This window comes from Oxyura jamaicensis, chromosome 12 (genome assembly GCF_011077185.1).
Source record: "Oxyura jamaicensis isolate SHBP4307 breed ruddy duck chromosome 12, BPBGC_Ojam_1.0, whole genome shotgun sequence".
NCBI classification, from domain to species: Eukaryota; Metazoa; Chordata; class Aves; order Anseriformes; family Anatidae; genus Oxyura; species Oxyura jamaicensis.
In genome coordinates, this window is record NC_048904.1 from 5,714,513 (window position 1) to 5,858,691 (window position 144,179).

The 144,179-nt window shown below is 39.5% G+C and overlaps 1 protein-coding gene and 1 non-coding gene across 3 annotated transcripts; both read right to left on the reverse strand.

Annotated features, from left to right (window-relative positions):
• Positions 1-14,226: 14,226 nt before the first annotated feature.
• Positions 14,227-114,048, reverse strand: IARS1 (isoleucyl-tRNA synthetase 1). Of its 2 annotated transcripts, none has more exons than XM_035337355.1 (35): positions 113,991-114,048; positions 111,992-112,081; positions 109,898-110,017; positions 109,241-109,397; positions 108,670-108,789; positions 105,417-105,499; positions 97,855-97,972; positions 95,018-95,165; positions 94,288-94,375; positions 90,248-90,308; positions 88,685-88,780; positions 84,110-84,232; positions 82,945-83,036; positions 78,367-78,465; positions 68,705-68,831; positions 63,552-63,625; positions 63,006-63,200; positions 59,361-59,447; positions 58,706-58,789; positions 54,513-54,660; positions 51,535-51,655; positions 46,348-46,439; positions 45,862-45,939; positions 45,295-45,416; positions 42,139-42,241; positions 41,855-41,938; positions 33,949-34,123; positions 33,062-33,174; positions 32,714-32,809; positions 30,882-31,058; positions 27,682-27,793; positions 26,723-26,848; positions 21,452-21,595; positions 20,309-20,461; positions 14,227-14,836 (listed from the first exon to the last, which is right to left on the reverse strand). In XM_035337355.1, the coding sequence occupies exons 3-35, from the start codon at positions 110,014-110,016 to the stop codon at positions 14,754-14,756; spliced, it is 3,798 nt and encodes a 1,265-aa protein (XP_035193246.1). In that variant the 5' UTR covers position 110,017; positions 111,992-112,081; positions 113,991-114,048; the 3' UTR covers positions 14,227-14,753. The 2 variants fall into 2 exon arrangements, with proteins under 2 accessions (XP_035193246.1, XP_035193247.1); XM_035337356.1 differs by lacking the exon at positions 113,991-114,048 and adding an exon at positions 112,430-112,613.
• Positions 110,847-110,981, reverse strand: LOC118173545. The gene has a single exon (XR_004754274.1). It is a non-coding gene; the product is annotated as a small nucleolar RNA SNORA84 (small nucleolar RNA).
• Positions 114,049-144,179: the final 30,131 nt, after the last annotated feature.

Below are 144,179 nucleotides of genomic sequence, written 5' to 3' on the forward strand. Positions count from 1 at the left end.
TGACCTGTATGTTTAGTATTTCATTATGATTACATGGGCTTATATTCACTATACTTAGGCATAATACTGAGCTTTGGAGCGTTCCTCCCGGACCTGTACACACATATGCATACAGAAAATCAAAAGAGAAATAAATACATCCAGATGGCTATTCGGGTCTCTTAAGACCTCTTCAGTATCACTATTTGCATCTTCCCATTATCTGGAGAGGAGTTTAAGGTGACTACAAACCTACATTAGTCACCTTAATAGGATTAATCTCTTGTACTCTTTTATAATTAGGTCCATATACCTGTTGATGATCTCGGGCATGTATTCTAGCGATGCGTGCAAACAGCAGAAAGGAAAAATGTGGACATGGAATACATTATAGATGGAAAAAGTACAAGCCTTTTTTCTTGTTCTTCATTCAGCTTTTTGTTTTCTAGTAGCATTTCAGCAACATATTGATTTGTATTGACCTGGAACTTCTAGGTAAAACACTACTCCCAGTTTAAAACTACTTTTAATTGTTCTCACACAATAAATTCTGATTTTATTTGCATCAGCATAAATTTATAGTGTCGGCTGATTATCCCAGATTAGAAAAAAAAAAATCGAGAAAGGTTCTGTATTAATAATGTCTGCGTGGCATTACGGCAAGAAAGACAAAGAGCCTCCTGGGCTACTTTAGGCAGAGCACTACCAGCAGGTCAGGGGAGATGATCTGTCCCCCACTCAGCAGTGGTGAGACGCTCCCAGAGTGCAGGGTCCAGGGCTGGTGGCCTCCCAGTACAAGAGAGGCCTGGACTTCAGGAGCAGGTTCGGCAAAGGGCAATGGGGACAATTAAGGAACTGGAGCATCCATCCTGTGAGGAGAGGCTAAGAACACTGGGTCTGTTCAGCCTGGGGAAGAGAAGGCTCAGGGGGATATTATAAATGAGACTAAATGCCCAGTGGGAAGAAACAAAGAAGATGGATCCAGGCTCTTCTCCACAGTGCCCAGCAACAGGACAAGAGACAACAGGCACAAACTGAAATACAGAAAATTCAATGGAAACATTAAAAATTATTATTTTTTAAACCAGACCTTTTCTTACTTCGAGGATGGTCAAGCACTTGCACAGACTGCACAGAGAGGTTGTGGCGGCTCCATCCTTAGAGATACTCAGAACCTAGCTGGGCACGGTCCTGGGCAACCTGCTGTAGCTGAATGTGCTTTGAGCAGAGAAGTTGGAGGTGCCAGCCAGCCTCAACTGTTCTGTATCTCACACAGATGAATGAAATTAACCTCCACACCACAGCTCTGATTAAAGAGTCAGACTAGTTGACTTCCCATCAAAGTTGTCATACAAAGTTTTAAACCTGGTCTTTATCAGCAAGAATTTGCTGACAAGGAGCAGCCAAAACCTCTCTCTCAATCTGACTTCCTATACAGCTTTCAACTAATCATCTTGGATGGGCCAAGATAAGGATGGATTTTATTTTCAAATGCTTTTCTTGAGCAACCTCAGTTTCTCCAGATTTACTGGTGTTGGAAATACTATGTCATCACTAGTGTTTTCTGGTGATAATTGAATGAGAACACTATCCGGGATGGTGCTTGACACAGAATGCCCAATGCCAATCTATCGCACAAAAACATCCCCACCCAACCCCATAAAATAAAATAAAAACTTTAATTACCCCTTAGAGTGGTTTATGCTTTTTCTTATAAGTATATGATATCCTACCACAAGCAAGTAATCGGGGGAAGTAAAATATTACCCTCTTAAGATGGAATTCGAATGATTTATGTTTGTAAATGATGTTTTGCTGCTAGTCTGCTATTGCTTCTGGGCTGATGCATATTCTATCCTCATTCACAAACAATATCTAGTGAAGTAAATATTACTTTTATGTATTATATTACAATGTGTATATCTTACTAAAATAAACAAGATTTTCTGACTGAATAGCAGAGGAAAAAAGCCTAACAGCCTGTGCTGTATTTCCTGAGTGTGGCAACTAGGAAGGTTACTACACATGGCTATCTGTCCTAATTATGCCTAGAAAGCTTGGACCTCAGCAGCAGGGATGAATTGGGCTATGTCTGAAAACAAAAGCTACAATGGTGTTTGAACAGATTGTGGTGGATGGTCTGCCTGTCCCTCCCTGGGATGGCTGGTGAGGCTAAAAAGCCCCCGAGTCTCTGAGACGTCCCCGTTTGCAATGTGATGGCTTGTTTTCTCCAGGAATGAACAGTACCAAGACTTTCTTCCCCAGCACAGTACTTCTGGTTACTCCAAGCTGTTTCCTTACCTTCTGTGTTGGTGGAGAGGAAGGAGGCATTTGCACGGAATGGAGGCACCGAAGACGGCCTGTCCTCTTCAGAGCAGGGTGAGGCAGGCAGCGCTGGGTCTTGTAAGTGAAGTTACTGCTGTTTCCTCTGCTTTTTCTACTGTCTCTGGTTTATTTCTTGGGCACGCCAATGTTCATAGTTCAAATACATATTTGATTCAATCTTATGTGAGCTTCAATAAGGAAAATCTGGAAGTTTCTGCCCTAAGGCAAACGTAAAAGGTTGAGTTAAGGCAGTGAATCGACTCTTGTTGCAGAAAGCAGAATCTTCCCAGATACTGTGACCGTCTTGCAGTCTGCAAATAAGTACAGAGAGCAGTCTTAAGTGTGTGTTCAGTTATGTAAGAGCAAGGAAAGCAAGCCTAGATAAGCATATGCATTTGAAGAAAGGTTGTTTTGTTACACAGGACATCGGTAAATCCATAAAGGAAAACCATCTGTCTTTCGTGGCACAGCAAAATGTACAAGCAGATCTTCAGCCGTTCCTTAAAACTTTTCACAGACCACGTATGCATGTTACTTACTTTTAACGAACTGCAATGGTGTGTATTAATCAGAAAGTCTATACTAAAGCAGTAATTATTGCAAAGTTCTGCAATTATAAGGGGGTGTCCAAGTAGTTGTACTTAGTACAGATTAATATTCTTTTAATTATATAACATACTGGAATCTGAATAAAAATGAACCTAGACAGCAACATACTCTTTAAGTTGGCAGTTGTGGTGGCTTCTCAGTGGTAGCACACATGAGAAATCTTCACCCATCTCTCATCTTTTTCCCCCTCACCATTTATCGTATGGTTACAGTGAAAAACAGCAGGGAAATGAATTATGCATATTTTTTAGCACACTGAAAAGTTAATGAAAAGTTAAATACAACTTACGTGTGTGATTGCACAAAGCACTTATTTGACCTTGCTAAGCTTTAAAAGGCATTCTAAGATTAGCCTGGCATGTATTTCAAGTGTATGAAAAATACAAAATTGGTTCTTAAAATGCTAGTACAGACTGTTTCATGCCTAAATCCTCATTATGTTCAGGATATTTATAGGAAGTGACTCAACTTTAAAGTGGGCAAAGACAAGTAAACCCTCCTTTTTTTTTGTGGAAGAGTGGTGCTCATATACAGATGCTACATCGCCAAGCTACAACCTTCAATAGATGATGTTTTCCATAGGAAAGAAAAAAAGGCTATGTAAATGTTTCCATGAATCAATTTTCGTCCAAGTGACTTGTACAACATGACAGCAATGCTGAGTTTACAGCTGAGCATATATTTGGGGCAGGGGAGTGAGAGTGGGAGCAGACAGAAAGAGGTGAAGAAGGGGAGAGGAGCACTCTGCCCTTCCACCCCTTTAAGTTTTAGGATTTGCAAGGAAGCCTGAGAGCCCCAGAAACCCATGAAAACACTTTCATCCTCCAGATGACTTTTGCTTTTCCATCATTTGTCACATCTCATTTTAATGTTGTGCCTTTATTCTCTTATTTAATCACAGGGGAAAGCAAATTAGACGAACGTGAATAGATTCACTAAGGGCAGAACAAACTCCCATACTTCCAGTAATACATAAGCAAAACAAAAATAGAATGTTTTATTCTGTGCTTTATTTCCTGTTGTTGTCTAGCAATGCAGAACATCACACTTCCAGATCTGACGTATCCTGCTGTACCAACGCACTATCCCTGCAAAGAAGACAAGACGGTGGTAAGAGTTGCTTGTGTTTATCCATTTATGAAAGAGACAATACTTTAAGGAGATAAAGAATTCACATTTAGCTCGATATTTCTAAGAAGTTTAAAGGTCAGCAGGATTGATATTGTACTTGAAATGTAAAAAAAAAAAAAAAAAAAAAAAAAAAAAAAAAGTCATTTTGTTAATTCAGCTCTCCTCTGCTGACAACTCTGGCACTACATTTCAGCCTCAGCTTTTAGAAGTGTATCAGGTCTACGTGGCCTTTACTAACAAGCTTTGTCCAAAGAACAGGAGGATGAAGTATGCTACACTGTTGGGTCTCAAAATGGGAAATATAGATGAGCTGCAGAATTTTGACATTGTTCTACTAGGAAAAATAGAAAATATGGCTCCCAGGCAGGTACATACATATCAGAAGCCACAGATCTTCTCTCAAATCCTTGCTAATTTGCTATTGACCTTGAAGCCCTAAGAACTTCACTAATTAATTTTTTACAATATTTTAATTTCACTGTAGCAATTCACCTTTCCCGATTACATCTATACCTCTACCTGCACAGCCTTTCTGTTTGTACTCGTCATTGTTTGGTATCACATTATTATGCAATTCCTGATTTCCAAAGTGTAAATTCCTTGTCAAGTTACCTACGCCTGACAACCAGGTATGAAGCTTTATTCTCCCAGACATACCTTTGATAACACGTCTCTACTTTTGACACCACTGAACTAACACAAAACACTACAGCTTTTCTGTGGCTTTAGTATTAGCCACTTTATCATGAGATTAACTCTATCTGAAAGCTGGATTTAATGCAAAATTCAACAGTCTGCTGATTAAGCAGGCCATCTTACGGAAAGCAGACTGTCCTTGCAGGTGTACCTGGGCTTTCTACAAAACTCAAAACCACGAAGTGCCACTTGTCAACTGTCTTCGGACAACCAATAACAGACCAAGATTTGTCTGCTTCAGAAACTGTCTCTTCTTCTTTAGAATAATACCCTGGGGCTGTGAACTCTTCCTAATGTCCAGGCAGGGCACCCTATAAAAGACGTTTCTACACAACATTCCTTGACCTCCTTAATATGAAGCAGTTGTCCAAATTAACTGTTTTTCAGCAAAAAGTGGTACAGCTTTATTTTTGAAAGGCAGGAACTAGGATCTTTGTTTCAGAAGCAAAAAGTGGTACAGTCCTAGCTGGAAATGATCTCTTACGTTCTATAATGGGAGGCTTTGTCCCCTATGAACTAGCCATAATTATGGATCATACCTGTAATGGTCAGCAGGGAAGTCTGAGCCTTGGCTGCAAGTTTTTAGGATGCTGAAATCATGCTCAAATAACTACTTCATTATTGACGCCCCTAACTGGTATCACCACTGTGGTTTCGTTGTGTCCTAAATTTTGGCACTGGGGAGTGATTTTTTTCTGAAACAACCTGTGCCATAGAGAGACTCTCATTGCTGACATACATGCTAAACATCCCCATTTTTATAAATGAAATGATGATGTTTATGTGAACAGGGAGAAGGTATTGCTCTGAGAAACTCTTTCTAGGTTAGGGGATATACTCAACAAGGCTGGAAAAACTTCTGAACCAGTTCTGGGCTATTGTAATCAGAGGTGTGGAAAATTCTGTTAACCATACAGCTCTGCACTTTGTTTGGAGCCCAGGACTGGAACTCATTTGCTTTCTTTTGTGAAGATCCCACCATGGTTATCCAGAGTTTCACTTTAGTAGACTCTTGTTCTTGTTTTGCATTCACTGTAAATTTCATATTACCAACCTTCACCCAAACAAACAAACAAAAATCCTTGAACTGTCTTTTATTGATTAAATCCAGTGTAATCCAGGAAAACACTGGGACCTTCATAACACAGAACTGCAAGCTACAACTCTGAAATAATTAATGACTCTTCTGAAGGGATTTTTTTAAAGTGATCCCTGCTGCATGTAAAAATACTTTTAAATAGGCAGTATTTTAGGCATAGTGTTACAAAAGGATATTAAAAAATCTTAAATATTTTATTATTGCCCTTTGTAAATTACTTTGGCCTCTTGCTTCTCTTAACACCCTAAAACCATTTGCTTATCTTGCAATACAGCCTGCATCGACTATATATACTCTGTACTTCCTTTCCCTCATCTTCTTTCTCTTCATTATGTACATACATTTGGATGAAATCTTTCACTTTGTTATGGCTTCATTCATTTTTTCCTCCTCCTCCTCCTATTATGATGAGAACTACTTAAGAATTAAAATGAATCCTTGGTCAGGTCAGTTTCTCTCTTTTTTTTTTGTTTTGTATTTTTTTGTTTTGTTTTTACATCATGTAACAGATTACTTTAGATTCATGCTGTGAATAGCAGCTTTGGGAGGAATATAGCAGAGCTGATGCTTTGCCACTGAGCTAAGCAGAAAGCAGGACAGGACTCACAGGCTGCAAGTTAATATATTAATGTCTAAAAATGCAAACCTACAAAATAATCAGCCTATGTCTTGCCTTTAAAAGAAATCATGTTCTTCCTGCCCACCAATGACTCCACTGCTCATGTCACATACGCGTGATGTAATTAACAAGTAAAGCCAGAGCTTCATTATGCAGCTCATGTACATCACAATAATAGTTCCAACCTGGAAGTTAACTTTGGACAGACCGGACACCAAGGCTTCAAATAGACCCTTAACATTTAAAAATATAAATATACATTATTGAACTGTCACATGCAAAACACCACTTGGAAAACAGCAATGTAACATCACTACACCATTCATTATTCTGAAGAACTTCCAAGTGTGTCAGTGATGAGGAAAAAATGAAGATGTCAAGACTGGGCCCCCTGGCAGCAGTCACCATGTTTGTGCCCTTCAGGTTGAGCTCAGAGCCAAGGTCGTTTTATGAAATGTGGCTTTGAATCCAATAGCACCTTGAGTCCATACACAAGAAACTACAATGCAAGCGCAAGAAAAAATACGTCTGTGCAGTAAGTCATCAAAACAAGCTCACAGTCCAAGAACAATGCTGCAGCGTGCAACATACCGTCACAGAGGAATATGTAAAAGGGAAGCAGAGGAGCAATGCTTTCAGGTCGTTAGTGTTTTGCTGTGCAGCTTCAGGTTAGTGCCTCCCGTAACACATCTACCTTGATTATAGGCTTGTGCATCCACTAGAAAATATTACTCATAGCAGAAAATATTACTTACCTCAACAATAGAGGTCAGGGCTAAATATTAGACATTTTTGTCAAACTCAGAGTTGGCAAGATTGCTGTAATTCTTCAGAATATCCCATTTGTGTTTGTATTTTGTACTTGACGATACCACCACAGAAATGACATTTTTGTTCTCCTTTTCTAATGTGGAAGATTAATGTTACTGGTTCTCTGCTGTCTTCCTTCCTCCAAGGAAAGCAGAGATTCACAGGCAGTGGTTGTATGCAGCAGAGTGGAAGAGATGAAAGGCTTTCTGTAAAAACTGAGATTCAGAACTACATCTTATAAAAGGAAGAAAGTCTAGCACTGGATATAGGGTAGGAAAAAAAAATACTAATCCTGCAATGTTGACCATCAGTACACGTGAAAGATCACACATACAGATGTTCTGATACCATTCCATCATGAGGAATTACATCCTCACATTGTTAATTGTTTCTAATATATTAGAAGTAAAAAACATTACATACATGGCTGCTTTTTTTACTTTTTTTTTCTTCAAATATACTTATTTTTTATTATTTTTATTTTAGGATGGGAAAGCAAAAACTCCTGTGTCTATTTACCACGTAATCTGCTTTGCTAGTTTTGAACCATAAGTTTATGACACTGAAAGGACAGTAAAGCAGCTGAGAAAGACATTTTAAAAGACCATAAAAAAAGGTGAACCCAAAGCACTTTTTTTTTGTGTGAATTCACTTGGGGAGTTAAGATCAGGAGTAAGCTCTTCCAAAGCCTACAAAACCAATGGTATCATCCAGGGATTTGCAGAGTAGGCTAAGTGTTCCAATTCATTTGAGTTTTTCCTCTTAGTTGTCCTTTGGAGTGAACAGCCATCATGCACGTAGAAAAATATTAGTAGTAGTAGTATTTAAACCTCTTTCTGTGCCTTTAATACAGTCACTTTCATTCTCTTGGCAGAGCTGCCAGTCATTTAACACCAGGTGAATGACAGATTCTTGAAGGTACTCAAATATTGCTAGCAAAATCTGCTAGTGCATCTGGTTTGTACCTGTAGCAGCTGATAAGCCACAAAGAGAACGGCCCACTGTGTATATCCAAATGCAGGCCCAACTCACCTCACCGACGTTTGTGCTGGCATGCTGCTTTCAGATGACAATAGATTATAGCACAGCGTAAGATCAAAGAGTGAGTGCAGTAAAAACATTCAAGGTGCAATAGAAGTGTTCAGATCAGGATGATGGACACATTTTTATAGACATCTAAACAGAATACATGCCTTAGAACTAATAAACAGTTTGTTTTATTCCTTCCACAATCATTTTCATAGACAAGTTAATGACAGACTGGAATTTGGAAAGAATTTTCTGAAAACTTGTCTTTTCCCTAGGTGACAAAATAGAAGTAAAAAAAAAAAAAAAAAAAAAAAAAAAGTGTCAGAAAAGCCTTTGAGAGGTTTTCCAGTCTACCTCCAGCTCCAGGAAGAACTGTATCCAAGCCCTTCCTAGGAGCCCCACTCGTAACCTCTTCTTAAAATCTTAAAAGGCCACCCATTCTAGGGGTAGATTATTATAATCAGAAGGCTTTTCCTGATGTGTGACCAAAATTCCCATCCAATTTACCTTCAGATTTCTTGAAGATGAGTTCATTGCTATTCTCCGGTGGGAATGCTGTCAGTACTCAAGTGGAAGGATCACTTCATCATTTTGTAAGATAATCTGTAAGATAAGCCTTGTTTATACGTTCCAGTGCTAGCTTTTTTGTTTTGTTTCATTTTGTATTTGTTTTGTTTGGCAAGAGTAGGAAATTATTGTTTTGTTTTGTTTTTAATTACTAATTCATCGTAACTACCTTTATGTTAAAGCTATTGGTTTTAAAGAACAAGCCTATTTTTTGGCCTGTTCAGCTGACCCAGTAGTCAACTTTTCATCTTAGAAACATTCACTAATCTTCAGAAACATTCAGGATGCTTCATCCTTGTCTAGACAGTATCGTGTCCATAAGCAGGATTTGCAGCGTAAGATCTAAGTGAAATTTGCAGTGTTCCTGGCAGTTCTCCCCTCCTCCCAGCTGCAATGCCAATGATGTCCATAAGCAATTTAAGTCCCAAAGATCCTAAGTTTGCTTGTGCTATTAATTACACAATACATGCTCTAGTTCAAGAAACTGATTGCCTTCACATCTGGAAAGTTAATTACTTGAAAAGTAAAAAAAATTTGTCCTTCAGGTATACTGCAAGAGATATTCCCTGGAACTTCCTTCTGCACAGTTGTCTAGCTGTCATCTCAATCCCATACAGCAAATATTAAGTGCCAGGGTGCATTTTTGCTTATTGAGGATATTTTAACAGCCCTGTTTTGAACACTAAACAGAGCTGGAAACAAACTGCAAAATTAGGAGCATGTATACAGGATTCCCTTATCTCTGACCAAGAACATCTTTACAAATTTTAAATATATTTAGGGGCAATTTTATCCTAATTGCATCTGCAAGGAATTTTAGAAGGCTTCTGAGGAGCTTTGTGACCCCTCATTAGAACTCTGTACAGACAGAGACTGGAAATTAGCTGAAATACCCAGACATACTGAAATAGGAACCTTTTTTTTTTCCCAATTACATAAAAGCTATAATTACATTGGTTACATAAACATTTTAATTGGGGAAAACATTAGATAATTGAAGACACCCTCCCCCAACCCCAGTTAACCACCACTCATAGCACAGCAAGAGTAAAATTAACTCATGCTGTAAAGCTGCTTCCATGCGAGGGTGATTCTGCTCTCTTCTTTCATTCCATATTTGAAAGAAAAAAAGCATTTTAGTCTGCTTTGAAGTACACATTCTGTTATGTAGTTGCATACATTATTTTTTCCAATTTCTTTAATCAGTGTCAAGTCTAACCCATAGGAAATCTGATAAAAATGACACACTGAATAATGCTTTATGCTTAACCAGTAATGACAAGGATAACTAGACTCCATCTCTGCTGAAGAACAGAAATAGAGATATTGTGAGTTGCACAAGGACTGTACAGCTGATCTGCTACTGTTCTGTTCAACTTAAAACAGGATGAGAAACTTTTTTTCTCCTTAGAAACAGTCTTCTCTCTGGAAGGATGTTACTTGCAAAAAGATACCAATATTCACTACACTTTTACTGTAAGAAAGCAAAATAGAAATGCAACAATACACAATCACCTGAAAACAGGGAATAAAACTAGTGTGGTGCTTAGCTGGTCTGACCCACCATTACAGCTTGATTCGTTGTGGGGAAAGTTGGCAACTGAGCTGACAGGGAACAAACAGCCCTGTTACTGTCCACGTAGCCTTGCTGGTGGATCTCAGCTAAGCCTAATTATCCTCTTGCCAGTCTTGGCTGATGTCACACCCTTCTGATAAATTTGCTGTCAGAGGTGCTCTTAGGGTCAGGGTCAGCCAGGGAATTCCCATCTGGTAGGAACGGGACAGGTATGAAAGTGCTTTGAGCCCAAACCAGCCACCATAGATCCAAAGGACGATTATTTGTGACGGGGCAGGGGGAAGGAGGGAAGAGCCATGTGTGAGAAAAGGATGTCACTATTTTTCTCTTTTAAACCACAGCTGGATACAATAACAGTTCTATTTTGTGTCAGTGCCTCCAGCTCCCCGACAGCGAAAAGCTGGCTCAGCAGAGCGCAGCTGCTGCAGCCCATTGGACGCTGCACACATCTCAATGAGTGAGAAGTGGAGACTGCTGTACTGCTACCAGCTGAGAGGCAACACCAGCAGGCTAGCAGTCCGCATCAGGATGCAAGGATACAAACTACAGAGCATAATAAATAGTGCAACACAGTTCTGAGCATGCCTAGGCAGTGCTTCTCTCTATATGAGGCGAGGCAATAGTGGTCCAAGACTTAGTTTATATAACAAGCTATTTAAAGGAGAAGTTAATTGAAGTACATAAATACTGAAGAGTATCACATCAAGCCCAACTTAGATGAAGTTACAGAACTGCATTTAAAAAAGTCGTTAAAAAAAAAAAAAAAAAAAAAAAAAAAGAGTAGAAAACTTCCCACTTCAAGGTCCCATGAGAAAAATTCTGTCAAAAAATTATTAGATATTATCTAATATTAAAAATACCAAAAATGGAGAAGGCAGGAAAAGCACAAGTTCACCCAAACGGGTCACAACTTTTTCCAGAAATTGTCAGGTTTGTTTTAGAGATGAGACCATAGCCAACAAAGCAGTACAGTTGTACTGAAAGCACAATTAAACTATAATTCTGCAACTTTTTTTTTTTAATTACGTACTACTTATGCAAAAGGTTGATGTAAAGCATTTTCAGATGCATTTTGAACAGTGTCCTCTGATAATCTCCGGTCTCATCCTTCCATTACCTGTTCTGAGCAAGTACGCTTTTCCCCCTCTGCCAGCCTTTACTGAGCCTACCAAAGGCAGAAGTAGCGTTTATGGGCATTGCCTTCCTTGTGATATGATCAGACCGGAGAATGCAAGGGCACATCTCTGTTTCTGTTCCAGTCATTTGCAACACACGAAGAGTACGTGGATATGGACTGAAAACCATGGCTGATAAACTAAAAGCAACAACATAAAAACTAAAACAGAAAAGGATGAATAAATACAAAGCAAAGAATGGAGTGTGGGCAGTAAAGAGAGGAGGCTGAGGTGAAGCAGGGCAAGGGAAACACCACACGCACCTGTCACACTGAGAGCAAGCAGAAGTGCTTTCTTACACTGGTATTCCAGGTCAAGCACCAAGAATACATACCTGCATTTTACTAAGATGAAAGAAACACAGCTAGATAACATTAAGACAAATTTACAGACGTCCGTAACTATTCAAACGCGAGGTGCCCGGTATGCAGCATCCCCGTTAAGGCAGTGTCTAACAGAAGTGTTACATTACAGGTACAGTCTGTGCCTTTGTACCACAAGCTCTGTAAAAGCAGTTCTTGTTCTGTTATCTTTTTGGTCATATTTTCTCTCAGGTTTTGGTGAGAATACGAGGAACGGGAAAACATTCTTCCAGATTTCTGTTTGCACCTGCAGTTACAGTGGAACAGGATGAGAAAACACTATGCCTCACATTAATTCGTAGTCTGACATCCCCTTTTCTTGAAACTACGGCTTGTGCCTCCCTCTGCTTTTAAAGGTTGCTCTTCAGAGCATGGTATAAACTGTATTATTCTGTAACCACGCTCTGAGAAGCAGGTAGAGGGTAGGAAGCTTTCCTTAAAGCCTATCATGCTGGTACACCAAGCTCTGTGCAGCCTCGTGCACACACCAACTGGGCTGACTTCAGATCCACAGAAGCACAGCGCTGCCTTTGCTGACTCAGTCTCAAGACATTGCTGTGATGATTATTTCAAATGTATGCCCTTTGCATAGGTTTTGAACTAAGGGACACATACAGGATTATCAGCAATTTCTCCTTCATCCCTTTCCTGTGGATAAATAATTTAAATCCTTTACTTCTGACAGCAAGTTTCATCAGCATGCCACAGTATTTTAACAAGCAGTGCTATTCTGCAGAACATCTTCATAGAGAAAGCTCATGCATGAAGTCAAGGGAAAGGCCAATTTTCATTTTCAGCACGAAGCAGTCGTTTACATCCAGAAAACCCAGTTCAGCTATACCTCAGGTGAAGTATGAGATCAGTGGGCTAAGGTCAGAGAAAGCATTGCTTCTCTTCAGGGTAAATTATTTTTGACATTAAGCAGCTATAAATATATTTGAGGAAGAAAAAGGGTTCTGTTGAGGATACTATCTGTTTGTAATTCAGGGTGAATTCATAAATCTTACCCTGGCTTTTCTTTCACTGGAAAGCATACAATCCAGTCTAGTTGTTATACAGAAATTGGGCAGCCAACATCCTTAAGAAAAAAGTTACAAAAACATAAGTCCCAAATATATTCTTTAAAAAGGTGAGTAATGATGTCACCTTAGATGATCTCATTAAGGATGAGGTTATAGACTGCAGTCACTTGCCACTTTCATTTATTCTCCATGAGCAGTAAAGCTCATTCAGCTGACTATCAGCAATCTTGCTTGCACAGAAGACAAACTGGACTTTTTTTTTCATGTGAAAACAAATCAATACAAATCAGAGTCCTATTTGATTTCCATGTCACTAAGTCAATAAAAAGATAAACAAGCTGTCTTAAAGGAAAAGGTAGAGGGCAATGTCCAATATTCATTACACTGAATGGGCCAGTGATTCAGTAGGTTCAGGCACTGACATTTTTAATACTGATAGAAGTAATTTTATGTATACTGAATGCCAGAGACTTGATTTACTTCAGATGAGTACTTACAGACTTTGGTAGGGTCCAGTAAAGCACAGTTGCACTGAACATTTATTTATAGTCATTTCTACTAATGTGATGTGATGAAAAAAAGCTTTGGTTTATATTCATAGTTAGTGTAAAGATGAAAAACAGCAATGGAAAAACATGCTAAGCAAGACTTGGTTATTCCTATAAAATGTTTTTCCCTGTCAATACACTTGTTCACAGTTTATGTAATCCTGTTCTGAGGAAGCTAATAACGGCACAGCCGTGAACGCAGCTGCATGCAGGTAAACTTTCTCACGAATTCTGTGTTCCGTACAGTAGCAAGTTTCAACACCAATTATCAAAACTACTGAAATGCAGTGCAACTTAAACATGATTTCAGTCATCTAAAACTAGCTAAAAGCGCCTTCAACCATAAAAGGGTTGACTGTTGTTTCACTCGCTGATAGACAGAGGTTAATGCTAAAACATCTGGCAAAATAGGATTGAGCTTTATAAAAACTGAAAACACAACACAAATTTCTTCTAAAACCTGCTTTTAAATCTGAAACTGAAGCAAACGCACACACCGCCACCACCCCAAAATAAATAAAACCCCCATAACCCCACAGTATCACAACCCAGTCATTAGCAGTCAGTATGGACATTTTCACGTTTCGAGTTTCTTGAGGTTTCACCTGATCCATACGGAACGCTGCGCTGTAGGAAGTAGGGAATGGTAGGGAAGTAAAGCACTCTGAACTCAGAGAAGTGAGTCTGGAGATGAAGCAAATTTATTGTTCCAACAATTGAAGGTAAGGAGCATTTTAAATCAACAACCACACGCTTCATGAAAATGAATGAACACATTTGGGTAACCATTCAAGTTAAGGAAGTTTCAAAGCTATTGTAATACGGTGTACGTATCGTAGAGCCTTGTAGGTAACCCCTGGTTTAGAAAATCAAAGATGCCCCCTGCATAAAGGACAGGCAGAGAACAGCATCACTGAGGTACTAGTCCCATTTCTTTCAGGCAAATTACTGCATAGATATCTAGGGTTAAGGAGTTTGGACTTTTTTTTTGAACAGCTTTTACAATATTGTAAGGTAACATAATGAAAATACATTGTATTTGAAACCAAAGAGCAGCATGCACTGGTAGAAAACATCCTGTGCGCAATCTGAGATGGTAAAAGTACCTTACACAACTTGGATGTTAATCTAAAAGCATACTAATCCAATTAAAATTCATTTTTGGGGAAAACAGTCTACATGGTCGTATTCATAAAAATGGAATCCTCAACATTCAGCTGTGGTGGGTATAACACGAACATACACAGTCTTCATGTTCAGGTTCTTCATGGAGACGTCCTTTGTGATCTCTGAACCAAAAAAAAGGGGGGAAGACAGTTAGTGTTCTTTCCAAGAAGTGAAATTATCCATGCATTTTAATGCATTTTTTCTTTACTCGGACAGTCCTATTGAAATGGGACTTGGACAGAAACTGCTCAGCTCAAATTCCCTCCTGTTAAAGCACAGTGCATTGAAGAACTGCCCCAAGCCACATGTCAGGCTCACCAGTGCAAGAGTTCAAGGCTCTGTTCTAGGTTACAAAGTAGAATTTTTTTGAAAGTGTGTCAGCCCACAGCTCCCAGCTTCATATCCACAGAGAACAGCATCCAGTCAGAAAATTGCTTTATAATGCAATAATGCGTAGTCAACAACACAACGCACTGAAAACCATAGTCCCTTATAAACATGATGTAAGAACAGCCATATAGGACAGAGCACAGATCTACCTCCCCTCGTATCCCATCACTTACAGGAGATGGAACAACATGCTTGTGAAGGAGCACAAGACGATGCCTACAACTTGAGTTGTACACGTAAAGCAAGGATTGTAGTAGCAACATTAGTTTTTAGCAGATGCTATCTTTTAAAATATGCCTAAAGAAATTTATACTGTACCAGATCGATTTACGTCTTTTCAAAGCTCTCTGCATATACCTTGGAACAGCAGTAGGACAGACTCACCGACAACCCTTCCATGGATAGCGTATTTCTAACAGGCTGGCCCAGAATTTATAATTACATGCACCCAGTAATCCTGCCTCACAGCCAAAGAAACAATGCCTTACAATTACAAAGAAGAGGAGAACTGGAAACCTCTTTTACTATTCTTACCACTGTACAGAGAGCATTTTTTCCAAGAAGCAAGATGCTTGCTAGCTCAGTATTTCCCAGCACCCACCAGCTGTAGCAAACTACACCAATAACAGAGCAGAATACTTTTGTTCCAGAGCTGTACCTCCCAGTATTCAAAACAATCTGAATAATAAATATACCAGAGGTCTCTTTACTAAGAAACTTCAAAGTGGTAAGAAACTTCAAAGTGGTAACTACAAATACATACACTGAAACCAAAGCAAAAGAAATTTGGGGGTTACTGTGTAACTGCACACCAGAATCCCTACAGACAACATAAGCAAATAAAAGATAATTTTAAATTTTGGCACTGGTGTTAGCACAAGTGACAGATTAATAACATTCAGATATTTGGGTATTTTTTCTGTGGAAACAATTTTCTAGTGTACTGCACTGTATCACCGTCCTGATGTCTGATATTCATCCTGTGCTAACTCGGGCTCGCGTCCAGCTGACAAAGACCAAGGCACGGCCTTGTGGTGGGGGGAGGCAAGTCTGTGAAGCACAGCCATGGAGATAAGGTAAAAGCAGTTTAATTTGCAGTAACATGATGTCCAAGTGGAAACTGTTTCTAGAAAAGGCAGCAACAAACGTTGTTTCCATGTACCGATACGTACTTTCCTTCTAACATTAAGGCCCCCATCGTTCCTTGAAAAGTGTTTCATATTTAGACTGAGCAGATATAGTCTGCATCAAACTTCAAATGCCATCAATTAAATAATTGAGAAGTCCTTATGGATCCTGATGGTTCCATTTTTAAGGAGTTCTCCTGCAGTGCAGTGCTCTGCTTCAAGCAGCTGAATATCCATCCACAGAGCTAAGAGGTATAATCCAATTCAGCAATTAGGGCTTTATTCCCTCATTAACCTTCCTCTCCTTTCCATGAAAATATTGCAGCAGTCCGTAAAGAATTACTCTGGTCTGCAGAAGCAGCCAAACTATGAACTTGGTCTCAAAGTTATGTGGTTTTTTGTTCATTTACTCATTTATTTTACTCCACAATTGAAAAGTCACATGGTAAAGAAAAAAATGAAAAACAACAAATCTCCCAAAATCTCCAGTCCCTGAACACTGAGACATTACAGGAAGCTACTTCTTTCAACAGTATTTAAGAGAAAAATTACTATCAGAAATTGGAAACTTGACTCAGCAACAAAATGTTAACGACATGCTCTTTTGTGCTAGTCCCTCTGAAGGAAGGCCCTGCAGGTAGCATGCCAGAAGTACTGCCCGGACCTCAGGTAGCTCCTCACCAGCTACCTGTGACTCGTGTTTCAGTCTTAGGAATAAGCAATGCTCACCACTTTGACATTTGGTTGCACTTGATCTGCGTAGGTCCCTTCCAACTGAACTATTCGAATTTCTGATTTAAATAAAGTTTTTCCAGTCTTCCAAAAGGAAGGTGGAACAGATTGTCTCTGGAAAGTTGGCAAGCTTTCGGGCAATAGAGACCAGGTGCCCAACTTCCTGTGCCTGACAACATTTTTAAAGGTAGTATTTTAAAGACCGGTAACTCGTTTTCTGTCATGTGGTTATTATTTTTTCCCTTTTAAGAAGACAGCCTTTCTATTCACTGATCATTATCATTGAATGTTTCAAATGGTTAATAGAAACTTTTATTATTACCAGCTTTTATTTTTAGAGTAAACCAACAAAAAGAGACTCAATTTTTTGTTTTGAAGCTAGGACCTTGGAATATATTGCTAAAATGCTAAACAAGAGATTACAAAATAGCAGTGATACACACAATCATTAATTGAACTAATAGGCATCCAGGGCATCAAAATGGGATTTGTTCTGTATGCAGCATTTATCAATGAAAAAGATGTGAGGATAAAGTATGGCCACTGCAGTATTTATACCATAAAGAAACTATGAAAAGAACTTCATGGAGAGTTAAACCTAAGATAACAGAAACATAACTCTATTGCATAAGCATGTGTTAGCTACAAAAATAAATCCCCAGGACCAAGTCCTCTATCTTCTGAGCCTCAAAATGACCAAACGAGGTATTTTGGTCTTTGAAGACTTAAGAAAAACAATCTTTCACATCATCGTGAATTATCAGTTTATACACTATTTTAAGCTTAAATAGTTCTGGAGAATTCATACTACAAATATGCTACAGTGATTCTGTTGATTTCCCTTTTAGGTAAAGGCATTTTAAAAATCCTTACTTCAACTGGTAATTAATGGCTATATATTGTTCTGTTTTGTCAGTTACTGCACGCTTTCAAAGCTGGAAACTTGTATACAATAGTTATTTCAGCAGCTTAACTAAATCATATGCTGCCATGAACCTGTTTGCCCTCTAACAGTGATAGAAAGTAAAAATCAAGAAGTAAGTACAACATCAATAACTCCTGAATGGCTACATTCCTAGTCAGCAAACTTGTACAAATAAATACCTCTTTTGTTTATGCAACCAAAGTGTGGTTGATATACTTAGTTCTTACACCTTGTGCTGTTTCTAAACACTGCTCTACACTTCAGTTCGTTAACCTCATTCAGCATGTTCTGAGCGTTAGTTCAAACTATCACTAGGAAGTTTCATCAACATTTGAGATTCACTTTACTTACAAAATGACTTTTGAATAAGCAGAGTTCAGGTCACATGAAATAAAGAAATAAAACTACCCTCCAAGAAAAACAACACACCCTACTTATGCTAATTTTAATCTCTGCAACCCATCTGAGGATTAACCCTAGTTTTAGGGCAGCTACACTGGAGGGCTGCACTCCTACAGCCGCTGGCAGGTACCTCAGGAGGAAGCTCAACCCATCCTAAAGATTTGAAAACTAGTTTAAACAGGATGGTTAACTTCTGGGCAGGTAACCTGATGTCATTAGGTTGTGTGTGATGTATCCCTCTGTACTGGGTTTCCGTGGCAAGGTTTTGGTAGCAGGGGGCTGCAGGGGTGGCCTCTGTGAGAAGAATCCAGCAGCTGCCCCGTGTCAGACATGGACCAGTTTCAGCTGGCTCCAAAGAGACCTGCCACTGGCCAGAGCTGAGCCAGTAAGCAAGGTCATTCGTGCCTCTGTGAGAGTAGATTTAGGAAAGGGGGGAAAAAACCTACCGTGCAACAGCAGCTGGGAGAGTGAGGAGTGAGAAGAAGCCCTGCAGCCCCCAGGTGAGTGCAGCAGGAGGGCAGGAGGTGCTCCAGGCAGGCAGCAGCAGTTCCCCTGCGGCCCGTGGAGAGGCCCCCGGTGGAGCAGGCTGTCCCCCTGAACCCATGGGTCCCACACGGAGCAGATCTCCACGCTGCAGCCCGTGGAGAGGAGCCCACGCAGGAGCAGGGGGGCTGGGGGGAGCTGCCGCCTGTGGGGGACCCGTGCTGGAGCAGTTTGCTCCCGGGGGATGGACCACGTGGGACGGAGCCGTGTGGGAGCAGTTCCTGAAGAGCTGCAGCCCGTGGGCAGCCCCCGCAGGCTCAGGTCGGGAAGGACCCCGCGGGGAGCAGGGGCAGAGAGGGACCCTGAAGGAGCCCTGCAGGCAGTGTCAGGGACTGACCGCAGACCCCATTCCCCATTGCCCTGTGCTGCTCAGGGCAAGGACGTAGAAGCGTGTGGAAGGGAGGAAGGTGTTTTTAGGTTGGGTTTCTCACCTTGCTCTACCTTGTTAGTAATAGGTAATAAATTACATTAATCTCCCTATGCTGGATCTGTTTTGCCCATGGTAATTGAGTGATCTCCCTGTCCTTATCTGAACCCTTGAGGACTTTTCATATTTTCTTCCCCCTTCCCTTTGAGGAGGGAGAGTGAGAGAGCAGTTGCGGTGGAGATCAGCTGCCCTGCTGAATAAAACCACCACACCCTCCCAAGCAGATTGAAGATCATGCCAGTAAGATAAAAGGGAGACAGAATCCTTTACATGATTTCATTCAAAGTTCTATTTTCCTGAGTATACTAGAAATACCTGGTTCTGTTTATTTGCTTTTACCATGTAGTTTCCAATCCATTCTTCCTGTCAAATATAGTTCCACACCCTTCTCATGTCCACCTTTTTAGCACTACAGGTCATGAATTAGAAATTTCTAAGCCTCCCCCTCTGACTGTGTTTTCCCAAGATTCTTTAGCACACTTCAGGTATGTGATTGTCATTAAGCTTCCAACTTCCCAAGTACTCCAAATGAAATGTTGCTGCCATACTCAACCAAGTCTGACCTACTCAAACTACTCTGAAATAGATCTGATATACTCCCCTGACCCTTTTCTCCAGAAGGAAGAAAAAATCTGCAACTTGAGTATTACAGGAAGAATTTGAAAAGGTTCTTAAAATATTCACACTTCAGACTCACTCACTTCTAGAAAGAGATTCACTCTGAGTCACAGTAGCACGTAACCACCAGTTCCATTTCTGACTGACTTTTCTATTTCAAAAGGAAGAAACTTGCAAAAAAAAAACCAAACTTGGTGTTGGACATTTCATAAGGGAAATACCTTATAACTCTGAACTTGCTAATAAATTTACGTGCTCAAAGAATTTTTTTTACATAGATCATTGAATTACTTGGCAAAATTAGAAGCCCACATGTAAACAGAATGCATTTAGTAATTAAAGTAGGCTTCAGTTACAGGGTTATACTGACTGCTCCTCAAAAAAAGCTTCAAAGTATCCTTGAACAAGCAAGTGAAACGTTTGTGCTTACCCTGAGTTTGTGCTTCATCCAGGAACAATTTTAGCCTCCTGCTTCTCAGCCCAAAAACTTTTGCTGTTTCGTGTAGGAGACCTTGGTACGTTAATCCATTCTGACCAACAGGGTTTTCCATTAGAAGAGTTCCCATTGTTCCTTTCTGACATTCTAAACAAGATAAAGAGTTACATAACTATTGATGAGGAATATTACTTCGTTCACCTTGGTCAATTGAAGTTTAGGATATGTTCTTCTAGTTCATCACCATTTCTTTACAGTGCTTCAGAATTAGCCACACCAGCTTACCTACAAATAATCACTCAATAAATTTATAAACTATAAACTAGTAAGCGTGATTATTAACAGCTTGACAAACAAAAGAAAACCTTGTAGAATTCTTTACCATTGTCAAGCGGAGGACCTGGAAACTGGGAAACACGAAGTATTTCAGCAGGACACACAAACCACTAACAACTACGGAAACTCCCAAAACAGATGCTGATGATCAAAACCCCAACTAAAACCACTTTTTTTTTTTTGCCCCAGGTGGGTTCCCAGTAGTGTCTGTAGGAATCCACATGGCCAGGCAGTCCAGAAAGGACTCAGAGCAGAGCTGAGATGAAGAGCGAGTTACCAAGAACACGACTTTTCCAATGAAAGGTTTCAAAGCAGAAGCAGCCTAGTAGATTAGCAGCTGGAAAACAATTACATGCACTTATCTATACTCCAGACCAGACTAATAGTACAATTCCTTTGGCTTTTAAACAGCACTAAGAAATGTTTTACGTAGGCATTGTAAACAGTCTGTAAAGAACAGGCTTATCTTTCATCTTCTTATTTATTTCTGGTCAGTTTTAGATTCAACATTTTAAAATAAGCTGCACAGGTGAGCAGACTGTCAGAAGCAGGGAAACAATGCTGAAGGGATCATGTTTAAATGCCATTCGTTATCTCAAACTGGCTCTTTTATGAAAAGGTAAAGAAAAGCTAAACAATCGTTGTGTTTATTAGAAAGTACACACTACAAGAAAAATAAATGAAATCACCATCTGCAAATTAAAACAGACATACGTATCTTCATCATCAAGAGACGGCGTCTGAAACTTAGATTAGAAAAACCTCAGTCTGTAAGCAAGGAGAAGTAAGTATGCAACATACCTTGTGGCTTTGCATTTACTAACTGCAAGTTGATATACTGGCAGAGAAGAGCATCAGGAGAGTTGGTCAGAGCAGGTGCTGACCCTGTCGTCACATGTAGAGTCTTTCCACTGAGAGTAAGCAAGTCAGTTTTATTTATCAGTTCTGAAAAAGCAAATGAGACCAGTCAAGCCATTACAGGGAAGCCAAGGTCCAGCTCCGGTTCAATTAGCTGACAGAGTCCTTCTAACTGATTCTGCTGTGGAAGTGTTTGCAATTGCTTGCTCAAGAAAGAGTATTTCTCCAGTTTGACAAGTGGAATTTATGCGGGGGGGGAGAAAAAAAACAGGTATTTCTTAATAATGCAGAGTACCTAATCTGCTATGGAAATCAGTTCCTACATCCCACTTCTTATGCACATAGATACATGACACGATTACTTATGCAATAAAAATAAATAACTTAAGCAAGAAGTTACTCACTTAAGCCAATTTCTTTCTCATTACATTAAGACCTATGATCTTTGCCTCTACCCTGACTTCAGTAGCGGAAGCAGGGCTGGATTTGCGTTACCACGCAATGCTGGGACACTTCCCACATTAAACTTCAGATTAACGGCAAGTGTACGACCAGTAGTAGCTGGTTAGGTCACGAATAACACCCTTTGCATTGATATTTGCATTTAATGTCAACAACAGCCGATGCTTCAGCAGATAACTCCAGCCATACATATTAGAAATTGGTGGACATCAGACACAGAACAGGACTTGCATCTTATTTTTTCTTAGAAGGATTTAAGACGCAATACCGGCACCGTGGAAGCACTCAGATGAAAAACAAACGAGGTATGTGAGCCTTCATCCCGCACCACCTACACGAGCAGCTAGCTGCCTGTCTACCACAGAGATAAACCACCACCACCACCACCCTGCTGACAGGCACAACGCGGAAGAGAAAGAACATCCCTCTTCATTGCAGCTACAGAAGAACTCCAAAGACCAAATCTAGGAAGAATTAACGAATTTACTATCTTGCAAAAACTGCACAGTGTATACAGAGCAGGCACATGTCATCTCCTTCCAGCAGCTTTTCTTTCCCTATCAGCACTGTTTGCAGGTCGCACAGCCTACCGTTTACAAAGCTTTTTTCCATCAGTTCCTCTAAATGAATTTGAAAGAGAGAGAAATTGCCTTTTTTTTTTTCCTAAAAAAAGGAAGTTTATAAGTCTAGAAGTGATAAGAAGAGGTAAAGCATGATCACTGGCTACATATTCTCAAAATTATACCAGCTGCCAGAGAACAAAGCACAATGCAATGTGGAAGGTTTATGAGACTGCCCTAGAGAAAAAAAGAACATTTACCATTTCTAGCCTCAGACTGCATCTAAGAAAGAATTTTGACTTAAGAAATCTCAGGTTTTGCAGTGTCTACACATTATGAAATATATTATAAAGAAATCTCAGCATTCTGTTTTAATGGCACAAAATCCCTAGCCTTTAAAAATCATCTTTTTAAAAAAATCATCTTTTTAAAAAATACATAAAGCTTTAAAGAAAAAGGAAAAACTTCATTGCTGCATCTAAAATTGATTCTTCACAAATGAGGTAATGGATGTATTGTAAGATAGTGGTCATCTGCCAGCTAACTGAACACTTTCCTGGTTTGTCTGAGGAGCAGAATCACAGAATCATCTAGGTTGGAAGAGACCTCCAAGATCACCGAGTCCAACCTCTGACCTAACACTAACAAGTCCTCAAGGAGCAGGCCCAGCAAGAGCTTTGCTTTTGGTTTTACTTACAAGAAAGCAAGAAAAAAAATAATTAACAAGTGAAGGGTAAGTAACAAGAAAAGGAGTCAGCAGAGTTTTTTCCTAGCATAACTCTAAAGCGGCACCGCTTGCCATTGACTTGCAATTACTAGGCAATAGCTGTGAGACCACACCAGCGAGCAGGGCACTTTATGGAGCAAGACCCCCAGCCCAAGTAACTCACAGCTCTCTGACGTTACGCAGGGGCCATGATCTGTGCAGCTCTATGCAGGCCAACAGGGCACAAACAGCGGTCAGCGCGATTTGCGCGTTTAACACGTCGAGCATTTTGCGTTACAGGACCACTGCCATTTCCACAAGGAAGATCCCACGGACAGTGCTATCGATAGACTCGGTTCGTATGACTCGAATAACTAATAAATGAGTCAAGTGGATCATTTCTTCATATATTATGATACTCTTGAAAGGAAGCAGATGCTGAAGTGTGCTCATCAATATTAAAATTACTTTTAAAGGCAGTTCTCCCTGCAGCTAAGATTTAAGTGGTAATGCTCTCTGCTAAGGTACCTTAGGGCCTTCATGGCCTTTTAAAAATTCAAAATAATAATAGAAAAATCTTATTGAACTCCTTTTTGTTTCTTATCATTGTTTTTGAACATGAGTTAGCCATCTGAAAATCATAAAGACAGAATAAGACATGGACTAAATGTTTTTCTGGGGAAATTCTAACTCAGTTCCACCCTCTCCCTTCTCCCCTCCCTACCTTCTTTTAAACCCTAAATGATTTATGGACTCATATAGTCTAGGAAAAAAAGATTTGTCTTAAAAAGGTCTTTTTCAATATGGGCTACTTCCTTGAAAGCTGAGTGCAACTCAGGAAGTGTTCACAGTAAGAAGTGTATAAAGTTTTCACCCATAGAGCAAAAAGAAAGTCACAGACATCTATTCTTATGATCTAATTTGAGCCCACCCTCTTTCCTTTAATTGACTTAAACAGAAAAAAAAAAAAAAGGTAAAATGAGACAAATTCTGTTCTTGTTTCTGAAGACCATTACAAATCCCAGAACCTTGCTCAGTGTTTGTGCAGTTACTCAAAATACATCAGTTCACTGCTGGGGAGGAAATGTTTATCCCATTATTTCAATGTTCTACTGAGAAAGAGGGCCTTGACATATTTTAGCCTGCCTTAATACAAGAACAGCCTGATTTTATATCATTATGCAACCTTAAGTAAATCTTCATTACAATTAGAAAACAAGATAATAAACTACTGCAAGTAGAGTGGAGGGGCCTAGAAACTACAGGAAGGAAAACAAGCAGCCAGAAATATGGTTTTACTGGGTCACAATTTTATTAACACATGTGGGACCAATTCAGCTACTATTCGTCCAGAGTGCACGACCTTTCCTTTGCAACTCCTCTCAGAGAGCGGCTGATACCAGCTCCTTGCCTTACCTAAGGAGCCCCCGGGCCTGTGGCGAGGCCTCACCTAATGTTACCCAAGCAAAGGCTGGGTGGATAAAGCCAAGGGATTGCATCTGAATTGAACCAGACACCAAGAGTTGCAGCTCTGTTCTCTAATGTCCCTAAGAGCTATTTTCTTTTTACATTCAGCCCTGGCTCCGTTGGGAGCGTCATCTTCTGCTCATCAGTACTTGTTCAAATTCTCTGCCAAAGTAAATTTGATAATCTAATCTTTCCAAGGGAATTTCCATGCCATTAACAAGTCAGCAGGGAAAACACCCTCTTTGCCCTGACCACTTACAAAGAGTAGAAGATTAAAATCAGCATGCCCAGCTGGAAAGCTCAAATCCAAACAGAAAAAGCAACATGGAAAGGAAAGAAATAAAGCCTTCGCCACTACAGCAGAAAAAAGCATTTGAGGGAGGGGTAAACTAAATAAGGATCCAAACAGCTTATCATCTCAATGAGGGGAGAATTTCCCAACTCTTCTTGGCCTTCGCAGGTCATGTCTTAATATCCAGGATGGTTAATGAACCGTACTAGGACACATCCATCCCTGTAGGCATGTACTGCTATGTATCACTGCTGTTTGGAAAAGTGATTTAAAGGAATGCCATTTCCTCCTTTAAAACATAAACTTGGTAAAGATACGGAGGGACCCAAAGTTTCCTGTATATCATCCATAACTGAAAGCAAATAACGATAATTTCAGATGAGAAACCATGTAGTTCAAGTGAGCACAACTTGGAAAGAGCTTTTACCACATTAAGCTAAGTGGATTACATCAGAGAAAGTCATGATATGAAAAGGCCCAAAACATTCTTGCCAACATACATTCAGGAAATTACAAGTCACAAAACTAGAGCTGTTCATATTGACATTATAGACTCAGGTAAGACTATTCCCCAACTGGTATCACTGGCAGACAAACTGTTGATCCACAGCAATCCTGCGTGCAACCCGAAACAGCCTCTTGCAAAAGCCAATTAAAATATCTCCTCTTACATGTTGCTTCAGCAGTACTTCTGTGAAAACACGCTAGCAAAGGTTTCTACAGCCACCAAACTTCACTTTTTGTGGTATTTTATCATTTCTTTGTCACTCATCTTAGACTTTATGTTGTTAATGGTATGGAAACCATGAAGTTTGAACTCTTAAGATATGCCTGTAAATAACCCTAAGAACATAAAAAGGATTTACTGCTGTTGAAACCTATCTGAAGTTGTATCAAAGCACAGACACTTCAAGTACTCTGCATTCACTAAAACATTTGGTTGATATTATTTTGTTCTCAGTGTGCTGATTTTTAAGATGTCACTTTTTCTGATGTACTGGAATATTACATATAATGTAATAATAAAACAGCATCTTCATCTCAGAGAAGAGAACGCCAGCTTGCTGGTAGGATCTCAGAGTCACTAATTGCAACATCTTTCATAATGTTTCTCTGTCTCAGTTATTTTATCTTTGTAATGAACTGAACTATGATATAACCTTCAACTCTATATATAATCCACAGAAAATGCTTTATATTCTCATGCCTTAACAGAGGTAAAGTTCAAGCTGCAAAAATATTCAATAGATTTTCCTAAAAAGAAAAAAATGCAGAGATCCTCAGCTTTCTCTAGGGTGAAAAATAGAATGATTTTTTCTCTATACATAGGTACACTTTGCATTCAGTTTAAGTTCTCACCCTGCCCACTGAGGCATTGGGGAAAAAAATGAAAACATGAAAAAGCTGATGACAGCTTGCCATCAACATATAGCATAGCCTGGACCCAATGGAGACATTTTCTGAAATAAATCAGATTTTGTCCTGATGAAAGCTGCTATGGAAATAGGTTAACAGAAGAGATGAGCATCATTTTAGCAGCAGGTTTTGGAAACATTCTAATGTGACTATAAACATGGTCTCATAAGCTAAGTATTATAAAGCAGAATATTTCCTTGTGCATTTTCCTGTCAGTTGTGTGTGTATATATATATATGTACAAACTGTACAGTAAGTAACTGCTAGCTGCTGCTAGGAAGACTCAATTTTCCTTGTCATACTCCATTTACCTGTTTTTCCATTAAAAACTGTCAGTTTTGAATTTTTAAGACCAAAAATGCAGGAGATGGCATCTACAAGTCCAGTGAAGTTCAAGGTATTATCTCCTTTTGGATTTTCCAGCAGCAACACACCATCTAAAACAGGAATTATGAAATTAAGATTCAGTTTGGAAGAAACATGAATTTCAATATTTTCTAATGACTTGTTCTAATGACTTCCAGCAAATTACTAAGCTAATTTAAAACTGACAACACTACATACTTCCAGAAATTTTTGTAGAACGAGGGAAAGAGAAGAAAACAGGAAAACTGACTCAGATGTATTACAGATTTAGAGTTATATTTGTTTTTATTAACAAAGGTACTGTTGCTGAATTATAATCCAGTATTACACCGATTAAGAAGTGGCAGACTGTATGCCAAGATGTTCACCAGGTAGTTACCTTCATAAATACAAGCATGTTACAAAGCAGAATTGCACTGACAAAAATTGTAAACCAATTTAAGAAAAAAAAATCCGGAGTACATTTAGTTTGTTCTCATTTTAATATATAACTCAACCTTGTAATACTTATAATATCATCACTATACTGACTTATATAATGTTCTTTTGACTATCCAAAACAGTTTATTCTCTAGTTTAAGTATTCTTTTCAGTTCTATACTTAGATATCTTTTTTTTCAGAAACAGGATCTGGTCCACAGAAAGGCATCTCCTACATATTGCTACATAAAGAATTATTAATTCTTAATACAAAATTCTCAAGGTACATATTCTGAGCCTGTGTGAATATACGCACACAAGTTTAACGTGACTTTTTTCTTTTAATAAACTTATTGTGAAGAGCTATTTAAAGCTGCTTCGAAAGGGAGCATCCTTCAAACAACTTCTTGGCATCACCACTCCTTACTCCATTTTCCAGTCTTTTAACACACCAACAGACAAATCAGAACGGGTACATTCCTACCTTGCTCTGTCCCATTAGCACAAACTTTGAGGTTGACGTAGGCACAGGCTGGACCAACACACTGGCACGCACCACCTCTGACAAGTGTGATTTGTAGCTCTGATCCCTTCAGCTAAAAAAAAAAAAATACGTATCTTGCTTACATATTGTTTTACTGATTTTTCCTTCAAACTTCATTAATGTCTTTTTTTATACTAAACATCACTCATATTTTAATAAAACAGAAGATTTTGCCACTTCTTCCTTCAGAAGCAGTGCTCCAATATGAATTTATCTTCAGTTTAAATTAAAGATGCATTTAACACGTGAATAAAAGAGTAGAATAAACCGCCTCAGTGTGAATGTTCTCTCAAAACCTAACCCTCCTGTGCAAACATGGAAATGCCACTCAGCGCTGAGCTCCTACTGCAACCTAGAGAAAGACTGACGGAGCAGCACATCTTGTTTTGTGCTCACCTACTTTTACCAGCAACTAAAAATTCATTTTACAAGGAGCTGCGTTTCCTTCCCAACATTTTTTGAAAAAAGCTGAAGTTTCTAGCTGTCTCTCAGAGCAAGCCTATGGGAGAGGAATTCCTAATTAATGGCCTTTACATAAAATTGATCCAGGATACTTTCAGAGAAACACTAACCCTTCAATGTAACCAAAAGGCTTCCAGAATAGACAGACTTCTTTTCATTTTTTGTCCCAGTCTTCACACATATTCAGCATCCCATGGATTTCCATTAGTCCTTTTAATAGCTTCCAGAGGTTTGCTGCAGTGACCTGCCAGAACTGCTCTAACTTACGAACTCACGTGCAGCATTACACACTTGGGTCTTTCACCTTGCACCTGCTTTTGTACCTGAAAGCGCACAATGGTCCTTGTAAAACATTTTCCACTTCAGTGCGGCTTATCCACCTCCACCAACAGAAGACAGTCAACGCATAATTCAGTTTCAATGCAAAGCCTTTATGCCTGAAAGTGCTAGTACAAACACATGCGCAGGTAGGACCAAGAAAACCCACCAAGCATGGTCAGGTCTGATGCACTGACCTGCAAATCCACTGCACATCGCTGCAGCTGTTTTAACTCTCCACAAAGGGCCAAACTCCTACCCTGAAAGGCCTTCTTTAGAAAAGCTTTTTCATTTCAGATATTTTTATTCACTGCTGTTGCTGTGACAAGCCAGTTGCAGCAGAACACAGAACAGAGCGTGGAACATCTGCCCTGAGCAATCAATCTCTACAGCCCCGGAAAGCGAGACTTCCGAGGAAGAATTTACAGTTGCACTAAAACCCCAGTCATCTGTTTCTGTCTGCAACCTCGCTTTTAAATACTAAATATCTGACTAATAAGTCAGAAGCCCATCAAGTCTGTAAACACAGCCATTTAAAGGTGGAGAAAGCTCCCCACCTGGCAAAGACCAGAGCTGAACTCTGCAGGGAGGTACTTTGTGGTAACTGAGACTCCTTAACCTATACTAAAAACAAATGGGAATTTACTTGCAAAGTTCATCTTTACTTCAGATACAGTGCTTCACTTCGGTATGCAGAACTTGCAGTGAGTCACAGCTCATGTTCTTGTTTGGGGAAAAGATAAGAAAACAAAAAAACAAGCCCAAGACTTGAAGCTAGCAGGAACTCTCAGCTCTATGGCCATCGCAAGATGACCATCACCTGTCCATAAACCTACTCACCAATTGCAACAGCCACACAGAAGTGTCATACACAGTGCTACTTCTGGTTAAATTCTGTAGGTTTTCTCCACTCAGCAATCCAGTATTTGTGCAAATGTGTATTCTGATCCACAGACCTCTCTCTGGTTTACATACTGCTCATCATTCCAAAACCCAAACGGATGTCTGTTTTTGCTGACATCCAGACAACAGCTATCAATTACATCCCTAATAACCAGCACCTTCTATCAGGGCAAGAATTTAAATAATGCTCTTTATGCTACATAAAGAGCATTATTTAAAACTAACAGACTCCTTGTTTAGCTACCCACAATGTTCTTCTGCACTAGAACCTGCTAAATTAAGATTGAAAAAGCAGACAAATAATGGGGAGGTAGGTGGAGAGGACATACTTGCACAGGCATGGAAGCCTTCACGGAAAGATGCAGTGACCAACAACAAAGCGAACAAACCACACAATTTCAGATGTGGGCCACCAGACAAGTGTTTCCCAGCACTACACATTTCTGCAGCTACTTTTACATTCTGAATTGTATTTGATGTTGATTTAAGCTGTTCATCAACAGCATCACAATCAGGTAAGTACCTAGAAGAAACAGCAAACTTTTCCAGACACCATATTCTCTACTTTCACAATGTTTTTCTTCCTCTGTGTTTGTCTCTAGATGAAACCACTGATTTTGGAAAAGGCCAACCACACCTTTGTTTGAAATCCATATAACTTCAAAAATGTAATATAAAATGTTTTCCTTACACATGCTGCCAGTAGGACAGACAAAACGTGCCTTCTTTTCAGGTATTCTCATAGCCCTACCCATTTTGTAAACCAAATTGCAAGAACTAATATATCGTAAGTTCTTGTCTTCCTGGGTTAGCTTGACATTTAGATTAAAGAACCTGTTTCACCCATAATTCTGATAGGCATGAATGAATACAGCGAGTTTGCATAAAACAAGAGTATTCTTAAAACATGTCCGAAGAAACAGTCAAAGAAAACAAAGGAAAGTTCAAATCTGGTGATGAAAGAATAAGCCAATCTGCAAAACTGCATTGTTACAAAAGGTTGAACTTCAGGAAGGAAAAAAACCAATGCATCCTCAAGCATTAATAATTGAAGCTGGCCTTAAGTCAAGATGCAAAATTTAGCTTTGAAGGAAAAAGTTTCTAAATACAAAAGCGTATTAATTTAAAGAAATCAGAACAATGTTTTTGCTTTCTAAACAATGCACTAATCCAAATATAAATAACTGTCTAAAGTACTTTAAGCTTACACAAATTGCAATTAACACATTTACTTCAGTACCCAAGTGGCTTCGTTTCCAGACAAAATAGACAAGCAACAGAGCCCACCTATCTTCTTTTTTAAACCAAAAAGGAAAACGTGGAAATTCATCAACGTGAATTAATGTCCCCTTTATCCCACAAACACTGACATACAAATTATCTGCAATCAAAACAATTGCTTCAGTTAAAAGCTTATAGGAGAATGAACTATGCAGTCAATGCTTTTTCCTCCTTACTTGGGTGGTCTCCTGGATGAGAACTTCTTTTGAGGTAGGCACCGGGTAAGGTTTTAGGGCAGCTTTTATTGTTGCAAGAATGAAATCTGTATGTTCCTTAATAACAGTATCCAAGTAGTCACCTTCTGGATATGATCTGTAGTACACTGTAATCTCATCTGTAGGAACCAGATTTCGCTGTAGGACACACCAAATACACCGTTAATTGACAGCAAGAGTACAAGAAGGATACTTGTCGAATAAAAAAATGTATTTGATATTTACCAGGCATTTGTTAGAAGTTTCCCCAAAAATACTAAAATAAAGCAACTATTTTGTCAGAAGGGAAAGAAAGAGGCTTGAAACATGGTGGCACTTTCTTCTAAAGATAACGACCGACTAAAAAGCACACTTTCCTCAAAATATCTCATTTACAAATTCATTTACTAACCCTCCCCCGTAATGAAATGAAAACTGATACTGAATTCTCACAAAATTCTGCTTCAGTAAGAAATTTATTTCAAGGAAGGAAAAAAAAAAAAAAAAAACTTGTATCCTAATGCCATCCCAGCAATAATTCTTGTAGATCCAGAATTTCATTGGCTGTTTACTTTGATAACAGGAGTGGGAATCAAAGAATGACAGAGTAAATGCATATTAGCATCACGTTAAGTAATAAGCGAGACTACGGATTTTGATATTCATTGAAATAAGTTACAAACTTATGTCACTATAGAAATAAATATGAATCATCCAGTAACTTAAGACTTTTCATGGATGTATTCCTGATTTTACAAAGATAAATATATATATATAACACACAATGAAACATGAAAGGGGAAGGTGACTAGTTTAGTATAACTTTGTCATTTTTCATGCATGCTCTTAATGAAGATTAATACAATCTCTAGCCCATCGCCACCAACTTTGCTGAGTAGGAAAACCCCAAATATAAGGGTTTATTTACAAAACTTACAAGTTCAGAAACTTTTAAAATTGTTTGTCAAGAGTTAGATATTAATGTCCTCTCCACATAATGACTTTTTAGACGTGTAATCATCTCCCTGGTGACCAGCTTTCTGAGTGTAAATGGAGGCACTGAGCACAGCTCTTTTGGGATTATTATTGTAGAGAGAAGTTGCATTGGTTCAAAGTGCTTTAACATAAAGGTCAGACAGCATCACTTGTATGTATGATGAGAACAATTAAGAGTGGAATCATTTATGTCAATCGGTGCCAGGAAGGCCTCCTGCAATTTGCTAAGACATGAGTTTGTTTCTTTTAGCAGTCCTAAGCTCAGAAGTCTTGGCTCTCACCAGTCCAGCTGATGTAACACACCAGGGCTGAGACAGAACAGATCACTTGGCAGGAGGAAGGCAGGCCCAAGAGCTGGTTAACTAGGACTGAACCACTGCTACGTGGCTGAAGGGAGAAAAACTACCCACTACTGATGACATATAGCAACCTTAGGCACTGGTACGGGTTGCCCAGAGAGGTGGTGGAGTCACCATTCCTGGCAGTGTTTAAAGAAAAGGATGGACCTGGAGCTTAGGGACATGGTTTGGTGGGTGATAGTGGTGGTAGGGGGATGATTGCACCAGATGATCTTGGAGGGCTTTTCCAACCTTAACGGTTCTGTGATTCTATAGTAAGCTCAAGATTCAACTCTAGTTACTTAAAATATGGAAATTTGAAACAAAAGAATGATTTCAAGCCATTTATGTCAGATCAAAGTTAGAGATCAGGGGGTAAATGATACAGGTCTTCACTTTTTAATTAACGATGTCAGTTTCTGCTACGTATTACCCAAGAAGAGCTTAAAAGTAAATTGTCTTATTCCATTGCTTCCTAACCTTTTTGCGAAGCTTCTGAATGCGGTTAATCACTTCCCGGGCAACTCCTTCATCCACCATGGACTGGTCTGGGGTAACATCTAGCAGAACTAAAACCTAAGGATTCACAGAAGAGTTGAACAGGTGACTAACTTGAAACAAGCTAGTATTATCTCACAGTTACATTCTTCCTGTGCTCCTCACAAAATACCAGGTTGAAGAAAGTACTTTAACATCTCCAAAACAGAATATATCTGACCACATACCAGGAGTCTAACTGATAAGAAAAACACCCCAGTTTCTCACCTCAACAATTCCGTTTCACTTTTAGAGGAATGCTTCCCTTAGAGTAAAGAATAAGAAAAATACCTGAGCATCAGAATGTGCCTCAAACTGGGCAGATCCTCCCGCAGCCTGATCAAAGGTATACATGAGACGAAGATCTTCCTCATGAAGTTCATGTCCTTCTACAACTATGGTGCCTGTAGAATGGGCAGATGAAGAGTGTCTCTTACGATCAGAATAAAAAAATAAATAAATAAAAAGCTTAAAACAAATTCCAGACTTAAAATAAATGAAATTCATTATAACCATCGTACAGTAAAGGCACGATTAAATGCTAGTAGGACACGCTGAACATTCAGATTCTCATTCAGATTTTTCATACTAACACTTCTGCAGGCAGAGCTCAGCTCACACGCAGACTTTCTGTATACCCTTTGAAGGAAACAGAACAGAACTTAAAAATAATCTGCATATTCAACTAAACAAAAAATTCACATTCAGCAGTTAACTGAACAGATATAGCTGGAAAATTCACACCCGCTTGTAAATCTGCAGTTGAAGCCATGCTTCCAGAATAAAAGCTGTCACACAAATACTCAGTTCAAATTTGACTCAGTCTTACAGGAAAACTCATTCCTTACCCCATTTTGGACATACAGTAGAACTTAAACAGGTGAACAGTGTAAGATTAGTATACACAACCACTTCAATTCTACAGTCAAGAAGATAGATTAAAAAACAAACAAAAAACCTCATACACCCTCTTCTCATTAGCATGAACTGTAATATGAATGAAAGCTGGGAGGTAAGCTTTAAGTTTCCATACGTCTAGCAAAGGATACTTTGGGATCTGTTTGATTAATATATATACATCAAGTGCAGTTACTTGGAGTTTTCTGACAAATCCCAAATCTCTCTTTTTTTTTTTTGGACAACTTTGTTATGGTTTAGTTGTTTGTACCACCACATACCTGTCTCCTGGAATTCCTCCAGCTGCTCACTCTTCAGCTCTTTGATTGCAGCCATGACAAGTTTAAATGCACCTTTCAGGCGCTTCCCAAGCACCATGTGATCTGGTTCTGCTCTCAGCCGGACTCCGTATTTATCTTTGTTAGTAGATAATGTCACTTGACGTACGTTAAGCTCCTGCATAAATACACCAAGAGGAAAAAGGAAGCTAAAGAACAGCCATCTCTGACAACTCTTCGAAAGTGTAGAAAAGCAGGGGCCACGGGACTAGGAAAGTGCTAAGTCCCAAGCTGCAATTTTTTTGAATGGTTGCTTCTGTGAACCAAGTAACTTGCCAACACAGCAACAGCAAATAAACCCAACCGATGCCGAAACTGTTCTTCAACAGAAGATGCTATTCTCATCTTCAGCCTTTAGGAAGACATTTCACCAACATCAACAGACACCAGTCAGCTCTCAACTCAAATCAGATCCATTTTCAACAAGCTTTTTTATTTTACTGTTACATCTGCCTGGAAAGTTAAAACTATTACTTCTGTATGCAACGGCACTAGAAAATGGCCTGTCAAAATTCAGCAAGAAAGATTTTACTAAAATATGCCTTTCAGAATGCAGTTAGCCAGAGAACTATAATGGAAATCTTTGCTTTAAGTCATACAACTGCTACTGCTCCACCTTGTCTCTTTCCCTTTGTTTATTCTAGGTCCTTACTGTACAAACAGCTTGCTCAGACAAACCAGCCAAAGCTTTGCAGCACAAGACTACCAACGATCAGTGTGCAGGGGCAGCCAAAAAAGCTTGTAAGCATCCATCACCTTCAGAAGGAATTCAAGGACATCATTTGGCCACTACAAAGAACTATGGGTGCGCCCATATTTTGAGTAACGCGTACAGTTTTTGTCCACATATTTGAATAGTGACATAGTGGTGCTACAGAGAGAGTTTTATGGAATAAAAACTGATTAAGAGGACAGTGTTGCTTCTATATGAGGAGAGACCAAAATGTCGGGAGCTCTTTGGAGAGAAGGATGTTTAAGGGGAATAAGACTGAGGTTTAGAAAGTTACGAAGGAGGTGGAGAAGGAATGTAAAAATGATCCCTTGAGTTAGGGAGCATGCAGTGAAAACAGTCGGAGGTGGGTGTAAAACAGATCCGTGGCAAGGAGTTAACCCTTGGAACCTAATGCCACAGGAGAAGGAAAGCAGGAGCGTACCAGCAAATTCAACAAGGAACTACACTCAGGGGCGACCTTATCGCACTCTACAGGTACCTGAAAGGAGGCTGTAGCGAGGTGGCGGTTGGTCTGTTCTCCCACGTGCCTGGTAACAGGACGAGGGGGAATGGGCTGAAGTTGCACCAGGGGAGGTTTAGGTTGGGTATTAGGAAGAACTTCTTTACTGCAAGGGTTGTTAGGCGTTGGAATAGGCTGCCCAGGGAAGTGGTTGAGTCACCATCCCTGGAGGTCTTTAAAAGACGTTCAGATGTAGAGCTTAGGGATATGGTTTAGTGGAGGACTTGTTAGTGTTAGGTCAGAGGTTGGACTCGGTGATCTTGGAGGTCTCTTCCAGCCTAGGTGATTCTGTGATACTATATTTTGTGATATTGTACACTCACGACAACAGGCAGGCAAGAAGATATTAAAAGGAATAGGCAGGGATCTGTCCTTAAGCATCTTTAATACAACAACTGCAAATGGCTGACTACGGAATGAGTCTACTGAAAGAAGTAACCAGACACCTGTGCTCTGTAAACAGCCCTTGCTATTGCAGGACACACTGTACAGTGCTAGACGAGCTGTTATTCTAAGCCACTAAGTCACTTCTTATGTTCTTAATTACAAATATTTTCCTCATCATATAAACATATTAAAATCACCATTAAAAACATAATTGCACACCCAGACCATCATACAATGTCAAATTCAAAAACACATTGTGAACTCTCCACTTAATTCTGTCCAAGAAACAAATGTTTCACACACATAACTCATTACACCATGAACTTGGTGTACCTCACCTTAGTATACCTCCCGTAAATGAAAGAACCCTGTATCCCAGTGTTATTTTGGATCTTCAAGATAGCTTTACAAGGCAGGGAAAAAAAAAAACAGGCTAAGAATGAAACAAACAAAGGCAGCACTTGACACCAAAATTCCCTGCTTCACATGGTCTCGCTCTATCCTTGCTGTAACATAGCAGGGACATAACTTGGAAAGTCGGAATTGCCAGCATGCAGCTCTTCTACAGGTACAAACTGTGCATATCTGGAGCACATTACACTGTAATTCTGTAGAGTTTGCCTGTCAGATTGCCCAATACTTGAAGCATTGAATACTTGGAGTTTAAATCTCCACCAGAAGGTTGCTAGAGTTCACACTGACATGACAATCAGCAAGTGTATTTGGCAAGCAAGCTACTGAAGATTTTTAGGAAGCAGAAGTAAACAGTAGCAGAAAGGACTAGCAAATAGCCAGACATTTAGATTGAGAAGTAACTCTTAAATACAACCACTGAGCTTGAAGTCTAATTCCCCAGGAAGTCCTACTGGCATGAGGAGCCACAAATATAACTGAATCTAATTTTATTTAATACATCTTTTAGAAAATCTAATGAAAATTATGTATTTCAGAAATTCAGTTTTAATCGAAATGAGCCCACAATTGGTAAATGACAACCGGGGGGGTGGGGAGTAGCCATCTAAAAAATAGCACAAGTTTAAATGTGATTTTGGGCCTCATTAGATTAATTACACACAAGCCATCTCCATCAAGACAAATATCCTATGCTAATTTGATTAGGAAACCATTCTTCTGTATACATTATTTGTTACAAAACTAAAACAGTTCTTCAAAAAAAAAAAAAGGCAAATCTGTATCTTGGATTTCTTTATAATTGTCTCATTATAGTGCTTTGATTTAAAATAATGATTATTACCTTCTCAAGAAATCAAAATCATCTATACCTGCTAACACATATATATACAAACTGAAGCAACTGATTCTTCCTCCTCCCAGTTGGAAGAGCTGCATATTCACACGTTCTCAGTGCTGTCTGTACAAGGGCCTTCAGTTTGTGCCAATACTTCATGTGCCAGACATGATCAGACTGACCTGCAACCCACCTACCAACCACATTCAGTTCTCGGAACAGAGAAGAAATGCCAGTGCTGTGCTTCAGGCTGGGCCGGGCCTTTTACTTACATGGAAAATAAATATTAGTTATGCAACACTGTAAGAAACCAAATATTGAAGGACCACACACACTGCTACAGTTCACATGTCAGTTAGCTCAACCCATTCACTGATTCAGTCTACTGTATTGCTGTGACACCATTAACACTATGAAGTACTGGTAGACCTTGAATTTGATGAAGGAGGGGGCAAATTATCTCCACGTTATTATAGCCATACGTAGAAGTGAGGGTTGAAGAGCATACAGAAGTTCAATGCCAACAAGACACTGATTGTGCACAGACTAAAATTTACTCAGCTAAAGACCTTTAACTAGAAGCAGTTAAGAAGAAAAGCCCTGAAACTAGTGTCGTAAAAGGCTTGAGCTACTAATGAATAAAATGCAACCACATCAAACAGTTACTTCATTTTGTGAGCTTGGTTCTTTTTGCATGGCAACTCCATACTCTGGACAGTTCTAATATTAAGTTCAATTTATTTAAATTCTTTTGTATGTTCTGATGATGAGAGTAAGACTACAGATCAAATAATACAGTTATTATTTTTAAAAGTGATCAGCATTTTTCAAAGAATTGACAACTGTATTTTCCACGTCTTTAGTCAGCAACTGCATGAGATCAAATTGTGCAAGTTTTCTTAGAGATTACTTCAGGCACTAGAAACACACCTCTGGCAGTAACCAAAGGTTCTGAGGTTCTGCATATGGAAGGAGGTTGATGAACAAAACTGCAAATAATACTGCAAACAAAGTAATACTACCCACTTGCCCATATTCATTGATCTCTACAGCTGTGAGCTGTCCTGGTAAACAACTAAATTGACTGCAATGCAGTACAAAAAAAAAACACATATCACACTTTTGCATCAGCCTGATGAATTTTAAAGTACAAAAGACTTTGTGCTATTTTTCATTATGCATTTGTACTTCCATAAAGGTATTTACGTTTGTTGAAACTCATCTCCCTAAAACATATATGTTAACTTTGTTTTAAATAGCAAATTAAGTGAAACCTACTTTTGCATATTCATCCAATTCTGCAATAATTTATCAAGGTGTTAGGTTCTTTTGTCACCTTTTACCAGCTGTACAAGTCAACAGCAAATTTTTCCACCTACCTTTTTGAAGTAATTTGAGTAAGCAAACTTCATCTCCTTTAAAACTGGATTCTGTACAACCCTTAATTCCAGTTTTCTGCTGAAGAAAATGTGGTAGACACTAAACTAAACTTCAAAAATTGTGTTATTGGTACTGAAATAGTTAAGAATAATAGTAATTCTGAAGTGGCATCACAGTTGCCAAGTCTAAGAGAAATAGTCGGTAAGCTAACATGACAGAAGAACCTTACCAATCCTACTTGCAAATCAATTAAGATTTACTTTTTTTTTTTTAATCAACATTCCTTCAGTGCACAATTCTTAAGAATTTAAGTCCCACAGTAATTAAAAATGAACAAGTATATAACATTGATCTGAAAAATATTTTGTGGAACAAGTCGTGACTCCCTTAGCCAGTGCTCTTAAGTTACCCCCAAAGAATTTTTGGAAGCCTGGTGTAGAGCATACTTAGGCTAATACATGACTGGGAGTTTAAGAGGTCCTCTCCCCTGCTTCAGTCAACTATTGAATTCCCTGTCATCAGCTGGCACAGCTGCTGTCACCAAGACAAGCATGATGACTTTATCTTGCTCATGTTGATGCACATTTTTTTGTTTTCCTTGTCACGACAAAGTACTTCATCTTGACAATGACAACTCGAACCAAAGAAAGTTGCATCAGATTGTAAGCATGGGACAATTTTCTGTTACAAAGCTCTCTCTAGACAGCCACATTAAAGGGAAGAACCCTTAACCTACCAAGGACAGGGATACAATAGAGATCATACCATTTCTGGATGAGGAAAGAAATCCTCATAATGTACTACTGCCAGACTTATTACACTCAAAAAAGAACTTGTAACTCACATCTTCCAAGACACGTTTCCCTATTTCTGTTACATAACCTTATGGAAGGAAAAAAAAAAAATCATTAAGTTTTAAACTTTATGCTTCACATACTACCAGCATGCAATAGTACAGGCACTGGAATGGACTGTCACGATCACATTCCAATTGATCTGGAAAGTGACAGATTTAGACAAATTAAAGATGACAACAAGGTCAAAGACCAATAAGCCATTATAAAAACAAACCAAAGACAGACTGCCAAACCTGCCAGTCCTATATTTTACCAGCAGTTCTGAGACCTTAAGCAGGAACACCATGGAAGGAATTTCCTGAAGACAGAAATAAGACAGTAAGTTCCTCAGCAGAGCCAAATTCAAAGCTTCAGTATTGTGGATGGAGATGAAGGAAAGTCTGAACTGCAATGTATTTCCCACCAAGTTACTGTCCATTCACCCATTCAAGGGAGCCACACACTAATATGACAGCAGCTGGGAAGTGTACTGGAGATAAAACAGAACGAAGAAATCAGTTGCAACAGTGATCTGGTTTTGGTATATCTGCCACAAGCACTCAGGAAAAGGACAAACTTAGGAGGATAATGAAAAATACATCCCGTGGCTCACCTATCCACATATGAAGCTATCATGAGAGGAAAGAGAAAGAAGTCACATAAGCTGTGCAGATGTACATCTACATCACTGTTCAAAATTGTTTTCTTTTTTCCTCACATAATTAGAGGTTATTTCAAATTAAGATTGGAGAAGGCAGGATGTAAGAAGGCTAAAGCTTGCAGTTCACAGGTATTCAGAAACTGTATTAGAACTTCTGTGTGAAATCACTTGTAATAGTTAAACATGTCAATAAAAGGTGGTATTGGGGGGTTGTTAGTTTTGGTGTTACACTATACTTGGCCTCTTTAATGACAATCTTGTAATTACGCTAATATCCCTCCTTCAAAAAAGGCTGTTAAAGGAGGTGTTAAATAGGGAAGACCATCTGAACAACTACCAAGATGGTTTGGTTACCAAGGCGCCTGGACAAAGTTGGCATGCATTCTATGTACATTCATTGAATTATGAGACAAACAAATACAATGGGACTGTGTTAGGAAATGATTCAAGTGAAAAATTCAAAAAGACTTTCAGTACAGAAAATAGCCATGAAATTACCTCCAGTTTATTCTCTAGTGCAAGGCACGCACTCTGCCCAATATCGACACCCAGTAAGCACTATTAGAATTCTGTTTTACTAGCCAAGAGCTGCTATTTGAAATGCAATTCCTTCCTCCCAACAACACATCCAGTTCCAACAAAGTAGTCATGACATACGTCCCCAGGCAACACAGTCAAAGATTTGGGTGACAAGCAGTCATCTATCCCAGTGAAAGACTACTACAGAAAGAGGAAATTAGGACTGTTCATTTAGAACAGTATTGCTTAACAAGTCTTTCTTCTTCCCTCACTGTCTTCCAGAGTGGTTCTGGAAGGCCTCCAGTCTTACACTGGAGATGTTCACCTATTTTACTCTTGCTCAGTGAAGCAATTAGAAAGCCCTTAGGCTGCTAGCTCTGAAAAACTGCACATAGCATAGCTCATGATATCAAATGCACGATCACAATAAATTTAATAATTAAGAACCAAGGGTTTGCAAGTTGTTTTCAAGGCACCAACATCTAGAAGAACATTTAAACATATACTTGGCATAGCAGCTTTTTTTTTTTAAATAAATAAAAGCACCATGGTTCATCTAAATTCATTATCAGAGCTGAAAAGCTGTTTCTTATCACTATTCTCTCTTACTGTTTGATGACTCTTGTACTTCACTGATGAGAAAGGAAGTGCATATAAAGTCTATGCGTAATGAAATTAAATTGAACATAAAGCTAAAAAACGCATATTCTACAAACAATCTGGTAAGCAATCAAAATGTAACAGGCTTTGTGCCTTCAAAACAACTGCTGAAATGCAGTATTGAAGTTTAGAAGATTTATTTATAGCATTAACATATAAATAAATGAAGTTTATTTATAAAAAAAGTTTTTCATTTCACTTCTTAAAATACTATGGATTTTTACATGACTGACTAAAAGCAGAAAGTCCAGCCAACTACATGAAGTTAAGCTCAAAAAACCAAGAAGGTTTATTTTATTTTTGAATGACAAGACTTTTATCCAAATAAAGATTTAGAAGTAGGGCAGAGGCTGCATTTCTCTAATGGACACATATTAGAAGAGTATTTCATAGGCATACAGGAGTAGATAAGTGTATGAAATTGTATGGACTGAGACCTTATTTATTTGACCTTTTATTTGTTAAGCAACATCTTAACTGGGCTCTTGTTCTCTCTTACATGGAACTCTCTGTCAAAGCCTCCACTTGTCATCAAACCGTTTTTAATGCCGTTTAACTGAACGCAAACCCAAAATTTCTAACTCATCTCTTTGACAACATGTAGTTGAATTTTACCTTATTCTTAATCAGAAAATGTTTTTCCCTTTACTGAAGGAGGAAAAATAGGACTTCCTTAAAGAGGCCATTGGAAATACTACGTGGTGGTCATTTTGAGAGGAAGTATTTCTTAATACTACAACTGCCTGCTTAAGGATCACCCATTCACCTTCATTTCTGCACATATCATATCTCCTTTCATTACAACTCTTTTAAATGAATTTTACCCAGAGTTATTACCACAGACAACAGGGGTGGTTAGGATTTTTTTTTTGAGGTAACTGACTAACATACACAGCCCACTTAAGTGTCACGCTCATGTTCTTACCTCAAGTATGTACTTCTCCAGAGAGCTGATGTTTTCCAGAGCCTCTGGATCCCGATGGATAACAACTACTTCTTTCAGAGGATACTAGGGAGAAGAAAATAAACTTTTGTCCTTCCAAGTAAAAATAAAGAATATCAGAAATTATGTACTTATTTCAACTATTTCACTATTGAACTCTGATTGCTATTCCAAACTTTATTATGCCATTTTCCCAGGCTTGTCCCAAAGTTACAAAGCTAGTGCATATTCACAAGGTATTAGTAAGAGTTATTAAGACTTCTAACCTTTACTGGAATGGTTTTTCTGTCTCTGATTACTCGTCCCAGCTCAATAACAGACTGCAAACAAGAAACTGCACTTTCAATTTTTTTGTCGATCAGATCCTCCCTAGATTAAAAAAAAACAGAAAACATTAAAATGATTCATCATTTCTGTATTGGTTTAAGAAGATTTAAAATATTTGACCCATTTCTCTGAAATTTCCTAGAAGAGACTCAATTATGCCCTGTTAGGGGCGATTTCAAAAATGAACAAACATGTTTTTCTTCTCTCTTCGTGGAGAAGATGATGGAAAAATCTTACTGTAAGACAAAAACAGCTATTTTAAAATAATCTTTTATTAGCAGCTCTCACAAGATGGCAATGATGGATTGAGTCATACTACCTGTTTTATTAATATCCATTAAAAAGCACAATTTACATTCCTAATATCACAAAATGATGCAAAAAGGTTTTATAAATAGAATACTTAACAATGACAATGAAATACCTATAATGAAACCAACTTGCTGGATCTCAATGCATCTTTTCAGGAATTCTACATACTATAGCTTGATGTTTTAGACAGTCCTGTCATCTCTTCTGGCTTCATCATTTTTCCTGGCTTCATCATTTTAACACCCTTCCATTCTGAGGCAGCTCCCCCCTCCTGTTTTTTTTCCTTCAGTAAACTGACATTCGCCTCTTGTTTCAAACATACTAACATCCAGAAGTTCTGAGAACGTGCTTTTCTTGATTTTTTGAGAAGCTGCATAACTTGAGCAGCTCTTTTAAAACCGCACAAACATCATATCAAGACCAGAGGTACTGGTTCAAAACACAATTTTAAATAAAGCAACGTTGCTAGCTGTAATGTAAGTAGTAAAAGTATTGGGACTAAAACCATGGATTTGGTAAGAACTAACCAAAAAAAAAAAAACAAACTGGTAAATCAAGAACAAGTGTCCACATCTACTGCACCAGGGTTTCAATTAAAATGTTACTTCATATTTTAAAGCTTCTGTTCTTCCAAAAGCTACTATACATTACGGTCCTCAAAAATATCTTGGAAATACATAAATTGCATGATGTAAGATTTTTGCACCCAGAAAGGTTCATATAGCAGAATGTAGAAATATTTCACTATTGCTTGCCATTACTTAACGACATTGTGGAGCCACAAAACGAGAATGCATTACATGAATTGCATGTACTTCCACAAAATCTAATGCAAGCAACCTGTTCAGACACTAAGCAACCAAACAATACCTCAGGTATTCATTCAAGTTCAGCTGTGAAAGTGGCCAAGTCCATCAACTTTCTCTGTGTACAGCCATCATATTGTCAGAGATTAAAGCAGTATTTTTTTAAGACTGCACCAAAAAAGTTTTCATGTCTCTCTTTCTTGGCTGACACTATTTTCCTTATGCAGTCATCAGAAAAGTATTCCAAGAAAAAACACAATGACACCCTTAGAAACTCAAGGTGAAACTCTACAACCGCACAAATAATGTAGCTTTGAAAATGTCTTCTTATCTGACAAAGAGAACAATTGATGCATAGGAGATCCAGTAAATTAGACAAACTTCTAGCAGACAAAAACCCAAACAAATACAAGAAAAAGGGAAACTCTGCAGCCACTCAAATACATCGTATGTTTGCACAATGCAGCATGAAGTCAGTCAGCACTAACAGGAATAAAAGAAGTAACTAAGCCACTTTTAAACAGCCATGCTAAGTGCATGCCTGAACTGAGCTCCTACAAATAAAATCCATTAGTCCATGCTCCAGGAACATAAAAACATTTGTGGTAACTCAAAAGTCTCACATTCTTTGATTACCTATTCTTTACAGCACTTTCCCAGAGAACAGAAAATCAGCACCATCATTACGTGAACCTGAAACTCCTTTTTGCAACAGCTCACTACTACAGGAAGCAGAAAGAACAAACCCCTTCCTCAAAGGATATAGTATCCATGAAAGAAACAACATTACCACAAGGTTTGAATTCTTAAACTAGCATGTAAAATACCAAGGTCAGCTCCTTTGTTCTTTAGGGGTTTATAAACTGAGCTGCCATCCAACAGGAAATAGAGACGTGTGCTTCTCTCATATTCAGTGACTAATAGCAGACTGAAATGCAGGCACTAACTTAATCCACTAACAAAACACCAAGGCAACAATGAGTAAGTGATTATTATATTATTACTGTCTCCCATGGCAGGACCAAAAAAAAACAAGCCAAAACAAGAACAACAACAAAAAAAAACAACAAGCAAAAATCAGTTGTCAAATTCTAGCTGGGTCAAGCTGATAATCCAGGACTTATCTTTGATATAACCATCACCGAGCTAAACCTTTTCTAGCACTTCCAAAACAAAACACAAAACCAAAAACAAACAAACAAACAAACAAAAAAAAACACTCACCCATCTGCATTCAAACAAAAGGGATCCATCTGGAAAGCCCTCTCGTGTTATGTATCCTCTGACAAGGAAGTGGCAATCTCTGGACAATGGTCCAAATTCCTGATCTGTAGCCAAAAGAACTCACTCTGCTGGCTCCATATGTGGTCCACACAAAACAATACTTCTAATCCACATGGGATTTGGCATCAGCATTTGCCAAGAGATGAGGGGATTCTCGCATTCTTTGCGACTGTAGGGCCTGCGAGGAGGTTTTGAAATCCTCTGGGGCTCTTTATAGGTAAACATTATAGCTTTTAGCCAGTATGGTTTGCAGAGTGAAAAGGATATTCCTCACCCACCGTAAGCAGGAATACACATTTCCACCACAGTGTTTCCTCCCAATTGTTTTCCTTCCTATCACTACAATCCTTTAACCGAGAAGTCTGCTGCCTAAATAAGGAGGGAAAATTCCCAGCTTTGACAGCTGAGTGCATAGTGAAATGTTCTCCTACAGTGAAAAGGCTAGCAATCAGTTTAATTAAAACTTGAACATTTTGCACTTACAGAAAAAAACGTGTTAACCATCATCCTAAAACTCTTCTTGGTTACTTTGTGTCATTCATATTATTAAAGCAGCTCCTTTTCCTGTTACTCAAAGCAGTTTTCAACACACATAACTGAAGGAGCATTTCTCTGTGAAAAGCAAAATAAAAACGAACAAACAAAAACAAACAAAAGCACCCACCATTTTGCCACAGAACAGCTGTCTCTTACCTCACTTGAGGAAGCATGAGGTAGTGGATGCTTTCAGTATTCTTTTCCTGTACAGAGGCTGGATCAATAAGCGTCTTCAGGTTCTGGTACATCAGTTCAGTGATGAATGGAGTATACGGTGCCTGTAATGTTGCATGCATTCTTTCACCATCTTTTCTTTATTGTTTGTACACTATGAATCAGTAATACTTATGAATGGAATAAGGACAGTTCAGCAAAAACATGATGCTTACGCAGTGTCTTCAATGCAGAACTGTGAAGTTAATGAAAATGCTGCCTGAACTAAATGATGAAATTGGTACTACTTATTGACCTGCTTTCTGAGCTTCGTGTTTGGGTATCAGAAGGGAAATCTGAATGTCTCTTTAAGCCAGGTGATATTTGCAGATAAGCAAACAAAAGGGGGAGGTGGAGAACAAACTGTGGTGCTTAAGTCAGTAGCAATATGCTTTTTCCTCCTCCTATGTTCAGTCTCTGTACCCCCAGCTTCTACAGTCAACTTGGAAACCAAGATGCATGCTTTTAGATGAACTATGTTAACAGAAGTCAGTTACGTAATTCCCTTACCATAAGTCTGCACATGGAGTACAAAACACTGAACAAGGTTTCCAGGGCCCTAATGCAGTCTTCGGTCCCGTTCTCACCCTATTCAAAGCATTAACCAAGATTAGAAACAATGAGAGAGAAACAAACAAGCACCATTTTAGCATCACTAAATTCATTTCAGTAAATTCTAAATGTATTTCTGTAAATTTCCAAGATTTCCTATGTTAATGCAATAAATGAGTTTTCTGAGCTGTATTCATTTTGCTCTAAATCTCATCCAGCAAGTGAAACTGAGTTACGGTGCATTCTGTTGGTTAATTGGCTTTCCTCATAAATCAAGGAGGAAAAAAACATTTTAATTTCTCATCTTCCACTCTCAGGTACAAACTGATCATATTCAGAAGACAGCATATAGATTTCTGCTTAATACCATGAAGCTGCTATGTATTAAGTTAATGCAGACTTGGATTTTGTTTACGTTACAAGACCACAGAGGTAGATACATACCTTTAGTCTTCTGCGATTCATTCTAACATACCAGTTGGTCAGAATATCTACAAACTTCACTAATCGAGGGACTACGGTATACAGCCTGTAAGCTGGAAAGAAAACATTTACTGTAGGTAATATTTGCCCTCTACCTCTACCTTCTTTCTTAAAGAAACACATTATCAGTAGCTGCTCTGGTGTTGAGCATAAAATTTTAGGGGAAGCATTTACATTAGCAAGGTTAAAAAGTTGGTTAGACATACTGTTATGTCAAATGTTAAAACCGCATTAAGGAAATACTCGTCATCAAGTTTCATGCTACAAGACAAACATCTACTGCCAAATTACTCTTCTAATCCTACACAAATATGCATGACAGAAGCCTTATGTTTTTATCTGACTTGTAAATGGGACAGTGGATAAAAAACTATTAATCGTGAAGGATTTGGCAAATCCTCTATTTGTACATGCTATAAATACAGCCAAGTCACAAGAAGTTCACCGGAAATTATTGTAGAATCATACAATAGATTTTTTATATATATATAAATTACTGCCAAGATCTTTTTTTTTTGTCAGATTTAAAATGAGACACCCATTTTAATTAATTTTCCCTGAATTATTTGCTTTTTTTCAGCAGACAGGAAGCAAAATAACAGCAAGCCTGACGAGGTATGAAGTTGTATTTTCCAAGCTGTATTTTCCAAGTTCAGCATAACTTACAAGCATGGAGAACTGCCAGAACAAAAAACAAGGTCATCATGAACATCATGATGCAACAGGGAAAACTTTCAAAAAAATATCGTGAACAACAGAAAGCTTAAATATGACTTCGCTTCCTAAGGTAAAACTCGTGTACAACTTTAAAAAAAAAATAATAATCAAGGAACTTTTTCATGTCAATTTTGAATCAGTTTCGTTAATCAAGCAACTGCTGAATAAAATGCATCTTTACTTTAAAAGCTTCATTATGCTTTTCATTGTATTTTCTAAAATAGAAATGGCTTTAAAGGCAGGGTACTTGTATTTAAACCTAAAAAGGAAACCCTCAGAAGATTCATGCTGGGGGGGGAGACATTCCTGTGGGAATTTGTGTTCCTGAGAAATACCCAGCTCCTGTATAGCTATGAATCATCTAGTTAGAAGACTGGTTCATAAACATAATAAAGCACACGCACACAGGGAACATTAAGGAATAGAATACATTTAACAACATTCAACTTAGCTTGGAAGCATGCATTTCTCCCCTCACTACAGCTGTAATCTTATGAACCAAGTTGTGCAATGTCACCTTTTCAGGCCTCAGGAAAGGTGCATGCAGGTGCAGGGAAGCACGTGCACACGTGTGCAGACACACACATTTCTTTCCATTTCAATCATCAGGAGATAGGCTGTTTTGTACAAGAAGTGCCTGACACAGGAAACGATTAAGTAGTGCAAAAAGTATGACAAGGCTGAATGTTCTGAAATACGGATTTTTGCCCTCATAAAACATGAAGGGCTGCTTGCTCTATTACTTTCCATATCATCTTTCCATTATATTACCACTCGCCCTACTTAAAAGCTCAAGCATCCAAATCACCAGGGTTTCCATAATAAAAGCTGGGGTTCAGTGGAAAAAATACACAGCACAACTACTCAACAGCATGCATTTCATTCGGCTAAGCTAGTTCTCATCACCCCGATGCTAAGCCAGCTACCCTGTCTGCTGCTGCAGAGTTGACCGGTGCATGTTAACTGCCAGCACTCCTAAAGAGAGGTGCTTCCACACCTCCATTTTGAGCACCCATTAAAAGGGATGATCCGCAATGGCCAAAAAGCTCCTCACATACAGGCACTTGGCCTAAATACAAGGCAGTTTTGACAACTTTCCACTACTAGCAGGAGCCAGAAAGCAGCGTCACGTCAAGTGGCTCACTGTCCTTAAGTGCATATGTTAGGGGAGTTTTGAAGCTCTCCTCAAGCCACAGCTATGGAGGTGTAATTATACAGACCTTCCTGAAGTCCTTCTAGGGTCTCTACACTACACCGAAGCTGGAGGGTGCTGAGGTACGCTGATATTCAGGCTACTAGTAGAAATCGGGGCAGAATTAATTAAGTTCCACTTCATGGAAACATTTTTCTAGGGGCAGGAAAGTGGTGTAAAATATAGCTCCACTACAAATTACACTTTAATAAATAGCAGAAGCCAGGCTTAATTGCAAAGTGTCCCCCCCCACCCCTGGATGTCTCCTTGCCATTTAGAGCCTCAGGCATGCACGTATACATGGTCATACAGAGAGGTGCACAAATAGCACGTTATGGTACAACCTGGGCCATTTCCTTGAATTATAGCACCCAAATATCACCTCAGCAACACTGCTTCTGCTGCATTCCAGATGGGGCAGACAAGTTACTACACACATCTCACTGGTTACAGAGCTGCATAGCATCGGCTGGCAAATGCAATCATTGACTTCTGCTGCCATCATGTCACGTCTACAACCACTTCTGCACTCATATGTTCATTATGTGCAAAATCAGCTTCTAAAAATGAAGCTTGTGTGGTGTATTTATCACCTTTACTCAGGATCGGAGGCTATCAGCCACAATTATGACCTTTCCTTGCCTCTTCCTGCAAACAACATTTTTCCTGATTCAAGTCATTTGAAGTAGCAAATCTTAAAAAAAATCAAAACGAGATATTTAAAAAAATATTAGTACAACAGAGTACCATGTCACAGTACACTCATTCACCACACATCATTAATATCTGACTGACTGAATTCAGAGTTTATGCAGAAAAATAAACTGAAAAACCATGTTTATTACTCATTTCCAAATGGGATGTATCAATCACGTAACTGTCACTGATGTCATCATGTCATTGATGAATGCATCATAATAACTTCTTCTAACACAAAAGTCAATAGCTTTTAACATCAATATTACAATCTCAGAATTCTTTACATTGCCATTTTCCAACAGCAAGTTTCTTTGAATGATCTTGCTTTGTAAAGATGGCAGCTGGCACATACCTTTTCGTTAGCTTCCTCTTCCTCTTAGAAACCCAGAGCAGAATTGAAGTTCTGCCCCACTATCATCTTCCCCCAAACACTATTTCTGTTCAAACCCCATACTAATCCAAGATCCCATGTACACATTTACAAATCAATTTTCCACTTTGACAGAATCACAGAACGGTTGAGGTTGGAAGGAGATCTCTGAAGATCGTTTAGTCCCTCAAAATATTTTCCTCTTAACAGGGAGCATGTAAACTCGGATAGACCCAGTGTATTTCTCTAGTAATAGATGAAATTCAACAAACACCATCAAATATCAAGGACAAAACTCCTGGGAAAAAGACACGTTTTTGACAACAGAGTGCTTTTATCGTAACTCAGTCTTCGGTAGCTTGAGGATTCCTTTCTTCCTTTAATGTTTCAGATGACCTCGACTGAACTTCATTACCAAAATAGCACACTTTACCTACTGTAGCAAAACAAACACATCTCACTTGTCTTGGTGAGAATGAACATGCCAGTCTGAGGGCAGGGGGGGAAGCACAAGAGATGACTGATGCAGAAAAGGACTGTCCTATATCCCTGTGAACTCCAGCTTGGCATTATCTGATATTCCACTAATACCTCTTTTCCCCAGGCCTAAGCACACCTGTGAAAGGATTCTAAAAGTTCTTCCAATGGCAACTTAACATCACTGGCATAGGGGAGTTGTTTGTTTATTCATAAACAGGGACTACCATGACAAAAGCCATCTTCTTTCCAGTATTGAGGTTTCTAGTGCCCTTAAAGGCACTAAAGCCGCTTCAGATCTCCATCATGACTATATCTGCAAGTTTGTAGGCTTGCTGGATCATACCAACTAGTTCAACGGCTTCTGCATCTTCTCACTGCAATTTAAATTGTCTTAATATAGTATGAAGATTAAGAGGTACAGGATGATGAAAAAGACAATATATGCATGGAGAAAAACAGTGAGTTTCTTTATAAAGCTATAGTAAATTAGCAGTATTCTGTCCTTCTGTAAGTATTCTCAGTGTGATTACAAAGAAAACCTCTCCATGGAATAAAGTAAGGAAAAGCTTGTCTCCATGCCCCTGTATCACTGTACTGGGTCTGGCTGGGATGTTAACTTTCCCTGCAGCAGCCCACACAGTGCTGTGCTCTGCACTTGTAGCTAGGACAGCAGTGGTATCACACCGGTGTTGTGTCTGCTGCTGAGCAGTGCTGGCACAGCATCAGGACTCTCTCTGACCCTCCTAGGGGGTGGGCAAAAAGTGAGTAAGAAACATCAGCAGGGCAGCTGACCTAAACCAACCCAAGGGATATTCCATACCATACGATGTCACACTCAGCAATAACAGGTGGAAAAAGGAAGAAGAGGGGAGGGGTGGGCTCTCCTTGCGAAAACGTCTGTCCTCCTCCCGAACACCGGCTACGTGCGTTGAGGCCCTGCTTCAAGGATGTGGTCAAGCATCGCTCATTTGTGGGAAGTAGAGAGTAATTTCTTTCCTCTGCACTTCCACATAGCCTTTACTTGTTTTGTTTTGTTATTCCCTTCCCCCTCCCTCTTCCACTTTCCCTTTTTTCTGTTTAGTTGAATTGTTTAATTAATAATAACATTTCCTTAATATTTTTTTTTCTCTTTAATTAAATTATCCTTATCTCAACCTGTGAGTTGTTCTTTCCTTTAGTTCTTCCGCTCCTCATCTGAGGAGGGGGAGTGAGAGCGCGGTTGTGGTGTTCAGCTGCCTAGCACAGTAAGATCACCACAATCACTCTTTTTTTTATTATTATTTAGCTGGTTTGATCACTGTCCATTGTATTTAAAATTTATTAATTTATAGCTTCCCTAAATTCTACTTGGAATCCTTTTCACTGTCATCTTTCAGCTACTATAACAGTATTATTAATCACTCCAAGCACTGCAGAAGATGCTACAGCAGGAAGCCACATCACCAAACTGATAGGATTAGCTATGATAAAAAGGTGTCACCACTTTCCAACACCTCACCAACAACTATAGCAAAATCTGCATTCACACCCATAAAGACAATATTCTATGCATTACTGTAACTGGTTAAAGATTTCCTTTCTTTTATCTGAATGGTAAGTCTCAAGTGAACTGTGGAGGTCTGTGGATGAAATGGTTAGTTCTCTAATCAAAAACTGAACGTACGTACACGCCACCCCAACACGTGCATACCTGCCATTTCAGCTTTGAAGAACTGTATGAGCGATTGGGTGAAAGAAAGAATCCATTTATCCATGATGTTATTGCTCTCCTTAACTGTGTTCTCATTGTAAAGGAATTCTCTTCCCTCCTCCTATCACCAACATAAGAACACAAAACACATTTTCGAGTCATAAGGGTATATATTCCAATCTCTATATGGAGCCACCTTTCAGCCAGAAATGTTTTGTCACCTTCGCTCTGTGTTACACCGGTTTCCTAAGAGAGAACACAAATTCCAGAAACATATGCAAGAGAAACGGCCAAAGAAAAACCCAACTTCCACTGCTCCTGATTTCACCACAACACTTTCAACTGCAAAGGAGGCCTGTTATGTGTGCAAAGGGCCAGAAAATAGTACAGCACACACTGGTATGCAGTAGTCCCTTCCCCACTTGCAGTGTCAATCATAGCTTCCAGATACAGGGTAGGAAGTCTTGAATTTACAGAACTCTTTCATCCAGGAGGATCCAATGGATTTACAAGAAATGTAACGACTAAGGAGGTAAGCTGTATTCAGAGAAATGGCATTTAAAGCAGAGAGTTTTAAGATCACGTGGCAATTTCAGCAGGTTAAACAAATATGAGAGCAAAAGCCCCCACTGAAAAAAAACAAAGAAAAAACATGAAGACTTTTAGGCATCTAAATGTAAACAGCACGTTCTGATGCTTGCCAGAAGAGTCATATTTGCACCCATCTGAGAAACTTCATAACACTTTACTGGTTCTGTAGGGCATTGTAAGCAATATCACAAGACCACACAATTGTCTGTGCTATGCCTACAGTCTGACTCGTCTGCACATGGATGTTCTTAAAAACGAGCAGCAAATGGGGTGGGAGAGGTTTTGCGTGTTGTTGTTTTTTAATTTACAATCACTATTTAACATCTCATTTTACAAGTCTCTGGACTTCGCCTTCCCTCAGAGTCCAGAAGAAAAATCTGTTCAGATTATTTGACCCAATAACTATCCTTTATACTGTGTAAATGGATGCTTACGTTTTTTAGGATTAAAAAAAAAGAATATCTGCACACCCAAAAGTGCAGCAAACACAGTGCGAGGTCAGCAGGCATCAAACCAACTACAGTTACTGGGCAACTGCAGTAAGCATAGAATTGTAAGACTGAAATTATAATTTCTCTTGCAGGAGGCAGAATATGATGAAAAAGTTTTTAAAACCTAAGCATGAAATCTAATTTAAGCAGTGGCACCTCCAATAGCCCACTGTTTTGCCTAATATGATCCACTGTAATGGTTTTAATATTTATAAAGGAAAAATACATCTGCTGAATCACCAAAACTATCTGCTTAAGCACCTGGATTTTCCACTGGGGTCTCCCACCCACCATTTGGCTGATTTTGCAAGATTTAACAGGATCACAGCAAAAAGCTGCAAAGCACACAAGATAACTCACAGGTTAAAGAGGAAAAACTGAAATATATTTCTGGGCAACACACAAGTTTGTCTGAGGAATGACGTCTAGGGATCCTGAGAAGAGATTCATTAAATTAAATATTAGGCTCTGAAGTTACCAGACCTTCTTCCCAAAAGGGGCTGTTAAAAAGATAAAACCATTTAAGTCAGCTATTTCCTGTATTATTTACTGAAGTCAGCTGCCTTTATTGCTTCAAATGGCAGTTCTCCAAAGTGATTAAACTTCTACTGTAATTTCACGTGTAATACAAGGTTTGAACTTGTTTTTGCTTAGTTTCCACTCCCGTAGAAGTCTGCACTAGCAAGTGGTAGCCTTCCATCATTAATCTTCGCTGAAAGATTATAATTGGTTTCAACAGAACCTATACAGCGTACATGCAAAATCTTCCATGTAAATGAAGTATTACTGCAAGAAACTTTCATCTTGCTTTCATTCTGGAAGTGTAGGAATGTGTGTCATTCATATAGCATATTTTAGCAGCCTTCAGATGTAATCTGCAAGTCGAAAGCATTATTGCAAATGATTCACCTTTCTTTCCATTTCTTCATATTTTTTTTCTAAGTAACATTTAAATTTAATTTTTAAAAGTAATTAACTGTCACGTTACAGAAGACGATCTTATTGCTGTGGCTAATGTATTCAGCATCAAGTATTCCCAAGTTAAATATTTTTATGCAGATTCATAATTAAAGTTACAGTACACAAAGAGGCATTTTCAGCAGCGGCTGCTGTGACAATTTCTTGAGCTAACTCATTACTTGTTTGCAGTTCTGTTTTAAATCTGTGTGTTATTAGGCAATGTTCTCAGCACGGAGAAACTTGCAGCACTCCTTCTCACATGTAGCCATACCTGGCTTCACGATTTGGGGCATCAGCAAAGAAAATGCATCAGCACTTAAAGCAGCATTAGTGACACTTAGTCACTTCAGGCTACTAGAAGAAACTGGTAAGACAGTCACTAGAAAACCATCAAGGCTTGATATGGACTTTTCAGAACAATTCCCTCAAGCACTTGTGGTACTTGGCTTTTTACTGGTGTTCCCAGAAACATGACTAGCAGAGCTATTTACTTAGAAACCCCTGAACTGGAAAGCCCCTATCTCGTTCTCCAATTTCAGGAGTGTAAATGCAATAGCATCACATTTACCTAAAATAGAACATTAACCTAAAATAGAGCATGAGTTTCTCCTCTGAGAAACGCTGGCTTTTATGCCTTGACGGTCCCCTATATTTCACTCCTGCTTTCTATGCAATAAGCTTGGTCAAGAAGAGAAAGATGCACAGTGGTCAGCTTAATAAAATAGGGTACCAACAGCAAACACAGAAATTTACAGCAAGCATACGCAACCTGACTCACCTTTGAAGTCAGCCTTACTTTGAACAAGAAGGTCAAGATCAGGTGACCTCCAGAGGTCCCTGCCAACCTAAATCTCTCTCTGATACTAATTCTCTGTAACAGTGGACAAAGCACAAAAAATCTTCCCCTTGGCATTGCCAGACTCAAGAGATCTGTACCTTATGTTCCAGGATCTGAACATTCTGAACAAGAAAGCGGTATGCGTTGTACCAGGGCAGGAAGACATCCTTCAGTATATCCCTCACTCCTTCTTCCTTAAATCTCAAATTTTCTGCTCTTACCACAGGAGAATTGATAAGGTATAATCTGAAAAAGAAGAACACAATACTTAAAAGTTTAAAACTGAATATAGTAATAGAAGTGCACTTGAGCACACAGTGAATTCACAGAGCTGCATAGTAAGAGAAAAGTACCCAAGGGAGCGGTCTCACACTAAGAACCCTAAAAAGGACAGTACTGTAAGCATGTTACATATTGAAAATATGGTAAGTCACTTCCTAGCGCCGTGGGATTACTTCTATCACGCTACTTACTGAATTTGAATCAGAATTCAAATTTTCTTTTTTAATCTAAAAGTTAATTGAAGTCACAACAGGTACTCAGATGCTATCACAATATAAAAACAAGCATTGGACGCACAGAATTAATGTTCATCTTTATAATGGCACCCAATATTTTAAAAATATTTTGAATTCCTTAGCAATGACACAGCACTTTCTACTCAATCTACATATTTTCCCCAATTAGAAAAAGCTTCAGGCACATCACAAGGGCCTGAACAAGGCAGAAAAGGAAAATCAGTAAAAAAGTTGAAACTGATGTTGTCAGAAAGCCCAAGAAGAGGAGAAAGGACGTACATCCTCCAAATACAAATGTGCCTCAGTTCTAGAAGTTTCTAGAAGTAGCTCAGAAAGAGCAAAGCGGAGGATTCAGATCACACTATTAGAAGCAGCTCTTTCCAGAACCATGGGCATCTGCAGCCAAGGATGTTCATCTACACCTGAAATCCACCCTGTCCAGTAAGACCCTTCTCAAAACAGTCATGCTTAAGCTAACAGCTCCTCACATCAGAAACAAGACATACCCCTGGCTTCTTGATCAGTTTGCGAAAAAAAAAAAAAATATCTTTATCCATATCCATTTTATTCCCTACACAAACTCTGCATATACAGAGACAAATTGTTATCTACCTTGTTACCTCACAAGGAAGCCAGGTCTTTCTCAGGTAACACAAAACTTCCATAAGAATTTGATTTAAATATACTCGATTTAACTTTCCAAGTATGAAAAACAAATGAAACACTTCTTGGAGATTTGGCATTTCCCAATAAAAATGTATTTATTAACTCATTTCCTCATGCTTTATCAACTTTAAAAATCATGATTCTAAACTAATGTATCTTTACAAACACTTCCTTTAGGAGGCTTTAAAATCTTCATGTGGCCTGACACAGCAAACTCAAGAATAGCAGATCATAAATTCTTTAGGAGAGGGTTTCTTGCATAAAAATAAAGACAGTAATGCAGGAATATCAGCTGCACAGAAACTGGCTTTTATAGGACTGTATTAAAAAAACACAAATGAGAAAAAAAAAAAGCATTTTTAAACAAGATAACTGAATTCAGGTTATGGATTTCCAAAAACAAAGAACAGTTAGGCATGACAATGAACTAGTAAGCCCTTAAATGAAACCACAATTTACAAATAGATCTATTTAAAGCAAGCCACCTATCACAATTATTTGCATACATGCTTATTTTACTTGTTTATTTCAGAAGTAAAAAATAATTTAAGCCAAGAATGAGAGCTAGTCTGGCACAAGGGTATCCTCCATAACCCAGGTCTTTTAGCAGTTAGGGACTTGCCTAGAATAATGGCCACTGCAAATAGCCTCAGCTGTTTTCTTCCCCAAGAGACTGTGATGCAAATTAATCAAAACTATAAAGCATCCATTAAATTTTACCTCTGCACAGCAGCACTCTCTGCAGAATCTGATTGTCAGAAGTCCTAAGATAGCTTTTACAACAAGAAACTACAGAAAACGTAGCTCTCCAAGGCCACAGCTGGTTTTAGTTTTTTGTTTGGTTTAATACAGCAGACCTACACTGCCTTACAGCACGTGAATGTTTAAAGAATACCAAATTATTTTAATATAAAGATATGCCTATTATCATATGGAAAGAGAAATGAGACACCTGATGAAGGAGGATTTCTAACAATTTAGTTACACCTAGTGGCCAGAAAGTGGCCAGTTTAGTTACACCCACTGGCCAGAAAGTAAAACCTTCCTCAGATCACGCCAGTATTATCAGGTTGTTGTAATAATATATGAGAAACAATAGAGTAACTTCCTTTTCATCTCTCTAAAGCAGTAGTCTGTTGCATTATGTTACTTGTTCTGCATTTTAAGAACAGACTGAAAGGGCAGAGTAATGTAAAAGCAATTTTATCTCAGAATACAGGAAAGCGAAGGGCCTATAAGCAGTATGACAAGCAAATTTTTTCTTTCCGACATAATTCACCTTGAACACCTATCCAATCTGAGTCACAGCTCTCAGGAATACCAAAATAACTGGCTTTGGCAATTCTTACAGATTTCACACAGGATTCAAGCTTCAGGAAATCTGAAATTGGGTTGTTAACTTTACTGTGCAATCAACCTATTTCTTCCGTTTGCCCTTGCCATTCAATTCCATATTCATTCAAACAGTTTACGTGAATATTTTCTGCTGATTTATTTATCAAGTTACTGCTGAGAATACTTCAAAAGCTGTACCTAAAGCATATATGTAATCTTTATATACATACATATACATACACGTGCATATATTCACATGTATATAATAGATACACACACACACTCTGCAAAAGCTAAAGTAACTCTGCAGGCAAGCAGTGCCAAGGAAAAAACTCAATTGTAGCTTTTTCTATAAACAGAACACATCAAGCACTTCAGTGAATAGGCACAGACAACTGAATCACAGAGCTCCTTCCATAAATGAGCCCAGTCTGTAATGCTTTTTACTCTCTGTGTGGGTGTATGTATAAATAAATGTGACATTAAAGAAAGAGTATACAGGCAGAAAAATGAATTAGCTTTTTAGAAATCAAAAAAACATGAATAATGGAAGTGTAACTTCTGGAGTCTAAGATTTTTTAAAAGGCTTTTTTTTTCAACTGAAACATCACTCATGATTTAAAATCTCTGGCAGGAACAACTCCAAGCCTTTTCACTCATTGTTTCAGCTACAGATGCACTGACATTCCGCTAAATACACCTTGACTTTCTATAAAGAACAATTTTGATAAAATTTAAGAAATCCATCCAACCCTCCATTGTAAGAATATATACAAAGATAATTTACTTGGTCTTTAAATTGCTAAAGCTTGCAAAAAATAAAAATTTCACACCCGCTTTTTTTTTTTTTTTTTTTACATCTAGATTACGGCAGTAACCGTCTTTCTCAAAGAAAAAATCCCAGCACACTCGGCTTTTATTTAGACCAATCATTACCACATATGGCTGTAGAATATAATGAAGTATGTGCAACAGTGTAAGGTTTTCTTATACACAGCAAGAATTATGCCGCTCTTGAGAAATGTCTAAGTAGTGTACTCAGTTATTAACATGTCTTTATTGTGCCTTTAACTCAGGGTACCACTTTATGTACCTAGCTGGTGCATCCAGCCAAAGTACCAGGTGACTGCATAATTATGTTTATAGGTTTGTGTAATTTTAATGAAACACTTGAACTATGTGTTTAATCACTGACCTGGACAGTTTATATATACACACAGTAGGTTGTTTAAGTTCTGCTTTTCTGGTTTCACTACTGCAAGTATATACTGTATACTTTTATCATCAAAAAAGAAACTTTCTCTTTAGAAAATGATTAATATAAGCAGCAAACAAATTTATGTGTATTATACATTAATCGTTCACTAACTATTTAGCAGAAAACTGACAGTACTGATTCCAAGATTTCATTCAATTTTCACTGGGTCAACTCAACGATTAGCAGCAATTGCAGACATGCCAGCCTGAGTGGAATCCTACACAATCTGGAGATGTTTTCAGACAAGAGGACTCCATTCAGCACATCAGCTTTGGTCTGTACCAGCCTTGAGGGAGATAAGCCAACGATATAAAAGTCCAGGCACTTAAACTACCACCAGTTCTTTGAGTCATCCACTCAGCTACTGGCTGCCACACAGGTCTGGAGTTTTCCAAAATTAACTTCCTTGCTACTGATAATTGTCAAAAACCCATACGCAGCCCTTCTGGTACACGTCTCCTATAAACAGACAAGTAACATCAGATTCTACATGAATTAAAAAAAAAAAACCTACCTTAGTGCATCAGCTCCATAACTATTTACAACAGCCATTGGATCCGGATAATTCTTCTTCCTTTTGCTCATTTTTTGGCCATCACTAGAAAATACCAGAATGCAGGAGTAAATTCTCTAAATTCTTGTAATAAATGGGCAAAAATCCAGCTTAATTTATTCTGCCCTATTATGTTCTCAGCAGCAAAGACAGTAATACACTAGCACATCATTTCAGTATGACTGCTGAACCCATGAGAGCATCTGAAAAAACAAGCAACCAAGAGGCTCTCAAGTTACAAATCCAAGCAGTAAATCCATCTTCCCTGGAGAAACTGGGTGAAATACACTTGGTTTGAATCAATCCCTCCCACCCACTGGCAAACCTACATGTTAAGTAAAGGGCACGAAATATAATTATTTAAAACTACATCTACATTTGTGATCTACTTCACCCTGCATAAATGATGCATAGTATTTCCTATTCTGACTTGTTACCCATTTGCTCTCTCTAAGAAGGACTAATCCTGCTGGTAAGAAGCAAGTGCAACACAGCTGGGATGTATAAACCTCACAAAGTCCATTCATAATTTAATTTCTGAATTAAATTCACGGGTACTTTAATGAAATATTCTTTAAATAAATATTAGTTTGAGAAATTACTGATACACACCAACCTGGCAAGAACTAGGCCGTTTACAATTACATTCTTGAAAGGAGGCCTTCCAAAAAGAGCAGTGGACAGCACCAGCAAAGTGTAGAACCTGGAACGAGACAATGTAAATGTGACCTTCTCATACCGCTACGCTGAAACCTGCTTCATCACACTTGGTTACAACTAAAATTCTAATTACACTGTTTTATTCTAGCAAACTTAAATTTCAAGCATGTGAAACATCTATACGGCAAAGACTCAGAAGAGGATCTTATTTTAAGTAGACTCTTTTCCTCTGTGGCACATCGTGCTGTTTGCTCAGGTGTGATCTACCAGTCTAAGAGGACAGAAAAATTGTAACAGTAACCAACAGCGGGGTTGTGAAGAAAATAATGGTAACATTTTCCCCTTACAGGCAGAAACACAGGAAATAAGAGTTCTGTCCCTGAACTAGCTTCCTATTTGCTCACTGCAAACTTCTGGGTACTGCATCAATTGGAAGCAAACATAAAAGGTTTTCGTTAAGGTGTGTATTATCCAATGCAGCAAACAAAAGCACAGACACAGCTACAACCAAAAAGGTAACTCAGGAGAAGTGAGCAGAGCTTCCTTATCTCCTTATCAAATAAAGGCAGCTGGTTACACCGGCCAGTTCTGTAGGTTCCATGCAACAGAGGTCACCGAGGGTTTCTCCCCACCCCACGAGATGTGTTTACAATTATTCTTATAAACTGTCCAGGACAGTTGAGACATCAGTGGTGGGCCAAGTGCAGGCACCTACTGCTCAATATATCAGCACTTGACTGTACCTGACAAACTAGGTGGAGGTGCCAGACGTGGCAGCTTCTTACTCAGAGACTGCACCTTCGAGCAAAGCAGCTGCCTACGAGCTTCTGTAGCTGCACCGGCGGTAACCAGTTTTATGAAAATAACTGGAGGACGGGCCACGGCTTTCTCAGTTAGAAATGACTATTGCACTGACAATTGCTTAGCAACCTTAAAACAGCACAGGCTTACATGAAAGCTAATTGATTCAGAACAAGGCACGGACTGCTATACCTCCCAACTATGCATTTGCAACAAGATTTAGTGGAAAAAAGGTCTGCCTGCATATTCCAAAGGAGTTTTCATCAAAAGCTACGTGTAACTGGGAACGCGTTACTGACACTTGCGGGTCCCCAACTCTGTTCAGGCTGCTGTGGGCGGTACTGCAGATATTCAGCGCTGGTGCTTATGTCTCAGAGGGGCTTTTAACTCGCAAAAAAAAACAACCTAAATTCACACGGCAAGATAGAAATTTTCTTCGTTCAACTGCGCTGTAATTCCATGAATCCTAAGAAACACTCTTCACCTGCACACAAACACATGCACTTGGAAGCACCCTCGTCCTTCATTTCTAGCCTTCTTTAAAAAAAAACTAGCATAGCAATACTTCAGTATCTAGAAGTACCTTACTGGCTAATTGCCATCGGTTTCTGATAAGTCATAAATTTGCATATAATTACAACAGGTGTATTTTCAATTAAAAAGACTAGCATAGAACCAACCAGAAGAGAATTCTATTGTTTGCATTATGAAATTTGTACAGATGTGCTGTTGGTGCTGACAGAGCATACAACCGAGAACTTTTGACAAGTTGTACGTTATTCCCATCGTCAAACCTGATGAGCAGTGTGCCCTCCCCGGCAATGAGGTAACCTAGTCAGCAATTCCAAGAGTGTCCCGTGAGCCATACAGAATGAGAGCGGCACGTAATTTTCGCAGATTATCCTTTGGAAAACTCACCTCATTCTGAACATTTTAAGGAGTGTCTCTTTGCACATCTTATGTTTGAAATATCTTGGTCACAGACACACTTGATTCTGACAGCTCCCTAGACCTCTTGGCTGCTTCATCACATCTCAGGCTGCAGATACCCAGCCATCAGCCAAAACAATATTATAAAAACCAGCACAAAGATTGAGGTTCACATCTTTGCTTTTCCTCTCCCTTTCTTGTATCCCCCCCCAAAAAGCAGAAAGCATTCCCTCTGTTTTCTCCTTTCTTGAACACTGTGGTTAAACTCATAATCCTGGAAAGCATGCCAATAGCCTCCAGTTGTGAATCCCCTCTGGGCCACCACATTTTCACTGTAACTACAAATCTTGTGGTATCCACCTACAAAAAATGAATAAATCAGAGAGCTTTTCCTCTCAGTTTGTCAAGACTAGAGTCTTGTTACCCAGCTACTCTCAGACTTTTTCCTCTGGCTTTAACAAATATAATTTAGCTCCTTCTCATATTCACACAAAGCTATGAAAAACACCACTCTTAGTTCATCACTTTGGTCACATTCATCTTACCCTTGTCTCTATTCATGTTACCCCTTCTCTGTTGCATCCAACAGAAGCCACCAGACCTCCCATCACCTGAACTCTTCACCATGTATCGGTTCTCACTTCACATCAGTTGCAGTCTCTGATCTGACACAACTCAATCTTCATTCTCAATTTTATCCCTTCATATAGAAGGTTTCAAATAAGAATTTTCTTTTTCTTTCACAAAAGAAAAGTGCTCTTTTGCAAATCACCAAATGCTTGCTATTATCGAAACACCAGATAATTAGCATATACAAACACCGTAGGGAAGGTGTGAGCATCAACATACGCGTCCACGTGTTTTGATATTCCAAAGAACAAGATGAGATGGGCTTCGGTATAATGAAGATTTATAGTAATTCTTACGCTGATGTCAAATCCAAAAAGCTATCTACTCCAGATTATAATATGGATGTCTTCATCTGCACATTGCCCACAGTACACAAGCCAAGTGTGAGGGCTCAAACTGAAGCACAGTGGGTTATGTGCTTCATAAACATGATCCCACAGTCCCAAATGGCATTATCATCAGCTTGAACTTTTCAGCTACACTGGTAAGGTGATTTGGTTAAACCTCTTAAGGGAAGGGAAAAAAATGCTGCTGCTTCCAACAGCAACTTGCAGACAGGTCAACACCAGTGAACTGAAATCCACAGTTATGTTTACTATTTAGAGAAGAGATCTTTATAAACGGGGAGAGTGACAGTTTAGTACATCTGGATGTTGCAATGGCCTCAACTTTACCTTAGTATCATACTATAGAAAGGCCAACTTCTGTAAAAATTACAAACGTACTCTTTTCATCCACCATCTCTCCTCCATGAGCTTCAAACGATAGCACAAAAAGCAACGCTGCAGTAAGTATGTGACATACTAATCCACTGTTACATCCCAAATAGGTGCAGAATAAATCCTGAAATATAAACTACTCGAACATTGCTCCTGTATTTACTGAAATGATAGCTACCTTTAATAGATCTTTTATCCACATAAAAATCCCAAATCATGTTTAGTTCTGTTGAACTTTCACAATTCAGCGTTTCCCTTGTGTATTTTAAGAATGTTTATGTTGTACATTTTTTTAAAATATTTTGTTTGCATGTCTAAATTGCAAACAATGCCCTTTTATCTTTATAAAACGTAGGAAGGAGAAAAACAGTTTCTACCCTTCTCGTTTGCACACTGTTACTTTTACCTCCTTTTATGCCTCTTTTCTAATCAAAACATAGCTATATAACATTCAAGGATCATCCAGATACAGTAATTTCCAGATGCTGAGCAATAACATTACAAGTATGACACAGAATTACCATCCTCGGGTTTGGTCAATGCCTTCAGCAATGAAGTCAGCGGGGAAAGCGTCCTCAAGTTCTTTCTTGTTTTCAAATGGATAATGCACTTGTGCATAAGGCATACTTCCGCTCTCAAACCAGCAATCAAAAACTTCAGGGACCCGGTGCAATACGCCCTTTCCACAGCGTGAAGGGATTGTTAGGTGATCAATACTATGGGAAAGAAAAAGATGGACAACATCTAAACAAAAACAAGAATTAGCACAAAGAAGTTTACATTATGCTTGCACATAGGTACGATAGGAGTTTTGGTTGAAGTTTTAATCATTTTTCCAAACGTAAGCTTTTCCTTTGACAACTTTTACAACTTAAAGCTACTTCAGAGATTTTTGTATTAACAGACAGAAGAAAGGAAAATGTACACATGTTAATTTTGAGTCTTAAATCCTCTTATTGCTTTTGTATTTTCCTTAGATCCATTTCCTGGGGTTTGGGCAGAGAATGAACATCTCTTATACCAGATCAACTATTTTTAACAGCCAACGAACAGTCTCTGTGACTGACCTTTCTCGATGGAGATCCGTGACTTTCACTCCTGACAGCTCTTCCAATTCTGCCATTGAACCAATGCAAACGACCTGTAAGAGATATGAGAAACGTAGTCAGTAATTTGCACACTTTTTTTCCCCCCTCTGCAACGTTAGACAGGATATCTGTAGGTCAGTATCTTCCAAATGTAGCTGATTTAGCTGAAAAGCCAACAAAAAAAATTGCGCAAAGCCCCCCTGTTCAAACTGACAAAGCAGCAAACAACGCTGGAGATTAGAGATCACTGCCCTGGTCTGACACAATTCATGTTAGAACAACTGGAGACTTGGAAGATCAAATGTGTTGGCAGACAGCAAAAAAGGAGGGGGGTTATTTGTTTTGCTGTTTTTTAAACAAACTATAAAACCATAACCTCTGAAAAATCCCCAATCTTGCCTTCTACATAGACAGCAGTTTCAGATCCCAACTTCGTCATCTGAAGCTAAGGTAAGCAGCTAAGTAGTTGAGTGTAGATGTTGTATCTCAAGTTCAATGAATTGTTCACGTTAACAGCATCTTATTCAAAGGGAAAAAAGTCTCTCTACTCTGTAAAAGTCTCTCTACTCTGTAAAAAGTCCCGCTCTACTCTGCGCTGGTGCGGCCTCACCTCGAGTACTGTGTGCAGTTCTGGGCACCACAGTATAAAAAGGACATGAAACTGTTGGAGAGTGTCCAGAGGAGGGCTACGAAGATGGTGATAGGCCTGGAGGGGAAGACGTACGAAGAACGGCTGAGGTCACTGGGCCTGTTCAGCCTGGAGAAGAGGAGGCTGAGAGGAGACCTCATCACAGTCTACAACTTCCTCGTAAGGGGGTGTCGAGAGACAGGAGACCTTTTCTCCATTAACACCAGTGACAGGACCCGCGGGAACGGGGTTAAGCTGAGGCAGGGGAAACTTAGGCTTGACATCAGGAGGGGGTTCTTCACAGAGAGGGTGGTTGCACACTGGAACAGGCTCCCCAGGGAAGTTGTCACTGCACCGAGCCTGTCTGAATTTAAGAAGAGATTGGACTGTGCACTTAGTCACATGGTCTGAACTTTTGGGTAGACCTGTGCAGTGCCAGGAGTTGGACTTGATGATCCTTAAGGGTCCCTTCCAACTCAGAATATTCTATGATTCTATGATTCTATGAAAAGTCACTGGTAACAAAGGAGTTGATTAGGAAGTCTACAGGCTTCTCTTAGTTTTTATTACATTAATCTAAGGAAACAAGCTGCAATCCTGGTCTGGATTTTGGAAGTCCGATCCCACATGCTATCAGTCCAATTCAGATGAGCCATGGAAAAGACAAACCGATCTGACAGGGAGGAGTTAATTGTACTAACACAAAGAAGCTAAAAGTAGGCTAGAAGTTTTTCACATAAGGTAACTTCCAAAGCTATTGTCAGACAGAAGTGGTTAGGGTACTGCTCAATTCCTACAGCTAGTCTTGAGTATACGCCTACGTATACACACAGAAATTGTGACCGACCAAAAAGGTTTGGTGTGTTTAATTCTAACAACTGTCATGAATTCCACAGATAAAAAAAAGTCTAATTTGTTTTTCAAACCATGATTTTCCCTGTCTAATTCAACTACTGATCTGCATTACTCAGGCTTTTATTGTTTCTTTTGAAATATAATTTTTTCCATCACTTCTTTTCTTCCTGTATATTAAGTGAAGCATTTCAATGATTACACCGGTCAAACCTGCAGTTTGTGTAGTGACCCTCACTGGAGAACTGTTCCCAATTAAAAATATACCTTTATAAACAAACTGTTTTTAATCCTGATTAGTTCCTCATTCACCATGTGGCCCCATAAACAATCGTATGGGAGCAAGTGAGTGGGCAGCAGGTGCTTAGTTCAGCACTGCTGGCAGAAAAGGGGTTGCTTTGTTTTTTTTTCCTGGGCATCTGGTGCAACCACAGACCTCTACCGAGCAGAACATTTTCATAGAAGTAATAAGCCCAAGTCCACATGTAAAAAGCCAACAACCATTGGAGGAACATAGATAAGACCATACTGAGGAAGGCTGCCTGTGTCGAAGGCAGAAGGATAGAGCTACCATCCCAAGCATAGCTCATTGGGTACCTGAAGGCAAGAAAACAACACGAGAAGTAGATAAGAATCAAGTCCGGTTCTTCATTAGGCTACACCCACTTGTTTTTGCAAATTGGTTTATGCTCTCAAATCACAGCTGTGGCTTCAGATAATTTTCTTCAAGTGTTCAAATGCTTTAGTAGCCAGATTCCTTTCCCAATGAGCCACTTTTTCTTCCTGTTTGATTTTTCAGCCAGATCAACTACAAAAACAGCTCTATCAACATTGAACAGAGGACAGCAAAGATTGAAATAAGTAGGCAGGGACTGGAGGCCGTTCGACCCTGTTTCAGCATTACTAATGTGAAATCAGAGGTCAAGGTTAAATACTTCTAATGAAACATTCATTAGCATTGTATCTATGTAAATTAGGATTATGCGTGTAAATAGGAAGACTAAGGGCATCCTGCAACATTGATGGACCTCAATGTTCCTGAGCTCTGCAGTCCCTATTAAGGGAAAGTGTTACCTTTTATGGGTTTCTCATTTCAGAGCTGTGAAGTACCTATAATCAAGAATGAGGAACAATCAAAGGAAGAAGCCCACGCAGTGCAGCAGTACACCAACACCACATTCTGGGATTTTTAAATAGAGCCTTCTGAATAGTGATCAGTTAAAATAAACGGCTGATAAGGTCAGCTCGAAGCGGTGTTCCCAAAGCAGCCTCCAAGCAGACTGGAGCAGATCAGTTCCCTCCCACTTCAGCAGAGCACAGCCGGAGTCCTCTCGCTCCACATCTATGACGCAGGACTGTGCACCAGAACTAGTCAAGGGGGTTTGTAGTTCAGTGAGTGTCAAGCAGTGAAACCATCCAAGAGAACTTCTGTAACACCACTCCGTATTTAACACTATGATTTGTATGCAAGTCCTATAAAACTAACTACTGTCCACTTCATAAGCTTGGTGCTTTGCTGAAAAATTCTGTTATCTACTCTAAATGAGATGTGTTCCTACACTGAGAAAATCATTAAGATTTGAGGGCTTAAAGCAATAAAACTGTCTGCAAAAATGTGGTAATAAAGAAGCTTCAAAAACTAAATTCCATTATGCATCTCTACCCGATAATTATGCTAAAATAAAAATAAGATAAAAACCAAAATAAAGCTGCGGGAAAACAGATATTGATTTGTAATAAAATTCACTTTGATAGCAATTAATTCACCTTACTGTATATTAAATAAGGAACCGTTATTACTTCTCCCAGATTTAAGACGCACGGCATAATTGCATGCGACAAAGCGTTCTTCTGAGAGCGATACATGAAGAGGAGGTTCAGCAATCTCACATGGCACTAGGCCGCATTCAAACTGAAGTGAGGAAATTTTGAGTGAATATTATTTCTGTATGAGAGCAGATGTCACTTCGATCTTGATTTTCTATCAGTCCTGATAGCATTTAGTTTCAAAGCTATACCCCAACACATCTAAGAAGAATGAATATAAAGAAAAAAAACAGAACTTGAAATTTAGCATGGTCCAGAAGCCATTCGTAACTATTGAACAATGGTATGCGGTCTTTAGAGTAGACAGAAATGTATGCAACCTCTGCAGATAAAAATACTAGGTACGTTGGTGTTTCTATCATTATTCAAGAACATGAAGCCCTGAGGAATATTTGCAGTTAATTTCATGTACAAGTTCAGCCTTCCAAAGTAGATGTTATACTGTTATTAAAAACAAACGTACAAAGGCAAAAAAAAATCTGCACACACAGGAAACAGGACAGCAAATGCAGTATTATTAGAGGTAGGGAGTGGAAGTGTGGGGGTATGTAGCTTTTACACACTCTTTTTCAGCTGTAAAATAAACTCCTGAAATACTTTAGCACAAAACCAAAAGCCTTTCCTCTGTCTTAAAGCAAACAAACAAACCCTGTTATACTGAGTAAAGTATTTCAATTGTAACATTTATTTAAAACCTCTAGGTACTAACTGTCAGTCTTCAAATTAAACATTAACCATTATATGGAACAAAGAAGTACCTGGTTTGCCAGTAATTTACAAACACGCTCATAGCATAAATGCAATTCAAGTGCCCAGGCTTGCTTAGATATTTAAATCCTAAGGGCAAGGAGTAAGTTCTTCCCTTCCCCACCACCTACCTGCCTAACAGCAACATTTCCAGTCAGGTGGAAATACAAAATGCTTTATGGAACACATCTAAGTAATAGTGCAGTTTAAGACAATGCTCTTCTGGGATATGATTTTCTAGTGGCAATCTTCCATGTCTCAAATGAAAGGTAAAGCTTGTTCAAATCAAGGGAGATAAAGCAAAGGTTTGGGATGAAGCCATCAGTATTTACCCTCCATGAACATCCTGGCGTTGATCGCCACTTCATCTTTCCAGCATGAGGAAGACTCATCACATGGGTCTAATCCACATAGGAATAAAAAATCCTCACATTTTATTCTTAGAAATAGTTTGAAAGGTTGGTATTTTGACACTAAGAAAATGGTTATCACCAGAACTGTTACAGATTACTCGCTTGCTCGGTGAATATTCATTTCTAGCATTAGCCTTATATACTGGCATCATTCTATTAGATTCTCGTTTTTACATTCTACTACATTCACATTTTTAGCACTACCAATGTGTATTTTCACTGTTCTGCTATGGTGGACTTGCTTTTCTGCCTTCAGCAATTCATTTGGCTTGAAGCAACCAAGTATCAGAACTTCAAAATACACATTGAAACGACCGAGCAAAGATCTCTTCATTTGCGTTTTCTCACTGCGTTTCTTATGCCATCAGCTTTCCCAACACTGAAAATACTTCCCGGAAAGCTAAGATGAATTTTAATGTTTTAAAAAAAAAAAAAAAGGCAAGAAAAATTGCTTAGAGTTTTCAGGCAAAATCAATGAAAATGTGCAAGTGTGTGCGCAAATGCATGAACACATGCACATTTCTATCACCTATTATAGATACTCGCATATCATTAAGATATAATAAGACTTAAGACTGCAGCAGCCAAAGATACAACAGTCCATCAATACAAGCATACATAGAATACAGAGATTCTTCTGCCAACCGAAACTTTCATTTTCTTACCTCTTCAAAATCATCACTGACCCACAACGGGATGGGCGTTCCCCAGTACCGGTTTCTAGATATAGCCCAATCTCGTGCATCTTTAAGCCAGTTCCCAAAACGCTTCTCCCTCACAAAATCTGGAACCCTGTTCCAAAAATAAGAGAAGTATTCTTTTATCACTGCATTCAATCTAACAGGAAACCAGTAAGAATGTTTCTGTTTGATCTCATCCACGAAACAAGTTAATTGTAAGTAGAAGGGCCCTTTCCCAACGCATGAGATGCATTCGGAGACCCAGAGTTTAGTCTAAAGAAGGGAGAGCCACACTACAGAAAATACATGGTCTCTTCCACCATTTTCTTTTTGAAGCACTTGGTCCTCTAGCAAATAATTCGTTGAAGAATTTTTTTTTTTTCCACAGATCAGCCCCAAGAGTAACAACCAAAGATGAAATAATCCTTTGTAGGAAAAATTAAAGAATGGATTCACATGCGCACACTAAGGCAGGAGTTTGCCCAGCAGCAGCAGATTTATGAAACAAGTGTGAACATCCCTCAGCAAAAGCTACAGATGGAAATGAAAGCTACCGTCTCCCAGGTTTCACCCATGATGGTACCAGGTGAAGGTCTAAAGACCTCTTGATGTCAATATTGTCTAAGGTGGATTAAAAACGACTTTGAGAAGACTCAATTATATACCATTCTGAAGTTCTACGACCTCACTAGTTATTTCTAGATTTAGTTTGGACTGCAGAGTTATCTTCTCTAACATCTCTGAAAGAAAAATGTGATATAAAAAGTTTTTAAACAAACTCAGCAGCTAACATTTCACAACATCCATATACCTGCTCTGAAATTCAGAAACATACGCAGGCTCACCATTTGTTTTAGAGTAGCACTCATTGCTAGTAACTTTTCTGTGCTGACCTTAAGGGACCCTCTCTCCAAACACCCATGGAAACTAACTGTACGAAGATCATTAGCATTTGCCTAACATTCCACTAATGTGGAAAACTTCTCTTTACATCACTCCTAAACTAGTTTCCATTTTTCAGAAGTTGTTAGACACTGATTAGCTGAAATTATTAGTCCCATTTAACATAGCTAGAGGCTGAAACAATCCCCCAATTACATTAAAATGCTAAAAGTTTCAACTCTGCCTCCTCAAAACATGCATGAAAAATTAATTTTATCCCCAACGTGGACATTAACAAAAGAAGTACGTGGTGTGACCTCTCACTCTCTCTGAGCTAAGAAAACATGTAATTTACCTCTTTGAGTAGAATTGTCTGCCCCTGCTGCTAGTTTTTAGTGGAACACAAGACACAAACCACTTCATCTACTACAAATCACGTTTGTGACCGTGATTTGTTGCCACTTTAGAGGTACAGTACAGACAACCGTTAAGTAAAACGTGAAGAACCTGTGTCTCAAACACATTTGGAGCTCATCCCTCAGAAGATGCGTTACTTAAAACAACTCGTTCTGCCCATCACACAGATGCTTCTCTCCCATGCTGTAACTGAAGAAACTTGGCCTCATACTGAGGCTACTCTGTAGTGCCATTAATTTGTCAGCACATGGTCTTCCTTACGATCCCCAGTTAATTCCTCCATCTGAATTCCCAAGTACACTGTGAACAGCGTTGTGACTTTGATGAGACCGTGATAAAACCATGAACCATTACTGATGCTGGCCCTTAGCTTGCAAGAAATTTTGGACTGTGTTAAATCACTTACCTAAGCCCAGAAGATAAAGCAGTCCCCTGAAAGGAACCAGCTGCACAATTCGCTGAAGTACAAACACTGACCTCTGCGCATCCAAGCTGTCCTCACAGCATGAGTATTTAGACACTTTAAGAATTACCAAAAGAAAAACAAAAGGCCACCCACATAAATAGTCCTACTTTACATCACAGAGACATAAAAAAGCTCTTGGCCATATATCGATACACGTCTTCCATGTTTAACCAGCTATCTGTCGCAAACCTCCTTCAGTTGAAATGCATAAACCTCAGTTTTATGCTGATGACTCCACTGGATGTGGCTCGGGATGACAAGCAAGGTGACAGCGCTACAGTCCATACAGAGCAACCCATCGCTAACAGCACCGAACAGATTCAGACCTCAAAACAGGTCAAGCTCCAGCATCAAACATTTCTACAAGTCTGCAACAGAAATCAAAACAGTGATTTCACTTCGAAAGGATTCCCACTACAGCCCCTGGGACTGTGCTGTTAGAAACTTTTAGAGACTTTTTTTTTATTATTATTTCCCAACTGGCCCACAATTTGTGTTGGTTTTGACCTTCAAATTTCTCTGCAAAATTACACTGATAAGATTTCCTCCTTCCTTCTCAAACATTTAGCAAGGTTAAGCAGACTGCTGTCTCAGCAGGTTGTGACGCTCTCAATTTATGCCTTCGGAATAGTGTGGGATAATAGCTATTTCTACTTCCTTGGCATCCAGGATAGTGCACTAAATAAACTTCAAGATGCAGACACTGCAGCAGCTGAAAAGCTCATAGAACTGATCTTCACAACACCAGGAGATTAACATGGATTTATCCATTTATAAATTAGATCTTGAATGAAGGTAACCAGGTTCAACTTGCTTCAATTTCTCTTGTTATTCCAACATCGAAACTCTGGCTTAACAAATTAGAGATGATAGCAATTATGAATCTGCTTGAGATTTGGATGTACATTTTTGATTGTTTGCTCTTATTTTTGAAGCAGATCCGAGGTTTTGCTAAATTCACACATCACTATGAATGAACAATGAACTCCCCTAACCTCTCTCAATAGCTACTAATTTTCTTAGTGTCAAATCAAGATTCTAGGAGTTAAACAAAAAAAGACTAGGAAGACCAAAGAAAACCCAGTCCTTTAACAAGATGTATTAGCCTACCCCAACAGAAACCATTTCCCCTGCCTTCGAAGTCCATGCACTACAGACCATTCATATCACAAAGTGGGCATGGATTTGAAAACCGCAAATTAGGGAGCATCTCTTCAATCCCAGAGCATGAACATGTGTGGCTAACAGCAAGGTACCGCGGCTGCTGATCCAGTGACTACTCATCACCAATGAATACCAGAAGAATGGCAGGAATTAAGATTTCTCTATTTACTTTTTGATTCTTATTTCCAAAGAGAAACAGGCAGGATGTAAGAAATCTAAATTATTACATAATCCAGAAGGAAATTTATTAAAAGGTAAAAGACATCTGTTCCTTTTCTGGACATGTATTTTGAAGTCTCTCTTGTGTTCATAACAATTTGGAATAGAGTAATTCTTACCCATTTCAAAGATCAGATGTGCTCTGCATGATGCTTTGAGCTGGCTCACCTTGCACTAGTCACAGGATACAAGAACACGGTCACAAAGTAATACCATCCCTTTTTTGTAAATACAAATACCACTACTGAAATAAACAGCTGTTAAATATTACCACAGCAGAAGTGTTATATGCTTTATCATTAACTTACCATTAAAAGCTCTTTGACATATACTAATTTTTTCTCACTCTTCATTGCTCCTCTCATCAGCTAATTTAATTCATGGCATTCTTCAAAAAAAAAACCCACAACTTTACATACTGGGTAAGATTTACTTCATAATTACTAATTAGAGGAAGCTTGCAGCTCATAAATTATTTGAAAAACTGACCCGTAAAGTCAGACTGATAAACAAAAAATAGCAAGAATTAGGAAATCCTGTAAGAGAGTAGCAGTCAGCATTTGCTGTGTTTGGTTCTGAGAAGGTGGCACCAAAATTATTCTCTCATTTGGCAACCTGGTAACTTTAAGCAACTCAGGAAATCAAGAACCAGGTACACGTTTGGAAAGGAGGAGTTCAATCTTCCAGTAGATAACTGAGTTGAAACAGCAAAAACAAGGCTGATTAAGTAATTATCCTAGGTTATTTAACTAAATATGTATAGATTTCCTTAAAACCGTAACACCCAACACCTGTTTTTGCTTTTCTTTATAAACATTAACTGCTCTTTACAAGACCAAAACTCTTAGATTCCATTATGTTAATCTGCTCTAATAATAAGTCTCCTTCAACATGACCTCAAATTGATTTTTAATGCTTTTTACTTTGAGGAGACAAAACAGACAGCTATTCATGCCCTTTTGACACTTTAATTAGTGCCAATACTGTATCATGGACCTAATTAAAACTCCCTGGATAGGGGAGGAGAAAAGGAGGAAAGGGGAGGAGAGAGAAAAGGTCAGCTGCTTGCAAAGCACACAGTTTCCACTGCAGCAAACACTTTCTCCTGCCCAGGTCAGGAAAGCTCATTATAATGGTGCACAACCACATACCCCACACAAGTTAGGGTTGCTTCCATCAGTCTAAAAGATTTTTCTGCTTATATGCTGCTTACATTTGCTAAATTAATAGCACTCTCAATCATTTTGCTATAGCAATGTTTTTCTTCGCTCTTTTATCCTGGTTCCCATAGCAACGAACACTTTAGCGTGAGACTGCAATGCTGCTGCAGACTGCATCATAAGCACGCCGTCAGCAGCATACAGCTGCCTGACAAGCCAGGATTAACTCAAGTCATCACCTCTACTTTCATGATACATCTACATCTTAAAAAATCCTGATATATTTCACTGGTATGACCCAGACTTTTACTTGCTATTAAAATTCTTCCTCTCACCTCTGAAGGCAGCCCCTCGTATTGTGAAGGCAGCGAGGAACGAAGCTTTTGCTGTGGTTCTTCTTGCTGCAGTTTCCCTTGGAACATGCTCATGGTTATGGTTATCAAGTATCTTATATGGCACTGCCGGCTTGTAAATGCAAATCTACCTGCATTTAACATGGCACGTACAGGTGGATTTACCAGTTGCTGAAGAGCAACTGCACAGTGAACTCATGTCTGGAGTCCTGGACTCCAGCAATAACTTTTTGCTTTGCTTTTGATGACTGTTCATTGGGACTGAAAAGACGCTTAGTGTATTCATGACAAAACAAACTCTCTGCTTATGAGGCTTGGAGTGGAAGCAGCAAAAATAGGGCATAGCAGAACACAAGCTATTAACATCAATTGGAACAAGCCTGAAAATTTATTCACAATCCTCAACTATGTCAGATAACAGGCACGAATAAAACCTTCTGACTATTCTAAATTAGACAAACGTGAGATGAGGCTAACCCTGCAGCATTTTTTTTTCCTGCATGCCTGCAGGCAGTGATGCCAGCGTGTATTTTAGCTCGGGAAACGCTGCCACCTAGTGACCAGACCTTGCTATACACTTTGCCCTCACTACTACAGAAGACTTCATTTGGATTCACATTTTTTAAGTGCACTCGATGACTAAAAATGAACACTGACAATTAAATAATGATACTAAGGAAAAAAACAGCACAGGGAAACCTTTAAACATAAGATGCATTTAAAACAATTGAAATGCAAAGGATTTATTTACATTATATTAAAATAGGAAATAAAATACCCTATTAAACATCTTTAAAAAAGAAAAAATGGAGAAAACAAGGGACTAACTCATTTTCCTAAATTATCCTACACTTCCATTATAACTTAAATTCTGTTGCTCCTGCTGCCGCATCAGATTTGTCATCTGCATGAAAATAAACAAGTTTAGTAGAAGAAACATTAACTTTCCACTGCTGAACTGGCCCTACACCCATCTTCTGCACTGCCTACCAGTCCGGGTTTAGGATACAAGACAGGCATAATTTGTGAATAACTCATGCCTTTTAAAAGGCTGGAGACAGTCTTCTGTTCAGCAAACCAGGATGGCCAAAGACCAGAAAGGTCATATCAAAAGCCTCAAAAGATAATGCGCTTGACTGAAGCATGTGAAGACACTTGTTCTTGGAGTGCTCATACAGGAACAGCAGGAAGCCTGTAAAATTCACACTTTTAAAACAGAATAGTGACTTCCAGCAAAGAGGTCTGCTGCATGTTTTTTTTTTTTATAGTATTTTCATTAATCACTTAAACTGTTAGTTCCTAATAATCAAAAAAGAGTATCTCGAAGAACCAATATATCACACTCCATTACAGTGTTTGGATTTTTCAGTGCCAAGAAGATGCAGGAACAAAAGGCTTGGCTTCTTTGAAGTCTGTCACATCTGCTTTCCGTCCACTGATGCTTATTTTTCCACTTTATTAAGTGCTGTAAATCTTGCGTAAACAATGTCAGAACTGTGCAATAGTCTCTAATGCTAAAACCTAGTCAACAGTTAGAAGTAATTATTTCCAAAGTTCCTGAAGCAGAACTCCTAACTTGGAGGGAGTTTCTTTTAAGAAGAGGTCAAGGCTGAAATTTCAATACAAAGTACAAAATATTTAGAACCTTTTCTGTCAACCTGTAAGTGTATGAGAACAGCACACTGCCAGAAGTGTGAGCTACAATACCCTAACTAACGTTTCTGAACTAATTTGCTCTTTACTCTAATTTATGAATCTGCAACTTATACCAGGTTTGAACTCTGCGATGACAGGAATTCATCCTACAACAGAATCTAAGGTGGCATGCTTTAGTTGCTTGTCAGCGGTTATGTCGGAAATAACAACAAATCGTTACTCTTTCAACGAATCTTTACCACATTTATAACAAACAACTAAGGCTAAATCCAAAGTACTTACACCAGGGACCCTGCTTTGGTGCTGCACCTAACGGGCTGACAGCTCCCAGTAGTACCACAGACAGATTCTCTCTTCCTTAGCTCAAGTACCACAGTAGTAGGCTGTCTGAATACAAGATTATTTTTTAAAATTATTGTTACTATTTTACCAATTTAGTGATAAAGAGAAAATTCAGTAAGGGATCTTCAAATAGAGACAGAAACACCATCGCTACTTAGTGCTTCGGATCCGTGTTTTCAGCAATTTCCAGCCCGTACCTCCTCACACTGACCACAGCAAGGCTGGGAGAACTGAAAGGGTTTTCAGTTACTTTCTGATCTGAAAAAATGCTGTTGTGTGACTCCCGTAATCATTTGTATAAGCTACAGTCAAGCTAGAAAAGTGAAGATACAATTGCAGGCTTTAAAAAATTTTGAGTGCCTACAGCTTAATTAGTAGGCTATTTCATTAAAAAACTAATTAGAAATGCAATCAGGTTGCAAAGTTTGTCCAACTATGTTTAATCTATTTTCATCAAAAAGGATATCTATAAAGAGTGCAGCTATTCTTAAGGGACAATAAACCTCTCAGTCATTAATAGTAATAAAAAAGCAATGCAGTCAAACTCATTTTGCAAAGGTTAATATAGCCTGAAAAGCATTTATCCCAATTTTCCTGTTTTCAGGACACGTTGAAGCCCCAGAGAATCCAAAAATACGTATTTTTTATAAAGCTAGGTATTATTCTTGTGACACTTTAAGAGATCAGGTCTCTTCAAAAGCATGAAAGTAGGTTTGGGGAAGGATGGGGTGCCCAGCATTTTAACAAATGAATAGTGAAGAATACTAGCAGTCTCGATGCCAACTTAAGAAGTTACACCCCAGACAAAATGGACATTAGTGAACAACACAGGACGTAATACTTAAAAGCAATGTCTTTTTCTCTTAAAAAGCTGGATTTTAAAAGCCATCTTTATGTAACAAAAGCCACTGAGAACTCAAACTAGTTACAATGAAATCACATGCTGAAAATATGCATTAATATATTTTTTAAAATAACTTAGTCATACGAAGGTCACTACTTGTGGCCATCTTCCCCTCCAAAAAGAGGAATCTGTTCCACACACAATTATGGAATTATGCTGAGACTCAACAAGTGCCTAAAAGACAAAGTGATACTTTAATTCCAAGCATACTGAATACTCCCAATTCATACAGCCACCGGTATTCCTACCCAACAGCACCTCTCACTTGTATCCCCACCACCACCATGTACATAAGGCAATAGTTAAAGCACAAATACAGAGATGAAGCAGGGTTCAAACAGTTTACTCTTATGAATGTCTCCTGGATGTGTAGAGGTCAGCAGCAGCAGTTTCTTTGTGAAGTTTTGCTTTTTCAGAAACAAAACTATCTCAGCTAAATACTTTCTTTTCAAAATAAGATCATTACATTTTTCCTATGTTCATGTGAAAATTAAGCATGCAGGTCTACTGTCAGCCATCAAAACAGTAAAAGCATCTTGAGAAAGCTAATTAAAGCTAAGAACAAACACTTTCACCCCCTCTCCAGCTTATTTTTCCCCAAAAGAAGGATCACAGTATGTTCTGTTATGGAAAACAGAAAGCAACACTTACTAATCCATAAAATCATCTTACATATCAAGACTGGGCATGTGCTTGTTAGCAAGCCAACACTGCAGCATTTTTGGCCTGTCTGTATCATGGATCACTAACCTCATATATTTCAACATTTACACTGCTTGTACCACGTAAGCAGTTATGCAAAAGCTGCTCATGGAGAATTTAATTGCTAACTACTGTCCATGAAGAAACGCAGCCTAAGCTGTAATTGTTCTGTTTCACCTGGAAGTTGAGTCACCTTTAACACCAATTTCATTTGCTGAGCAAAGGCACTCTGGTAGAATCCCACTTTTTCCCTAATGTCCTCTTCTGTAAAGACTAAGCAACCGAAATGGAACACACTACAACTGAATGAGGTTTTAACTTCCACATTTTCCGCATCTGGTCTTAACTTTCCAAGCAGCAGTTAGTTATAAGAGACATGAAAAAAATGAAGGTTATAGAGGTAGAGACGATAGGATACTTTTGCACACCAGAAGTCTTCTATAACAGACTCTCAAAATGGCTACTGTCTCTAATAGCTCCCCTCTTACTGCTACTTTGGTAATGTATTTAGGTTATTATTTAAAGCTTACCTTTTTTTTTTTTTTTTTTGCCTATGTTTTTCCACATTCCCTCTAAGCAAAAATTTAATTTTTGGCATTCGCAAGCCATTTTTATTTAAACTTCTGAAATGCTGAATTTACTTGTGGTTACTTCACAAATAGGGCATTTGTGTTTGGTTGTTTATTTGCACATTTTGTTATTATTGTTGACTCTGTTTCCCCTTCAAAAGCACCTGCAACAAAGTATCCATTTTCTCTGTAATAACTAGATGAAAAGGAAAACATCTTATCTATGAATTAATTTACTTGGCAACAATAAATATCCAGAATTTAGCTGTCTAAATTCTTCTCTAATGGATCTTGTTTGGGAGGCTTAACTATACAGCTTCATGCTTCCTCAGGTTGAGATTTCCTTTGCAGTTTCTCTCATACTGAATTTCTTAGCGTTGTATCACACAATTTGAGGATACTTTTATCATCCCATAACATACTTCAGTGTAAACTTACAAATCTAACTTCACTGTTAGATTGCACTGAACTTTAACTGCACCCTAAAATGTATTTCTCATGAACACTACACAAGCAAAGAATGGCTTCTCAGACACAAGAAAGGAAGAAGGTGCAAACGTGTTCATGCACAAGGCTGACATGTAATTAATTACGTTATCTGTTCTTGCCAGGAAGACTGTCCCATTGCTCTACCAGTAGGAGGACTGTTTGTGAAACCCAAGATAAAACACTGTGGTTACCAGTGCCATTCCAGTAGCACTGGCTCAAAGACAGAATGGAAACGTGATGTGAAGTTAGCAAAGCAACAGCGAGAAATAGCTTTGTAGAGACACCTCCTTGCAAAGGAAAAAAAAAATATGCAGGAGACATTACCAGTAACACTGTGCGTTATTCTCCAGTAGCTTCTCCACCATGTGCTCTACTCTTACAAACCAGCTCGGCACAGCTTTGTATATTAATGGAGTATCTGACCTGCAGAGGGAAGGTGATGGGAAAAGGGAAAACACATTAATAAAAACACATTATTTTAAAGTACACCTTAAAATGCAGTTCTATGCAATTCTATACATGACCATTTTGTCCGCACGGACAGAACTCATTATTGTACTTCCTGCTATATTATCTCAGTAACAGAGGTTGTTTTGTTGTGGGTGGGTTTGTTTGTGTTTTTTTTTTTTTGCCAGATAAATGTATAAAAGCTGTAAGTCAAAGACATCTTAATATATTCCTTACTTCAGCATTTAAGGCAATTCAAAAGTAGTTTCAGACAAAAAGGATCTGGAAGAGGCAAGCAGATGAAAGTGCAAACATTTCCCAGGCTTTCAACCCAACGCTAAGTTTCTAATACTTGATAACCGTTTTTGTAGCTGTACAGCCAAGCAGTGCCTCGACAGGGAGATAAAATATATATACACACACACACTGAAAAGCTGCCCAACCAGTAATATTTTATACAGGTCTGCCCCATCTGACTGGTGACAGTTGAGGAAAACAGACTGGATTCTTTACAGCAAAAGTGGCTGAGAAATCCCCATTACTGGGCTGTTTTCCATCAATACAAGACAAGGGAAAAAAAGACCCAGCCAGACCTTAAAGCAGAGATGGGTGCTGAAAAAATTCCTTTCTGCCTAAACATTCTTCTGTCTACACTTAAGGTTATTTTCTTTCCCCATTCTTAAATAAGCTAGATCACCTTAAGGAAGACAAATAGGTCCTCCTGACGACCAGAACTTATTCCCCTACGTAGTGTGGTAGTTAAACAACATCTGCTACACCTTCTCAGTCCTAATTAAAATTACATACATATATATGCGTATATATATGTATCTTAACGTACCAAAGAATGAGCAAACTGAATCAAAAAAAAAACGAAGAAAAGGACAAATCACAAACATGACCACACTGCTCAGGAGTCAGTTACGTGGTGAAGCTGGCTCAAGGAATACGTTATCTGAAAACGGTTGGAAGCCAAGGCAGTACTATGGAGAACACTTGCTTGTTTTCATATTCCCTCCTACACATTCACTTCTGGATAATGTCATGCATTCTATGGGGATACATGGCTGTTTGGTCTGATTTAGTACAACCACTCTTAGTGCTTCCATAACACTGTCCTTTGGCTCCAACTTCAGATTTGTGATTTTTCAGTACCTCACAAAGGAGCAAGATTGATGGAGTCAATTTACTGACAGTACAAGCTCAAAATAGAAGGCAAAAATGCCATAAATGTAGTGAAGAAAATCAATTTAAAACAGAAAATCCCCTTTTCCATGTTACCCTCCAACCCCCGCCTCTCAACATAACAGTGCTACTCACAGAATTCAGAGAGAATCACACAAATAAAACTTGTAGTCTTTGTACTGTAGCTAACGTTTGCACGGAATCATAGAACGCCTTGGGTTGGAAAATCAAAGCTCTTCTAGTTCCAATCCCCCTGCCATAGGCAGGGACACCACCCACTGCTGGAAGTAGTTGCACCTAGCATTTCCTGTAGTCTTCAAAGAATACTTACATCAATAGATCTATGCATGGTATCTTATGGTAAAATTGAGCTGATGTTGAATAAATATTTAAATGGAGACAGTAGGTTCAGGCAAAATACTGGGATGCTGAAACAGTGGAAAGCACCACACTAAGGACACGAGTGGAAAGCAGAAACAAGAACACCTTATTTTGGCAACAAAAGAATATTTGGTCTTTTGCTATGGCAAGCAACTACACAGTGCATGCCAAAGCGTGACAGAGTCACCTGTCCAGTCTCACAGCATCACCCCATCACACACAGAGATGAGTTCTGATACCCAGGACCAGCACATCCTTCAGAGAACGCCAGTGGTAGCGTGCTTGCATAAGAATGTGTCCTTTAGAATTTTATCAGAGGTGGAAAGTACCTGAGCAAGATGCCTGTTCCTTAGCAGTGGCACAAAATTAGCTCTATGAAATCTTTGTACATGAAAAGATCTGAGAGCATTTTTTGTGTGTGCACTATGCACTCCCAGTAGTTTCTCGTACCTGTTTTGGACTATATGGTGGTTTAAAACAGCCTACTGTGATCTTATGCCCTTCCATATTTTTTTTTTTGCAGTTTAGGAAGCATATCAGATAACTCACCGTGTGCCATTAAAGAATATTTCTTGGCTTTGCTTTGACTGGCTTAAAAACACAAAGCTCTGGATCTGCCTGTGACAGAGCTCCCCAATATTGCCTCCTTACAGGCTGGCACACAGCAGTTACAATGGCAAGACACTTCAGCATGTTACCTTTGCTACCTTCCTGAGTTGTTAAATTGCTATCTAGACCAGATAAGCATTCAGGCTATCAAGATCTCACATGTCCACTAAGCAGATTTTGCCCGTGATTTCCATTTTCAGCAATTCCAGTAAGAGGAATTCTAGCTGGAAGTTGTCTACTGTATATTTAGCAATGTTATTCTTTTCCCTCTAAATTTTCAATGTTAGTTGACAGAAGATTACTACACATCTTACAACAAAACAGTAAGGAGAAGGACCCTGATTTGACATGTAGAAAGAGAAAATAACATTCAGGATTCAACTGCCTGGTTCCAGGGAAAAGCAGGAGCAATAAATAGTACATTAAGTAGAAGGGCCCAATTTCAAAGTTCTTTTACTTTAATCAAAATAACTTGTAACTACGTTCGAAGTCAAAAACTACTCTTCTGCTTTTAGCATATTCCAATTATGGTTTGATTTCTGATGGCAGTGAAATGAGTTTTTCAAGTAGATTCCATTATTCTGCTCTTCCCACCAGATAATTTGCTGCTAGGTGCTGCCTGCAACTTATCATCAATCAACAAAAATGTCAACAGTGTGGCAGGCCTAAGTATGTTCTACAGAATCAGCACTTCTGCATTACTAGTTTGTCTCCGAAGGGCATGACTATATATTTGAGTTACTACATAAAGAAAATAAAAGCGCTGCTTGTTTTTGGCTGCCATTTATCAAAAACTGTCCCTGTTCACAAAGGACATAACACAGAGTAATTCCCCTTCCTCCCTCAGCTAGCTCCTAGTCAGGAACAAGCCAGTCATGCTATTCAATGGCAAGTAAAGGTTATTCTTGCTGTAGCTGAAAGATAAATGCACACTGCTAAAACACCTCACCTCGCAGTGTTAGAGCAAGACACAAAGAAAAGCTTTCATTCACAACCACTTCAGTACTGGTGCTGTATGCATCAGATATGACTGAAGATGTTCCAAGTGGCTTCAAATCTGAAATCACTTTTTTGTGTGTGTGTGTCTCAACTTTTTAAAAAAACAGTTTAATAAAATATTCCTACTAAAAGACTTTGGAGGTGTCCTTTTTCTTTTCGTTTTTTTTAATAGTTGACACTGTTGAGTCTTATTTGTATGTGTATATCTCAATTCGGACAACAATTGCAAGAGCAATTTTCCGGACACTGAACAATGCCAAACAACTACTCCTTATCAAATCACTATTAGTATCTATTGGAACAAACTGGGAAAAGCTATTCTGTAACGAAAACCACCTGCATAAAAGTCAAATCAGCAATCACCAGATAGACGCTTTTGTCTTAACAGAAGACGAAAGCAATAAAAAGTACTAACAATGATAGCTACACACAGTTCAAACCAGAGTGGATACTAATAAAAACATGCTTCATTTCTAGCTTAAATTTGCCTAGCCTTCATTTCTCTCCTGAATATTTTTGTTTATTATACTGAGTGCCCATGGAGACCTGCACACAGCTCCCCTTCCACATCTGCAAAGAATTCCCTATCTGACAAGGACGGCTGGTGACAGGCCACTATGCTGAACCACCTGCCTGGTATTCCAGAGCTAATCTTAAGTTTCTAGTTGACAAAACCTAACCATTTCTGCATTATACTTACTACCAATGGGGAAGACAAATGTTAACTTCATGTTAATATTTAATCAACAATACAGAAGTTTCCAAATTATAAGCAACTGGGCTCTGCTAGACTTTTTACAAGCCAACAAGAATGAAACAGCTAAAACAGACGGTAACAGCTAAAATAGCCATTTTATCCAAAACATTAGAAGTTTGACCAGAAACACATTAAACCATATACTTATTTGAACATGATAAATATTTTCCCACCACTCAGCTGTTTAGTAAAGAGGTTTTTTCTCAGATGTATTAGAGCCATCCTCAAAAAACAATTAGCAACGTGCAACTCTGAAGGACAAGTTCAAACTCAAAGTAAAATCTTAGCTGAAAACAATTTTAAGCACTAAAATTCCTGAGACTTATGGAAAAGAAATCCCATTTAATTGACTATGAAAGCAAAACTGCAGCCCCTCTGATTCAATACTCTTGATTCCTTTTACTTTTAATCATGTTGAAAAAAAGATTTCAGTACGTTAAGGGAGGGCGGGAAAGGAAGCAAACCTGACGAAACTATTCAGTTACAGCCCTCAATCTTAAAGCCATGCGCACTTCTCTCCTTACCTCCAGCAGAAAGGATAGCTGTGTTTATAACTACTGCTGTGAACCAGTCTGCCTTTCTCCTTCAGTAATTTAATGATGTTCTTATCTGCATCCTAGAATGACAAAACAAAGTTTTCCTTGGATAACAAATTTCACTATTTCAGTAAGCTACCACAGGATTCAATTCCAAACAATAAAAGACACCTACAAATAATCCAGTATCTACACATACAAAAGTCAAAAAAAAACTTGTATAGAACCCAAGTATTTATTGAAGAGGCACTGTGAAACACTAAAATCGAAAAGTTATTTGCTCCCCAAATCCCGGTATATAGCACCAGTCCCATATTACCCTTAATCTTGTTTCCACATACACTAAATGGTACAAAATTCATTCTTTTTCTGTAACACTGACACCAAACTCACACTATTAAGTCTTCTAAGTTGTCTGATTGTGCAGCAGAAACTCACACAGTGCCTCTTACCTAATATTTAGGCTTCATTTCTCTAATGTGACTGTTAAGTTGAAGCATCTTCTGTTACACCTAACTAAACAGGATTTACATCCTAAGCTGGGACTGAAAGATGTACCTTAAGAGTTAAAGAAAATCTACTGGACAAATGCTGTCAAAATTAGATTACAATCAGAAAAAAATGTATACAAAGGTTTTTGATATTGCAATATTCACAAGCTAAAAAGTGATTCAGGACCCTAAGAATATTTTCCAAGAGCCTTAAGTTCAGATTCCTATCAGCAAGAAGGTGATAAGAATGTAGTCTCCCGGGTTCCCTTATTTGCCTCAATATACAGCAGGAAGCAATGACAGCTGTTTGAGATTTTAAGCCATTTACCTGTAAATTGCGTTCATATGAACATGCTATCAAATTGTAGCAGTGGGAAACCCTGAGTGAAAAACAGATTGTTTACTGAGTACATAGAACTTATGAGGCACTTATTTTAAGATTTGTCTAGAACAATCTGGAGTTCCTTTGGAGCCACTTTCACATGGATTCTCTTGCATTTATTAGCAAGTAAATTCATGTTGCAATGTGTCCTCCAAGTGGGGAGCATGACTGGATTTCTCTCCCAGTTCTCTTCTCAGCTAATCAGCAACAGAAAAGAACACTTCTACATAAATTTTAGCTTAAATAAAAGTAGCAATTTTCTTTCTCCCATACCACTGACCTTCACATACTGTCCAGCAAAGTCAGTCACTTCAGCTGTGAAGCAGCCTGATGCATCAACAGGACAAACTGGCACTGAATCTTTCTGAATTATATTAAAATCCACACAGACTCTGTAATCATCCTACAAAAGATACAAGCGCAGTAGATACAAGTTACAGAAGTCTAAAATATCCATTATAATATCCACTCCTGAAAAAAAAAAATACAAAATACAAAATGTGATGACTGGACAAGAACAGAAGAATATTCAAGCCTTTACTACACCAAAAAAAGGTATGTTATTTTACAAAGTTGTACTTTTATTTATCATAGAAATTATTATTTCTGTCAAGTACATGCATTTCTCTACTCCACCTATTAAAGGCATACGTGCACATGCTTCTGTGCACATACACATATATTTGTGCGTACACATACAAATATTCAATGCCTTCAGGTTATTATGGCATAGAAAAGAATCTGAAAAACACTGTCATGCTCTTGTACCAGCCAACGGAGACTTGTTACTGTTTAACACACAAGCCTGTATGGCATTTTTAGACGGCAGGTTGTTTTAATCAATTTAATTCTGGAAGTACAGATGACAAATCCCAACTTCAAATGTCTTAATCTAAAGCTTTTAAATCTGTACTTCTCCATTTTTGTTGGTTGTAGGCAGCGATACTGACCAAGAATTACACATGGACAACACCACAGTTTATTTTTCTGGCCAGCCTTTGTTTAATTCTTTAATTTACAGTAGCAGTAAGGAAAAAAAATTAAGGACAAGAGGGTCGATTCAAAATGTTCATGCATGCTAAAAAATAGTGGTATGCTCAAAAGCAAAAGAGCAAATCAAGATTATTAGGGGAACAGGACAGTTCAGATTTTGTTTTCAATTTTGAAGCCAAAAGTAAAGGCATGTCTTAACCAATCGTTATTCCAGATTACCTGATTTTTTGCCCTGAAGGTGAAATTACATTATTGGAAGTTGGAAAGGAAGGGAGATGGGGACAGTTGCAGATCAATCTCTCAACACACATGCAGAACCACTTCACTTCCCCCAAAGAGCAAGGTCCTGTCTAAGCCTGCATCCAGGCAGGTTGCTTTTGTGTCTTACAGGTTCCTGTATTACTGCTCTGACAAAACAGGGAGAAAAACACTAATTTAAGGGTTAAAAATTGTAGGTTTTATTGTGGTGTGAAATGGAACCTGCGGTGACCCTGTCTGTCTAAACTGGCTGCAGCTGAACTGTTAGCCTCCTCTTTCCTTAGAGGTCATTTCCCTTTTGGGAGACAAGCACACAGCAGCTCTTTCAAAAGAGCTGCACTCTAAAGCAATTAGTCCACCTTGATCAAGGAGATGATATCTGAAGCAAGTGTTCAACTAAGCATTAGACACAAGTGTTTCATAGCTAGCTGAACTACCCTTCCCTAGACGTAACCCATACCAGTGAGCTGGCCTTTGGAGAGACAAAGCAGGATTTCCAGACTCCAGAGAGGAACTTTCTCCTACACCTACACTACCCACTAGCTCCTACCAGCTCCCTCAAGCCAGGTCTGTTGACCCAGACTATATTTTCAAGGGCACACTGAAACTCATCCATAGCAATAGTGAAGCTGGCTTCAAGTACCAAAGCTTTACATGCAGAAACAAAAACCAGTTCCAGCACACAATTGCTCTATGTACCACAGCCTCTCCTTCTCAGCTGCTGTGGACAGCCACCACAGTTATTCAGCCTCTCTTTGGTCCACCAGCTACTTCGGTCAACAGATTAACTGAGACAAGCCTGTTCTCAGTTGACCTTTCATCATCTGTTCTTTCTGAGATACAGCAAGCAGACCGCAGTGTTAATATGTAGGCCAGATGACAGAACTAACGTCAACCACAATTTGGCAATGAACTGTATGTAAGAGGCTTTGAAGCAGCAGCCAGCACTGAGTACATCAAAGCCTGGCACACTGACAACCTAGCTAAAACATACTAACAAACCTTCCACTTCGCAGGACCTCTAGGTCAAGATCTGGTTCAGTTTGGTTTGCATCACTGAAGCAGCCAGTGATATATCAAGGGTTTCCTTTCTTTTGAAAAACTTGAACTTGAATGTAAAAGCTCTACAGACTGACCTGCCATTCATTCAATTTAATGGAGACTTGCTTCAGTGACCACAATCCAGGAATATGTTCAGGCACATGTAGAAATCCACAAGTGCTAAACCCCACTGGAAAACTAAAACAAATTTCAATTCTTTCCAGGACTGAGGTCATAGTGCTGTTTGCTTTTTCTTTTCCTTAATTGCCTGTCGTGACTAGATCTCTTCGAAGATTACAAATGAAAGATTACAAATGAAAGTCAAAATGAACAAAAGGGAAGCTATTAAAAACTCATTCATAAGAATAACTCAAGGCTTTTCTACCTGAAACTTGAAAAAAGCTAACAAAAAACTGAAGTCAAAAGGTTTACCTGTAGCACCACTTATACAAAGAACAAGTATACTTTTGCAATGTATTGAAAAGAATATGCAACAGCAATGTATTTATGAAACATCTATGATTCATGCTGAGCAGGTGTTGGAATTACAGGGTTTGCAAGCAAGCTAAACTGCACCTAAAACTTTTAAGTTGATGAAATAATGAAGTGTCTGAGCAGCTCAATTTTAATGTCATGTTAATCTGGAGGTACAATGGATTTAAAATGTTTTTATGAAGGTTTGTTTTGCTGCATTTTGATTTCTTTTGAACCAAAATAAGTGCTTTCTCATACTGCATCACAGCTTGTATTTGGCACAAACATCAGACAAGACCATAAAACTACATATCCTAGAACTAAATTAGTTTTTAAAAGTGAATTTTTGTAAGTGAATTTTTAATTTAAAATGTTGTTGGAGAAGGATATATTTCTAAGTTATTATCAGATTGTAGTAAGAAGACTAAAAAGGCCTTACTTTCAATCATTGTTTATCAGAAGAACTTACTTATATTGGAGGGAAGGAACAGAAGAACCAAGACAACACTTCTAAAAGACTGTGCTCTTTTCCTTCCAATGGTAGTATATCCAGTTAGCCCAGGTCCATATCATTCATTATAAAGTCTAGCTGCTCCACAGCTACCACATGCAAAGTTTTGTTTGTGATCTTAGTGTACTTTTTCCTCACACAAATACTCTATGCATTTTTTCCTTTGTAATGCATTTAACATCCTGTCATGTTTTCAAAAACCCTGGTTTTAAAAAGGCAATTGCTGACATCCCAGGAGAGACAGAAAAGATTTTTCCCCCTTCTGTGTTTACACAAGTCTTTGTGTGCTTATAACAGAATCAAACAGAAGATGGCAGATAATCCTTGCTCTAACTGGCTGGGCAGCCTTTCCAACAAGCTGTTTCCACCAACGAGAAAATGCACAACAAGACATTCCAGCGGTCAATAGAAAGCTTCTTCCAGAGTTCCTTCTCTGTTAGTAGCTTTTACTCTTCCTTTATTCCATGTCCTACAGCAAGAGTTCCTGACTCAAAGCCAGGACTGGTCCTTTATCCCTCATTTAAATCCCTGCAAGGCTTAGCTATAGAGGAGTATCTGAGGTTTAGGGAATGTCATACGCTTTCAACTCCTTAAGACACCCTATCAGTCACAATGTTCTTCATTAACCAGTAAAATAGTACACAGTCTTTTTATTTCTTTATTTTTATTTTTAAAAAGTCACAGCTGTCTTAAGCCAGGACATCTTTTCACATCAGTGTTCATCTTGACTAGACAAACAAAACACCACAACAGATGCAGCAAAAAGATAGGAAAAGATGGGATATTTTACATGAATACAAAGAGGTCTGTTATTAATGCCAATGGTTTCTGGAAACTATGACGAAGATTGTAGTTCAGGGACTGCTAATTGCTAGACATTGGCAGCTCTATTACAAGTTTTTTGAGGGCATCTTTGGATAATGGCTGAAGACAGGACACTATACAAAAAGGACAATGAGTCTGAACTAGCGCAGTTAATTCATGTGTCTAAAAACTGAACTTATGAAATTCATGAAAAATTATCCCTCCTAACCTTTGCAAGAAGAGACTGAAGGAAAGAACAATAAAGTTTCTTAGTAGACAAAAAAAAATGGAGTGCAACAAAATCCCTTCACACTAAGGGATTCAGTACAAAAAAGCACTGTACAAAAGCACTGGAAGCATTTTTTCAGGCCCTTCAAATGCAAAAGTAACAAAACAAACACTGAAAAAGGGCAGCATGTTGAGCAGAACTGCACCTACCATCCCGAATGTATCACTTAGCAGTGCACCAGATCATTTATTCTTGAGGCTGTAAATTTAGACTTTTGGAAAAGCTAAGATCAACAGCACTTGGAAGATAAGGTGGCAAGTTCACTTCACGTGCCTCAACAATAACCAAGAGACATCTAAAATCCCCAATCTAGCACACAAGTGTCACTAGTGTATGCAAGAACTCACTAGAATATGATGCCTCTTATATTTGTGAGTAGCAAAGGGGACAACTGTTTAATTTCATAGTCACCCTGACAGTCAACAGTAGCTGGAAAGCCAAGCAATGTGTTGGAATAAAATAACAGATCCATGAATTATACTTACAGCACCAAAATAGGGGGCCTGATGGACAACACCTGTGCCTTCCTCCTCCTTCACATAGCTATCTACTAACACAGTAAAGGCACCTTTATCTTTGCACTGTAAAACAAAAATATGTTTTTCATATATACAGAAAAAAAAACAGAATTATTAAGAACATGGAAGAGCTACTGGTTATACTCTAGAATCAACAACTGCATCAGAAACAAATGATACACATTAAAATACGACATTCCTAACATTATGTATCCATTTCTCATACCTAAAACATCTAGACACTTCATTTAAACAGCATCAACTGTGATTAAATCTAAGACCTCTCAAGAAAGCCTAACAGTCAATTAATCTTCAAGCCACAGATCTTCACACAGGTCTGTGCTTAACAGAATACAAATCAGTACGCTCTTGTAATCGAGGATACAATCAAGACAGCTACAGGCATTAATTATACAGAAGTCTCCTTGTATTTTTATATGTCCACTCTACCCTCTAAATATTAAAGAAAACCTTTGTTTTTATAGTAATACATTCTATTTCCTCCAGAGAATGAGCAATTCAAGAGAACTCAAGAAAATTCAGTGATCAATGTGTAAATAACAAAAAATAAAGATCTATTTCCTATTCCTTAATGTAAAAGTGGTTAAAAACAGTACTGCAGATAGTTACAGCTGAATTAGATGCGTTACAAGATATTATATTTGGCATGTTCTGAAGGGGGATATTTTAAGATAAGACATCCATTCTAAGAAAAATTGGTGTATGCCCATCTGCTCCTTAAGAAGTACAGGAAGGCTCAAAGTAATTTATCTATTCTGAACCTTTACTCCCATAGTACAGTTTATCAGCTTCCACTAGGTGTTTGTCCTTTAGGAATAACAGGTCCTGCTACCTACAGACATTTCCTCAGCTTTGTGCTGACTTCAACACATGCTTCAAAAACAGATGGTAGTCAGAAATGACTGAATCCCTTGCCCGAGTTAACAGCTGCTTGTACAGCAGTGCTGTAATCCATTTCAACTCTTCGAAAAATTTAACCAATTTTTAATAAGAAGTATTGTTGGGATTTCTTTTCTTTTTTTTAAAAAGACATCAGTTCTCCACCCACCTTATTACTATACATTCATTACTGTCTGCAGTGCTATTAACTACAGTACACTTACACAGCAGTAAAAGTTGCACAGATGGACACCCACAAAGGCCATATATAGTAATATTTAATTACTGTATTTAATTGTTCAGCAGAAATCCTTGTATCTGCAACTGTTGTCCACAGTCATTTTCTTAGGAATACAAAATCCGTGGAATTTAAAAGCAGACAACAAACTCTCCAGTTGGAAATTTGAGAGCGTACTGCTTACCCAATAACAACTATATAAAGTCGTGCTGCAATCTGAAGCCCTACTACTATTTACCATTGAATTCTTACTCTGTTATATTTAAAATTTTAGGAGAAAAATATAGAAAACAGCCTTCTATTATTCAACCTTTCACTAGCAAGGAATATAAACTTTTTTACTTTTGTCTTTGTGAACTATGTCAAATACTGAACTTGTTCATCCTACTTACCTGAATGAAATATTCAAAGAGTGGTTTATATTTTTTGCCTTTAAGCATAACACCAGGAAACCTGAGGAGAAAGATTTAAATGAACACCAATTTAACAACTTGAAAATTACTCAGCTCACACCAGTGCTGTTTTTCCTATCTCCTTTTCTCCCCATCCCTATCAGAATTCGACACCATAGGGTAAAGGAAGTTTCTTCTAAATAGTTTGCTTCCCACTTATAAATCTCTTTGATAACTTGAGCTTACACAAAAAACACATCTTAATGCATCTCTGCTATCAGAGAACAGGTACACTCCTACCCGATGGTCTTCCAATCAGGCAACCATAGTAAAGTAACATAGAATTTAAACATGAATAACAACTTATTTCTGATAAAGCTGTGGGCAAGGAGCTTCTGGATAAAACTAATTTTATTTTGATAACAAAGTCCTATAGCTCAGTGTGTTCAAAAAGAACTAAATAAGCACTGATCCAAAACGTCTACAAGTTTTATGTGCAGAAGATTACGATCCTGAGTATTACAGTGTTTATAGCTCAGATGCTTTATTCCTTATTCTAAGATTAGGCATCTAAGCTCCCCAGAGGCGTCTCAAAAGATCCAATACAGACGGGACTGACTGGGGAACCAAGCCAGGCAGGAAATGCAAGACAGAGAGATACAGTCTGTGGATCTGGCCCTCCTCAGGCTTCTGACTACAGATGGCAAAAATGGTAATTGGATTGCGATTCGCCGACCACAACTCTCCTGAAAGGGCTTAAATCTTCCGTTTCAGGAAAAAGTCTAGTTAAAACACAACTTTATCTAATAGATGAGTTACCTCTCCAGATGTGTCACAGCTGTGGTCTTTCCCCATACTCTTCCTAATTTACATCCACATCTTCCAAACAATGGTCAAACCATGCAAGCTTTGACTAATTGAAAGTGGGAAACAGCTTGAAAGCTGTTCCATTGTACAAAAAGAAACTCAATCAATATTTAATGCCAAGTTAAAGAGCATGACTCCTCAGCTTGGCATACATAATATCCACTAGGAAAAGGGGAGATTTCTATTTTAAGCCACAGCTTCACAGATGGTTTCAGCATTTTATATTACAAACAGCCTTAGGAATGTTTGAGGTGCTTAATCAGGATCAGATGAGAGAATAGCATCCCAGCGCTCAGCCATGAAGATGTGAGAGCACTCAGACAGAACATCAAGCATTGGAACTGCTTAAAAAAACAGTTGAATTCCCTCTTTACACAAGTAAATTAAGCAAAGGGTTGTGGATCACATTCCTTATTTTCCCTTTTGATTTCTAAAATATTTTATCGAAGTCCTGAACTTCAAGTTGAAAATTTGTATCTGCCTTCTTGTAACCTAAGTTATACTGGCAGAACAGAGACTAGATTAAAATCACCATAGTAATCTTTCTCTCTCAACAGATCAGAAATCTATAATCAAAAAGGAGACGATGTTGAAGTGCTGTAGAATAGTATAAAGAAATTAAGAGTTTAACATGCAAATAGGCTGAAATGTTACACAAAGGGAGGAAAATGTTCATCAACCATTTCACATTCACCACTGCTACATAAATCAACGAACCACCAAAAGTGGTGGCATATATCAAGACCAACCCACTTGTGCGAAGTAGCACAAGTATTCTGATAAAGACAGTGGCCATCTCCCCAGTGAAGCAAAGGAAATTTACTCCAATTTTCTCTCACAAGAAACACTGACTGCATCTGAGAGGAAAAGGGGAAAATAAGCAGCCAAGTCGGGTCTGAAAGAAAAGCTGAAAGTTGAGGTACAGAAAATTTTCTATGGAAGATGATTCCACGACATCAGCCTGCCACCTGGTATGGAGCAAGTGTCATAATTCTCTCCCTTGAGGACCTAACTGCTTGAAAATTTAAAAGGGAACTAAGAAGAGAAAAAAAAAGTGAGAAAAAAAAAGTAGAAAAGTAGAAATTTCCATGAATTTACATACTTTTTAGATCTAAATCTTCATAAGATCCATTCAACTACCAGCTACCCATAGTCTCTCATTTCATGTGTGAGACAAATGATTTATTACATAACGTAAAAAATTGTAGTATGACAAAAAAAACTCGGTCAGAGACTGTAGCACTAATATGGAAAGAGGAAAAAATTGCACTCTGCAAAGAGAATAAAAGTTGCCAGCAGCCTTATGTTTAGGCACAGAGGTAAAAAATCAAAAGATGAGGGAAAAAAAAGTTAGAAATACAAGTAGCCAGGGATAAAAGCATCTACAACAAACTTGTGTATGACTGTCTTACAGCAGGTACAGGCCTATTATTCCACAATTCTGATGAAGAGAAAAACACAACAAGGAAGGCTAACACATTTAATGCATTCGTTGATACAGGAAATGAATAATGGCAGCACTACTGAAATTTAATTTGTAGAATTCCACAAAAAGAAGAATCCAGGACCAAAGCATAATAGACCTACAAATGGAATGCATCTACCTTGCTTATTTTCAAGTCTAAGAAACGCATTCCAAAATAGAAAATAAGAGTACTTTTGGTAGAAACTTTTTTTTTTCCCCTAAACACTAAGGAAATTTCCAAAAACTGCAAAGAAGCACGGTACCTAGAATTCAAGAGGAAAATGGGGCACTGGTGGACCTAAAAAAAGTCAGACCATAGTAACAACTTGATTCAAGTTTAAGTGATCAAACAGGTTAAAAAGAGTGAGTGCTAAACACACAACATGAATAGGTCAAGAGTAAGTCAAACCAAATTACTTCCTTCGTTAGGCTAGCTTAAATAGCAATCAAGCAGATAGATCCAAGTCTTAGCGTTGGCTTTTGATACTTTCCCCTGTCTTTCTGGCAAACACAAAAGTATTGTAACTGGGTGACTGTATGTCTACATTTCCAGTGGTATCCTAACACTGACACTATCTGGTGTTTTTATTGATGAATGAAGGGAGAAAGAAAAACAGAGGAAGCAAATCTGGAGATCAGGCGTTCTGTCCACAGTGAAGAAAGGAAGCACTGAAAGACCATCTTTTTAAATTGAGTACCACCTCAAATGACTACAGCATACGTGACAGGTGATGTCAATTAACTTTGGGACAGCACAGGGACAGAGGGGAAAAAGCAAATAGGAACTACTCAGTTGTCATAGTATGAGCATAAGAGTAGAAAGCAGGCAGGTGTTCTAGCTCTATATTCCTACAATTCAATTAATACATATAATTGCTTAGCCTCTTTTAACGCGTGTGCACATGACACACAATTATTATTTGAAAAATGCTGATGTAAAACTTTCAGCTGCTTGGGATAAAAAGACAAAAATAACTAATGCCAGTGAAGAAGGGTTGTCATTCACAATCTTCTAGCTTTTTTCTTTAAAACCATTGCACGGGATTGAATAAAGTCAAATATTTATTATTACCCCTTTATCAGATTGATTTTTTATACGAAAGATTTAAAAGAAGCAAAGCCACATATTCTAAGAGGGCTACATAATTTAATACCTGCATTCCCTATCCAATTTATTAAATAGTTCGTATTTTTCAATTCAACCAAGATGAATAAGCAATTTTCAGAAAGCATAACTGCCACTAACTACTTAATTTGGGTAGACAATTCTGCAGAAGCAGTATTTGTTTGCTAAAAACAATGTTTTTTCTTGTCTGTTTCACTTTAAGTACTTAGACCATTTTTTATAAACTTGTTCCACATTTGCACAATTTCCAATCTTAAAGACTTTTAAATTAACAATGTTTTTCATAAAAACAATGGAAAAAAACAAAATTGAAGGAAGAATGGACTAAGGATTTTTTTTTTTTTTTTTTTGCTGCAATACAATAAGCCAATGAAACTTTTATTTGGAGCTTCATATTCAAGACCAATTTGTCCTAGCAACTTCCAATCTTTTATAGTTTTTTTGCAAGATATACACACAAAGTACCACCACATAGAGAAAGTAATCTTTAGACAACAGCAAAATTCAACTTTTTGAAACACTTTACTTCTGAGCTATAAAAACACCAGAAGTTAACAAATATGTAACAATTTATGTACTTGCCTCTCCAGTATCTCATATTCTGTGTCAGATTTGTATAGGGCTATAAGCCTGGATTCCATCAAGATGTAAATCTTTCCTGTGGCATTATCTAGAATATAAAACAAAGCAAAAAAAAAAGTTATATAAATCTCACTTTAATGCCCTCATTGGCACCATTACAAAACAAAACCTTTCAGTTTATGCAAGATGGTATGTTAGCTATAAAACTGCCCAAAACAGTCGTGCTGATCAACTACTTTTTTGCACCTCTTTCTTCCCCATAATGTGACTACCATTAGCCATCTAACATGTTACAGGTTAAGAGAACAAAGATGTTCAGTTACTGCAATTTAGCTGTCACATACCAGTAACTTGTTCATGAGCCTGATCCCCAGGAATAGGAGGGAAAAGAAAAAGCTAGGGACACCCAGCCACACCTTCCTGTCTTTCAAATATAATGTGACTTTAAGAGGTCAAATAAAGCATTTCTTCTTGTTCATTTTTTCAGCTATCAATATTTATTAAGAAACAGCCCTCAGAATGTAAGCAACAGATAAAATAAGAAGAGCACAGCAGTTGGAAACCATCAGCCACATGGGAAATATATCTCATTTTTTACAATAACACTGATCCAGTCCCAACAAAGCACTAAATTTAGCATAAAACAGTCTATCAGACAAAACAGATGCACATATTCAAAGGCACTGAAGAAAAAAGGGTTCATTATATATAATCTTAATTTAACACTTGCCTCTCAATTTTACGTATTGCAATTCTGGGTTAACGCAAAGGGCTAGATTACTAGGTAAGGTCCAAGGAGTAGTGGTCCAAGCAACAAGAGAGACACTTGCATCTTCATCCAGTGGGAAGCTCACAATCACTGAAGGGTCTTGAACATCCTTAACAGGCAAGATAAAGTCAAAAGGACAAAGAGAAAACACATTTAATGCACGTAAAAGTAAAAAAAAATGCAAGTCAAAGTAGTCACTATTGCTGACATCTGCCCAAATCTATCTTGCAATTTGCCTAGTTCATCTCTGCAGTGACAGAAGTTGAAGTGGCAGCATAAGGAAGTTTGAAAAAGATAACAATCCCAACATTCTCCCATTGTATCAGTGGAAACTATCAGCCTGACAAGGCCACAGAGTTAAGGGTTAGTATTAGCACTGAGATTTTGGGAATTATCTGCCAAAGCACCAGAGAACCGAGTGCCAGTTCCCTCAGGTACCTCTTCTCATCCCCTTTTAAAAAGTCTATAATTAATCTCAACTGTCAAGACTATCAGCAGTTTCTCAACTACTGCTACACAAAGCCTTATCCCATCTTTTCCTCTAGAGTCAGGGAGTAGGAGGAATAGCCATCACTTCAGAAGATGAAATATCTTACTAAGAAACCATTGTTAGGAACGAAAAATAGAAGCTTTGAGTGCTTAAAAACACAAGTACATCAATACTTATAAGAGTAAAAATGTCAGGGAAGAAGACCTTTAGCAGCTGCTCTATGAAATTTTGTCTTCAAATGGTTCAAAAGAATTCCCTGAAGACAAATTTTTCTTTGAGACAAAAACAACCCTAGTCGGCCGCTCTGTATTTCATATATTAGAGAAAATAGATTGAAAAACAAGTCTCGTCTTGCACATGTGAAATTTGTATTATTAATATTAAATGCCAAATAGAAAATGAATGCAATATGCACAGGCCCTAAACACACAAACAGGTCCTATCCCCTCATCATTTCTGGTGCAGGGTGCTCTGGTTTCTGTCCAGCATCACGGAACAGTTAATTGCATCACGGGACAGGCAGCTATTTATGTCTGAGCTAAGGGCTGTTCCAGAGGGAATTTTCTGTGAACATCTGGTGCAGTCAACAGTAAAACATAAACATTACATAACTCTTGCACTGCGCTTGATGCGAGCAAAGCTGAGCTATCATTACCGTTCTGTCTCTAACAACTGAGAAACAGCACTGTAGGATCATTCACCTCTTCTGAAGCACTAAGTTGACCTGGTAGATAATTACAGCCGGAAAGCCATGAAAAAAAAAACACCCAAGCTTCCAAATGGCATTGTTCAATACTTTTATCAGCACTCAAAGTTGTACCTGCTTTAAAGTTGAAGACAACACCTCTTCAGTTGCACATAATACAAGATACTGACAAAGTTTACTCAAGTCTACATTAGACACCTAAGTCAATTTCTAAACGTGCAGCCCGTGTCCTATTTCTCATAGGATCAATCAACAGAAGCCAAAGCCTGCTTTTCACATCAAGAAAGATAACAGCTGCCTTACATCCAGAAATGACAGGTCTTGCCAAGAATAAATCATAGCAGCTTACAGACTCGTAATGATCCAATCTCCAAAATACCACCTCAAACAGATAAAAAGATATCTTTCACATGAAGTGGCACAGCAGCATATGTAAGCCCACACTCTACTTGTTCTAGAGTGAGAAATAGCATCTAAGTATTTTATGAGGAGAGGGAGAGGTTGTTCTGTGGAAAAAGGGCACACAAAAATAGTCTTTGTTCCAAAGAAAGCTCATTAATCAGAGCCTATATGAAATGTAGATTACTTTGCTTATATTTGTTAACTATTTCAGTCATCACACAATCACAAAATAACAAGATATCTTTGTAGGTGACACTTCCAAATCACAAAAACCTTTGTTCTTCAATATGGTCAATTGCTCCTCTGAAATACACAGAGCACTAGTATCCGTGGACAGCATTATACAAGTTCATTTAAACATTTTTTTTCCAAAACACTATTTTTGGCCAGCAAATTGGCCTTTGTTAGGCAAGATGTAAAAAAGACCAGATGTACAATTTGTGCTAGTTTTCTGCTGTAACAACGTAAGTAAAAGATTTATGATACAAGCACATGAAGGCCTGGGTGGGGATAGTAAAGAATACAAAACCTCTGTCCACAAATTAACATGAAAATTGGTAAACTGGGGCAGAATTTCTGCTTTCATGCATGTGGTAACATGTTTGTTGCTAATAAATGCTGTATCTTGTCATCGTTTCAAGGGATCATCTTAAAAATGCATGGTATACTTTGTTTTATATTAAGAAAATCATTACGTGGAGTTTACCAATCTGAGTAAACAATTCTTACAAGACCTAGAATAACACTGAGCTACAACCAAACATGATCTTTGATAATTCTTACTAATCCTCCCATGAGAGATATCAACTTTGCAAAGACCCTTCCTCTTTTCGGATCTGCACAGCCAGGGAATGCTACAGCTTTCCTGCAAGTATTTAGAATAAAAACCAGCACAAGTGCAGTATTCATCTTGGAAGCCAAAAGAGGAAATGAGAATAATTTAGCAGAGTAAAACAGAGTATATGCCTCAAATACCTGTAAGTAGTAACCAAGAAGAAGGAAAAATGCAAAGATCAAAAAATCCAAACAAACACAGCTAAACTCAATTAAAAAAAAAAACTTTTTTTTTTTTTTTTTGCTATCAGCTCAGAGTATAACAACATGCTTATGTACCAAGTAAAAAGAATACTAAAGCCTTACAAATCCAAGTTGAGGATACTAGAGATTAGACTGCAATGCATCACGTACACATATACTGACCTTGTAATTCTGATGGGACTCGAAGTTGGACAGTGGGGTGTTGCATGCAGTTGAGAAAGGCATGACCTTAACACCCCTATATACTAGTCCTTTGTCATACAGCTGCTTGAAAACCCACCTGGAAGTAAACAAGAAACATGAAATAACACTTGGAGTTTCAAATTTAATAGAGCAACTGCAAAGTGTGGTTCTGCTCTAGCTGGAGTGCTGTTCTGAAAGACACATTTTTAACCAATCATCAACTAAAGGCAGTATTTATAAGTCAAAAGTAAAGAAATTCACTGTGACTGCATTGTTGGCCAATACTTAGCTTTACCTGATTCTAACAGCTTGGTTTTCTGTGTACTGACTTCACAGAACAGAGAAATATTCTGATGGGACACAAATCAGTATTGCTGAATATCTCTCCCAAATTTCCTGAATATAACGACAACCTAAAATTTCTTTGATTAACAAGGCTGAAATCAGCCATAATTTAGAGAGATGTGTAGTGAAGTGACATGGCTGCTCGCTCGTCACATCATCTGGAGCACCTACTACATCAGCCAGTGCTAAAAAACAGAGAAGACATGAGCTACAGATAAACGCTTCCCACTCTGAGTAAATCCTGACAGTCCCAAGAGCATTTTCCACAAGAGGTCACAGCTCAGCATGCAAAGCATTGAACGCAGTTTTATGGTGCCACAAGTTACATTAATGTTCTCCTTTGTTAGCTCATCTCTCTGTTCCAGTCCAAGATCATTCTCACACCAATCTTTAACTCCTTTTATGCCATCTTCAATATGGCCTATAGTATACATGAATCCTCGTGTCTTCTTGAATTAATGAAGAAAGTACTTAATATTGTAATATTGAGTCAGTGCTCAAGATGAACAGTAGCTGGAAGAGCACGGTACTTTACATTGCAACTCATCACATGCCCACGTGATGGACAAAACCCTATGTTACTTCATATCTGAACAACAAAGGGTTTGTTAAAGGATCACCCACATAAATCAGCTTATCAATTCTCACTGACCTACATGTCCAGTGGTATAGTCTGCAGGTTGGCCACCTGCCAAGTAAGGCAGGAGAGGGCAAGTCTTTATCATGCCAAATTCAACTATAGATCCAAGTTTCTGCAGATTCGTTTCAGATTCCACATGTGAATTGTTAGAGTGCTGACTTTAAAAGCTCTTTTTACCTGAATGTTTTCAAACAATCCCAATCATATTTTTTTTTGTATCCATTTCCAGATAAATAGCCCATTGCCAAGCAACCAACCCCATCTTGGCAAGCAATGCTTTTTCCTGCAGGCTGTGTCACTTTGTGCTTGAGAACCTGGGCCTGTATTGAAGTCAGTGTTTTGTCTTCGATGTTTGAATGCATAATCTTTGACGCAAAACAAGACTACTGCATTGATTTCCATCTACAGCCTGAAAGAAGAGTATCAAGAGATACCAATCAGCCTGTTATCATATCGAGAAGATGTGCAATGCAACCAGATTTATCCCTGGGCCTCTAGTAAAAGAAAAATATTTCCTATGAGTGCTCACTAACATGAGGAAAGTTACATAACCCAAACTCTAAGATTGATAAAGTCTGAGAAACCCTCAGTAGCATCAAGTTCTACCATGAAAGAGTCAAACTCAGAAGTCTTTCAGAGCTGTGCACTCCAAGAAAGGTGGCTTACCTTACACACACAACTCAAAAGTGACCTTATTAAAGCAGAAAACATCACCCACGGTCAAGTTGTAGCTGGACCCTAACTCAAACCCAAAGCACAGCAGTGAGTGCATGTGTTTTACAATTGAGACTGCTTCAACTTAAATATAAGTGTCTCAACAATATATATAGTTTTGTTAATGTCGTTTCATCAACTTTCTGCATATACATTTCAGCTGGCTAACTGTAGACGTTTTCATGCAAGTTAAAATTTAAATGTATGCTTACCACCTCAGAGCCTAACTAATGCCGAGTGTGACAAGCGATAGCATTTATACTGAAGGTGTTCTACTTGCCTTTCAAAAACAGTTAACTAAAATATCTACAGGGAAAAAAAAAAAACTTTCACTTTAGCTTCACTTTCTAAAGAACACTGCCTACTACCAGCATAGAAGAAAACTCCTTAGTGAAACACTGAATATTTAATTCAGCTGTAAATATATATAACCGTAAACTTCAGACAAGGTGAACGCTAGATGGAGCTGCAAAGTGACAAATCCAAGCCAGCACCTCCCTCCTGCGGCCATTCTGACTCAGTGCAAACCAAGAGCACCCCGGTTTTTCCGAAGCCAGATGAAATGATGAGCATTCAAACCACCATTCTTCAAATCACACATTTATAGCTGACCAGAACTGCTCCTTTCAGAAAACGATTCCAACAAAGCAACGAGAATTTTGAAATTGAGACTGCTGCTTGATGCAATAGCCCTCGTTATCACCACAAAAATGGCTGTTATCTTGAAAACCACATGATTGGTTTCCTCAATAAAAAGTACTGGAGAGCCCCCCCTCTGCTCTGCACTGCTGTGGCCTCACCTCGAGTACTGTGTGCAGGTCTGGGCACCACAGGACAAAAAGGACGTGAAACTGTTGGAGAGTGTCCAAGAGAAGGGCTACAAAGATGCTGAAGGGCCTACTGATGACGTACGAGGAGCGGCTGAGGTCACTGGGCCTGTTCAGCCTGGAAAAGAGGAGGCTGAGGGGAGACCTCATCGTGGCCTACAGCTTCCCCACGAGGGAGAGTGGAGGGGCAGGCACCGATCTCTTCCCTTTAGCGACCAGCAATAGGACCTGAGGGAGCGGTGTCAAGCTGTGGCAGAGGAGGTTTATGCTGGATATCAGGAAGAGGTTCTTCACCGAGAGGGTTGTCGCGCACTAGAACAGGCTCCCCAGGAAGCAGTCACTGCACCAAGCCTGTCAGAGCTTAAGAATCATTTGGACTGTGCTCAGTCACATGGTCTGAATCTTTAGGTAGACCTCTGTGGTGCCAGGGGTTGGATTCAATGATTCTTGCAGGTCCCTTCCAACTCAGGATATTCTATGATTCTATGATTCAAAATACTCTTGGTGACCCATGCAAAGTCCCGCACCCCTCAAAACCTTCTAGGAGATGCAAAAGCAGGTTGTTCTCTTTACACGTGTACATGCACTTCACATCAAAGAGAATGATTTGAAGTTTTGCAAGTTCTTCATGCTGCTTCTTTTGGGTACCAAGTGATTTCAAGTGATCAAGAGGTTCTGTTTGCAGTGACTCTGTATTTAAGGGTCTGAAGCCTCTTGGCTCTCCCAGAAATAAAACTACCCATTACAAATATCAGGAAATGGGTTTCAAACTCAGTGTTGTTTGTTTTTTTTTTTTTAACTAAACAATTGTGAACTCAGTTACTGATAAAGACCAAGGTGGTGGGAAAACCATTAAGAAAGCAGGATGGATGTGTATGTGGTATGATTTCAACATTGATGACAGCCCAGGTAACTGGACTAAATTACTGTAGTGACCAAGTATGAGTTCAACAAGATAAAATGACAATATAGCAGCTTCCACAGATTTAGAAATCACAAACTTCATAATAGGGAAAAAGACACAGCATCCACACAACTCAGCAAGCAGACTGCAAACCAATGCCACCATAAGCAGCAGAGATTCTGAGGAAAAGGCTCTCCCATGAGTCATGAGCAATGCCTGAAAGACAAGATGTAATCCAATAAAAAGGAAGCAACGATCAAAGACAGACACATGGGGATGAAAATAATGGGAAAAAAAAGCAAAACCAAAACAAGTATTGAAACAATACCGGTCACGAATCAAAAAAGCATAACCATAAGAGGAACGTTAAGTCCAATAGCGAACACAGAAAGCCTATCTTTAGAATATTATCTTTATAAGACACCTTCGTAAGACAGACAGGAAAATAATTTATTCTGGGGCCTGGGAATTTATAAGTACAGTATCATCAAGTCTTATGTCCAACTACAAGTGAAAGGTTTAAAATCCCAGCATACAGAGCTCATTCTGCTCCAGCTCTACCCTCCAGGCTCTCAACTAGCATAAATAAGGATGTTTCCTGCTGTAATCTTCATATCAGTGCATCGAATGATTCTGGATTATGTCAAAAGTGAAAAATGCACTTAGAAAATGTAAATATGCAAAACTGATGCTAGACATAGCCTAAAGATCTTCTAACTAAGCAGGAGTTCAGACTGTTCCTCCTTTGAAATACAAGTAAGGAGATGAAATAAGGATGAAATACAATCACCACCACCATGGAACTAGAGAACTAAATGCATGAAAGAAATTCAAGCATGAAAAAATGCATATAGCTACTAGAAAGATGTACAAAGCAGACTTTTTCCTTGTGATCACTATCCCTGTAGCGAATCACTGAAATGTCATGGAATACACAAAATACACATGGAATACACAAATTACAGCAGCGGTTCCTATGAGGATCCATAGATTTGTTGTTTTGAAGTCATTCTGTTTTAGTGCTGGATGAGTTCCCCATGCAGAAAAAAATAAAGTCAGAAAACAACTTCTATGACTTACACAAGAGGGGGAAAAAAACGAGGACACGACATTCCAGTTACATCCGTCCTTACAACAAGGGCAGCTGGACAATGACATTTAGTAACATGGCTCAACAGTATGAAAAAAAAACCTTAAACCAAAAGGAAAGCAAAGCTACACATAGCGAGCAGTGGTACAACAGCCATGCAACCCAAGGCAAAAGTTTTGAGAGCTACCTACAACCTCTTTGACTGTAGCCTAGAAGCAGGACAGGGGCACCCCAGGCCTGACACTATTACAGAACATCAAAGGGCAGCAAGGCCAAAGGCCACTTCTGTCAAGGAAGAAATCCAAGGTCCTCTCTAAATAACAACCCTAAAGGGAAACAAACCGCAGCAACTGAAATGGCTGAGGTAGAAGAGGGGGAGACAAAAAGCCCTGCCACTGACAGGAACCCCATACTGCATTTTCACAGTATACAGCATAACCATTATCTCAATCACGTACTCGTTTTCTGTTGCAACTAGGAACGCTTTTTTCTTTTTTCCTCTCACCCACTTGCTCATAATATTGCAAAAAGGTTGAAGAACATCTTAGAGCACAAAAGCAGATAGCAAATGTTTCTGTCAGTGTGACATGAGCACTGTGTGGTTTTGCACTGCACAAGCAAGTCTTTCAGAAACATACACGAAGCTTTCAACTGTTCTTAAATCTGATTTATGTTCAAGCTGCAAAGAGTAAATTTAGCCACTAGATGGAAACAGAAAGCTGATTAACAAAACCTACGTGCACAAAGGTCAAAAAAACCATTGCAAACGATCAGATCTGAAACATGCCTCAGTTCAGACCACTGAGCTATCCCCTCCTCTCCTTGACACTTCAGACTTTTTCCTCTTCAATGGCCAGAAAGAACTGTTCTTGAGATGCAAACTATCTGCAAGCCTGAAAGCCATGTAATGAGCAAGTAGCAGAAACAGAAGTTTAGAAGTTACTGTTCTTTCTTCAAAGCTAATATACTCTTCAGACCAATCTGACATCAGTAAAGAATTTAAGGTCATATTAAGTTGCTCTCAATTTCACTGCATCTGTTTTATGAGCTGCACAAATATTACACAAGCCCATCACATTTCGCACAACAAGAGAAATTCTACTTGAGCCCACTCTAGAACAACCAGCCCCAGGAAGAGTTAGAACCAAAAAATTAACCATATAGGTTTAATTGATTGAAAGCCTGAAGACAAAATCCTTACCATATTTTAACCTCAAAAATCCATAGTTGCCATGCTTACTGCTGTTATTATCAATGTGTTTTTTTTCCCATGTCTAAGAGCAGCATTCTACTTCCACAGGCAGAATATAGCAAGAAAAACACTGGACAGGTCAATACAGACACCAGATTTCAGTCAGTGCAGAAATTAATCTGCAGCTTTCATTCCATACTTATCCAGGCACTAAAATATTACAACTTCTTAAAAATTTTTAAATGAAAAAAAAAAAAATCAGTAAAACAGATCACTTTTAAGAAGTACACTTGGATCTAGCATTCAAATGTATAATCCTAATAGACAAAATGCATCCTGAATGACACAGATTTTCAGTTTGCTGATTGTGTCGGTAACCACCTGACTTCCTTTAGAAAAATTTAAATGATGTTGTTAAAAGCACTACTATAACTAGAGTGCTCTCTAAGTGTTATCTCCCTTAGCCTTGGGGCAGGCTTCCTGCATTCCTTTTTCATTTCCCTCCTCCATCCACTCTGTGTAAACACCAATGGTTCCATCTCCTGTTCTGTGCGAGCAGGTTGGCAATGATATTGTAGTATGTCCCTTCAAGACCTAGGCTTTGTAGGCAATCCTATTTTTTAAAATAGCCCTTTAAAAGCATATTTTGCAACATGATTACACATAAAAATAGTAGCAGTGGGAAGCAAAAAGCACAGAATTAGAAGGCTGTCTGCGTACATGCTTCCTGAAATCTCTCATACCACAGAGATTTCAGATGCAAAGTCTGGATCCAGATAATTTTACAAGAGGTAGGTTTCTTGCCAGCCTTGGCTTTCTTGTCAGTCTTAGCTTTATCATTAAGTAGGGTTTCTTCAGCTAAACTAGTTATACATCTACTTCTTTCCTATTATCCCTGCAATGCTCATCAAAAACTAACTGGTACCTCAGTCCTCTGCAATGGTTCCAGAGACATCTGGAGGTTTTATCAATCCTCTATCATACCTATACGAACCATTTAATTACATGTGAATCCAACTACACAGCTCTATAAAGAAAGGTTATTAGTAAAACTAAAGAACACCAATAATACTTTACTATACATATAATTTACTTTTCAATGGCTTTTTGTCAGCATACACTCTGCCAAACCTTTCCCTGTAATTCACCTTGTAGCTCTATCACCTGAAGTACTCATTGTTGCCAGTTTTCCACTGTATCAGCTCCGTTTGCTTTTCCTCAACCTCAAAGGTCATCTTGTCTTTTAGAATTCCAACAGTCATTCTGAAAATGTTGCCAAAATTCCTGAAGTTAGCTCTGCAACAGGAGTCCCAGGCAGCTGTCAAATTACACTGCCAAGAACACAGTAACAGCAGATTCCAAGCCTCTAAGTTCAAACTTAAAGAAGGGGGTTTACTGAACAAAGTTTAAAGTTAACACTGAAGAACATCAAGAAGGTAGAGAGAACTTCCTAAATGGAGCAACGAACACATTGATCCACGTGTCACCAGAACTGCTTTGAGGTTGACATGGAGTAATAAGACTTCAGGGTTGAATAAGAGTAGTCTTGTTCATACTTAATTTTGAAATACTTATTTTGTCCATACTTACTTTAGTTTGAAAATCGCTACTGTCCTCAAGGAAAAAGCAGTTCAATTAATTCCCTCAAACAGGCATCAAGAGATTTCACACCCCCTTCGCCTTCTGTATTTTCCCCACTGTTTATCTGAACTTGGCACATTTCAAAACAGTTCTAGTGACATATGGATCGATACCATTTACAGTAATTGAAGCCTTCTTAACATTTTAGATTTAAAGAGCATACGTGCAAGGTGTGCAAGTTAACTTACCACACAGACTCCATGAACTCAGGATAAAGAGTTTTATAGTCATTTTCAAAATCAATCCAGCGTCCTAATCTGGTTACATTGAACTGTTAAGAAATCAGATTAAAAGGCATCTTAACATTAAAGATCACAGTACATTTCCACTATTTAGTCTGTAAAAAGCTTGATTTTATAAGCGCAGCATTTGTCCCATAACAGCAAAACACTTAACACTTCTATGAAATGTTTAAGCCTGACATAGCTCAAACAGTGTATTTAAACAAAGACAAGCAAAGAATGAAACCATAATTGTTTAGAATCAAGACCACAGAATAGTCAAATATGTTTGACACTACTAAATAGAAATGGTGGTGGACCAGAGATGCATTTTCAAGGTTCAGCTGTGGTTCAAATGCCTGAGAATTGCTACTGACTCCAAGGGATCTTGTTTTCCATTTTTAATGCTACTGGTTCCAGAGACAGTGAAATCTAGAACACGGTCTGTCAGCTTTCAGTTTTACCAAAACACAATGTGATTAGAAGACAAGGAAATGATGAAAGAAATTGGTATGTCACAAAAAGTTATCAAAAATTTTTCAGGGCCAACTGCTTTCCTTGACTTCCCACAGCTATGAAAGGGCTGCCAGAGACCACGACATTGACAGGCACTAGTCTCTGTTTCAAGACAGCTGTGTTCAGGTCCACTAGCACAGGATATGAAAACTAACGAGTAGGAAGCTAGCTATGGAGTCCACCTGGCACAGGGTACTTTCCTGCTGGTTTGCAATTCATGAACCATCAGCTCTGCAAATAACCGAGCCCAGAAACACCTCTCCTGATACTGTTACACGCAGGCCACACTGAATGTCAAGCTAATAGTGATGAGAGCCAATGATTTCTCTCACTTCTATATTTTCACAGCATACCTGAGTTCCTAAAATACATATGGTTTTTTCTGACTTTTAAGCCACTCTGACATTCCACTATTAAGATCCAAAGCCTACAGCTGATCACTACAAGGATCCAAGAAGTTGGAGTATTATATTTGGTCTCAAAGATCTCATGCATCCAAGGAACTTCTTTTTCACAATGTTTGAACTTTTTTAGCTGCTCCAGACAGAAAATAAACACTATATACAGGAGGAATTCTGGAAATTCCTCTCCTAACACTGTCACAAAATAATTTATTACCAGCCAATCACAAAAAAATTAAACCATTTATTGTTATCATTTGAAATACATGTTTGTGTGTGGATACGCATACATATGTTCAACTGTACACCCAGAACAAAATATAAAATTCATTTACTGTTAAGACGACTAAATATTCAGACTAAATAGCACTGTAAAATACCCTTTGCTGAATGTAGAGTTAATAGTCACATAAGGAAAACATCAACTAGAACACCACCCATTTTTATTTTTAAAAGCAACCAAGAGTCACTAACATCATTGAAATATGAAATTTAAGTATGGATGAATGACTGTATATTTGGAAGAACAAACCATGTTCTTTTAATCTAGTCACTTGCTCAAATTTAGGTTGCAGCTATTTTAGCAATGATAGTAGTTTCTCTGGGCACTAGCCATAGCTTCAAAATGCTCTCAAGGGCACGAGACAAACGATACTCGAAGAAGAAATTTCTATTTCAACCAAAAGGAATAGAGCGGGACTAGAGAACATATAGCAGAACGAGGTAGGCCAGCCTCTGGACGATGAGGGAAAAAAAAAAAAGGATTATTCTACCTGGTAAAAGGAACAAGTGATAGTGAAGATAAAGGTTTACTGTAAGCCTAAATTTTATAGAATAACTACAGTTCTTCAAAACAGAAAGGCCCTGTGCTCACTGCAAGCTGAAAAAGTCTGATTCCTTCTTCCCCTCATCTGTAGGCACTTGTATCACCTGCTGGCACTGTGGCACAGCAGCAGCGTGTCACTGTGGCACAGCCAAGAAAAGCACCTGGGCCGTGACTTAGCTCCAGAAAGCCACAAAGAAAAAGTCATCACTTCACATACGTACCAGACTAGTAGCAAATACAAATGGGTTAAACATTCTTTATTCTGGCCCATGACAACTGTTTTCATGCATACCTCCTCTTTTCCATACATAAGTATTGTAAACATATATACAGAAAGAAAAACATGGTAAGGACAAAAATAAGAAGGATCAGGTCCTATGTACAGAACAAATATTATCAAGAGCTACAAATAAAACTGGGCATCCAAAAAAATATCAAACCCAACTACTTGGAACAGCTCTCTAACATAAAGAGAGTCTACAAAGACCAAAGACTCTCCTTCACTATTTTCATGGATTGCAAAGTTTAGACCAAGACTCTCGTGGAAGAGTGAGGGTCTACCCACACCAATTCTGACCCAAAAATTAGATGCTAGAACTTCTGCTGTTCCAGAAATAGAAATTATTCCTCCGCTCTGGCAATAACACTGGAAAGTGGGGAAGGGAAAAGCCAAGAGACGTTAACGTGCATTGCTTTTATTTGTTCCACTTGAAAACCATTCAAGTCAGACTTCATCAATTGTCTATACAGGAAGACAAAAAGGAAGAGATAATTTGTTCGGTGGATCTATTTAGACACTTTGAGTTGCTCCAGGTTACGTTAAGATAACCTCCTGACATTACAGCAGTCTGTTCTGAAGCACAATGTTTTTCTTATGTTCCCCTTTCAGGATCACCAGTAAAAATAGGAGATGAGATTTATGCATGTAACCAAATAGAAGGATAAAGTTCGCCCCAGCAGAATTTACACATATGAAGTCAAATGAGTTTTCTGAATAAATCAATCACAATACCACATTGGAAATCCAGACAAGTTAGCATAGTTTCTCTTTGCAATGTTTAATTCTTTAAGAAGTTGGCTCCCACCATCACATCTGTAGAGCAAAGAGCAGTTCCTTCTCTCCATCCACCTCTGAAGAGGAAGTCAATGCAAAAGGTCTCTTATACCAAGGGACCACTACGTGATTCTCATATGCCATCCACATTCTGAGGACCTACCCCTTTCAAAACCTAAAGTCAGGAATCCTCCTCACTGAGGCTGCCTCCCCTCTTTGGTCTGCAGAATGTTGCAAGGTTACACTCTTGACTTCACATCATGACCTAATCCACCTAGCATAAAAACCACCTGTTCTTTAAGTCAGTGCTCCCTCTGTTCTGCTTCACCACGCCATAAGACACAATAAAGAGAGGTCCAGTGAATATCAGATTTCTACGCCCTGTTAAGGAACATACAGAACGCACACTGAGCCTTCACTTACCTCCCATTCCTTCGAGTATCTCATCACAATTCCTCTGCAATGGTTGTTGTATTCTGCAATGCCCATCTTTGCCACATCTTCTGGCCCTTTGATACCTAAGGTCTTGTCAATCTCATATTCCTGGGAGCACAGAGAAAAAAAAAGTCACACTGCTGTCAAAAGCTTTCACATACTTCCTCTAGTTGATGTTCTATGCATTATATGGGCAGAAGGGTCTCTATCCTTCTGAGTTGTCACAAGTACTACACCTGAAATAAGCAGATATTTTAAAGGATAGCCTCAGTGTGAATATGTCTTTACTATCTTATGAAAAAAAAGTTTTCTGAAATATATACCAAATAAATACATGATTACAGCAAGTAACAGAGTACCTGAAGAAGGGCATATGATCAGTAGAAAGCACCAGAAGCTAGAACACAAAGGCCAGAGCAACACACCGGACAAAGAAATTCCATTTCTCTTTTAGCAACCATGCCAAGTGTAAGAACAATATAAACATGACTGATGAGCAGGAAACACCATGGAAAGAGGAACCAACAGACATATCTGTAGGCAGATTTATTACACATACCACAGGTAAGCCATGGCAATCCCAGCCAAATCTTCTGTCAACATGAAACCCACTCTGATGAGCGAATCTGGTTACTATGTCTTTAATGGTTCCTGCAAGAATATGGCCATAGTGTGGTAGCCCAGTAGCAAATGGAGGGCCATCATAGAAGTTAAACCTGTAACACAAGACAACATTCTTAATTAAATCAAACTTCAGCCTCAACTCTTCAAACAGGGTAACTGTATCTGTGTGCTTATGCTTCCTATGTCTTACCAGGGCAACATCAATTTCTCACTCTGCTGTTAGCAGTGAACACAAGTATGATGTTGGCAGAGGAAATAAAGGCATTATCTCAACTCCCTCAGGTCCTGATTGCCAGTTCTACCAAGGTTACTACTGAAAATGTCAGCACGCTGCTCCACAGCCGGCAGACATGGGAGTTGTCCTTTCTTACCTAGAGATTTATTTTATAAACTTACTGAGCAGGAAGCTACTGTTTTATTATTACTACTAGGATACTGATGATTCTTCATAAACTGAAATCTAAATGATAACTGACATGAGAACATTAGCCAAGATTGCTATCTCCAAAGAGAATTGGGGGGGGGGGAGGGGGAAGTAATTACAGCTAAGCCAACTTTGCATTGCAACAAACAGCTTTTAGTTGATTCTTACCTGGGTCTATTCTTCGACTGCTTTAGGCATTCCTGGAAACAATTCAGATTTTTCCAGAGCTCCAGTATCTTCTCTTCCTCATTTGGGAAAGTTATGTTTTCTGGAACTTGTTGAACCATTCTTTCCCAGCAAGGATCAAGCAAAGAAAATAATTATTTAACAGAAGTGAAAGGAAAAAATGACTTAAAACACAACTATTTTTCAAATCCGTATCAACCAAATCAATTGTTTTTCCAAGGAGACTGACTCAGCATCAGCATGAAAGCAAGCTCTATATTCTTTAAATAATAATAATAATAATTTTGATAAATTAACACCACAGCTTTATAACAGGAAAAGCATTCTCCACTCACTAAACCAGTCATTTCTGTAATATGCTTTTATTTTTGCTTCTGTAGAAAACAGTCACAGGGTGAATTATTTTTGACTGCAGGTTTTTTTTGTTGCTGGTGGTGGGGTTTGGTTGGTTGGTGGGGTGGGTTTTTTTTGCCTTTTTTGTTGTTCAAAATTTTTAATTTTCATGTCCAAACTAACCTTCCAGCAATTTGTGAACTAGTACAGGAACTACATAAATTAGTTAAAAGGAAGCTACTTTTCACTGTACATCTATTCCTAGCATTTATGTTTTCAAAGACTTAAACCGTCCTTTTTCCCCTTAGTCCATCATTCTCAGGAACACCTAAAATGAGCTTAGACTTCAGATAGCATAACTGAAACACATGACAACAGCAGATGAACACAGGGGGAAGAATTTGAACAAACAGATAAGGACAAAGCTCGAGGACCTCTGCCTTGCATCCTCTAAAAATTCTAACTTCCAGACGATCTGCAGATTTTACTTGCATCAAGCTCAGCCACTGAAGTTGAGTGATAACCATACAGGTTTTGAGAACCGGCCCAGCTGTCAACACCCCGTAATCTAATAAATTAAATGCATATTTAAGGCTTGGTCTGTAACTGTGACCGGGCTATGGAAGCTGCTCACGTATCACAGACTCCATGCGTAAATCACAGTATCACTTTTGGCCCCTTTCTACCAACTGGAGCACTGCACGCACAAACCAGTGTCCAGTAACCACAGGCCACAGATTCATACACACACCTCCCAACAGTACAAGAGAAGTTTATTAAGTCAAAATTAGGGAAAAAAAATACTGATGATAGTTAATATGCAAGTTAGTCACTACCACTCATTTTTTCCTAGTTACAAGACACAATTTTAGAGAGATTGACCTAAAAGACAAACCCAGTTTAGAACTCATGTATGTCTCAGCTGAGCAACAAGTTAAATTAAGACTTTGGTGTTCAAGAAAAACATCAGTTTACACAATGATGCTTGAAGAATTCAGCATATCCAAAGCAACAGAAAAAGTTCATTACTATGAACAATTCATGTGTTTTGAAATTGAGAAGAATCAAGGACAGCTCATTGCTCTGAGCACGGACTGAATGAAAACATCACAGTTGATGTTACCAACATGATTATTCAAATCCATCTAATCACAGAGTGGTATGCGTTGGAAGGGACCCCAAAGTTCACCCCGTCCCAACCCTCTGCCATGGGCAGGGCCCCCTGCCCCCAGCCCAGGCTGCCCCCAGCCCCATCCAGCCTGGCCTTGGGCATTGCCAGGGATGGGGCAGCCACAGCTCCTCTGGGCAGCCTGCGACAGGGCCTCACCACCCTCAGAGTGAAGAATTTCTTCCGAATCTAAATCTACCCTCTCTCAGTTCAAAGCTGTTAGCCCTTGTCCTACCAGTACACACCCTGGGGAGTCCCTCCCCAGCCATCTCACAGGCCCCCTTTAGGTATTGGAAAGTTGTTGTAAGGTCTCCCCGGAGCCTTCTCTCCTCCAGGCTGAACAATCCCAGCTCCCTCAGCCTGTCTTCATAGGAGAGGTGCTCAATAACACACCACTTTCAAGCAAGACTCCAAGTTTACATACAGTTTAGTAAGCACAAGGGTTGGTTGTTGTTTTCTTGTTTTTTGTTTGTTGCTTTTTTTTTTTTGTATTCTTGTTTCTTTGTTCATTTTCTGCTGAGAAAAAAATCTCAGGGTTAAGGCAATACACCACTGAGGAATTAAAGGACACTCACTTTTCTAAAAGATAGGGACACTCAATGGGAAAGGCATCAAAGTTCACAGATTGTACTACAGCAGTCTCAAACTTAGGCTGAGCTTCTTATCTAGAAGGAAAAAAACACAAACATTAAAACCATAAAAGCAAGTTAGAATGTGGTTTTGGGGGTATGAAAATCAACAATGAATATTTAATTACTCAAGAAAGAATCAGTAAAAACCTTACTACACATGAACCGAGATTCCAGAAACGCACTTGACAACATACACGTATGGATTGAGGATCAGCACAAAGGAGATTTCCAATTATTACTAATTTTGTTTCTCAGGTTTCCAAGCACTCACGAACTAAAAGCACACGTCAGATACTGTGACAAGCAGTAAGATGAAATGAACGCACCATGTCCTATATAAGCAGTCTCCCAACCTTCTGGGGTTTATGATCAGTCTCTTACCTCTGTTCCAACCACCTTCCACAAACTATTGTGTAGGAGACTTGTGCATGACCTTCCTTCCCTCCACAGACTAGAGGCCTCCTTTCTCCATCTACAAACGTCCTCCCCATAGTTGAAGAACGCATTATTTTACATTCACACAGAATTAGACCCTCTCGTTTCCTGTCTAAGTCGTGATATCTGAAGCAAGGCGATTTCTGGGATAACAAAATTGTCAACTGACCATCTGCTAATCAAGAGAATCCATTTCCGGAAAGGATGGAAAGAACAACGTTTAAAAAGAAAACCTGGCTGGCTAGCTATAGGCCGAATGTTGCTTCTGAGAATCCTTTGCTAGGAAGTTGTTATGCATTACATACAGAATAAAACTGCAACAGTAACCAGCGACCTAAGAACAGGTGGAGAAAAAAAAAATAAGTCATGTTCAACTACCTTTAAAACTTTTTAAAACCGAACAATCGTGTTCTATTCCAACCTTTACGTAAACCACCGTACAGTTGAAAATACAATAATATGCTTCTCTTTGGAACAATTCTTTTTCTGCCTCAAAAGGACAAAGTTGCCACCCTATTGGCCACTCTCCCTAATCTCTCCTGCAATTCATCGGTGAAATTACATCAGAAAGGAATGGAAAGCACAGTTCTCATCACACAAGTTCTGTGCTTGATGGTAACAGAAAACTGATGTTTTCAGAACACACTGATAATGACCTGGTTCAACTCATCTAGCTGATGGGTAACGAAACTGACAAATTACACACTTTTCTCACTGAAAAAAACATCTCCTAAAGTGACCGGATCAGAAAATTAAATCTGGGAAACTAAGAAGCGACAATTTCTAATTCCTTCAAAGTTAAATGAAGCCTACTCGAGCTGAGCCCAACACCTAAGGATGGGTTAAGGAAATTGCATGAAGTTAACTCATGCAAACCTATCACTGCAGCTGAAACACTACAGCTCACCTGTTCCTGCTTCTTTTTATGCTGCAAAGCCGATTACAAGAGCACAGGAAGGGTGACCTGATTCATAAATTAACGCTACGTTTAGGCACAAGCACGTCTGTGAAGCACGCCAGACGAGAACCCCGGGTCACTACACACATGCTCTCTTCAGCAGACGTTTTGGTGTCTTCACGCTACCTTGATTAAAAGCGTGGAAGTCTTCACCGTGCAAACCTCTATTATTTGGAAGTAACTCTAAAATACCCATTTCATAAATGAGAAGCTCCCAGCAGCTGAATTAGCAAACGCTGCTGCGACACATAACTAAATCCCGCTGTTACCTGGCAGCAGCCGCCTAAGCACGGTAAGGGGAAGAAGAAGGCTGCGCTCTGCGCCCTTCAGCAGGGCCGCGCGGGCTGCGCCCACCCAGGGGGACCCGCTCCGGATGGGACCGCGCTTACCGCGTCAACAGCGGGGCGCCCGAGCTGCAGCCGTGGCAGGAGCCGCCTTCCCCCCGCAGCGAGGCGCCACCCGCCCGCCACAGGCGCCTGGAGCCCCGCCGCACCCCCCCGAACCCCCCCCGGAGCCCCGGGCCGGGCCGGGCCGGGCCCCACCGCTCACCTCCGGCCGCATGGCAGGAAGCGGCGCCGGGCGCACGCAGCCAATCGCCGCGCCGCGCAACAAGGCCGCCTGCCGTTGGTGCCGCCCGGCCCCGGGGGCGGCGCTCCGCAGGCGCCGCTGCCCCGCTCCGGCGGGCGGCCCGGCAGTCGGGGCCGGTAACGGGGGGCCGGGGGGCGGGCAGCGGGGGGCTGCTGAACGCTTCCCGCGTTGCGTCTGAGGGGACAACAAGGCGTTGTTTGGGAACGCGTCCTTGAAATACGGAAAGGTGTTGGCAGCGGGCTGTTGGCAGCGTTGGTTCTGCTGTTACCACGGCCAGGTTCTCATTTCCTCCCCCGGAATATTTTGTACTTCTCTGTCCTTCACAAGTGTAACAATAAACTGAACATACAGCAAAGTCTGCTGTCCTTACTCGTGTCGCGCCCGTAACTGAAACCATCCGGCTCGCAGCGAGCTCCTTCTTCACGGGAAATTTAATCTCAAAGACGGGCAGAAAAGGGAAGACAGACAGTCATATTTAGTAGTGCGGGAGTTGCACTGTGGGTCAAAAAAAAAAAAAAAAAAGGAAAAAAGGGGAAATTGAAAGCCCAGGGATATTTGTGTATGAGAGGGATCGGGGCTCAGCGTAACTGGGTCCGTCCCCAGACTGAACGAGCGAATGTCTGTGCGCCCGTTCGTCACCAAACAGCAAGGCCAGCGGGAAGGCAAGAAGCGAGCCCCCCGAAAGCCTCCCCAGGCGCTGCCCTGCGGCCAGGGGCAGCCCCCACCTCCCCACCCGGGGGCGCGCTGAGGGAAGGCCGGGCCCGGGCCTCGGCCAGGCCTCGGCGCTCCCTGCCCGCGCCGTCACGGAGCGGGCATCGCCTCCCGCGGGGGCAAAGGCGGCGGCACCGTGCGCGCCCTGCCGAGGAGCGAGGCGACGCCCTGCGCCCCACCGGCCCGTCACGGTGGCCGGGGCCCGCCCGCTGCCCGGGGAAAGCGAAGTCGCCCCCCGCTGGGGCGCGGGCACCATTTTGGATCGGCAGCCCCGGGGGTGGCGGCGGCTCCCGTCAGGAGCTCAAGGGGCGGGGGGCGGCCAAGGGCACTGCCGCGGAGCTCCGTGGCTTCCAGCGGCCCGTCACGGGCCCGGGCGCTGGGCGCTGAGGGGTCCGAGCGACCCTTTCCCCGCTGCAGCCATTTCGTCCGCCCTCACCTCGCAGGCAGCTTAGGCAGTTTACGTAAGACCACTGCAACGGAGGGGAGGGCGATGGCGCTTGCGAAAAGAACTGAGCGCAAAAGGCGTTTGTGAATAGGAAATGAGCAAAACAACGCTCCCCGAGGGTTGGGCCAAACCAACAAGGACGCGCGGGGGTGGGTTGGAGGGGGAGATCCCGAGACTAACGCTGCAGAGAGCAGCGCGGAGTCCGGCGAGGCCGATCCCGGTGCACAACAATGTGTTCTTACCGGGTCCGCAGGTCGAGCTTTGGAGAGGACAGGTTGGCTCAGGAGCGGCCGGGTGCCTCCCCCAGCATTCCCCCCCCGCGGCGCGGCAGCAGTTGAACCGCGCCAGAGACTACAAATAAGGGGTGTGCGCGTTCTCGCTGTTAGTCGGCGTGGGGCGGCGGGCGGAGTTGGTCGCGTGCAGCGCCTGCGGCTCAGCGCCCTTCCCGCAGCCGTCCCTCGTCGCTTCCCTCACGGCCCCGGCCCGCCGGCTCCTGGCGGAGCGCTGACAGCCCGGTAGCGGCCGGCTGGGGGAGTGGGCGAGACCATCTCACCGCGGCGGCGGCTTGGAGCCGGTCAAGCTGCCCCCCAGCCCGCAGCCGTTCAGCCAGGCTATGCGCTGCAAACGGGCTCCGCTCAAGAAAAAAACGGAGCGGATCGTGAAGAGGTAGAGGCGCCCGGGCAGGCCCCCGCCGGCGGGGACGCGACAGCAGCAGCAGGGCGCTCGGGAACCGGCAGCAGAGCCCGGCGAGAAGCGGGAGGAGGCGCGAGCGGAGAGGCGGCGGCGCCGGACGCGCCCGGCGGGGCGAGGAGCATGTGAGGGGACGGGGCGGCGATGGTGCGAGGCGCGGAGCCGGCGGTGAGCGGCGGCAGAGCCCGGCGCCCCCCCTGGGGGGGTCCCGCCCGCGGCTCGGCGGTGCCGGGAGGTGCCTGTCCCCCGCCCCCGAAGGGCTGCGAGCCGCGGCGGGGAGGCAGCCGCTCGCGGTGGCCCCGCGGGAGGCAGCCCGGCGGGGTGAGGAAGCTGCTGGGCTGCCGCACGCGCCAGCACTGGCAGCAGGAGCACTGCCGCCCCTTCCGCCGCTGCCACCGGCCCGGCCGGCCGCGGGTGCTGCTCTCCCTGCGGCCCGTCAACGTGCTGGGCAGGAGGGCGCCCGGCATGCGGGCCCCCCGCAACACCAACCAGTTCCTTATGCGGGAGAAGTACCAGCTCATGCACCTGCGCTCGGACTCGGTGGGCACCGAGAGCGGCGGGTCGGACTGCGAGATGGACCCGCTGGACATGGACTCCTACCTGGGGGTGCTGGAGAACGCCCGCGGGGCGCTGATGGACGCCGTCGAGGACACCCGCACCTGCGGGCCGGCTGCACGGTCGCCTCCGGCTCCGGGCTGGGGTCCCCCGCAGGAGGAGAGCCAGCAGTACTTCCCCTCCGAGGATGATGTGATTGAGAGTGAGCTCTTCATGGAGAGGGACTTCGATGAGTTCTGCAGCCGGATCGCCTGAGCCCCTTGTGGGCAGCTTTCCCTGTGCTGTGTCTGTTCGCGTATTCTTCGGTCACCCCCTTGCGTTTTTGCCAGGGGGGTCGGCCGATTTTATAAACGAGCGAGTGTATGAGTAGGGGCAGCCCCCATGTAAATAAAAGGAACTTTTCTGGAGGCAAGCAGGCTGCCGGCAATGCTCCATGCGCCAGGGGCTCCTGGGGTGGGCAGTGGGGAGGGCAGGGGAGAGGCAAACGGGGGCTGGGGGGGGGGGGGTGTGGGGGGGAGAGAAGGCCAGGGGCAGGGAGCAGCAGAACCATGAAACCAAACAACTCCAAGCGCCAGAGGGGACTTTCCTGACCTTGCCAAAGTTGCTCCGCTCCCTGCGAGCCCAGTGGGCAGGCAAGATGGCTCAATACATGCACAGCAGTGAAGGTAAACACTGAAACCATTGATTCTGCATCTATTTACAATTCCTCTCCTTCTAAGGAAGGCAATCAAGGCAGAGAGGCACTTTGGACACAAGCTACTGATTGCACCACTGTGCCATTTTTCTACTGTAATTGGAGCGTTTTCATGCCTGCTTTACATTTATGACAGCGGGATTTTATTCCTATTTTACCAATGTAAAGGGCCTCTCAACACCTAAAAACATAGATGCCAAACACCCAAAATGTGGATGCCTACCACCTGGCCAAAGCTTTCCAGGGATGGTTAGGATTAATTTTTTTTTCATACGTACCATGAAGGTAGTGGCTAAGGTAAGCATGAATCTTGCCAAATCCCTGAGGAGGAGAATGTTGTGGGGAAGGGGTCATGAATTCAAACTAACAGGAGATTGGCTTGAAACAGTTAAAGTACTTTACACAACAGGTAATGCATTCCTGAAACTTGTTGCCACAGGGGCAAATTGTATCTGCTGGTCTGAAACAAGTTTAGCTGAATTAGCTGTATGTCCACAAGCACAGGAACAGGGGACAGAACCCACCCCCAGGTGCTGAAGGAATAAGAACAGAGCAGACTGTCAGGGGCTGCTCGCTCTCACCCTGCCCAGGCAGTCTTACCTGTGCCCACCAGCACTGCTGGAGCCAGAATGGGAGGCCAGGTGAGCCCCGGGTCCCATCCAGCACGGGCTGTTTCAAACTTAACCCCACTTACAGTGCAGCTATAGGGAGCTGCAACCATTACGGTCTCCAAATCATTTTTTCAGTGCGTCTCCTTTTCGCTTCAGCTCCCTGAGGACTGTAACAGGTCTTGTTCTTTTTCCACCACATAAAGATGTGATGTATGCCGGGTATAGAGCTGGGAAATGGAGCCATCCCCCTCCTCTCATGCATGCCTGTGAAATCAGAGCTCGTATGTCAAAACAAACGCAAGCCAGAATGTCGGTGCATTTGCAGATACTGCCCTTTGCAATTAAAGACACAGACAAAAAATAATCTTTATCTTTACAAACAAAACTATTTCCAGGCAAACTGTTTGAGATTTCAAAATCTTCAGTTATGATCTTGTGAAATACAGTGTCCAAAGACACCATTTTCTTCATCCTCCTGAGCAAAGGAAGCTGTTCAACACATTGCATGAATGACAATATGCTTATTTTATCTGGAAATGGCCATATATTTTATGGCTATTTTTCACAGGTCTACACATATAAACTTCAGGCAATACAATTCCTTGTATGCAAAACATAACTCACAGGCAACAATAGGCTTATATTCAAATCACAGAATCTCAGAATCACAGAATCTCAGAATCACCTAGGTTGGAAGAGACCTCCAAGATCACCGAGTCCAACCTCTGACCTAACACTAACAAGTCCACTAAACCATATCCCTAAGCTCTACATCTAAACGTCTTTTAAAGACCTCCAGGGTCTTTATCACACATATATTTGGAATTTTACTCAATCGTAAGTCATTCTAGGGAAGAGGTACAAGACAACCTCTCAGGTAAATGAAACCATAGTTCACAGCCAAAGAAACTACAAAGAGTTGGTCTCCAGGAAGCTTGTATTTTATTAATGAATCTAGATGTGTAGTAACATGCTAATTTAATGGCTTGAATGCATGTTTTGTTGCTCCTCCCCTCCAAAAAAAAAAAAAAAAAAAAAAAAAACTTGCTCTTTGAACGAGTATGACAAAAACTCACTTCAGAATCCTCACTTGAAACTTGGCCTTCATTCTGTATTGCTGCTGGTATAGAGGTGCCTTGTATTTTGAAAGCCAGCCCTATGTTCTCACCACCAGACAGAGCAATTTGCCATGAATTGCGCCTCACCTTCCTCCTCCTCCCAGTGTCCTTGCGCCGCCTGCCACCGACTCAGGCTGCAGTGCCTTACTCGGCCTGAGAGCAGATGCCACGGCAGTCTGTCAGCAGTCATGGTAGTATATCGTGGTGGAAGGAGGCAAAGAGAGAAAAGTTCTCCCTTTCTCTCTTGAGTCTATGCAGAGCCACAGCATCCATGTATTTAACCATGCACCAAGCAAAACCAATGCCCACGCGTTCAGTGGGGAGGCCTCGTATTTTGCCCTTCATCTCCACGCTCACATGTTCACTTCCTCACTGCACTTTACCCAGTTCCCCTCGTCTTTCTAGCAAGCCCCTGTTCTTTTAATTTCAAGACCTTTTCCCATTATGTTACTTATGTTACTTAGATCTCGTTTGTTCATACATTTTCTTGTTTTCTTCCTTTATCATTTGAATTATGAAATTTTTATTATTTGAATTTATGTGTTTGGGAAGTGCCTGCCTTGTAATGGATGCAACCACAAATAACACCTTACTACTAAGTTTGAAAGCACTTTACAAAGCTGAAATTCAAAACAAACCTAGTCGACATCAAAGCTGGGAAAATAAACCAAAAGCTCTTACTTCAGAAGATGAATTATCAAACCACTGGCCAACAAACTCACTCATCTTCCCAAACTTCACAACTGCAAGTTTTACATGTGCTCATCTGCTTTTAAGTATTTCTTGTGCCACTGTCTCAAATCTGATTCATATGCACAGGTGCCGAAGCAGATCACAAAAATACAGGGGTGGTTTTCAAACTCATCAACATCATCTTTGAGCTGAATTTACCTCATATTTTGAATCCTCATATTTGAATTGTCGTAGCCTACTTGAGGTACATTTTGCTTTGATAAGACTGACTTGATTGGCATTGTCATCTATCAGATTGCGTGACAATGACACTGAAGAGAAACATTTGTAGAAAGAAAGGTAATGAGAAGTATCGTCAGTTGGAAAATACATGCTTGTGCTGAAAAATACACCATAAATGTTTTACCACATCCATAAAACACTAAGTATAATATTGTAAAAACAGCAACATTTTTATAAACATTTCCACCTAATTTTCATTTTTAAATAGCTTCACCAGATCTCTTCATAGCTACACTCCTCATACAGGTGAGCTTTACAAATCTGAAGAAATTTTATTATAAGCAGAACCATAATGTGTTCACCGCATATATCAAGTCAGTAAATCGTTGGATTTTTGTTGAGTACAGTTGGAATTCTCTTAAAATATGTATGAACTGCTTGGAAGTCCAAGGTAAATGGGAGGAAAGACTAAATGTTGATGCTGACACAACACAGTGGGTTCGGTTGCAACTCATTTAATTTATTTGTATCAATTAACACACAGGACTACAAGATTTGGTAAATTTACTGAGAGAAAAAGAGCTTAGTAGTATCATGAAGGTGACAATTTCCTTTTTATTATGCATTATTAAAATTTCAGCGCATCTCGCTGAGCATGTAGATAAGCAGTTTGTACAGCTGTATATATGTCTGAAATCTCTAGCATGACAGAAGTGTTACTTTTTGTTGAGGTGATGCTGCACAATACCTGTGAGGCTTTCAGTCTCATTCACTAGAAAAAATAATTAACCATGACTGGAAGAAAATGGTCGTCAGTCACCCCTCATCTCCGGCAACACATTTGTAAGAGATCTGAGGATGTTCCATTCAAAGTGGGGTGATAAAATGGAATTGATTTTGAACTGTCACAAGTGACTGCTTTGCTGTCAAATGTTTTAATAACATTCAAATGTCTCTAGTTACCATTTCTTAGCTTTTGTGTTCTTTTCAAGACAAAAACTGATGGCTAACAAAAACCACATTTGACCTGATTTCCTTTTGCTGGATCAGAAGATTCTTCTTCAACATGCAGAAATACATGTGTGTCTGTATATGTGTATATATATAACATATCAGGAAAACTTATACACAATTTTGTAAAGACTCGGCATTTTCACATCACTCTACAGGTGACATTTTCAAAGAAAAGGAGACAATTTTCTTTTAATACCCAATATAGCATCTTGGTTATTTATGGAGATACTCCTGTGAATTTCCTATCTTTGTTTCCACACGCATACCAAAATAAATACAAACTAGAGCAGCATTAATTTACAAGCCAAATCGCTATATATACAGTGCTACTTTGCCAGATTTACTGATTCCTACCCTTCTTTAAATCAGCTCCTTCTTCTTTCCCCTTGTAATTCCCTATCAGTTTCCATGTGCATATAGTTATGCTAGTGTGCATGAGATGATTATATGGTATTCTACCTTTCTATAGAGCCTCTGAAAACATGTTTTCTTACTTAGGCTCCCTATCTACAGTAAAAATTAAATATACTGAAGTTTTAGTATAAAAAACAAACAAACACTAAGTGGATAATCATGAACAAGGAAAAAAAAAAAAAAGGAAAGAATTGCAAACCACACCTTAGCCTCAACAGTCATCCAAACTTAAAGAAAGTCACTTTGAGGAGATCTTTTTAGTCCTTCAAAGGCAATAAGAATAGGATTAAACAGAATAATGTTCTCAACTCAGTTAGGAACATCATGTTTAAGAAACTAAGATACACCTTCAGGAAACTCGGAAAGAAGTCCAGCGCCTAGACACAAATCCTTCTGTGATTTGGGGATTTGTAAATATTTCACATTCTGGAGAGGAATAGAATACTACCAATTGTGGTGCTTCTTTGGTGATAAAGTTCATTATGTATTTCACCATAAGCACATTTCTGAGAAATTCTAACTCTTGAAAGAAGCAAAGACATGACAGTACCCATATCACACACAGACAGTCATACACTGTTATAAGGTAATGAAGACTTCTGTGTCTTGCAGAAAATTAAATACAAATAATCTAAATATTTATTACCTAAAAATGTAGTCTCTGCATTTTTTCTTGTAAAATTACAAGTGACTTCTACTTGAAACGTCTTGCACCTTCTTCTGGTTACAATGGAGTAATCTAAGTTGTATAAGAAGATATTTGATTTGTAAATTAATTTTAACACACATCGATTGCAATCAGTTAAATGTTGCACCTTGTTAACGTAATGACTGCTAACCACAGGTCTCTACAGAAAAATCAAATAAATGTAATTTCAAAAGACAGACAACTTAGGTTCAACATCAGGAAGGAATATCTAAAATGTTGCAATGTTTGCAAAGAGAAAAATTTCCTGTGGTTAACTGAATGTGTCAAGTTAGGTTTACCAGTTTTTATGTAAGAATGTCAAAGTAAACTCATCAAATTGCAAACAAACAGTAGGCACTTGCTTCCAAATGTGAAAAAGCAAGATTAACAAAATAAAATTACTACTATGCTCTAGTATTCCTTATTAATACACGATACAAACCAAAAAAAAACATCATGTAATGATCTGACAAGCCTCAAGGAGTGTGGCATTTCCTATTGTACTACAGTCATAATACTACAATGTCATCCTGGGGAAGAAATGCAGTACATGACATCATTCCAGCTAAAATTTATTATTTTGAAGAGAAAGATGAGTGATGCTTCTTTTCCACTAGGTTTACACCTGGTGGTTGACTGAATTATTTCCAGTATTTTTATCACAATTTTGCATCATGAGTTTATCCTTTACTGATGACAGAAAAATGACAGAAGAGAAACAGAGAACTAAATCTGGTGTTTTATTATGGATGAACTCCTACTGGGGTCTCCATGGAACAGACAGACTGGGGGGGGCATGGGAGGGTTGTCTTCTGTGAATTCTGAAAGGTTGAGATCACACTGCTTTCTTTAACACAGCATCAGTCTGCCTAATTTTCCCTTTTCTGAACACGATTGCTATGTCCTACCTTTGAGATCTCTTCATCTCTCCTGGCTCTTATAATACAGGACAGATAACAAGACACATGCAGCAACAACATGATCCTTAACTTTCTTTTCTTTTTCCTTTCTTTTAGGTCATTCACCTCCTAGTTTCAATTTATACCCCCCCTTGTTTTACTGTTTCGTGATTTCTTTACCATCCTTCAGATACTTCATACAGGAAGCATTAAAAACAAGCAATATTTTTTTTTAAATATGGAACTATTCTAAGGCCACTATTAACAATTACTCATTTTTACACAGCTACTTAGGACAGAAAAGTTTTAGCACTGTCTCATAGCCTAACTTCATGCAAGGCAGGTCTACACTAGTGCTACCACAGCCACACCATAGCATTTTGGACCCAATTCAGCTTTGACATGAACGCAGCTCTAGCAGAGCTAGGAGGAGCCGTGCCTGCACTTGTTAGGACAGAGTTTGCCCCTTCATATTTAGAGCTCTCCACCTCCTGCATTTATTCCTCCTAAATTCTCCTGATGTTTGAAGTGGATCAGGACAAATGTGTTAACTGGGAGAGAATTTGCACAGCCTTTTTCTTCCTTACCATTGGGTCTGTCAGTCACTACCTGTAGACTCCCGAAGGCTGTAGAAACAAACAGGAGTGCAGAGTAATGTTTTCCCAAAGAATATTAACTTCTGACATTTATTTTTTTCTTTTTAAAATAAATCTGTATTTGCATTACATTTCCAACCCATCAGTCACTACTTCATATTTTTCATCATGTAATATTATTGCTCCCGTATTCAGGAAATACAAAACCAGACAAAAGTAACAGCTTTATTATGAAGTAGTGTTACATGAAAGGAAAAAATGAGTTAGATCTCTCTGTGTGGCTGTGCCAATACTATGCTCCTCTCAAAAGTGTCTCTAACCCAAAATCCTGTCATAAAACAGCTTCTTTAGTTATAACAACATCTATTAGATTACCAAGCTTGTATTCATATTAGTTTACGATGGCTGACCTACTAGGTGATGATACTAGCCACAATTACAGAAGACATCTCCACAAATCAATTTTGCAAATACAGACAGATCATCTCTAACGCTATCGATCTTTAAACTACCACTCTCTCCACTTTGCTTTTGTAAAGTGGCCAAAACCAAGATAAGCAAAAGGTTTCACGCATTAACATATAAACTCTCCAAATCATACTGTAAATGTGTAACAGTTTCCATTATCTGGGGAGGAGAGAATTTGGAACAAAAACCGTTGCAAACACTTAATAAATGGTAGGTTTGCACACTACCCACTGCTGCAGGCAGACAAACTTTAGGAAACTAATGGCAACACTTGCATGGCACGGATTTTGTTCATCTGTAAACACCAACCTCACAAAGTAAATACTTGCCTCATCCTGTGTTGACTACATGTATCGTAGCTCAATTTCAGGTCAGAAACAACCCTCTCCTAGGGAAGCTACACCTTGCAACGCAAATACAATACTTCTACAGCCTCTCCTTTTAGAAAACTGCTTAGAAACCGATTCTAAAAGGTGACCTGATTTTTATGGACTGCATCAGTGCTTCCTAGCCTGTTGGATGCTATTTTGAGGAGCCTGGGCTTCTTCTAGCCTGCACTGAACTGCGAGGGCAGGCGGGCAGCAGCGCGGCACTAGGACCCGGCGGCCGGCTCCCCGCGGGCCTGCAGCGCTGGCCCCAGGCCCGCTGACGCCCTCCGGCCTTCCCTGCTGGCAGAAAGGGGGAAAAGGGGGAACAAAAAGTGTCACCTCTGCTAAAAGATAACTTCAACGTTACCAAGTTAAACGACAGCAAGAAACATTTCAGTTCCCATAGGGAAAAAAGGGGGAAAAAAAAAAAAAAAAAAAAGCCTTGCATTCAAACCAGGACGGGGGGGGCGGCCCCTGGCAGTCAGCTATTTTTGAATTCAAACTTAATAAAAGCCATAGCGTAAGCTTCCTATCCTAGCCTGGCTGCCTTGGAGATCCCACCCCCAGGCCAGCTCCCAGCACCCTCCCTCTAACAGCCTTTTTTAACCCTTTCTTTTACCCTTATTTTTTTTAACCCTTTCTTTTTATGTCCAGGGTGGAAACAACGAGCCACAACGAGCCACTGCTGCTCCAGCTACCTCAGGCAGTTAGATTGTTAAGGCATTCCAGCTTTGATTACTAATTTGACTCGTGTAAATCGTAAATTTATTGTCTGTGCTGGAACAAGGTGGATAGGGGAGACAGATTCTGCCCAGCAGCCCTGATCTTAATAAAAACATGCTCCCAAGATGTCACTCCGTGAGCTACGAAGAGATGGCACTTTCTGAGAGCCCCTTCAATACAACAGGTCCCTGAGAAGCAGGGAATCAGCATTCAAACACTGCAGACATGCAGACAACACACAGAACTAAGCTCAGTTACAGGCGTAGGGCACTGAGCCTGACGTGGGGATGAACTGCACCAGGGTCTAGAAACTGCTGCTCTTGCTGGTACACGTGTTACAGTAAGGATTCGTACCAATATCCACTGTTTTACCTACAAAATGTAAGAAGAGCTAAGTACTATCCACCAGTTTACACCTCTGTCTTCACGTGAATATGACTGGATTTGTTAATGTTCGGTAGGTTTTTGAAAATACCCCCTCTCGCTGCTGACCAGCACTACTGCCCTTTGGAAGGCCTTCCTTAACGGTGCTTGGCTGCTGCTGAAGCACATTACTTGCTGCTTCTCTTTCTGAAGCAACCTGCACGTTTTCCAAGTGTTCATCTTCACTCTTTCCTTCTGGACTTTTCAGCCATGAGCCTGTCCAAGGAGCATTGGGTTTCTGTGTGTGTGACTTTGTGACAAAATGATTGCTAGCGCAGTAGAGTTTTACAGTACAACTGGCTCAACAGATGCAATCTGATTTTTATTCTGTGATGTAATGGTGAAAAAGGCAAGGCAGGACACAGACCCAGGAGGACTAAAGGGAGGAGGTTCAGCCGCTCAGACACAACAGAGAGTTATACCTATTCAGAGTTATGCTTCACCTGAGCTGTTTAACTTCCCTGAAGCATTGGAAAGTCAATGTTCTCGGTTGCTCTTCTGCTTTAAATTTCTATCGACTGTTTATTTCTGAATCAGACTCCTAACATGTCCTGGATTATTTCCACTACCTCATTATTCAAAATCCACAGTTCCTGTTCTTGTAGTAGCCTGGATTACTTGCTTTGAAAAGTACTTCTGGATATCAGAAAAACTTGCCTAGAGAATGTATTAAAACTTAGGCCAGGCTAATGTTTGAAGAACAAGAAGTGTTTTATTTCTGGTGAGAGAGTAAACAAACTAAAACCCATTTTCTGCTTGCTGCTCTGGATAGGCTTATGGTTAATTTCCTGTTTTCTCCAGCTCTCTAAGCTTCCAACAGCTCCGAAGATCTCTGCAGTACAGTCCATGAACACTAGAAATACCCAGCGTTTCCACACAAATGAGAAGCGAAGTCTGTGTTCAGCATATGCTGGCTGTGAAGAGATCTTTCATGCCAGTAAAACTTGCCAATCCTGAAAGTAAGGGCCTTAGTCAGGCTTGCACTGCACAATGCATTCACGTGTTTTGATCATGAACATCACAGGGAGAAGCAACTCTTGTCTAACTGCACGGTGTTTGCACAGGAACTGATATTTTTGACATGCAGCAGAGCTTTTGCACATCTGTCACAGTTGCTGTGTCTCTCCTGTAAGCATTCAATGCTCCCAGACATACTGAATGCAAATGCTGCACGTGTTAAACTATTGCTCGGGGATGTTCATGACAGCCAACTCCCTGCAGAAGCAGCAGTCTCGCTGCTCATTCACTGCACAGCTCTTTTGTACACCCTCCCTCCTAGAAATTCTGTCAAGACTACAAAAGGACTGTGCTTAGAAAGCATCAAAATAAAGATTTTGCCTTTAACACTACAATTGGTTAGCTAATAAGTTGCAACAAATTTGGCATGCCTGACCATGTACTACAAGTCAGAATCCCATGTTTTCAGGTATGCTGGTCTGTACAGTAAAGTCTGGAGTATCACCTCTTATGTAGACCATGTTCAATGACCCATAATTGGACGACTCTCTCTTATCTGTACCTTGCTTTCATACCTACTATCTATAGGAAAAGTCACAAAAATCTCATTTGGATGTCAATTGCTTTGCACTAAAGAAGCTGTATGTATGCCTGAGTATGGCCCCAGGAATCCAGAACTGAATGGCACGTATTTTATAGACACATTTTTAAAAATGCATATAAATAAGAGGCTGACCTGACTGGTGTTTATCCACAGTAGCTACTGTAATAGGAAACGAAGTTCATTAAAAACATCAGTAACTGCAGCTAATAGGGGAAGTAGAGTAGATAACTATAAAATGCACACAAAACTTATTGAAAACTTTCACTAAAAAGAGAGGCATTTGGCTTCCAGAATTGTGGATTAATTTAACAATCACTGAAAATAAGGTGTATTCACTACATCATGCACTACTTAGCTGTGAGTTCATTTTGATCATAAAATCAAACAAAATCCTGTTAACAGTTCCAGAAGGCACTGTACCTCACCAGTAGAGGAACAGAGGCTATTATTCCAATACTGTCAGAAACTGGAATTGTGAGACAATTTCTGTTACTAGCATCGCTACAGGTGATATTTGTGATCCTTAAACAGCTTCCTTAACCTCTCCAGGCCTCAGATACTTCTTCTGAAATGGGATAAGACTCATCTCTTTCCCAAGCTAGAAGCTCTGAATCATCATCTGCAAAATACTTTGTTTCTACTGTTAGTTTTTCAGGGAAGATATCCCACTGTACGTATTAGCCACAGACACTATTCTAATGCACCTATGAAACAAGCTTGAAAAACGTATAATTTATATTAATGTATATACTCTGTATTGTACAGTATCGTAGAGAGAAATCCAACACAGTTATTTGTAAAAGGGATAAAAAAGATGTCAATTCAGGGGAAAATAATATTAATAAAAAAGAAATCATCTTACCTGTTACAGTAACCAGGCTGTGCATGACTCTCTGTAGACTGGAGATTTGTTTTACCCACCCTCAGCTTACCCCTGAGAACTATATCTAAGGTACTTGCCCTCACTGACCAAATGACAGACATGCAACCAGAGAGGCTTGTTCAACAGCCACTATAAATGTGCCATGTCCTAAATTAACCTTTCTGTTGTAGAAGAATGTCCCAGTCCTACACCCCAAAATATGTTGGTCAAGAAAGTGGACACTGGCAAGGCTGTGAACAGTGACAGGATTAAGTATCAGATACATTATTTTCTAAATTGTTTGTCTCTCACAGATTCCATCCCCCCCCCCCAAAAAAAAAAAATCTGAGTGCTTTCTTAGGTATGTGCATTGATGTCTTCACAATGCAGCTAAAAAAAGTTACCTAGCTATTCTACAGTTTTCATACAAAAGTAGATTTGTATTCCATTACACAATTTTGTAATTGGAACAAGACAGCAGAATGATTTTTCTTTTATTCCTCTGTCTGACTAACATTACAATAGAAGGTATAGATAATATGCTCAGTAATTTCTCTGTTCTTTGAACCAGTAAGCTGCTGACTTCGAGCAAAAATATTTGAAATAAGCTTTGTCTCATTTTTTATTTGGTTATCTGCTTGGTGTAAGGGACAACCTATTTCTGACACATAAAGCCAGCTCTGTAACCAGTGCCAAACTGAAATCTTCTTTCATACCTACTTCACCATAAGTGGCTCATTCAATCAAGAAAGGCTTTTAAGCAGATAGTGGAGTTGCAGCCATGACTAAGTGACAATAACGAGACCAGGCAACTTAAAACCTTGATATTGTTTCTGCTTCATACCCAAGCTGACACCCCACTGAGACCCTTCCACATTTACCTCCTTTATGGTACTGCAAAAGGCACAGAGCATCGCAAATAACATTAATGAGATTTCTATTGGGATTGCAATACACTTTTTCTATTGGGACCATTTGGACACTACTATTTGCCTAATTATTCCTCTCCTAATTAATTCTACTGGCAGTTGCAGGTCTTCAGTTACATAAACTCTCCTGTGTTTGCTCAATTAAGCGGAAAGATTCCTGTAACCTAATATGTTAGCGGTGGGATAAAAACAGCTGCATAACCTCTACCCAATACAAAAAATATTGGAGTTCTCTAAAGAAAAGGCATACAAAAGCCCCTCAGACCTCTTTTTCCCTAATCTAAGTAGTTGCTTGTAATTTTCAAAGGTATATTGCAAACTTCTTTTCTATCTTTCAGAGCTGGTACAAGGTATCAGATAACAAATATGAAATAACAACATGACAAAGAAAATGAATTCAACTTTACTACACTGAGTGATACCCCTATAGTCTTTAAATATGTAAAGAATAAAGGAGTTCAGCACTCTGCTGAATTGTTCCACATATAAACGTAGCTAGGGATGATAAAAAGTGTACTTGGTGTATAAGTGTATTTATTTTATCTTCATGGCTTCCATTCAAATGGAGAGACAGACAACTTATTTACCCAGCTCCTAAGAGTCCGCAGCATGGTCTATATCAGCCCCTTGTCATGAAGTTGGGCCAAAATCCATTTTTAGGAAGTCTACAGAAAAATGGTCTTCTCCCAGCACCTACAGAAATTTCACGCTGCAAAAGGTGAAGCTCACTACAACTTACTTGAAGCATGCCATGTGGACAGTTATTCTGACTATTCAAGCTTCTGTACTGACAAGACCATTTATCGTCCCAAACATTCCACCCCAGAATGCCCGTTCCACGCAATGTATTGGGCTCAGTGCATGCTTCACATTCACTTTTGGGAAACAAATATGAACAATATAAATGAAGGTCTTAACTAGCTGCATGTCGATAGTTTCCATACTTTCCAAAAGGTGTACACAACCACCTTGTTAGGTTTGTCCCATTCTACAGCTGGCCAGGCCAGTTTGCTGAATGCTTAAAACATACCATAACAGAAGACTATTTTTTGTTCCAAAGACTGCAGTAATTTACATATAAAATTTGCCTTTCAATTCTATAGTGATATGCCAGCAGGTACACACTTCAGTACTACATGCAGAATTGCTTTTATGAAAGGACTATCTAAAATTTGTGGACATATTTACAACTGGCCACTACTTTAAACTCCATCCTGAGTTACGCAGTCGGTCTTGAGATGTCTAGCTGTGACTATCTTTCAGTTACATCATGGATTTGAGAATTCAAAATATTCCTATCAAGGAGGAGCCATCATTGTGAAGTAAAACCAGAGCAAATGTTTTAACAACTCCATTGCATCTCATGCAGTTCTCAAGAACGCTGTACTTTTAAAACAAACACCCTATGAAGTGTAGACTGCTCACAGTCTCTCTATTGACTTCCCCTTATCACAAAGTTATTTAAATTTCCATTTGGAAGCCGTCAGCTTTGAAAGAGCTGTTTGAATATTTTAATCAGGTGCTGGCTTAGAGCTCCAATTTTAATGCTCAAAAGAAAAACAATTCATAACTACCAGCCTGAAAGGCTACATGACACGTATTACTTCCGAAGAACACAAACATGGTTATTTAATGTTACAAAACTGAATTTGACTTTTGGTTCTGTGGGACCATAACATTATTTCAGTATGGATGAGCTCAATGTTTTCTGAACATTATCAGCATTACAGTTTCATTCAATTCAAAAACTTCTAGCTGTGCCAGTTAAGACTGCAACAAATACCAAATCACACCAATCAAACAAAAAGCCTCACAAGACAGAGGTTGTACTAAGTTATTTCTGAAGGACACAACCCAGTTAATACAAGACTCAAGCTTAATTGTCCAGCAACGAAACACATTCTCTTACTTAGCATTCCTGCTTATTTGGAATTGTACAAGCAGAACTACTCCTCAGTAGGTTAGGCATGAATTTTACTTTTTTCATCACAACATAAATAGAGCATCTTATATCCCAATTAAAGATGTGGAAGATTATATACACATAACGTATGGAGATATTTCTTTTCTCCAAACCTAATTTAATACTTGGTATTGAGGACACCAATAAAACTTATTTGCAGAGTTCTTTTCCACCCCATTAACTTGTAGAACCACATTTTTTCTTTCAGTTCCACATATGCTGTATTCTACATGCATATATTTGATTTAAGTCTCCTTGATTTGATATTGAGTTCCGAAGAACACAGAGAACAGGCCTATTGCACTGCTTACACACCATCTTTGGCCCCTCTCCCAGAATACCTATGCCCTCTTCAATCTCTGTACTTTACACAGACCAGCACATACTCCTCCAAACCCATTTTGGCAGGAATGACAAAACCCAAACTCAGCAATAACCTTTAAAATAGATTAAACAGATTACTGAAACATGTAAAGACTTTATTAATTCTTTAAAATACCTGTATACTATATTAAAAGTTTTTTTTTTCCTTCTCTCTCTCCCAAACAGCTACTCCACAGCCTATATTTTTCTCTGACCATCATAGAGGTTATCATCTTATCATGTGTTGCTTTTTTTTTGTCCATCCTGATTCTTGAGATGGTCTGCCTGGTATACATCTAATTCAACTCTGCACTAAGCTTGGGTTTGATTTCAACTCTTATTTGAATTTCAAGTCAACTGCTTTTATTTAAAATGAATAGAGGTTTATGGGTGGGGAAACACTAGTATAGTTTTCTAATTTTATCAGCTGATCAAGCAGAAAAAAGATATAATCTCTGCTTCAAAAAATGTTACGTAAATTGTACAAGCAACCAGTGACTATGTATGTACCTGAATGTGCTTCATTCCTTTCTGAGGCAGAAGGAGCAAGGATCTTCTCTTGTACTGTAGAACTTCAAATTACAAACTGCAGTTCAGGTACAGTTATCTCCCAGTTCTCCTTCCTTAGAGGGAAGAATAGAAAACAGAAAAAAAATTATGATGAACCAGGATAGAGACTAAAAAATCAGTGGTAAGCTAAAGTCAGTTTAAACATCCAGACTTCAAAAATTCTCCTGAGTTGTACATCTTACCGTCCCAGTTGTCAAGACAAAAATCTTTATCTTCCCAGAAATTCAGTTCTTCACAAAACCTGAAAGTAAGTCCTCCAATGAACAGAGACTAATCTGTTCTAACAGGAGACGGACTCTGTCAGGGACTGCAGTGATAGGACAAGGAGTAATGGCTTTAAACTGAAAAAGCACAGATTTAGATTACGTATTAGGACTAAATTCTTTACTCTGATGGTGATGAGGCACTAGAATAGGCTACCCAGAGAAACTTTGGATGCCCCATCCCTGGAAGTGTTTAAGGCGAGGCTGGATGGGGTTTGGGGCAGCCTGGTCTGGTGAAAGGTGTCCCTAGCTATGGCAGGAGTTGGAATGAGATGGACTTTAAGGTCCCTTCTAACCCAAACTATTCTAAGTGATAGTTAGAAGAAGCATTGATAAGAACATACTCTGGGTTAGACATCTACAATACACAGAATCATAGAATGGCTTGGGTTGGAAGGGACCTCACAAAGATCACCCAGTTCCAACCCCTTGCCATAGGCAGGGATGCCACCCACTATATCAGGTTGCTCAGGGCCTCATCTAACCTGGTTTTGAACACCTCCAGGGATGGGGCATCCACACCTTCTCTGTTCAGTGCCACACCACCCTCTGAGTGAAGAATTTCCTCCTAACCTCTAATCTAAATCTCCCCTCTTTTAGTTTAAAACAATTCCCTCTTGTCCTGTCAATGTCTGTTTGAGAAAACAGTTGCTCTCCATCTTTTTTATACATCCCCTTCAAGTACTGAAAGGCTGCAGTGACGTCCCCCAGGAGCCTTCTCTTCTCCAGGCTGAACAGCCCCAGCTCTCTCAGCCTTTCTACCTAGGAGAGGTGCTCCAGCCCCTTGATCATCTTTGTGGCCCTCCTCTGGACCCACTCTAACAGCCCCACATCCTTCTTGTGCTGGGGGCTCCAGACCTGGATGTAGGACTCCCAGGTGGGGCCTCCCGAGGGCTGAGCAGAGGGGGACGATCACCTCCCTCCACCTGCTGCCCACTCCTTTTGATGCAGCCCAGGATGCAGTTGCCCTTCTGGGCTGCAAGCACACCCTGCTGGCTCATATCAAGCTTTTCATCCACCAGAACCCCCAAGTCCTTCTCTGCAGGGCTGCTCTCAATGAGTTCCTCTCCCAGTCTGTCCTCCTGTCTGGGATTGCACCTTCCCAGGTGCAGCACCCTGCACTTAGACTTGTTGAACCTCGTTAGGTTCATGTGGGCCCACTTGTCAAGCCTGTCCAGGTCCCTCTGGATGGCATCCCTTCCTTCTGGTGTATCAACTGCACCACTCAGCTTGGTGTCAGCTGCAAATCTGCTGAGAGCGCACTTGATCCCAATGTCTATGTCATTGATAAAGATATTAAACAGCAATAGTTCAAGGACCCACCCCTGAGGTACACCACTCGTCACCGGCCTCCACATGGACATAGAGCCATTGACCACCCCTCTCTGGGTGCCACCTCCAAGCCAACTCCTTACCCACTGAATGGTCCACCCATCAAATCCATCTCTCTCCAATTCGGAGACCAGGATCTCATGTGGAACCACGCCAAAGGCCTTGCAGAAGTCCAGGTAGATGACAACACATGCTTTAGCTGGGTGAAAAAAGACTGGTACTAAAAATACTGTAAAACAAGATGCAAGAATAGCCCTCATAATAAAAACTCTAAAGCAAGTGGATTTATTTCTTATTTTTTAAACAAACTTACAATGAGCTTGAAGATGACTAACCACCTGAATTGCCATCTGCTCCTCTGCCAGGAAATTACCACCTCCACTGCAGAGTCAGCAGACTACTTCATGTGAGCACTATCTTATCACTCAGGCGAAAATTCAGGCAAGGTAGCTTGGATCACCAACTTAAACTACTAAGCTTATCTAGCTCATTTTGCCTGGAGCACCTTCTGGGTGCCTTGCAGGAAACAACGGTTAACCAACAGTGAGGGGATGAGGAGAATCTGCAAGTCAGGAGGAAGCAAACATCTCCTGACAACAACAAGTATCTAAGGAACATTTAATTTGGATAACAACACTGTTGCTCGACCACTCAACCATTCCGATTTTGAGGATTAAAAATAACTGAATTAAAAAAGAAGCATAAAATGTTCATTTAAGCCTGTGACAAAAAATACTTCACCAGCCTGTTTAAAAAAATAATCTGATGGGCCATAAGTGACAAAGAACTACAGCAGATTAAAATGCTATATATTTTGTGCATTTCTGTTGTATATACTTATTCTTTTTTGTAAGTGGGAAATGAAGATAGGATTCTTTAACTAAAGGTAACAACGGTAACATGAAAGCAACAGTAAATTGCCTCAGAGAAATCAATGAACTTTGCAAGGATTTATTCCTCCTCATTTTTCAGGGTTTATTGTTAAGCAGGAATTAATCCACTCCCATCAAAAAGTTCTCCCAGCGGAAGCCTTTGGGTACACCTGAACACCTGTGGGTAGCTTGTGCTCAGGAACGCTATACAACACAGCTGAGAGATCCAAGCTGCTCCAGTCAGGAGCCAGCTCAAACGTTACTTCACTGTCACTTGCAGCTGGAGGCAGTCAGTACATACGCAACAAACTGCCGCAGAACAGAATCAGCTCGAGAGCTGATTTAGCTTGACCTCAGGGTGGTGCTGCTGAAGGTTATCCAGCCCCTACAAACCCACCTGGGCATGCCCATGCCGTGCGGCTCAGTGTTCCTCACTCTGGGAAGGTTTACTGGCTCAGAATTCATCTGGTGCAAACACACAGCAGCTGTTATGTTAGGCCCATTGCTAAGGATTGCATCACACAGTACACATACTGTCCAGATTCTTCCATAGGCTGGAATTTCAGCCTCGCAATTATCCCTAGTCATGGTCAACTAACACTGTATAAATCATGAAGCTGCCCACCTTCTCTAACAGCAACACATATTTAGTAACACTGGAGGTAAAACTTCCAAAAACACAGCACTTCAATCGATTTCTACTTACATAAGCTCTCTTCTGAATAAAGAGCACTGACTTTGCACACCAGAGTACGTCCTAAATTTCATGGGGCGGAGGTGTGCGTGTTTGTTTATTGCCATTTGCTCTCCAGCTAATACAAAATACACTGGTTTTTATTTTTTTTAAGCTATTTGACAACTAAAAGCATTTTCTCTTACAAGCTTTAACACGTAAAACAAATTGCCATCATAATAGACTTCAGTAATCACCACAGAAAAGTACTACTTTATACACACACTCAACTTTTAAGCACTGCAATATCATAGAGTTTACTGGCAACCTAAATATTACCAAAATTGTATTTCTTTGAATTACAAAGATGAGTTGAGAGCAAAATAAACTGCAAAGATTGGAATTCATACGAGAACAATTAAATGAAGGCAAGTAATCAAAATGAACTTACTATCATACCTTGGAAAGCTTAACATTACTTATTGCTTGTAAGCTTCCTAATACAAATTATTCAACGTAGATTTCCAAATACCTGAAAGAAAAATAGAGATGTACCACAAAGACAGCATGACAAAGTGAATAAAAATTTCATGGAATATATCCCAGTGTAGACAGATGTGTGACGTATAAGACAAAATCAAAGACGATATCCTAGTTCTCTTAGCAATAACACACTGTGCATCGCTGTAAGAAGTTGCCTCTAAGTACAGCCGCTACCTTCTTACCCTGCTTGGAACAACACAAAGCAAACTGCTCTCATACACTGGCAGGGGGCCTTAGGGAAGGAAGCAGGGAAGGTGCCAGAAGAACACTCAGATTTGCACAGCTCTTTCTATTTGCACAGTATACATAGAGTAGCATACATAAAAAAGGCAAAAAAAACACTTGCAAATAGCTGGTAGCTATCTATTAACTAAAACCACTTTTGCTGCTGGATTAGGAGATTGAGACCAGCTTGCCGATCATGCAGATGGATGAGTTCTATGCCTAGCACAAGCAGCATAAAAGGAGCACAGAACATACTCCTTTTTGTCATAGCAAGTCCTCAGCTTAGTTCGTTTCTGTTATTTGCAACTAAAAGTACGAAGATGCACAGTGCAGGGGAAGATACGACTGAAGATTTGCCTCGTAACCCACTTCAGCTGAAATGAGACATTTCCAGAACGTCAGATATATTCATTTTATATTTTACAAGCCGCAAAAAAAGCCAAAATATCAACAAATATTGTATCTTGCTGTCTGTATTCTACTGTCTAGGGCTTTAGATACCATTTCAGAGGGACAACGGTTGTTTGGTCTGTTCAGGGAACCAGATCTAGAACAATTGTTATTCCAAAGAATCCTTCAAATCATCTGAAATAAGTGTCTAATGAACATTTCAGCTGAAGGCTTTACTGGACATTTTAAGGCTTTTGCATAGAGCTTGGACTCTGAAAGGCATTATGACAATATTTGTATAAATCTGTGTAGGAGGAATTATCCTCTTTAAATATTTTTGACCCATTCTAAATGCCAATGCCTCTTAAATGCCATTTAAACTCCGAAGAGGTTCAGCTGGGCAGAAATTAGTCCATTTATTTCTGAAACAATAACAAAACCTTTCTTGTTTCAGATTACTACTTCAATGAGAATGCGTAACAGAATAGCTTGCTCATAAAAAAAAAATAAATCTTATTCTCATTTCTCTCCCAATTTGTTGCCAGTCACTGAGGCTTTAAGCAGTGGCTTGCCATCCTGACTTAGGATAGAGGACAGTCAGTAAATTGCCTTTGAGTCCTGTCTCATATCAAGCCAAACTTAAATGGCAAGAAGTATGAAACAGTTTACTTGTACCTGTGATAACGGAATGAAATGGTGAACTTCACACTGTCTTTTAAGAGGTGAAGGCTGATGCCTTCCCTGCTTCTAGAAGAAATGTTTCACTTTCTGCTCTGGTATTAAGAAAAGCTGCAGCATTAGACAGATATCATGGGGCTACGACTGCAGAGTATGGACGAGATAACCCTAATAATTCTTGTCTACAACTAAACCATATGAAATGATACTAATATAAAACATGTCATTTTTTGCTTAACAGTGAAGACTACATGCAAGAGAAAAAAATGTAAGAGTTAAAAAAAATAAATCAGGAAGGGCAGCTAAGTACAAAGTCCCCTAACAGCCTGCAGGACACCTAATTTCCGTTTGTATCCTGAAAAATTACCCCTGCTGTCAAAGCTGCAACACTGATTTGCAGCCACTATTTACAGGCACTAGAAGCTAGAGAGCAATGCAGGGACATCACTGCAAGATGCAGCATGCAGGGTACAGGCACTGCCTTATTACTGGCACTTCAGTGCTTTAATCCTCAAAACAAACAACAATAACAAAAATACATTAATACCAAATAACTGAATATACACAAAGCACAATAGGGACAACCAACTGAAGTCCCTAAAGGAGACAGGTGTGAACTAGCCTCACACTCATATTCAGTGTAGACCTGAAACACCTTTTAGTCTAACATGCACAGCTGGCAGTTCTTCCTTTGAAATTTTTAAAGCAGAAATAATAAATAAACCAGAAACATCAAACAACAGTGCCTGATGCAGTTACTGAACCTAAAAATAGCCCTGTAACAATTGTTTAATTTACTTCCCCCTGACATGCACTAAGACTTTCATTTCAGCACAGAACAAAAGAATTTCAGGCTCATGCCTGTTATGTACAGAGTGCTTTTGAAATGACATAAGAACTGTAACTATTAATAACTATTAATTACACGTTGGAAAGCTATTTATGAAGAGTAAGAAGTTCAAGGGTGTTGGGAGGGGTAGGGAGGGAATCAAATTGCTTTATAAGGATACAATTATTATTATTTATTTTTGCCATTTTATTTCTCTCTCGACCACAGGTGAAGATCTTGTTTTGCTAATCTGTTATCACTACATAATTATCTTTTATATCTATAAGATAAATTAAAATGCTGTTGTTCTCCAAAGTAAACCACAAAATCTAGAAGAAAAGGAAAAAGAAAACCCACAAAGTATCTGTCACTTTAACTGCAAGATGCATCAAACGCTACCTGACAGTATCAATTCAGTTGTTCCCCAGATTACAAAGGTTTATAAATAAGCATGGCATGCTTGAAAGTTTCCTTTAATGGATTCACCACGGTTGCAAAGATAGCAGGACCGGAGCAAATACAGAGATCATAATTTCAGGAATCAAAAAAAATAACTGACTCCTCAAAAGCAGTTGCAGTTTCAGTTAACTATTTACTAGAACAAGAACATAAAATAGATCCTTAAATAGATCCTTAAAGCAGCCTATCAAAACAACGCTGGAGTTTCCAGGAATCATTTATCTTGCCTACTATACGGGACTGGAATTTAACAGTCTCCCACCCACCCTTAGCACCTATTAGCATTGCGCTACAAACACCAAAGTGACAATGGTGGTGCCACCCTGTCAGGAAGGCGAGCTGCTGCTTCCACCGCTGCTGCACAGCAGATCATACATTGCATCTCTTCCAAACTGAGGTTGGAGAAGTTGGAAATAATCATATTTATAAAGCTTCTGTTGTTAAGTTACAGTTCTGACTACTTTAGGAGCTTTAGATATTGTTTCATATCAACCTATCTATCTTTATTACATCTTCTCTTCTACAAAATAAAAACTTTCATCTTTAAAATTAAGTTTAAAGCACTACTCCAATGTAGAAGAAAAAAATTTTTTTTTAAGTAGTTTATCCCCCAGAGCTCAACAAATACGGTTATATAAGCAGATATGTTTTTTTTAGCCTACAGAAACTAGTAATCCTTGTCTTTTTTTAATTTTATTTTTAAATATCCTGATGCATTTAGTAGGTACCCACTTGTTGAGTAACCTCACAGTCCAACTCTCTTTTCAATACATACCATTAATTTTGTGGTATCAACACAACCTTGGTCAAAGGTGAACAAGGCTATTCCATTAAACACTTCCACTTTGCAACCAGCAGCTATAATCTGATTAAAAAAACAATAAAAAATAGATTAAGGTTAATTGCCAATCCCATAAATTTCATTTAAAGTGAAAAAGTTTCTGCATCATATGATCTTTTTTCCTATGCATTGCTATCTCCCTTCGTCTTGACTGTACAAAACACACCATGCGTACTTCGATCCTGGAGCATTCCCAGTTGTATTATGGAAGATGGCAGCATCCAAGCATCCAAAATTATCTACATCGAGACATAAATGGGTCATAATTCATCAGTCAGTTTGCTTATGTAGGTATTACAAATCAAACATGAGGGGAGTGTGTGCAGAAGATGTCTAAACAAGAAAAGCTGCATGAGTCTACAACAAAAACAGATACGCTGTTAACCTAGAAAAATCCAACCCCACAGCTGCCTTCAAGAAACAACAGCATGTCAAATTCAGCTTTGCTTATGCTTAGACAAAAATCTTTCTTGGAACGGCTGCAGCTTTTTTTTTTTTTCCTTCCAATTTCATTTTTTTCTACTTGTTCCAAAAGTGGGCTAGACAAGAACTAGGACTGCACACATACATCTTTGACTAGTATTTCAGAGAGAAAACAACTTCATCTGAGAACCTCGTGAGGCAGATATTCAAATCAGTGGCTCCTCTGCCACCTCTGGTCTTTTTCCCACTATGACTGCCGCTTGTTACTTGCGTTAATAGCAGGGATGAAGGCTAACCGAAAATAAGGAATTTTAAAAAGCTGTAGCATTTTATATCCCTTTACTGTCAGAGTTGCATGCAAAAATCAAGCTATTATAAATAGCCCTCAACTACATGCAGGGGAAGATCTTGCATAATGGATGTCTAGTATGAGTGATCGCATTTTTGAGAACCAATGTAAACCAGGCACTGCATCACCAGTGGCAAATACTCCTTCAAGGGGAGAGAATCCTACAAGAAGGAAACAGTGTAAAGTCATATTGAATTTGGAGGTATGTCCGGTATGTGGACACCTGAACCAAAGGAACGGCCCATGCAGGAAAGCGTAAGTGCCGCCCACCTCCCTCACCCCCGCCGAAACAAATCTTATATGTGACAGAAACAAGGACAGAGGTCATTTCGCTCTGGACACATGGGTACCTAAATGAGTTAATTTTATTGCTTTGACAAAATGCTTTTAGAAGTCAAATAAGACCTAAAGCTGTATAGCCATTTCTCTTGTCTGTTTATGTTTCTGGAATGGAACAAAAAAACCGTTCCCTAACTAAACCTTTAGGTGCCACTAGGTACTGATTCTTCAGGACTCCCTTAGCTATTTTGTGAAGCTCGTCGTTGCAGTTGTGAAGGGACTAAGTGGTGAACAGAACCTGACTCTGAATTTGTTTCTCTGCAGCTGTCTCAGCTGTGCTGCCAGGAAAGAGCAAAACACAGTGACACCCTACCCTTGACTAACTGTTAGCTAAACATCTCTAACCATGAAACCAGAAACCACAAGTTTAAGCATATGCAAAGAGCTTGCATAATAAAGACAAGACGATTTTGAGCAATATTCCATTTCTCTTCTTAACAGGTAGGCTAGAGTCCCCAGAAACAAGTGCTTAGACTTGCACATACTTGGGGAAAATCTAAGCGTGCAAATATGTGGTTTGATTTGCTGAAGAACAAAGCGCTCAGCAGTTTGCACTGGGGGTGAACATCCTCGGTGTGTGCTCAGACGTCAATGTAAAATTTGGTCTTTTAGATTTATTTATTCAAAGTGTACAGGCAAAGTCTTGTGGCAAGCACTTTACCAAAGTAACTAATTGTCTTATCGCTGTTTGGAACAGCAACAAAATGTTACTGTCCATTCAAGGTGTGGCATTCTCTCTTGAGGCCCAGGTTTTGAAACCTGGATTTCAGAGGAATCTCTGCCTTTCAGCTAAAATAAGAAAAGCAACATTTTCTATCTTTTGGTTTGAGAAAAATGAAACAACACCCCCAAAGTGAAAAAAATGGTTTGAGCTTTATAAGTCTGCAAACCCACTACATTAAAGTTTGATTAGTGGTTTCCTACTACTTAGGTTTGTCAGTATAGATGGGAAATAGAAGTTACCTTCATGAAAGGCAAGATATTTTTTAAAGAGAATAATTATAATGTGAATTAATGAACCTCCTATAATATAAAATCATGGAACTGTAGGACAACAAAATCATGATGCAAAACAGACTAGATTGAATGGTCTCCTAATTTTTGTCTGACAAAAAATGGCATACAGCAATAATATGCACCCTTTCTAAGGCTTACACTGAAACACAGATAAGACGCTTTCAGATGGCTAACAAACCTCCACTTACCTAATTGCTGCAGCTTCTTGAAACTTGGCTCTGTGGTGGTAAATTCACATCCTTTCATTGAGGCGAACAACTGAGCAGTGAAAATTCATTCTAGTGATTCAAATACAGATCAGAGGCAGGTATGAAATAATTAAAAAGCATCTGCTAAACTGTAAAGCATGGAAAAGAAAGAGAGGTTAATGGAAACAAATGCACCAAAAACATCATCTCCCAAGGCTTATGGGAAGCTTACTGTGTACACTGGTTTGATTTACCAGCTTCCACTCTCCTGCTATTATCCTATACCTAAGAGACTACCCATGAATCAGTAAGACTACTTCAGTTAATGTCAACTTTCTGTTGGAAAGAATCAGCACGGGTTCCCATACCTTTCTTTCTTCTCTAACTACTGCCGAGGCCTCAAGCAACTTACTCCACTAGCCTGCAAAGCCTGGTAGACGCAGGTTTAGAGTCCACATGTGAAGAAACCAGTGATGTGTGGGAACCAAACTCAACAGTATTTTCTAGTCAGATAAAGGGTAACTGGTAGAATAGTAGTGAGCCTTCCTTCTGTGTTTAGTGAAGTAGGGCAAATAATAAGATACTAGGAAAACAGGCTTCCCACTCCGCTCTCTTCCCCTTCTAGTCATACCGCCATCTCTCAGTCACTAGCAAAGGACAGGAACACTCAAAACAACAAATGTGTCTAAAATGTACAATACTTTTCTCTGGGGTACAGCCGGGTTGTCTAGCATCTCCACAAAAGACCCAAAAGTGGAAAACAAACAATAAGAGCAATCAAACTCAACACATTTCACATCCTATGGGGTGTCTACAAAACAACACCTTCATCTTCAGAATTTTCTTTCGGTTATTTGCAAAATAGTTATTTGCTTTCAAATCTCATTTTCCACTCCTACCTGTTGTCCTCCCCATATTCTTAAGAAAAACAAGTGAATAAATAAATGAAGCGATTTAATACTGACCATTAAAACAGAAAATAAACATTCTACTTTTCTTCTGATAAGCACTGGAAGCACCTTCACTGGGACTACTCTTTGGAAAGGGAATTTCTAGTTTCCCTGATGTGGTGGTGTGTGATCACAGACCAATGCCCTCAACTATCTCTAAGCTTGAAAGCTGAGCAACAGGCTACTGTTTCTTTGTCTCTGGGTAAGTCAGCAGTTTAAAAACAAATGCTAACAAGACTGTGAGATATGAAATATCATAAGGCTGAATTCAGGGACTTGTCAAAAACAGCAGGTCATGTTACTCAGCAGCACACAGGGTCTCTGTGTAACAACAGGAGGTACCACATGCATCTTCCCTGAAGCCCAGCTGCTGTTATTACAGGTTGGACTCTGCTACCAAAGTAAAAACACTGCTTGCTACCAAGATTAACCAACTTCATCACACTATTCTGATGATTGGGCTGGAGATGGAAGGAGAGGCAAACAATTACCAGCTTGCCCAGCAGATGAAAACTCCATTTATTTAAGTGAAAGACCGTTTTTCCTCTGTTCCAAAACAGAGTGGTAGACTGAGGAGGTTCAAAAATCCCTTTCTTCTCTATTATCCAGTGCATTCAGCTGCCTTAAACAGCTGGAAGGCGGGAATAGAGTTCAATTCCTCAGCACCACATTTTTTAACTCGCATTAATTCTTAACCTCTCTCATTTCCTTATAGCACAAGGCTACTTGCCAGTATCATCTGCCTTAGCTATCCAACCCCCTCCAGGTCATTAAAGGAAACTCACTAATACCAGAGTTAACCGTTTATGAGTCAGCAGCCTATGACACAGTATGAGTTATGTTCTGCTGTATGAAGCAGCTTCCAGTGCTCTCTTTACTGTAGTCTTGTTAATCAAAACACATACTGGGACACTGCAGGAGATGCTAATAAGATTTGTTCACTGTCTCCTAAGTCCTCTTGCAAAATGTGTACGCAGAAACTCAGCCATTTTACTTAGCTAAACCGCACAGCTGGCACTGCAAAGTACAGAGAGGCAAACAAAACACAGAACCTTTACATGGCAGGCATGGGTCAAAAGAAAAGGATTAAAGAAAAAAAGGCTTGGTTTAACTTGCAATTGTTTCTCATAGCCAAGTTACATTGTACAAAACAGTGAGAGCTTCAGGTCGCCACCTTATGCCTGCAGTGGAGGAGGGGGATCAGGAAAGAATGTATTAAAAATAAAAGCAGAGGAAGTGCTACGAACGCTTCCACTTTATCTAACATCTCTGGCGATTGGCTGCCAGAGCTGTTGCTACACAAACTCTGCCTGCTCCTACTATACATAATGAGCCCTAATCTGTTAGAGCAAACCGCTGCAGACGTTACTCCTGCTAACACAGCAGTATGGCAAGCTTTACTGAATTAGAATACCCAGTGACTGTCTCCCCTCAAGCTAACAGGAAAAGCAAGAAGTTTGCCCGAGAACGTACAACTCCCTGAAATGAAGCTCAGTACATGGGCAGAAAACCGTTGTCTATAGGTGTTTCATGTGAAGCTGTGAAAACTTCTCTTCTGTTAGTTGTTTCCAAAGCAACAGAGCAAGGTAGTTCCAATTCCTGCTGCTGTATTTCCCGATAAAAATCTTTTAGAACTGTGTGACTGCTGTAGGAAGAATAGTAGAGAGACCAAGGTGAGGTTTTCAATTTCAAAAGGTACTGAACTGAGATCTGGAAGCAAATTAAACCTCCCTCCTAAATTAAAAACAAAACAAACAAAAAAAGCCACAATACCATATGGGTTGACAATTAAAATACCCTTACAGGTTTTTGTTGGTTTTTATTTAAAAAAATGTTTTCACCTTTTATGTGACCTGTATATTAAAATAAGTGCTGACAAAAATGAGGGTCTAAAAATCTCACCTCTTCCAGCACCCACTCTTTTCAATGGAAATCAAGGGTGTGCCTTAGCCCAGGGAAAAGTGATGCAAAATACCTGCTGCTGAAGATAAGAAATGGAAAAGCTAACATACTACCTCCTTTGCTCCTATTCTAACACAAATCCGTGTTGAATTTGGAACAAAAAAAAAAAAAAAAAAAAAAAAAAAAAAAACATTTATTAAAATGAACAACTTTGAGAACTGATATGCTTGAGCCAGCCCTGAGCAGGCCATGGGATTCAGTATGCTTTGATTAAGAGTTACATTAAAGTGAATAATC

Bases quoted from the DNA above. Each gene is read 5' to 3' on its own strand.
- IARS1 (XM_035337355.1), bottom strand. From the start codon at position 110,016: ATGGTTCAACAAGTTCCAGAAAACATAACTTTCCCAAATGAGGAAGAG. The intron at 45,417-45,861 runs GTAAGGGAATTA...GCAACATTACAG, and splicing joins ACTCCATGTGCAGACTTATG to GCACCGTATACTCCATTCAT. The intron at 33,175-33,948 runs GTATGTGGTGGT...CCCATTCTACAG, and splicing joins GGAGGAATTCCAGGAGACAG to GCACCATAGTTGTAGAAGGA.